Source organism: Manis pentadactyla, chromosome 5 (genome assembly GCF_030020395.1).
Source record: "Manis pentadactyla isolate mManPen7 chromosome 5, mManPen7.hap1, whole genome shotgun sequence".
NCBI lineage: Eukaryota > Metazoa > Chordata > Mammalia > Pholidota > Manidae > Manis > Manis pentadactyla.
The window spans coordinates 33,668,234-33,812,412 of NC_080023.1; the positions used below are offsets into that span (position 1 = coordinate 33,668,234).

Here is a 144,179-nt window from a genome sequence, read left to right on the forward strand (position 1 = left end):
TAGATTTCAGCAGGACAGCTAAGGGGATTAGGGAGCTGAAGACATATATAAGGACATGATGAAAATGATATACCTTGGAATCTGCACTGGGGAAGTTGGAAGATGAGAACAGGGGGTGAGAAGTAGGACTAGTGGATTATACGTCCTGGTGAGATCCAAGAAATGTTGGGGTCAGCATCAAGAAGGAGTGAGCTGGAAAGATAAGGCAGGTGTAGTTGAGATGGCTAAAACTAACACGACGGCAGTGGCTGAGGTAGGATAGAGGACAAGGTCACTGAAAGAGAGGAGAAACAATGGAAAATGAAAAGAGAACTGAACGTGGAGTCAGAAATGCTTGAGTCCCAGTGCAGTCACCAGCCAGCTGTGAGCTTTATGAAGTCATTCTACCATTCCCGGCCTATAAATACCAGTTCAGGGAGTGATGCAAGGCCTTCAACGGCATAATATATGTACAAGTGTTTCATAGCCTACATAGTGATCGCTATATAATGGACTATATCCACTGGGCAAATGATAAAAGGTAACTTTTCCATAGTTACTGAACCAAAGTGAGAATCAATAGAACTCCAAACTTTACATTTCTGGGACATTAACTAATCTGAGTACAGAGGAAAATAATAAATAAGTCAAATGGATGACTCTGTGGGACCAACTATCCTATTGACCATCTTTCCAATTCTTTTTCTGCAATGAACAGTGCTAGCTGTAAGGGTTTGGATGGCCTCATTCCCTTTTGCAGGTGAGTGGCTTTGATGGCAGGAAGTAGGCACAAGAGCCGGGAAGGGAAATGGTGGAAGTAATTAAATCTTTCAGTTAAAGAGTAATTGGTAAATTTGTATTGTGCTCGGACCTGTTCTGTTCAATTGTTTTTAAAGTAATTTGATTTATCCTCAAATACAACCACTAGGACAACAAGGATGGAAAAAACACAAACATTGGAAGAAGGAAGCAATTAATTTAATATTTGTGAGCACCAAGTTCTTTCACATTTCTTACTTCATTTGACTTGTTCCCGCTCTAATAACCTGAACCTTGCTTGTACCTCCATGATCAGACTCCCAAGTTGCACACCCCTATTCTAAGAGGAGGTCCCTGGGTCTACATTGTTTTCCTCTTTTTATCCTTTTTCTCTGAAAATTGAATTCCTACCTTAGCCCTTGCCTCACAGCCCTTGCAAGGCTTGGCACCCAGACACTGACCACTGGTCACATGTCTGGGTCCTTCCTCTCTGAATCTCCCCAACTGCCCAGCAGCTTGTTCTGGGAGAAGTGTAATGCTCACTTCGATTCTTTAAATCAAGTCTGAAGTTTGATTTTGGTAACAGACGTTAGAATCAAGGATAAAAAGTTGATACTCCAAAATTTTTTAAATGATAAAATAAAAATAAAAGATCCTTCTTCACTCCATCCAGTAATATGTTGTCTTCAGAGATATATTTGAAATAAAAGAATAGGAGAATTTGAAAATGAGGAATGGAAAAACACATACAAGGAAGCTAAAGAAAAGATGGCATAGCAATTTCAGTAACAGATAAAGTAGAACTTAAGTTGCAAATGATCATAAGGGACAAAGGGGGACATTGTATGTATGCTATAAGACCTACGTATCAAGAATCACACACAAGTTGGCATCTAAAAAGACAATCTCAAAGTATATAAAGCAACAACTTATAGATCTATAGCAGCTTAACCTACCCCTCTAAGAAGAGATCGATGAAATGAGCTTTGGTGGCAGTCTAGGTGACCTGACCTTTCCACCACCTACTAGCTGTGGGACTTCATTAAATTAACTAGCCTCCGTGAAGCTTGGTGTTGTCACCCAGAAGACAGGAATAATACCAGCCACCAGCCTTTTAAGATTGTTATAAGCTATAAACAGAGACTACATATAAATTTTCAAGTACAATGTCTGGTTCATAATTGGTACCTTATAAATGTCTGCAATAAAAATCCTTCGGACACTGTGCCTCCCTATCACCTGTCCTGTTCCTATTGGATCTCTTTGATTTCTGAAAACAGGCTATATCCTATATTCTAGGTTTTTCTACTCTGCCTGGAGGGTCTAGGGATACAGCAGACAGCCGAAACAGAGTCTAAAGAAATGCAACATCTTCGTACAACTCAGAGTGATACTCAACTAATACACACCTGTAGATCCATGCTGGTTGTTTACAGCAGGCATCCACTGTGACTGGTCAGGGCCTGTGCCTTTTCTCAGTTTACTGTCTCTCAGCAACAAGTTCACTCTCTTTACACAGCTTTGTGAGGTCAGAGCCAGAGCCTGTAAGAATTTCTTTTTTGCTGGCCTGCAGAACGTTAGGCTTCAATAAGACACTGGAGCAACACTGCAAGGACACATCCACAGAAAGCAAATGCCCACCTGGGTGCCCTCCATGGTTATTATTCAGCACGAGAGCCCAACTGCCCTTGTGGACAAGGCACAGCTGCACCCAACACCTTGTTCTCCCCACTGTGTCTTTTAAGCAGCTCTGGTCTTCCCACAGCCTCTCACTATGGAGGACTGCATCCAGAGATAACTCTAGCATGTGCTCTCCGCTGAGCTGCTTCATCCTGTCAGGCTGCGTGTTCCCATAGTAGGCGCATCCTCTTTGAAGAGGTCTCCTAAGTCCCTAATTCCTTCTTTGTCCAGGCTTCTTCAGCCAAGAGGTAGAAGCTGCTTTTGATCGCACTGGCCACTTCTGAACCCCTTAGGGACCTCTTTTACTCTTTTTAGCAGGTAATCACCTTCTACTAGCTAATAGTTCTGTATATTAAAGCTTCCTTATTCAAACAATTGGTGTGATTTCTTTCCCCTTACGGGAGACATATTGGTATGTTTCTCCACTAAACTGCAGCTGCTATCAGTGATGAGTTACTGGGTGATGTGCAGAGAATTTCTTTATTGGCACATAAATATTCCTTAAACTAGCCCCTCTCCAGCTCATTAAAGAAGAATCATTTCCAGCTCAGTTTCCTAGATCCTAGAAGAAATAAGGAGATGGGTAGAAATAGACCTGTGTGAGAAGTGGGAAGAAAGGAAGCTGCTAAACTGACTACATATTAAAGAGCTAGGGGAGCGAGAAACGTGGAGGGAAGAAGAAAAAAATACCATAGACTGAGTATTGGAGAGAATTTGAATTTGTGAAATTTGCTGAGGCTCATGAATTACGTTTCTATTGATATTCTTTGAGAGAGATGAATAAAGATTGAAAATTAGTTTTTATTACGTCTGGTTACAGCAATATGTTTCCTTATTTGGGATTCTATGCAGAGACTGGCCACACGGGCACCTGACTTTTACCAGGGTTCTACCTAATTTCCATTTTATGTTAGGGGAACTTCCAATTTATTCACACATTTCTTTCTGATATCAAAACAGTAATATCTATGATATATAGAAACTTTAAAGAGCTTACCTGGGAGGTTTTGGCAATGTTAGAAAATCTTTATGTATTTGTTTTCAACCATCTAAAGAAGCATTCACTCTCTACAAATCCCTTCCTATTTGGTTCTGGAAAACACTTTCCTTTTGACTGAATTGATTTTTGTGTGTGTGTTTTTAAAAAAATGACAGAGTAGGCAGGCATTCACCTGGACATGGTAAAAAAGCACCAGCTTTTCAAAGGCCCTTAGGTGGGAGTTTGTCAGGTGTATTTGAGGCATAAATAGCAAGGAGGCCCATGTGGCTGGAGCACAGAGAGTGAGAGGAGAATGGTTGGAAATGAAGTCACAGATGAGACGGGGTTGGGTCATGCAGGGCCTTTTACACTAAGGGAGGTGGGAAGCCACAGGCAGGCATAAATGTTAGGATTTAATCCTTTAAATGTAAAGGACTACTTGGCTGCTGTGTGAAGAGACTAAAAAAAAAAGCACCAGCTTTTAATCTGTGTGTGTGTGCATGTATATGTATGTATATCTACAGAAAGAAACACTGAAAAGATAAATCAGAAATGAATAGAAATTATTTATAAAGGGAAAAGGGGATGGGAATAAGGGACAAGGATGGACGTGAGCCTTATAAAAAAATAAAATTTAAAAGAAGATCACCAGCTATAGAGTCAGACAGACTTGAGTTCAAATTCCAATTCTGCAGCTAACTTCCTTGACCTTGGAAAAGTTACTTAATCTCTCTTGGTTGCAGTCCCATTAATAAAATGCAGGGGGTGTTGGGAATGTAAAGTAAGATACCAGCTGCTGAAATACATAGCCCAGTGCCTGGTGAGAAACAGTGCCTGCTAAACATTAGCTTTAGTTGGGATTATCTTGGCTCAGGGTGCAAGAGCCAGGACCATGTGAATCTTGTAAGATTCTTAAACTTCCCAACTATCCCTTGGTTTGCATTTTTGTTGTCTCAGGCTGTTTGCCATGAATTCTTAAGAAGAAACTCCTTAAAAGAATAAGGCTTGTACTTGTCATTGGGAGCAGCTGGAATGAGATGTTCTTATTCTAAAGCCATTTTGGGGTGGGATGGAGGAGTGATAAGAACTCTAGGGGATAAAGCAGGTGGTAACTGCTTCAAGAGGAAATGGAAACAGGATAATTCCCTGGGGCTTGTTGCAAAGAAGGAAAGGGGTGCCCAGAGCTTGGACCTAGAAAATGGGGACCTAACAGAAGAGCAGATGGTATTTATTTCCCCATATCCACCAAGGACTTCTTCCTTCTTCCTCTTTTATTAGTGGTATGGAAAAGTAGGGAGACAATATCACTATGTAACTTTCTCAGCATGGTTTATGAATCGTGGGGTGTCTTCCTTGCTTCAATCAGAAAACAGCTCTCAGTTCCCTGTTTCCTTCAATCAGCACTTCATTGTTTACGGAGCTGAGCAAATTCTTGGTGCAAGTGATAAAATCCAGGCTAGACCTTAAGCATCTAATGCCTCTTTTTAAAAGGAACTAAAGCTTCTTTTCTTCCAGACTTTTCTAAGCTCAATCTAACTCAACAGTTTTCAAGCATTCTACCACTTGGCTACCTGCGTAACCCTGGGCAAGTTGCTGAACCTCCAGCTTGAACGTGAGTTTGTGCCTAACAGAGAGCAACAGTGAAAGGACTGTCTGGCTAAATCTCTCTCCCAGCAACACAGAAGTGATTTTAGCAAGAATAACAAGAGGTTTGCAAATGTGTTTCTGCAGTAGGTGTTCCACTGTGAATCTTTTTCTCTTCCATTCTGCCTTTGTCAGATTCACAACTGAGCTGAGTCAGCCTTCTCAAACTCTTTAGCTTAGCCTCTTATAGGTGAGAAGTGGTGCCTGTGTCAGCCAGCTATCTGTCTCTGTTGTTGGATGCTGGTCAACAATGATGAAAATGAATTAATGAAAGATTGCAGATCTTTAAGAAGATAGGAGAAAAGACTTGGAAAGTAGGGAGGCTGGGCAGCAAACAATGTGGCCAGGTTGCCACCACCATTGCCAACCATAGTCACTATCCTTGGACACTGATCTTAATGCCAGACCACCTCAGTCACTACCACAGATCCAACACCACTATTTCTTGACTTTGCACTGTTCAGAGTCCTGGGGGGTGGTTCCTAGAACCTGTGTGGTCTCTTTGCAGTTGAGCACAGGAAGGGCAAGGATTTCTGTCTTTTCGCTGCTGTGCTAGGTGTGTGTCAGCCAACAATCAGAAGACACGGCGTAGTAATGCTGGGCTCATGGCCTCTGGTTAACTCTTGTGATGCGGTGCCAGAAGGATGCTCTGACTCACAATGGGGGATTCCTCAAAATTAGCAAGGGAGATTTAGATGCTGGAGTACAAAAAGAAAAAAAAGAATGTCAACTGATGTGACAAAATCTCAGACAGTGATGGAAAGTGAGTTTTTTCAACCAAGTCTTTTGCTCTACCCTCCTCTGGCTTCTCTCCTGCTGGGGTCAGGCCTGCCCAAGTCCTATCATGCTTCAGCATTTGAACAGGTGCACTTGCTCCCTTCCGGTGGCTGGAGTCCTGCCATCCATCGCTCAAATCCAGCTTCTTGTTGCCTTCACATTGGGCCTCCGTCTCCAGAGCCTCCTCCTGGCTGCAGTTCTGAGAGTCAAGTTCCTTTTCATGAAGTTGCAAGCTGCCAGCTAATCAATCATAGAGTTTGGGACTTGGATAGGAATGACCATTTTCTTTCTTTCTAAGCTCTTTTCTGAGGGTCTTCTCTCTAATCCCTGGATGTGGGAAGAGTGCTAGATGGAAGCTGGGAGACCCAGATTTGTTAACTGTGGACTTGGGCAAGTTATCTGACTTTTTAAGCCTCAGTTACCCTATCTGGAAAATCAGGGCAGTGGTGACTCTAAAGATTTCTTGAGATTCCTGATCCTGGTGATTATGGTTCTAACTTGAGAGTCTTGTTTTCTTGACTCTCCTTCTTAGGTCCCTGACTTTCCTGGTTCTCCCACTCCTAATTTTGGTCTGCATTATTTCTATCCCTTTTGTTCATTTTTAACACACCAGTTATAGAGCCGCAATTAAAATGGGAATTTTCCATTCTTTGCTCAACTCAGAGTCCTCCTGCTCAGTATCATACATACATTGCCCCAAATCACTCATCCTGAGGATTCTGGCTTTTCTGGGGTCACAAGAGAACCACAGAGGGGCTGAGCTCTCAGCATATGATTCTCACCCTACAGTGTGGGGTCAAATATACTTGTCATTTTCTCAGTAAAAACCCAGATGATCCTGGTTACATTATGTTTCTTTTTGACAACGTGGACTGCAACTTTAGAATCATATCTTTGCTCCATGGTTTACCCAGAAGGAAGGAAAAAAAGTCATACAAAGCAATCATTTGTTTATTTTATATACCAGAGGCTCCTCTTGCTGGTTTTTCCACTCTGTCTTCCCTGTATTGTTTCATTCAGGGTTTCACTAAAAATACTGGCAGTCATAAAAACAGCTACCATGTCCTCACGATTTGCTACCTGCCAGCCCCTGTGCTAGGTGCTGGATCAATGCCATCTCATGTAACCCATGCAAAAAATATAGGAAGTTGGCACCTGTGTCCTCTTTTTATAGATGAGGAAATCGAGGCTAGGAGAAGCCGAGTGACCTTTTTCTCAGGCACCCTGTCTAGCAGCCCCCCCAGAGTCACCAAGCAGGCCCTCTGGTAGAGCTCGTTCACTCTCCCCAAAGTCCCCTCAGCTTCCCGATCTCTAGGGGTAAAGGAATCTCTGCTGCCTTTCTGATTTTCTTCTTCCCTGAAGTTTACTGAGCCTCAGTCCCCTTGCTGAGAGGTATTTCACAGACTCCGTAGAACCAGGGACTCCTTGGTGCCATAATGTTCCCGCTCTCACAGAGGCTGCACACATAATCTGGGCTTCAGAAAAGATGGCTCTAATATCCTCTCGGTAATATCCTCTCAGGCCTTCTCGTGGTTAGGAGAGCAGAAGTATGATCTAGATTTGCAGAGGTCATTTAGTTCACCTCCTTGCCTTTGGTACAATTACCCTTCCTCACAATTCCCAAGCATAGCTATATGCTCGCTCCTCTCAGACTGCTCAGAACAAGTTCCATTTTGATTCAACCCCAATTTTTCTTGTTCTGCCCTATCAATACAGGATAATCTGTTATCCTCAAAATATCAGTCTCCTTCCTTCTCCTTTCCCTTCCCTAAAAACATTAAGCAAGTGCTTTGGGGAATTGCCTTGCCTGTCAAGAAGTTCACACCCAATTGTGACAGGATTCCTAAGTGGGGGACTAGTGTGCTCTTCCTTTTTGCTTTCTCCATATTGGCTGGAGAAACCCTTTAATCTGGAGGAGGGATTAGAATGACTTCTGAAGGAATTCAAAGAGAAAGAGAGTTGGTATTTGGTTTCTGACATTCAAAATAGGATTTCACAGCAAGACAGTAACTTGAATGCCAGGCTTAGGGTGAGAGAAAGAAGTTTTCTAAATAACTTTAGCCCCCTCTTGGTCAGGATCATGGAGTTTCTCTCATAGGACAGAGAAGATAACTCTTTATGACTTAGGTTTAGCCAGGGGTCTGTAGTTTATATTTAGGCTTGAACCAGGAAGATATAAAGCAGACGAAGTAAAATGAGCTCACTGCCTCTTCTTGTCCTGGGGTACAGTGGGAAGAGGAGGCATGAATGGAAGCCACGTTAAGAGGGTAATGGAGAGATGTATGCTCTGCTGTCCCTTTGAAGGCGTGTTCCACAAGCTGATAGGCGCATAGAAGACAGGCCTCTTCCCCACACTCCCTGTCTGTTTAGGTCTCTCTGAGAAGAACTGTAGGAGCAGGTTTGGCTCTGGGACAGGAGCCAGGGCAGAGTGGACAGTCCAACATGGTACAAGAGGCAGGCTCCCTCTCAGGCAGGGAAAACGTATTCTCCCTTCCCCCTGGTGAGCCAGCAAACCAGCCCTGATGCCCACCACACCACGACGGAAGAGGGAGGCTGGGGCCGAGCTCTGAAGGGCCCACAGCTCCAGAAGTTGCTGAGCTGAGGTGAGGAGCCAGGGGGCAAGGGCTAGGGAGACCAGACCAGAAACCACGCCCACTGCAGACATGAGTAGTGGGCACCAGCTGAACCTCTAGGGACAAGCACCCACTGAGGGCCTGCCTGAAGCCAAGGTGTCCTCTTCTCTCTGAGCGATGCCCTGGGTCAAAGGCTCAGATAACCTCTTAGGGAGAATGGGGAAGGAGCCAGCAGAAATCAGAGACCCTGAGCAGGACCCAAAAGAGACCAATTAAATGATTGATTTAGAGTAAGGCTGAAGCTGGGTTGTGCATTCAGTTATATTTCTCCTCTTTTCCTAGCAAGTAACAACAGATAAAATGACAACACAAAGAAAATCTTTTTCCTGCACATCAAGTTGTATCATTAGCATATTTAAGCCTGTCACTCCATATTTCAATAAAAGAAAAGCAGACTTTTCTGTTTCAGGTCCAGTGATTTGAGTTCTTTTAGCTTTTCTTCTTATCTTGGTTCTAGTTGCTAACCTCTGAATAAGAGTTTTATATTCCTCTGAAATTCTAGAGTATGTTCTCCTCTTCCTCCTCATCAACATTAGCAGCAACAAAATGAAACAGGAAAGCTCACAGATATGGGCTGAAATGAGTCTCCCCAATTCATATGTTGAAGCCCTAGCCCCCTACCTCAGAATGTGATTGTTTTTGGAAATAGGGCCTTTAAAGAGGCGTCTGAGTTAAAATGAGGCTGGTTTGGGGCTGGGTAGGGGCTGGCCCTTGCCTACTCAAGCCACTTTCGATGACACATGCTTCTTTCATGCTGCTGGGAAGGCATGGCATTAATGGTACAAAATGAGACACAGTATAAAAAATCCAAAATGCGATCTAGAAAGTTTATCACAGTACAAGATGTATGGGGAAAAATTTCAGGAAGTTTGCCATTTAACAGAAACCTTCCAGCTGGGAGGGTGACAGAAATCCTCTTATTTGTCATCCAAAGGTCTTATGCATACCGTTAATGAACAATGCTTTCTACCAGCTGGATAATGGCTCCTTAACTGACATCTGGAAATCACTAATGGAAATTAGGGGAGGCCCCAAAGAAATGAGGCTCTGGGAAAACACAGATTGTAGAAAATGTGCCCTACACATGATCATAGGTTGTTTTATTTTATTTTATTTTTATGGAGATAAGGTTGACCCAAGATAGTCTGGGAATAAGTCAGCCCAAACTTCTTAGCATCATGCGTTAGGCACTCAGATTTGAGGAAAAGAAGCCTTTCCCTCCACTCTGTGCCCAATTATCCCATTACATGCCTGAGTTAAAGACATTAGGACAACTTGAAATATTAGGCAGGGCATTAACAGGGTTCCACCTGCCTTCAACCTACTCCTTCATTGCCTCCAACCCAGAAATACAGCTTTGACTTCAACCATGCATCTCTCTCTCACTTTATTAAAACCATTCACAGGGTCCCATTTGGAAAGAAGAAGGCTTTGCCTCATTCAACCAGAGACCAGAGGGGAACTTCCTTCAGAAAGTGGAGAACTATTTCATCTGCATCTATTTTGGGTGCAGAAGCACAAGCAAACATTGACGTGTCTGTAATGACCTTAGCCTGAGATCGCACTATTCCCCACTCTAGACAGCATTTTGAGGGTGATTGTTTTCAACATGCTCAGTACCCCATCTCCTCTCCTAATCCTGTGGTTGGAGGAACACCCCAGTTTGCTCCTGGGTGAACAAGCTTTCTCAGCTGCCAAAGGTCTTTGCTATCTGAGCACGGCAACAGCAAATGCAAATGGCCTAATCTCTTGCTGTAGATAGGCAGGGCCAGCGCTGAGGCAAAGAGTCCTGTTTGTCATGGAATAACAGAATGCTAGAACCAGAGGCGCCTCCAGTATCATCTGGCCCACAATATACGAATGAGGAAACTAAGACCCAGAAAGATAAAGTAACCTGCTCAGGGTCACACAGGCCACAGTAATAACACCAGTTACTCCAAGTTATTGAACACTTTACATTATATACCACTGGGCAAAGCATTTTACACACATTATGCCTCCCCACAACGACCTTGCAAGATAGGTCCTATTATCTCTGATTTACAGAAAGGATAAGAAAGCCTAGAGGAACCAGGTGACTTGCCTTGGGACCCCCAGCTGAGCACAAAGCCAGGTTTCCCCACACTCCCGTGGCCGCCACCCTCTGGTTCTGACGGTGCTGTCAGAGTGCCAGGTTTTCCATACCTCAACCACGACTGACACGTTGCAACTGCTGTTTCATAAGTGACCGGTATACTGGGGGGAAGAAAAACACCTGGCCTCCCCAGGCGAAACGATTATACCTCGAGCTCATCTTTCCACAGGCCTCTCCAAAGAGGCTGCGAAATGTCGACAAACAAGTTGAAGGTGGATCAGGTGCCAGCCTCCTGCATTGACTTCCTGATTGGATGCAGCAGCCTGGCACTTGGAGTTGAGGACGTAGAAAAGCAATGAGGATGTTGGCTTTCTCACAGGGTAGTGTGCAGTCAGAGGCCCCTGGCAGCTCTGGGAGGTGGGGCAGAACTGGTTTGGTGTCTCTTCTGTCCCCTCCTCTCTCCCTGCAGGTCCTGCCAGTCCCCCTCCTGCACAGTCCTACTCTGCGCCACAACCTGTGCCCTGGTTCTCCGTCCCTCTGCTCCACAGACATACCCACCTCGTGGGACATTTCTCAGGGGCCCTGTGCTCTGCCATCAGACTGACTGATGAGCTGATCCCTGTGGCATGTGCAGGACAAACCCTGGCTCCATTCAAGTAACATTTGAAATTTAAAGGGTAGAACTGTCAAGTTTCTGAGCAGTCTGTCAGGAATGTACTTGAGGCGCCTGGAAGGCCTTGTAGAGAGGCACATAAACATCATCTGATTCTCTGATTTGTAGGGTTGCCATAAGCCCAATACTCTGCTTCTCCTCTTCCCAAACTCCTGGGGACAAGATGTCCAAGGCGGTGTCCATGCAAAGTATATCGTAAGTGAAACTTATTTGCATCTGTGTCCTCACACAAATGCTATAGCTAATGTGGGACTTGGTAACTCCCAGCCATACTGTGGGTGATTCTCAAGTGCCTTTCTGTGTACAAAGAAAAATTGAAGCTATGCTTAAAGCTATGGCACAATAATATTTAACTGGCATTTTGTACACCTTTTATGAATTAGACTATGTACTTATCTCTAATCTTTATTACAACCTTGGGAGATTAGTATTATCATCTCATTTTATTGATGAAGAAATGGAGATGCAGTGACTTGCCCAAATTCTCTCAGGGAGGAAGTCTGGGAGAGGCCTGTCTGTCCTAATTGCCCATGCTCTTCCATTTCTGCAAGGATATGTGTCCCTTAGCTCAAACCGTGCCTCCAGCCCAGGCTGGAGCTGGCTTGTTCCAGCTCATTGGAACTGTTTGTTTAATTTTCAGGAATTTTGCAAGTCAGTTGGTGACCACAGCTATTATTAAAAATCAAATTATATAAACTGATAAGGAAATAAGTTATATTAAGAACAAAGGTAATAAACACTCAAAACTTGCCTCTGTTATCTATGTTTTTAAGGTTATTTACCCCTATTATATCTGAATGGTGGGAATGCTAAATAACACTGGACTATTGCACTCTGTTCCCAATTCTGCATTCAGTGACAGGACCTTGGTAATCTTGAAATTGGCCATGATGGGACTATTTATACCACAGACATTGGCAAAGCCTACAAACCAAGGACCGTTCTTCCTGTGGAGCCAATCATTAAATATTCAGTAGCAAACCACTCCCCTAGCCCATTACCTCCTCATCACAGATACCAGCCAAACCTTTGAATTTGGGGACTAGAAGGACACATAAATCTCACCTGGTGGTGTTCTGATTTATTCTGTACTGGGCTAAATGGTTTTGTTAAACACCAGGCAGAAGTCTAGTGTGAGAAACAAAAGAAAACAGAACTGGCCTACTTGTTGCATCAGACTTCATCTTTGTCAAACAAACAAACAAAAGCCCCAGAAACAGACTCAAGTACAGAGAACACACTGGTGGTTGCCAGAGGGTTGAGAAGTAGGGGGATAGGAGAAACAGGTGAAGGGGGTGAAGAAGTACAAACTTTAATTATAAAGTAAATAAGTCACAGGGTTAAAAAGTATAGCACAGGGAACATGGTCAATATTGGTGACAGATGATAACTACAGTTATTGTGGTGAGCATTTCATAATGTATATGAATGTCAAATCACTACATTGTACCCCTGAAACTAATATTATAGGCCAACTATGCTTCTATTAAAAATTTTTTTAAAATAAGCCTTTAAATTTTGTGGTGGACTTTTACATAGCAATAAATGATGAAACATTTGGTTTTCATCCCACCCCTCCAACCATGGCTTTTCAGACCCGTGTGGGTGACTACTCTTCTAACTGCCCCCTCATCAGTGCTCACCAAAGTTCCATTCTTGACTCCTTCTCTGTCATTGTGTGCACCCTTCCTGTCTGATCTGCATTCCATATCCTCAGCTACCAAATGTATATATATCAAGTACTGGTTTCTGAAAGGTTCCCAATAAATAGCACTTCTTTTTTCTTACCATGTTCTGAATAAACTGAGAAATGAAACAAGGAATTAAGATGGGTATTAAAAAAATTTAAAAATTAGATGTTTTGATATTCCATCAGTGAACAATCCAAAAATGAAATAAATGACTGCATTTACAGTAGCATCAAAAAGAATAAAATACTTAAGAATAAATGTAACTAAGACTTGTACATTGAAAATAAAACATTGCTAACATAAAGAAGACCTAAATGGAAAGACATCCTGTGTTCACTAATTAGAAGACTTAATTTTGTTTAGATGTAAACACTCCCCAAAATTATCTAAAAATTCAATGCAATACTAATCAAAATCCCAACAGCCTTTTATGCAGAAATGGAAAAGCTGATCCTTAAATTCATATGGAATTACAAGGGACTCCAAATAGTCAAAACGATCTCAAAAAAGAACAAAGTTGAAGGATTCACTCTTTCCAATTTCAAAATTACTATAAAGATGAAGCTACAGTAATCAAGATAGTGTGGTACTGACATAAGGATAGACATACTGATTAATGGAATAGAACTGAGAGTTTAGAAACAAACTCATAACATCTACAGTCAATCAATTTTTGACAAGGGTGTCAAGACCATTCAATAGGGAAAGAGTAGTCTTTTCAACAGATTGGAATGGGACAACAAAAATCCAAGAGTGAAGTTGGACCCCTCCTTCACATAATATGCAAAAATTAACTCGAAATGGATCAAAGACCTAATGTAAGAGCTAAACTAGAAAACTCGGGAAAAAAAAGGAAAAAAATCTTCATGATCTTTGATTTGGCAATGGATTTTTAGATATGACATGAAAGGCAAAAGTAACAAAAGAAAAAATAGATAAATTGGACTTCATCAAAATTAAAATCTTTCATCATCAAAATATACTATCAAGAAAGTTTAGACAACCCATAGTATGGAGACAATATTTGCAAAGTATGTATTCAAAGTGGTTTGGTATCCAAAATATATAAAGAACTTTTACAACTCAATAAAACACAACCCAATTAAAAATGGGCAAAGCATTTGAATGTGTATATTTCTCCAAAGAAGATATAGAAATGGTCAATAAGCACATAAAATACATTCTCAACATCATTGGTCATGAGGGAAATGCAACTCAAAATCACAATGAGATGCCACTTCATACCCACTAGGATGGCTATATGTCTTTCAGAGAAAGGAAAAAAATAAGTGTTGGTAAGGATATGGAGAAATTGTAACCCTCATAAATTGCTGATGGGAACATAAAATAGTGCAGCTATTGTGCAAAACAGTTTGGCAGTTCCTCAAAAGCTAAGCATGGAATTAATATATGACCCAGATATTGTGCTTTAAGGTAGGTACATACCCAAGAGAAATGAAAACAGGTGCTCAAAAAAACTGAATATTCATAGAAGCATTACTCTTAATAGCCAAAAAATAGAAATAATAAAATTGTCCATCACATATTTCATGGATAAACAAAATGTAGTATGTCCATACAATGGAATATTATTCAAACATAAAAAGAAATGAAATACTGATACATACAACAACATGGGTAGACCTTGAGAACATGCTAAGTGAAAGAAGCCAGTCACAAATAGCCACATTTATATGAAATGTCAAGAATAGGAAAGTCCATTGAGACAGAAAGCAGATCAGGGGTTGCCTGGACTGGAGGTACAGTGTATGTGCTTAATGGGTGCGGGTTATCTTTTTTTGAGGGGGGAGGATTAAAATGTTTTGGAATTACATAGTGGTGATAGTTACACAACAATATGAATAAAATAAAGCCACTGAATTGTAGACTTTAAAGTAAGTAAAATGGTGACTATTTTATTGTGTTAATTTTACCCTCAATAGAAAAAAGTGGAGGCAAAAATACCATGGTCTTTACTGATGGAGAAAATTGGAGGATGCTGGAGGACTTAGCGTGGCATGAGAGTCACGTGGGCCTGCTAAATGAGTTCCCAGTCCCACCCCACTCACAGGCAGCACGGGGCCTGGGAGGATTAGGAGAGGCAAGAGCAGAGAGGAACTCACCTACTGCTAGGCTGTCTCCCAAGGGGAAGAGGGAATTACTTAGCCAAGAATGCCCAGTTATTCTCAAATTTTATCAATCATATGTGAAACTATTACTCCAGGAATCAGAAGAAAAAGGGGCATTGAACTCCCTACACATAAGAGGAAACGTCGGGAGAAGGGATGACATTTTCCTCTCTAACAATATGCACTCAGATGTACAAAATAGTTTTCTTAATTTTACATAACACTTTGCATGTTTCTTTTTCTGGGTAGACATCGTAACAGCAACAATGGATCTTGCCATTGGAAGTACCTCAGGTTCTTTTGGCTTATGGTAATTTCTTTCAAGCAAATATTCAATCATCTGAATTTTGCCTCCTGGCCCAAGAGCTCTTCCCCTTCACTCCTCCTTCCAGACGGCCTTGTGTTGCAGGGAGCTCATGTCAAGTTGTGGCAGGAGCGAGAAGCTCTGGCTCTTCATGCTTGTCTATGCATCTTGGCTGGCTTCTGACGCAGTGAGCTGATTTAACCCAAACTCTGGTTGTTTGGTTCTGAAGTTGATCAAGGAAGCCTGCAGCCAGTGAAGCTGTGCTTAAGTTTCCTTGGTCAAAGAAGTTCCTTGACTTGTGTATCTTTCCAGGATTTTATTCAGTACGTCTCATATTTGAGACATTAGTCCTTAACATTGTTCATTTAACTCTCCAGGAGTCTAATTACTTAGCCCCTGGCTACTCAACTCCTGGGCTAAACTCCCTCAACTGGCTGTCTTTGTGCTGAATGTGATGAAAACCTCCTTTCCCTTGAAGTTATACTCCTTGAGTGCGTATAGCCTTAAATTCCAAAATTACAGAGTATTCCTGTTTATTGAATGGGGGCTTTGCCCTTAGTGAAAAACAACTCACCTCAGTATGAATTAGTTCATTCCTTCCCTTCCTAAAACTGAAGTTTAATGAAAGGGATGCTGGAGTGCAAGATATTTGGAAGCCACCTGGGAAAAAAGAATGTAAAGGTCTTCTGACAGGACCTGGAGATTCCAAATGGTTTTATACCTTATGTTCTGCTATATAAGCTGATTTTTTATCTTTTCTTTCCAATGATCTTTATGCTGAAGTGACTCTGTTAGGATATCAGTATAACTTCTAACAGAAACAAATGATTTTAAGTCCTTACAAAATGGGTGAAGTATAATTACACATCCCCTACCTCCACCCTTGTTCCCATCCCTGGAATTAGATGACCCAGGTTCAATTCCAGACTCTTTCACCTGCCAGCTATGTGAGTTTATTAAAGGACCACCTGCCTTACTTCTGATAGTAAAATCGTAGTGGTAGCTATCTCTAGTTTGAAAAAATGACCCATGCATAAACTGTGCTGTTAGAAGTCAGAATGGTGGTTACCCGTGGGGAGGAGGTAGTGACTGGAAAGGTCTTTTAGGGAGGTTTCTGATATTTTGATCATGTTTTTCATCTGGATGCTGGTTGCATGGATGTGCTGTTTGTGAAAATTCTTCAAGCTGTATATGACATATGCACAATTCTGTATCTGTATTATTTTTTAATAAAAAGCTTTAAAAAATCCATGTAAACTACTTGACATACAGTAAGTATTTAATCAATAGAGTAAATTACTATCAACCATAATTATATCTCCTCTTGAGTGATCATCCTCTAAGGTTTTAACATTATTCCTAAGCACAAAGAAAATGAAGAACAAGAAAACGAATACTAAGGCAGGGAATTTTTTTATTTAGGTATAGAGAAATTTTGCTAAGTAGATTACTTTCACTGTTGTCTCTTATACTCAGAAAGCTTCCTTCTATAAATGGTAGAGCACATTTAGAATCAGTTGCATTGCTAGAATTTCTCCTCTTAGAGGGGCATCTTATTTGGAAAGGGGGGATTAGGTCTGTGCAGAAGCTGAGTTTACACAGCACTTTGTATAAGATTGTCTGTGAAGTGGCCACAGTTGAATTGGCTGGGGATTAAGCTGGTAAGGCTGATAGAAATACCATGCCCTGGAGCCACAACTGTTTGGAATAAAGGTTCTGAAAAAGGAGAGGAAAAATCCCAGCAAAACCCAACTAGCATGGCCTGGTGTTACCATAATACCATAAGCTCAAAATGTCTTGACCCGGCACCTCCAGCAAGGTCATTTCAGAATTGGGCTTCAGCAACTCGTCTTACCTGCCTCAGAATGACTAAGGCCTATTTAAGCCCCGTGGTTGCTTAATCATTAATGAAGATTTTTGACCAACAGTGTACAGCAAGCCAAGAAAGAAGGGTGGCTAAAAATTAGCTCCGGCGAGGTCATATTTCTTGCAAATGCAGGGTTTGGTATGGCTTTTGATTGTGAGTATAATTGTGTGGAATGGAGTTGCAAGGCAATGTAATCCCATTGAGAAAGCCAGTGTGTCTCTGATTTTACTTGGGATCCTCCTCCACCCTCAGTCTCTTGGAGGGCTATGGGCCTCCACCACCTTTGCTGAGAAGCCTGCATTTTGTAGGGCTTTCTGAGGGTGGGAATACCCCGGCTGGCACATACAGCTGCTATACTACTCCAGAGAGGAAAGGGTGGAAGATCCTTTGAGGTTGGAACCTGAATCTACCAAGCAGTGTTGGTGGACATCACCTGGGGCCAGGAAGGCCAAAGACAGCCCACCGCCCACCAGGGGGAGAGCTCAGATGCTCCATGCCACTGACGGCCAGATCATCCCTCAGCTTCTGCAGTGTAGCTAAGTGCAGGGCTCCCCCACTTTCTGGAACTCCAAGTCCCACGGAGGAATGATTTAGAGTTCTTCCCACTTCCTTGTTATAGGGACCAATGGCTTGTTCCTCAGTTAACACAGCCCAGGAAACACGGTTAATGTTGAATGGAACAAGGCTTGAGTGTCTTCACTCCATACCCTCTCTCTCTCCTGAGGCAGCCATACCGAACTTCCTTCTGGTATATGATCTTTTTTCTTCTGGACCTGGGCACTCTCTGTTACATCTCCCTGCTCATCTGCCCCAACTCCTATTCATCCTGATACTGCCCAAGTAGCATTGCCCAGATGCTACCTCTTCCCCAAATCCTTCTTAATTGCCTGCCAAGCCAGGGCGGGTGCCCCCTCCCACCTGAGAGCATCTGTGATACCTTCAGAGCCCGCCTGCAAGTTTGTGGAAGGCAGAGAGGCCCAATTTGGTTGCTCCTCGCCTCTCTGGTGCCTCGTGCTGTGCTGGGACAATGGCATTCAAAAAAGGTTTATTGAATAAACGGAAACAAAAGGAATAAAAAGGTGTAAAATGAAAGAAAAAAAAGGTGTAAAATGGAAGGGCTTAAAGGGGTTAATATAGCAGAATGCACTCACAGTACAGTTTTTAAAGGGGAAGGGAAAAGAAGTGTTTCCTGAGTGACTACAACATACCAAGCTTTTATAGATCTATTAACTCATTTGATTTTTCACAATAAACTTATGAGGTCAGGATTATTATCTCCATTTACCAATTAAGAAACTGGTGCTCAGAGGCGAGGCATCTTTTTCAAGGTCACAGGGCTGGTTAAGGAGGAGGTGGGGGGAGGGTGGTTCCCCCCGAGGCATCCTAGCTACAAACCCAGCCTTGTTCCGCCAGGCCATGGTGCCTGCTCACGGAGGTAAGGACTTGGGCAATCACAGGTTTATTTTTTCCAGGTTTATTGGTGTGAGAAGTTAGAAAACAGAGGAATGCCGAGTTACCTAGAAAGGGAAGATTAACGAGGGAAAAAAGAAGAAAGAAAAGGCTGTATCCAGTCTGACAGCTAGAACTTGGAATTGAAGCAAAACACTTTGTGGATGTCTCCTGAGTCCCATTCTGTATTTAAACCTAATTCTGCCTTTGACCTTGGGTGGTCAGAGATGGACAATGTGCCAAGAAGTGGTTGGAGAAGGCCAGAATGAGTACATCTGTATCATCAGAATTTTTTTTTAATCTGAAGGTTTTTTTTTCAGGGTCATGGTTATCAAAATATCATTTCATCAAAAGTCATGCCAAAATGTCATTCTGTATTAAAAAAAAAACCCAACTCTGAGTGCCCAGACTTTATAATATAGTATCACATTAATAATTGAGTTAATACACTATACGTTTCTTTTAAATAATCAAGTACCCCAATGCGTTAGAACAGGGTTGCGTAAGCCTGTTATTTTAACAAAATACACAGAGCACAGTGCACGCCATGAAACAGCACCCTGTGACTGTTGGACTGTCCATAGGATTATCCTTCACTAGAAAAGAAAAATCAGAATTTTTTTCCTAATTTTTCTTTCAGCTAAATACGTACTTATGTTGTCATGCCAGGGATTTTTTGGAATTCAAAAAATAAATAGGGCACCTCTTCTACTAAAGAATCAGAAGCGTGTTGACTTCCTCAGAAAGTTCTTTAGCCTCCTCCATCGTCTCCAGGCCAGCCTTGCACATCCAATTCTTTACATCTACCAGGGTGTACATTTTTGGCAGCCCCACTTGCATCCTGAGAATAGGCATTTTCAGCCACACCATCTTCAGTTCCCATCCCCCAAGGGAAGAAGCTGTATAAGAAAAACACACTAAAAGCCAATAAAAAAGGAACTACACTTGTAGAAAAGTTTTTCTTTTCTTTTTCTGGGTTCTGAAGTAGGTCTTTGGCCAGGACTGTGTTTTATCCATCTCCAGGGTCACTGTGCTGTTAGACAGACTCTGGGACTTGGTGTCTTGAGTCCAGATTCTTACCAGCTGTGTGACCTTAGCTGGTCACATTATCTGTCCTGCCTGCTTCACTGAGTTATTGTGAGGGTCACCTGTAATTATGGAAGCCCAAAGCCTAATGAATCACATAACGACAGCATTTAACCCCACCTGAACATTGTTTACTTACTCATTTTGTCTGTATTCTCCCACTGGAAAGTGAACTCTACACATGGAAGGTTTTGCTGTTTTTTTTCTTGGGGCAGCTGCCAGAGCACCAACAGCAAAGCCTGGCACCCAGGAGAGTGTGATATGCATGTTGTACAATTGTTCTTTTTTCTAATGAGATCAATCTAACTGTGATTCTGCAATTGAAGGGAACAAAAAGGAATCAGATCTTGTGGCCCTTGAAAACACTGCCTAATGTTCTGTTATCTAGGGACGTTTCCTGGCCTCTTCTACCTCTAAAAAGGTTTCTATCTTTCTAGGAGGAAGCCAGAATTAGTATTCCAAGAAATGTGGGTCAAGAGACCATAACCCAGGCTGCTCAAGACTAAGAATATTCTTAACCTCAATCAATGGCAAAGCCAATGTGAGGCAATTTTTAGAATTCCATTGACAACCCATCCTTTTGCCTTGAATCAATTGGTTGGCTTTGCTGATGACTGTCTACAGGTAAGGATGACCTCAGAGAAACAGGAAGGAAGTGCTCTGCTCAGTTTGCCACATATGGTGAAAAAGAGGAACAGAAGGCTCCACTTTCTGATGCGGTGGCAGACATTCAGGTCAGCTGCCTCCATTGAGAGTTCTGAGTGTAAAGCTCCTGGGGCCGTAAACAAACTCCAGTACCGAAAACAGTGAGCTTTCCCATATCTTATTCCAGCCCAGAAGCTGAGTAGTGTTTTTCAACCTTCAACCACCTGAGCTCAAGCTTGAGGATATTGGTAATTCACAATTTTTATTATGCATTCCATCTTCAGTGGTTAACTCCAAATCAAGATATAATAGTGACTGGCTGATTTCTCCAGCTGGAAATACTGAATTAATTGATGCCTTCTACTGTGTACAGGTTTTTCTAATTTTGTTAGGAAAAAAGAAAATCAGTATAAAGAAAACACAATTTAAAATAAAGTCTTGAAATTGCTTTAAAGAAAGCTTTATTTACTACATACATCCTAAGAATGTACTGTAAATGGAGCAAGATCTAACTTATCAAATACAAAGCAACTAAAGATAATAACTAAACACTAGCATGTTTGAAAAGGGTCTGAAAACAGAGAACTTGGAAAGCTTTTTTTTTTAAACATTTATATAGTTTGTTCTTAACCCTAAAAAAAAAAAAAGGTTCACATTTCAAGTTATAAACTTACCTCAGTAGTGTATATGAAATGGTTTCAAACAGGAACAGGCAGACCGTAGACAGGAGGCTCACTGACACTTAACTGGCTATGTCACCAACATTCATTTGTAAGGTAGTTTGGTTGTTGACATGTTAAGATACCATCTGGTTTCCTTTCTATTATCTTTTTATTTTTTTGCAAATAATTTACAGGCATATGTAAAATACAGTAAGACCACTGGGTCAGAGTCTCATCCAGTGAACCTCGGGGACAATCCCACACTGGAAGGTGAGTACTTCTTTCACACAAAGCAAAAGGATGAGGATCTGATCCAAATGTATTTTGTTGGATTACTCATTCTAACAGATTTGAGTTTGGATATCGCTTGCTGGGTACATCATCAGGAACATTGCACAATTACTTTATGTCACTTGAGAACGATGGAAAGGAATGTTAGGAATGTTTAAAGGCCTGTGTAGGCACTTGATAATTTTACAGAATAGTTAAATAAATATTGCTTATATATAAAAAAATTCATCCCCCTCTAAGATGAGGGAGGAGAAAGGGCATATGGGAATCTCTTAATTTAAGTTAAAACAAAACTAAAATGTTTGCTAAAGGCATAACCTTCTTATTTATCCACAAATAATAATTCAGCCATTAGCAAAAATTCAGTGAGTGGATTTTGCAGATCTCTAATATGACATAAAAACACAACTGTGTACCTGCTACCTATTGCACACCTCACTTCCTTGATAGAGCCTTAAAAAAAATTCCAATTAATGTAGTTCATAAAAGAGATGACAATCTTAACATTTTACTGTATTTTACATTCACTCTGCTAAATAAAAGCCTTTAAACAGGCACAAAACACTGCAAGAATACATTAACCTCCTAATAAAACAAAAGATTTTCATAACATTGAAATAAAATGGTTTCATTTGGCATTAAACTATATACCATGAACTTCTGCAACATAAAACAACTAAAAACAAGCATTAGGAGATATTTACAAACTATCTTTTAATTCCTGCAGGTCTCTCTTCCTTCTCCTGGATGTGCACACCCCAATTCAGTTCACAGCCTCGTGCACAGCAATGGAGGAAAGCCCTGTTCAATAAACACAGTATTTCCCACACCCTTGACACCCACAGACACTGTGCATGAAACATGATAAGGCAACTAGAAGCATCACTTTCTGTGACATGAGTGTTTGGGGGCCTTGTCTACAACAACATTCACTGTCCCCACAACCTCATGCTTCAAAAACAAATAAAATAAAAGCGTTAGACAAGGAATGAAAGTTTTATACTAGACAATTAAATAGCTATGCAAAGATGTCTTACACCAACTATTAAAATCCTGTGTTTACACATACTCTACTATGAAAATACCTCCCCAACCAAAATAAAACAACACAACAAAAAACCCCGACAAAAACCCAGGAAGTACAAAATCCATCAATGTTTCCTCTATCAGAGTAATTCATTTGCTCTACACTTGCCAAACACAGAGGAGGGACTGGGGACAGGAAGCAGGGGTGAGTTAGGGCCATGGGGAGGGAACATGTTTAAGAGCAAAGACTCATGGAGAACAAGCAGGGGCCCAGGGTAATGGTGGCAGGTAGGAGCCTTTCAGTGTTTGGACTCAGAAGTGTGACAAGTCTTTTCAATGTTGGCTTAAGGAGAGATCGAGTGTTCAATTTCTTATAAAAAAAAAAGAACCATCACAGATAATACATGAGAACACTGTCAACTCTTAAAGCCAGCAGAAATAGAGATTTAACTAATTTTAAAATTGCACTTTCCAGTATAGTTTTTAAAATAACGTTTTATGTAGTATTTTTAAAGCACTATTGTTTGTATCTTTAAATATTGAATATATTTTTCAAAACAGTTCCCTAGCTGCTCAAGTGTGCTTTTCAATATATAGTTGATATATTATTGAAGGTACTACAAAATAGAAATCTCTGGAGTGCAGAAATTAAGAAAATAACCTTCATAGTGAAAATATATCCTTAAAAATACAAAAACAAAAACCTCTATACAAACGTACTACAGCATACAAATTTTTAAGAGATGGTATTAAGGCACGAGCCATTGCAAGTCTCTCAGAAATGTATGAACACAGGCCTGCTAAATCGAAAGGAGTCTTAAAAAACTAGTGAAAACTTCATGTATATAAAATATTTCTGTATGCTATTTGATAACATTCTTCACTTTCAGGTTTCATATGTGTGCTAATCCACCAGGGTCCTTCTTCATAAATAGTAAAGCGTTCCTTCAGTGGTAGTTCACGGTTTGTCTCCGCTCTGTCACCAGTCTCAGTATGTCTGGTAGACATCATGTATGGGAACCTGAATGGTAGCAGCAGGGAATGCCTGAGGTATGTAGCCCGCATATCCTCCATAAACGGCAGCGGCGGCTGCTGCGTTCTTCTGTAGTGTGGCGATCGTGGCTGTGGCAGGAGCAGCAAATGGGACATAGCTGGCCCCATAGATCCCAGCAGTGGGAATTCTCTGAACGTTTGGAGCCACCGTGTATACTGGAGTTATTGGGCGGCCCTGAGGAGAACAGAGAAAAAGAATCCTTACTGATCACGTGTAGGTACACATCATGCTTAGTCATCCGTCCCTTCATTCAGCTCCCTGGGTTAGGAGTAGGAGGTGAAAACAAAGGTTTCCAATTTCAGGGCCAGACGGCAGAGGAGCAAACAAATTGCTGTTGTAAGGGAGCGCGTGAGAACCAGTGAGGTGAGATGGGCTTGCATTCTCAAGGTTCAATCAAATCCAACGGGTGAAGGGGCAGAACTGGAGAGCTGAGGGCAAGTTCAAATACTCTGGAATCTTCTACCCACCAGTCCACTCAGTGGGTATATGCCCAGAGTAAAACGGAATTGAGAATCAACCCTTCATTTGCCTGATCTCACTTTAAGTAAAAGTATTTTTCCTAAACTACATGCCAGCTGTCTCAACTCATACTTAACTGTAGGAACATGGGGTTTCAAAAAATGGAGAGAATAGACTGTGACAACGCTATGGAACAAATATATACCTCTCCAAAGGGACTGCTTAAGCTCTGAACTAAAAAACTGTGACCATACACAATTTTCAGCAAATGCAACTGATGGTTTCAACCATTTCCTACCTAATATAGGACACCACTATATATACAAACAGTAGAAGCTTAGAGAAAGAACCAACTAATACCTAAGTGTCTTATCTGTACTTTACAACTAAGGAGAGAAACTTCAGGACTGAGAAGTCTGTAGATCTCAGTAAAATGCAATCTTTTCCAAATTATATATATGTGTGGACATTTCTATAGTGATATATGCACAAAGGGAGAAAGTGGTAGGGAAGGTGACATCTAGGAAACCTTTCCGTGTGCTAGAGTCCAGTCCACCACTTGGGCTCAGGTGGGTGAGATGGAGTAGGGATTTGGGGGAGGGGAGCAATTGTTTTCCTTTACCACAGATTTATTGTGAAGATTAACAACATTTTGAGAAATCAATTTGAAAAAGTGATTGACTATACCTGTAGCCATTTTTTTTTTTATTACTTGTAAAGGCTATCTGAAAGTTTGGATGTAAAATGCAAAACAGAAACATCCCTGAGTACCTGCAAGACAGAGGAAAATGACAGGTGTTCTAGAGGGAGGTTCTGGAAGCCATACTGGGAACTGATTTCCAATGTGATTCTACTCAGAAAGGTGTTCTAAATCCCAAACAGTAGTGCTTAAAATGCTCCTTCCCCTGCTGCAATTTGGCAGAGATTAAAGAGGAGGCAGAGGGCTGAACGTGTCAGAGAGCCCGGGTCAAAGACCTCAGAAGCAAAATACAGAGAACTTAGATTTGAGCACCAAGGCCACACACATGCAAAGAAACCATTTCTGGGTTAAAAATTAAGTAAGGGAGGGTAAAATCTCCAGAGGAATCAACTGATAATGATCATAGGCTAAACAAATTCATAAGCAAAGACCTTGAATAACGACCCTGATGCAACATCCAGTGTGGATTGATACAAGACAGAAACAGTCTGTGGCCTAGAACATGAATATGAGGCCTAGAATTTGGGCCTGTCTAGAACTGACACTTACATACCAAAGATAAAAGTTCATGAGTTTCTTAATAAAGAGGAATTAGAAATTATTACCAGAATTCCGCTAGGTATTGCTTGTTGGTTACTGTAGATATTTACACAGTCCACACATAATAGCTACAGTTAGTTGTCATTCTACAGTGTGCATCATTTACAACCTATTCCTTATTTTGGCTTTAGAAAGTTTCAAGTTAAAGAGTACTGAATGACAGGTTGATAGATGAATAACCTTCAACCAGTGCCACCGTTTCAGAATAATGCAGTCAAGACTGGCACCCAATGGGGGCAAAGGCAAATGAACAGCACCCTGCTGTGGGGTTTACAGCTTGGCTCTGTTTCAGCATAACTGAGGAGCTAATAAAAAATGTGAATTCTAGAACCCAGCCTTGTTCTCCTGGACTGGAATGTTCTGTTTTTTAAACACATTCCCTTTGTGTTTTTATTTTTTATTTGTATAATTTTATACAAATTAATATTTAATTGTATTAATTTTAAATTATTACATTTATATTTTAATTATTTATATTTAAATATTATAATTAATATTAAATTGTATTAATTTAATACAAATATATTAATGTATAATTGTGTATTTATATTTTATTTGTATAATTTTAAAATAATTTATATCCAGCTAGAAAAGAGTCCGTGAGCCTGAGTATTTGTGCTTGTTGACTAATAAGGTGTAAGAGATTCACTGCCTCATAAAGAACAGCTTTAACAAGATTTGTTTTCTGTTTAGATGAATGATGGGTATTCCCTATGCCTACATGCTATGCACTGAAGTGAAAAAGAAATATAAGCTGTAGCTCTTCATCTGGAGGAGCTTCATTTTAATTGGGCGGCTAGAACATACCAGCAGTCATAAGCCAAGTAATCATATAGGCAATGAGAAGTACAAGAGAGAGGATTTCCAAGGCTAGGTAAAACTTCACGGAACGGCAAACTGCAATAGGAAAAGAAAAGGTGAACTATCTCCCTGGACTTTGTGTGTCAGCTTCTTAACAATAAGAACATGAGTTAAAAATTATCCAGTGTCGTTAAAAAAAAAAAAGAACAAGTACTTGGCAATAATATGACACTGTCAGAAATTACACGTCATTTCTGCATATCGCTTCCAATCTTTAGGACAGGGATAGTATTAGGGTAGCACAATTACTGCTTCAAATGTTTCTCTCCTGCCATCATTTATATTAAAAATTTTTGTCACCCAATCCCAGAGTTGTAACAGACAGCTAGGCACACAACAAACTCTCCCACTGAACATGAAATGACTCCATGTTAAGAGAGGCCTTACACATGAATCACAGACTAAGGACTCTACCTGGAAAGGCGGTGGCGTGGACACAGTGGGAATGACAGCGGCGGCTGCTGCTGCAGCTGCAGCAGCGCTGGCTGGGTCAGGCTGCACCGCGATGGGGCTGATCATGTGCTCCATTGTATGGATTTTGCCATCTTCAATCATTTTAGGAGGGGGAGCTGCCTGAAACACAGAATACTGGGCCCCGATGGCAGGGATGGCCACTGCAGGAGAAGTAGAGGGAAACACGGGTTAAATGTTTTCAGCCACTGAAGAAGGTCCATCACTTTCTTGGTGATATTTTTAAAATCCAAGCTTAGCAGTCACAGGCCTCCCTGCTAACAAATGCTCTCTCCGTACAAGCAACAACAAGGTGCTACACAGGAGGAAGAGAGGGAAGGTGGCAGGTGCCCTACTGCTTGTCTTTCAAAAGGAACCACGTGGGTACAGATGGAGTCTCCCAGCGGATCATCATGGAAGAAAATCATATTAGGTTTCTGTACTAACATTTCCAACTGCTTCAGAAAAATCTCTTTTTGAATCTTGCTCTTGACGTCCTACAGAGCAAAGGTCTTCTAATTCTGCAAAAACAGGCTCAAACTAAGAAGTGAGAACAGAGGCCCCAGGCCCACGGAGTGCAGAGTGGTGGAGTGTGAGCCTGCCCACTTCTTATGCCCACCCCCCAGTCCCGGCTCCACCTACTGCCCTTTTCATCTCATGTTTTAAGAAGCAGGTGCTGTCGAGAGTTTCATTCTGAGAACTCAGAGGTCTGTGTACATCTTCCCCACTCTGAATTTCAGACTTCAGCATTAGTGATTCAAGGGAAAAGTACATAATAAAAAATGAAAAATTCCCTGATTTCCACTAAAGTCTGCTCATAACAGCGAAGCGGCAGAGTGACTGGTTTTTTGATGGAACCTGCCAATTCAAAGATGTGTTTGTGTGAGTAAAGTCCAAAGGACTCATTTCAACCAGAGACTCAAACAGATAACAGTTACTGTCAATATATGACAGAAAAAAGTAAAAAGGAAAAAAGAGTAGCCAAGATTTGGGAGAGTTTGTGAGTATGTGTGTTGTGTGTTGAAAAGATAAGCTGAAATATGAAATGCATACACCAAGTATCCTTTCATTTATGGTTTTTTCCAACAGTAGGTATATTTATGCCAATAAAAGCTGATTCGCTATAAGGTAAGGAGACAAAGGTTAGACTGTAGGCTAACCAATGGCACAATGATCCAATAAAATATACCTAAAACCTTACTTAAGGCTTTTATTTTATCTGCCCTTCCAACCATATGGTCTTGTGCCCAGATACTTCACCATGGCCTAGTGCTTCTCCTAAAAAACAAAATTCTACTTTCTGGATGAATCAGAAATAGAGGCCAAGGGGATGGGGCCCAGAAAGGGTTATGTTTTTAAGCTACACTGGTATTGTACTAACTAACTCTGGATTGTTCTGGCTATTAGCCCACAGGAATTTCTGTCTCAGGCCCCAGGACATGACTATATGCTTAAAGATTGTTGGAGAGTTCTCTTTTCTAGTTAAATCTTAAGCTACTGCAATTTGCCAACGGGAGCCTTTTTCCAACAAGCAGAAGTAACAACTCCCGCATCCATGCTGTGTTTCACAGAATTACAGAGAGACACCAGTTTTACACTGCTTACAGCATCAGTAGCATTTATAAGGAAATCCAGTCTAAGGAGTCACTTAACTACAGAAAATCGCCGAAGTTTTTCCATAGGCAAAAAAAAAATTAGCACTGGGTTACTTCAAAAGCAAGCTCTGCTGGGAGAACACTTTTTAAGCTGTTGTGGCCAATGCAAACCGATGCCCTGAATGCAGATTCCCTGACTCTCTTTTAGTTAGGGGAAGGAGAAGAAATCAGGGTAGCTGAGCATCAAGGTGAGGATTCCACTGAGAAGTTCTTCGATCTACCCTCTGTGAAACCAGGATGAGGTTGAGAAGTATCACTGATTACCCACAACTCAATGTGCCATGTGTTTGAATGTCTATTTCAGTTCCTTGCAGGTTAGGGTCAGAAAGAACACCTCAGATTAGGTGACCAAGGGGCACTAACAACATTGGCAAATGCTACGTGGAGCCTGGAGGTAAAAACAAAGTTCAAGGTCTCTGGCTTGAATCACTTCAGCGCTCCTACCCCCAATCTACTGATCAAGGAAGGGGAGGAAATGAGTGCTGGAAATTAGAATCCAGGGAATTAGCAGCTGCAAAAACTTTCACCACTGCCTTATTTCCAGGCATTCTGGTTTGTTAAGACCATGAAATGTAGTGCTTTTTGCACCTTTAGGGTAATTTTCTACCTTTCCCAACAACCCTAAGAACTGGCAATAACCTGCACCCTCTGGCTACCAATGGCCGGAACAGAAATAGGCTTCAATAAGAAAAGGCAGTTTTGAACTGGTAGAAGATATAGAAGAGCCTCATATCCTTTCATTTCCCTCCCCAAACCCAACCCCCTACCCCAATTCTGACTAGTTGGTCATAGATTGAGAAAAATGCTAACTGGTGACACCCATTTGAAAAACTCACTGTGGGAAAGTTTGACTTGAATATGGTCTAAACTAGGCCATTCCCCTAAATTCCAGGTAAGAAGGCCTAGGAGGCCACACTCTTTGCCTAATCTGTGGCTGCCTATGAGAAGAGGAACCATGTGCAGATGAGGAGCCCAAGGAAGCCTTGGGGTCACTTCAAAAGTTTATACTGACCTGTGCTGGGTTTAATGGCAACTGGATTGACGGCAGAGATTTCCAAATTAGGAACAAGTTCATATCCTTTTTCTTGCTGCTTTCCTTTCCCTTCATGGTATCGGCTATATATACCACGGCCAGCAGAATATCCCCCGAGGTAGGAACCCCTGGGCCCTGGGGCTCTGTTGCCAGCTGCACCTCGACCCCGGCCTCTTACGCTGCCTGCTTATGAGAACAACACAAAAAATGGTGAGCCACCAACAGTGACAGTACAGAAGGCAGACCTTAACTCAAGGTTCTTGGCCTTTACATGTGTGCCCTGAATCGAAGTTGCCTGTACTACACCTCTGCTCTCTGATAAGCTGGCAAGACGATATAAACATTCTGTTCCAGCCTAGATTTGCATCTAAGTATGACTGCTTAAGGCAAGAGATGAATTTTGCAGGGTGAGTTCCTAGGACTGCAATTGCAGCTTCAATAAAGAAAAGCATTCACAGACTGTAAAAAAGTTAGATCTGAAAGGGGATCTGCTGATTCACCTTCCTCATTCTGTGTGTGAGAAAACAGGCCTAGAGCAGTTAAAGGGGTTGACTAAAGTCACAGAGCCAGTTAATTGGAGAGCAGGACTCAGAACCTATGTATTTGATTTCCCAGTGTAATGCTTGATTTCATTATACCCTAGCCAATTATTTAGAACAACTACAGTGTGCCTCCTAGTCCCCAACATTCTAAAGATTTACTTTCACATGTAAGTTTTAACCTAGGTACCTGGAGACTGGTGGACTAGCCCCTAAACTGGATATGCCCTGGAAAGGCAGTGTGCAAGAAGACCCTGCATGCGCCCAGGTTTTTACCGCCTGTCCCACACATACGATCTGTATTTCTCTCCATGCTACAAAAGTTACTGTCTTAAGTACCAGTGAAGACCAGAACCTAAAACCAACGCCCAAACCAGGCTAAGCGTAAGCGTGTGTGTGTGTGTGTGTGTGTGCACGCTTGCTCATGTGCACTGACCAGCTCAGTAAACGACAGCCACAACACCCCTAATGCTGCTTGCCTAGTGGATGCGGCTCTCGGGGCCCACCCAGGAGAACAGTGCCCCACTAACCTTTTACAAAGTAGTCCCTGTTGGGCCCGATGAGCGCATTGTAGGGGTAGCCGTAGTAGGCCAGCATGTAGGGATCGCAAGAGTACACATAGCTGGGCTGCTGCACCACCGCCGTCTCCGCCGCGCCGCTCCCCTTGGCTGCCTTCTGGTAGCGGGAGTACTGCTCCTTGTCCACCGGCTTGGCCAACGTCACCTCGAGGCACGAGCCCTCCAGCTCGGTGCCGTTGAGATTGTTCATGGCATGAACTGCGTCCTCGCGGCTGGCGAAGTGCACAAAGGCGTAGTCGCGGATCTTCTTGACACGCTCCACACAGCCTGGGTTGAACTGGCCGAAGCTCTTCTTGATGGTATCCTCCGTGGTCTCGATCATGAGGTTCCTCACGTAGAGGATCTTCACGGTCTCCATCACATCCTCATCCACGTCGATCTCGGGCTCAGCCCAGTCCACGGCGATCTGGTGGCCCCACAGCTGGATGCGGCCAGGCATGAGCTTACGGCGCGCCATGGCGGCGGCGCGGTGGCTCTCGTACTCCACGAAGGCGAAGCCACGGTTCTTCATCTTGTCGGCGGCGCTGGCGTAGACGATCACATCGAGCACACCCTCGGTAACCTTGGCGATCTCCTCCAGGATCTCCTCACGCTTCTTCATCTTGGGGATACCGCCGATGAAGAGGCGGCAATTGTCGACGCTGCAGCAGACGCCGAGCAGGCGGCCGGGGCGGATCTCGTAGTTGTTGAGCTCGCGCACCGCGCGCTTGGCCTCGTTCTTGTGGCAGTACATGACGAAGGCGTAGCCGCGGTTCTTGCCATCGAAGTCCATCATGAGGCGCAGCTCGTAGATGCGGCCCACCGCCTCGAACACGGGCACCAGCTCGTCCTCATACACGTCGCGTGGGATCTTGCCTACGAAGACCTCGCAGCCGCGCTGCGGGTGAGGGCCCTCCCAGCCCGGCGGCGGACCACCGTACTTGCGCTGCCCGTTCTCCTGCACCATGCTGTAGCCCGTGCGCTCCATCAGCGCCAGCAAGGCCGCCTCGTTGGGCGCTCCGGCCACACCCTCGGGCACCTTGGCAGAGGATGCGGTGGCCGAGTCGCTGCTCATGGCTGCGGTGGAATCCTCTGCGGTCATAATGTCAAAGGCATCCACGGCTGGAGGAAACCTGGGAGAGGCAGATGTAAGGTGAGTGTGCAATCTGTGCCGAGTTGAGCCCGTGCATACAAGACTCACGCTTAACTATCAGGTGGTTAAATAGGAAAAAAAAAGATGGAGCCTTTGGAAATGCAGCAGCTCTAAAATAGCCTACATTAGTCAAGTTGTTTTGCAGGAAAAACCAGAAGTGACTAGGAAAAAAAAAAGTCAGAATGAACAGGTACTTCCGCTTAATCAGTACCTCAACAGCTTTGAAGCACAGAGAACTTGTTTCAATTGTCAGTGAAAAGCTCACATTCTTGCAGCAAATGACATCTTTTGCTTAATTCCTGCACTGTCAACTCGGATTACTTTTCTTTTAGTTACAGCATTTTACTCCATTTGTATCTTTGGCAGACAGAGCCTCTTTTTAAAGACAGTCTTTTTCATTTAGGAGTGGAAATAGAGCAATACATTTACTTGTTATAGAAAACTGAGATGTTATTACACAAGACAGAAACACAGCTGTGCATTGAAGCTTTTTACAGGAAAGAAATAGAAAATCCATATTGCCAAGGACCTGGCCTAGCAACTGTGGTAAGAGCTGGTTAAGTCTGATTTTTATGGTGTCATTCAGGTAAAATTCTTGGTATGAACCATTCATGGATTTGGAATCAATCCACAAAGAACTAGATTAAGTTCAAACTGGGTGATTTGTGAAACACCCTGTAAGCCACACTATAGTATTCAGAGAACTGTCACATGCATTATCTTATTTGATCTTTTTAATCTCCTTACATGGCTAGTGATATTATCATTAGTCCCAACTTGTTTATAGGGAAATAGGCTCAGAGAGGTTGAGTAAACCACCAATTTCACACAGCAAGTATCAGCTTGTATCTAGACAAGATTCCAAGTCACCTGGCTCTAGATTCCATGTTCTTTCTTTTAAACCAGTGGTGTCCCACAGAATTTTCTGTGATGATGGAAAAGCTGTCACTAGCCACCTGTGACTACATGGGGTTGGTATGACAATGACAGTTGAACTGAATTTTTCATTTTATTTAATTTTAATAAACCTGAATAGTCACATACAACAGTGGAAATTCAAACTGATATCTTTGTTCATATAGCATTAGTTTATGTGGAAATAATTAAAATTATACAAAAAGATTATCCCTAGGAGCTTCATACTGTGCTTTTGCAAGGAACGGGTCTGATTGGCTATTTGAAAAATGAAGTTTATTTCATTTTTTGGATTCAAGTAAATTTTATGGAAAATTAAGAAAAATAAGAAATCATTCTGAATATTTCTACCCAGTGATAGCCACAGTTAAACTTTCCCATCTTTCCTGGAGGAGGGGGCTGGGGTAGGAGAGGTGGTGGCACTTGGCTTCCAGCATATTTACATCCTGCTGCTTTATTTCATTTTATAAGCACTCATTCATGTTCTTAAAACTCTTTGTAACAACATAATTTTTAATGGTTTCATTGTGCAACTTGAACCTGGAACATCATTTATTTTTAAAAATTTAGCAGTAGTAATTGTGTATAAGAATGTTAAGGGACATTTCAAGGACAACTAAGAGAGTTTGATCATCTAAAGAAAAAAAAAAAAAACCAAAAGAAATTATAGTGACACAAAAGAAATCTGCAAGGTTTGTTTGCTAGTTGGCCAAACCAGTATACTTCCTTGGTTCATTTGCTAGAACCTCAAAGGGGAAGGCTAGTGGGTGAGTGACCACTGCAGCCAGTGTGCACGGGTCCTAGCTCTAACATCCGCTCATTGTGTGACCTGAAACAAGAGTACTGGCTGCTCCTTGCCTCATTTTTCCTCTTTAAAATGGGAACGATGGTGACAGTATTGGCATTGTTCAAGTTTAGAAGAGTGAGTTAATGCACACAAAGCACTTTGAATAGTGCTGTGGATATTGTAAATGCTCAAGAAGTATCAGTTGTTATTATTTTTCATCCAAACTTCTGGGTAAAACTTCAGACCAATTCTTTCGATTTTGGAATAATTTTGATATTTTATCAGTTCTTTAAAAATATCTGTTTGATATAGCTTCTATTCTTATTTTTTATTTTCTTTGCACTTCAAATGCTTGAAAGCTGATTTGAAACATATTCAGTTATCAAGTTTTTTTCCTACTATAAATTTGAAAATGATACATTAGTTCCTGTAGTTCCATGTTGAAACAGAAACTTCAATATCAGATCTGAACAGGAAGATCTTCCCCTCCTTCCAAATGGAAGATAAGGATATACTCTTAGGAAGACTATCTGTATAAACACATATGTGTTTATAACCTGTGACCAGGAAGGAAATGCCAGGTACATATGCAAACATGCATGAGGCAATTCAAGATCTTACATGTTGGACTGCATAAAACATTGACTAAAGTCCAAAGCAATAGACCTTATCGCTATGCTCAGATAGGTGGAGTTGAGTTTCTGTTTTTCTAATTGTATTCTGAAACTACCATTTTACACAAAAAGTGTTATAATGGTCAGGCTGTGGGAGTCATTCCAAGTTCCAGCCTCATTAATCTCATCAAAAATTCTGTTTGCTTTCAGTTTGAAATCGGCTGGTGTCAGTAAGGCCATATTTTAAAATAGCCATAGCTTATTTCTTATATCTATGAGCCAAAAAAGCCCTGAGCTTTTACCCTCTGGAATAAAAGAATCATGTTTCTGACTCTCTTTCCATTTTTTCTTTGGCCACTAGGAAGTTCAGGATTAATTTGTCACTTCAGTTTTAGTAATTCTATAGGACATACCCTCAAGTTCATCTAATTTTGACTAGTTTCATTTTTTAAATTTTGGTATCATTAATATACAAATACATGAGCAACACTGCGGTTACTAGACTCCCCCCATCATCAAGTCCCCACCACATACCCCATTACAGTCACTGTCCATCAGCGTAGTAAGATGCTATAGAATCACTACTTGTCTTCTCTGTGCTATACTGCCTTCCCCGTGCCCCACCCCTACATTGTGTGTGCTAATCATAATGCCCCCTTTGCCTTTTATCCCTTCCTTCCCACCCATTACAGTTTCATTTTTTGTCTTCCATATACCCAATGCCATGAATTTAGCTATTTTATTATTCACCTTATTATTTACATGTTTCTGGAAGCCATCTCATGTAATTTTTGAGCTAGAGAAATAAGGTACACACACACATACACACACACGCATACATATAGAAATCTAATTTGCACCAGACATTGCTTAATGTAGTATCTAAATGAATTGTCTTTCACACTAACTACAAACATTGACCTAAAAATAAGTGAGAAGAGCAGTGAGCTACCACTCCACACCTGTTAGCACGGTTATTATTAAAACACGAAGTGGAGAAATTAGAACCCTTGTGCATTGTTGCTGGGAATGTAAAATGGTGCTGCTTCTATGGAAAACAGTATAGTGATTTCTCAAAAATGTAAGCAGAATTATCATATGACCAACCAGTCCTACTACTGGGTATATACCCAAAATAGCATGGCTATTATAAAAACATGAAGTAAGTGCTTGTGAGAATATGGAGAAATTAGAACCCTTGTGCATTGTTGCTGGGAATGTAAAATGGTGAAGCTTCTATGGAAAACAGTAGGGTGGTTTCTCAAAAACTTCAGCATAGAATTGTCATATGACCAACCAATTCTACTACTGGGTATATACCCAAAAGAACTGAAAACAGGGAATCAAACAGGTATTTGTGCATCCATGATCATAACAGTATTAATCACAATAGCCAGAAGGGGGAAGCAACTCAAATGTCCATTTGATACATGGACAAACAAAATGTGGTAGGTATACTCAAAAGAATATTATTCAGCCTTTAAAAAGGAAGGAAATCCTGACACATGCTACAACATGGATGAGCCATGAAGACATAACACTAGGTGAAATAAGTCAGACACAAATGGACAAATACTGTATGATTCTACTATACAGAGTACCTAGAATTGTCAAATTCATAGTGATGGAAAGTAGAATGGTGGTTGCCAGGAGTTGGGGAAGGGAAAATGGAGAGTTAATGTTTACAGTTAGGGAAGATGAGAATGTTCTAGAGATGGATGGTAGTGATGGTTGCACAATATGGATATACTTAGTACCACTGAACTGGATACTTATCATCTTCAAACTCCATTCTCATAATCTTCATGTCCAATATGCCATTGTTAAATAAATGACATGGTGTGCTACTCAATGAGTTCTCAAGGCCAAAGGCTTAGATATATAAAAGATACATGACTTATTTAATGTCTCATAAAAGGGAATTATACACCTAATATGACCCTTCTCTCAGAGATGCAACAGAATATTTTAACTTATTACAATTAAACATGCTTTAGACCAGGGCTTGACAAACTATAGCATGGGCCAAATGAAGCCTATTATTTGTTTTTATCAAGTTTATCAGAACACAGCCACACCTTTTTTTTAAAAAAAAAGAAAAACACTGCTTATGGCTGCTTTTGCACTACAATGGCAGAGATGAATAGGTCAGATAGAGATTGGATGGCCTGCAAAATCTAAAATATTTACTTTCTGGCCAGGTATAGAAAAAATTTGCCAACCTCTGCTCTAGTTGATGTACAGAGAACATCACTGAAACTAAATGACTGATTCTTTTGCTAAGTATTTCAGTCACTTTTTCCTGTTTCTATGCTGAGCAATGACTTAATCTCAGGACCAATTTTTAAATTCTTACATATTTTAAAGACAGTCTTCTTGAGCTGCTTATTCTCCCCCTGCTGTAAGCTATTTACCATTTAACTGCAGGGGCCAGTTTATGAGACCTGGAAGATGAGATATCTGGTGAAGGCTGTTGGCTCTGCTCCTAACACTTACATATGAACAATAACTTAAGATTTTTAAAAAGGCACAAACACAGAAAAGTTTGTGTCCTTCCTTCATTCTGCAAATATTTTTTGAGCACCTGCTGTGTTGCAGATACTTGTGGCTCTTATCCTCATGGAACTTCTGTTGGAGTTAATGGACTAAAGAAATATGCTTCAAATACAGATACTAGAGTTGAGAATTAAGGTATTTTGTACTTGTGCTTGATAACCAGAGATTGCTTCAAAAGTGCTACACTTCAATATTAACAATTTGTTTCTAGTAAGGCTCTAGTTTTCCAAGTTTAATGCTTAACCACCATCAGAAATGTGCTTTAAAATGCATTTAGAATACTCTCTTTAGAAAGGTTGGAGCGTGTGTGTGTGTGTGTGTGTGTGTGTGCGTGTGTGTGTGTATTTGGCAGGGGATGTCTGAAGAGGGGTGGGATACTACTTTTTTTTGTTAGTTTTAGGTGAACAACATATTGATTTGACAAGTTATATGCATTATGAAATGCTCAACATGATAAGCATAGTTACCATCTGTCACCACACAAAGTTATTGCATTATTACTATGTTCCCTCTGCTCTACTTTCATCCTTGAATAAAGAAATACTATTGTCTGAAGGACAATAATCTTGTTGTAGAGGTGTGGACACAATGAGTAACAAGTAGACTTCATAAATTTTATCCTGTAAGTAAAACCACTCCCAAAAAACTTGGATAAATGGCACAGAATTACCCAATTTCGTCCATTTAACATAACAATCTTTAAAAGGATTGTATAGTCTGAGTTGGCCACTTAGCATGTTCAATAAATGCATAGTCTGTGGAGTCAGAGACCTTGGTCCCAACCTTTCTACTTAATAGATGTGAACCTCAGAAAAAGCCATGTAACCTCTTTAAGCCTTAATATTCTCATCTTTTAAATGGTGACAATAATAGCTAACATTTATTGGATGCCTATTATGTGCCAGGCAATGTGTTAAGCTCTTACACATATTAACTCACTCCAATGCTCACAATGTCTATATGGGATATTATTAGGATTTCTACTTTAAAGATAAGGAAACTGAGGCATTGAGAGATTAAACAGATTCTGAATTCATGAGCATCAGAGCTGGTACTTGAAACTTAACTGTCTGGCTTAAGTCTGTACCACAGCTGCCCCCTAAGTGATTCTTATCATAGGGCTGTGGTGAAAAGGAAATGGTCCGTGTAAAGCTCCTGTAGGGAAAATGGAAATTTTATGGCCAGGATTCTCAACTGATGTTTTCCAAGTTAAATGTACACATGCAATGAGGTAACACTTAGCCTGCCTCCATACCCATTGGCAGTAAACTGTTTACAGCATTGCTTTAAAAAGAGAAGCCTTGGAGCCCAGTGCTGGGGAGCAGAGAAGCCAAGAGAGAAGGGCAGAGGGAGGCAGGAGTCAGTGGCATGGAGCCACCAGCAGAGGCAGCGCCTGGGGCAGAGACTGCGATGGGTAGATGGGAGTCTAGCACTTGACCTGCCGTGAGAATAAAGCTTGGTATGAGCCCCCTTTTACTTGCAATGTTCTGTTGTTGTATTCAGTCTAACTGAATTCATAGTGCACTTGCCCGGAGCGGGGAACCCCTCTACCTGGGACAAGAGCTCCTAGAACAGAACCTACCACTAAGCGCTCAAGAAATGTTAGCATAACAAATCTGAGCTAAAAAAAAAGATACTTGAACTTGAAGTAAGAATCTTGCCCATGTAGGATTCCTGTGTTTACAGGGAAACAAGCAAGAGGTTATTCCAGCTAACATTATACCAGTCAGTTTGAGAAGCTTAAACTGTGAGTTCTGGTGTAGACTGGCATACTAGAGTTTCCCAGATTCCATTCATAGCAGGTAAGCTGTGTGGCAGTACGATTCTCCACTGCTGATGTGGCTCAGCTGTCCAAGTGTGAGCCTGTTCTCTTCTAACCCTTGGCTGTAGCAGTCTACAGAGGCTCTTCCAGAAAGAACCTGAAGAGACTTGCTGCATTGGATGCAAAAGTTTCAGTCATCCACATGAATGCCAAATCCCTTGAGGCAGGATCCTCCCAACACACAGCCTCCTTGCACACACTAAAAATGCATGAGTCTTCACCAAAGGCTGCTAGCTTGCAAATGTTGAAATATATTTGAAACAAATCAATTTATTCACAGTTTGGCATATTAAACAGAGAGGAAAATATTCTTTCAGTTCAAGCTACTATAATTCTGAACTATTGTATGAGCTAGAATTTTTGTTGTCTTTGTTTCAGATTGAGTTTGACCTTGTGGGAGTAAAATAAAATTTCAGGGTTAACTCAGACTTAAAGCAGGTATCATCAAGGTTTTGAATTCCTTTGTTAGTGCTGGTGCAGAGTACCCTTCAGTAAGATTGTAACTTTGAACGGAGACATTTCTGAGAGCAAGGGATACCACTGTATTCCCAGTGTTTACCAACCAGTCTTTACCTAGGATCAAAAACAGGCATGAGTTTACTCTAGAATTATCCGAACTATTGGTTAACTTTGGTTCACAGCTCTAGGGGTGTGTTTGTTTGTGTGTGTATATGTGTGTGAGATTAATATGCAATTCAGAATTCTTGGGAGAGTTTTATTTGCTGACCAACGAACTCACTGCAATTTGAAGATGACATACAGTGGGAAGCAGTGTCTTCCAGCACCAGCTGGAATTTAGTTCAGTGGAAGGTTTTAGAATGTATTTAGCCAAGAGGTAATTCTATCTCTATGTGGTTAGATTTCTATTTTGATATTCCTTATTTATAGCATAGAACTTTTGTCTTCACTAAGAGTCACTTCTTAGGCATGACCTAGCATACACAATGTACAGACATAAAATACCACACAGGTTAGGAGCAAAGACTTCAAAGACATATGAGTTCAAATCATGACTGTGCCAATTACTAGCTCATATGAGGCACTTCACCTCAGCCCATGTCCACAGCTCTAAGATGGTTCTAGTAATAGCACCCATTTCAGAGAATTGGTTCCAGGATTAAATGATATTTAATGCCACAAATCAGGGGGAAAAAAATTAAAGACCAGTTTCTGCAGTTTCCAAGATCTGGCCTCATCCTGAGCAGTTATCTTACTGCCCTGTGCCAAGTTACCACCACCCATTAGAGTAAACAGCAGAGAGGACACTCCCACCACCAGGCCGGACTCTGGCACAGGACATTTCTATTTAGAAAGTGTACAAGGAGTTTTGCTCAAAATGGAAGCAGAATACTTAGAATTTACTGGGAGGCCCAAATAATAAATAAGCTGAATGCTAAAGCATGGGCTCTGCTTTCTGATTGTTTGATAAACAGATTCAAAGCTAAGAGACACTTTTCCCAGGCCTTTCTATCAACACATCCCTGAAAACGAGGCATTTTGCTGTGGGTTCCCAGGGATAATGGCTGTACACCAACGGAGGGGAAGAGCCACCCACCCAGAAGGGGTGGAGTAGGGGAATTTTCTAGTTTGGTAGCACCCAAATACCCGTTAAGAATCTGTTCTCCGGTTCTCTTTAAATACTTTTTCTCAAAAGGCTAAATAGTAGCTTGAACAGTGTTTTGTAATTTATAAAATTATTTCACATAAAGCAATTTCATAAAATCCCAGAATTTGAGCTGCAGAGGGACCTTAGGTATCACTTAATCCCAAGTTTCTCCCCCTCATTCCCTAGTGACATTGTAGGTGTGATAATTCTTTGCTGTCGGGGGCCGTCCTGTGCACTGTGCAAGGTTTTACAGCACCCCTGCCATCTGCTCACTAGGTGCCCACCACCTCACAGTGTGTGACAGCCAAAAATGTCTCCTGGGGGGCAGAATTGCTCCCTGTTGAGAATTACTGATCAAGTCTATCTTGGAGCCATAAACAGATTATACACTTGGACTCAGCAGGTACCAATTAAACAGAAGGAGAAGAAGTTGGTATTTCATACTCTCCACCCTCAGCATGGCTTGGATGTCTTGATCTGGCTCTTATAGTCAAGGCTGTCAAGACTGAGAAATGCACAGTATTTTTCAGACATCCAAGGTTGTGTCTCTTTGATACCAAACTATTCATTTAATTTGGTTGAAAACCTATCAGCTTAATTTTTCAAAACAAACAGCTACCACCACAAAACCCTATCAGATCGACTTTGCTGTCAAATTGATGTGTCCTCACAGGCAAAATGATAGGCCTGGGTCACACAAACACCACTTTTGAAATCAGGCTAAGGATCTGCCAAGTTGTCGATGTGCCTCATTTCAGCTCAGCCCCCTGTGCTTCACAGGCATATGAAGACTGCTGATCTGATTTTGAAGACTTGGACCTTTCTCAAATGTCACTGCTGGTTTCTTTAATAATGTAGAAAGCCTTATTTGAGATTCAGAGTTGTTTTTTTTTTTTAAAGAAACCTACAAAGAACAATCACTAAAAATGTGCTCCTGGAATACAGTCAACTCACTGGCATTAAAATCAACACCTCTATCCCTGACACAAAAGGCAATGATCTGATGGAACAGACGGTCCAACATAACTTGTGTATGTATTCATTTGTTCATTCATTCAAATGTTGACTGAACACCTGTCATGTGCCAGGCCATGGTAGGTGTATGGGGATAGAGTAGTGGCTGATGCACAGTTCTTGAGGTTCCTGATCTACCAAGGGTGGGCAAAGAAGGAGGGAGAGGAGAGCCAGCAGCGAATGCCATGAACAAAGATGAGTCGTCACAGATTATTTAACCATAGGATGTCATATATGCTCTTTCAAAACACACTTCACAGACTCTCAAAGCTACAGCACTGGTTTAGTAAAGTATACTCCCGAGTTAATTATAAACCTTTATTGAGCACTTATTATAAATGTGTAAGACACCTTAAGAAATTTATTTATTTTTTGATGACATCCCTATGAATTGAAGTTTAAAATGTGGGTTCTAGAGCAGCAGATCAGCAAATAGGCCGGCCAAATTCAACCCTGTGGCTATTCTTAACAAAGTTTTGTTGAGACAGACACGCCCATTTCTTCGAGTCCTGTCTGTGGCAGCTTTCACCCTACAAGGGCAGAGATGAGTTGCTGCAGAGCAAAACCTTAACTGTTTACTCTCTGGCCCTTTGTAGCAAAAGACCCCTGCCTGAGGATCCGATTTTCCGGGTTTGAGCCCTAGTCCCTACTGTGGAGCTGGTGGTGGTGGTGAGTCATTTAACACCTGGCTTCCTCATCACCTTCATCTGCAAAGTGAGACTGGTGGCAATGATTACCGAAGGCGCCACTGTGAGGAATAAACAAGGTAATACATGCCAAGTGCTTAGAACAAAACCAAGGATATAGTAAGGGTCTGATAAATGTTGGCATTATTACTCCCTTTTAAAGATCAGGCGCTTAAGGCTCAGAGAGAATAACTTGCCCAAGAGCACTCAGAATCAAAGCTTCGCTGGTGACAAAGCCCCCACTCTTTCCACCATGGTGCTCTGTCGTTCTGTTTGCTTAGGGACAGCAGGGTTAATTAAAGCCAGCATTAACAGCACAGAGCCACTGTCAGTGTGAAATAGATGCTGGTTGCTATAGTTAAAGGAAACTTAAGCACAGTAGCACAGTCGCACAGTTCCGCAGGACGGCTGGGAAACCATTCCTTTCTCCCACCGCACCTCTTCTGTGCTTTCGGAGTTTGAAAACTGTTTCATAGCCTATGCCTGGCCCTTTACAATAAAGTAGATAACATGCTCAAATCTAATTTTTAGACTTAAAAATGTACTGAATTCTTAAATGGAAATATTTAAGGACTAGAAGTGAGAAGATGGGACTACAGTGAGGCAGTGAGGGCAGTGGTTATGCTCTTGGGCTCTGGAGCCAGAATGCCTGTCTTCACATCCTGGCTCTGCCACTTGAGAAACAAGTACCATCACACAAGGCATTTAGAACCGTGGCATCTGTAAAATGGTGATAACATACCTCACGATGTTGTGAAGATTAAATGAGACAATATACAGAAGGCATTTAGAATAAGTACTTGGCTACAGTAAGTGCTCATATCCCTCTATTATTAATATTAATGATTTGATTTGGGTAAAACAGTAGTTGTTTTTCAAGGATGTTCTCTTGTAGAGAACTATATAGTTATAGTTTAGAATCACAAGTTTTCTGGTTGACAGTATAATTTTAAAAGTTAAGGAATCTGAGGGAATTTACTCCCAAATTTTTGAAGTACTACCTGGAACGGAACATATAGCTATTACCTTCTATACTTATATGGGAAAGTGCTTTAAGACACTTATCTGTGAGATGTGTGGTTATAATGATGCATTGTTAAAGCTAATGAATATGCAAAAAGCAAATATTATGAATTTTTAAAAATATTTGTCCAATTGTGGAAACTATATTCTTTTTATAGGAATTCTTATATTCTTATTATACCCACACAAATGCTTTGTGCCTACTCATTGAATGTAGGTTCTAAACATTGTTTATTCACTCTGAGGTATTAAAATCACCAATACAAGAAAGTAACCTGGGCATAATATTCTTAGAAAAACTTTATGGCCATCATTTAAATATATATACTGGTAGTTTGATGGTTATTTTTATTATAAAAATAATTTTAATTTTGCAAGGGGAAATCCCTTATGTCATTTAGAGTATGATTCAAGTTATTAAAAAACTGATCTCTCTATGTCTTTCCTGTATGACCTTACCTAAAGTACTGTGCAAAAGAATCAGTCCCATTCTCTTGATGGAAAAACTGAAAGCAAGGGTGATCATGTGCTTACACTCAAAATCACAATTACATACTGATAAATTTGGGATTATAGTTTAATAAAAAAGCCTTTACTTTGGGTGATAATGTCTAGTTTAATTTCATTTTGACAACAGAGTCTGTTTATATTCATAACAAAACCCAAACTGGACAGCCCAAATAAGGTAGAGATCCAAATATAGATGGGTTCAAAAAATTTTTTGAATTTGTGTGTTAAGGGTGGTTGTCATTTGCTTAGTTTCCTGAACTTATGCCAAAACAGATTACAAAGTGAACTTTCCCAAATATAAACTTTTGTAGTCTTTATGATGATATGTAAATGCTACTTATTCTTTCCCCCAAATTTCAAGCCGTATTAATAGTTTGCAAGTAGTATTACATAGTAATAGTTTGGTCTATTATTCCTACATCATTTTAAACATTAGTACATGATGGACAGCATATGTTCTTTTTTACCTCTGGCAGTACGTCAAATAGTAGTATGTTAGAATATCATAGGTTTCTTTGTAAGAAAAATGACAAATGACCTGTCCTGCTACAAAAGTTCTGAAACAGGGTGACATAGTCAAACATTGCTTCAACTTTAGGTGTGACCTGACTTTATTTGGTTAACATTAATCATTTGAGTTGTAAATATGAAACAATATCTGTTACCACAGAAAAAACCAGATCCTGTTAAATGTTGATGTCCTTCCATTTCATTGACCAGTATCTCAAAGATGATAATTACAATGACATAGCATTTGGCCAGGAATACTCTCAGCATTAAATAAGCCATGGGTTACTACTTTCTTCTGTAAATGTTTAAGTTGAATGGGGGGGCGGGGGGGGGGTGGTATTTTTGAAGTTAAAAATATTTCCAAATATCACAACACTATTTCATGATAATATGACTATAATAGGCCCTTAGTGAGAAAAAATATAAAGGGAGTGAACTTTCTAGTGGGAGACCAAGACAATACTAAAATGTGACTTTAAACTAATCCAAAAAAATATTTTCATCTTGTCCATTAGGTGTTTAAACGTTGTTCTCCTAGCTACATAGCTTTGTTTTTCCTCTGGTGGTGCTTGGATTTTTTATTATTATTTTGCATACAGTGAAAACAAAAAGTGGTAGTTTAATGAACAGGTCCTCCTAGCAAAAGTATGGCTAAAGTTAAACCTTAATATCCAACATCTTAATTCATTATAAAAACTTGCAAAACAAAGAAAGAACCATAAGTTCACTGGTCAGAAGAATCTTGGGTCTTTGTAAACATTGTGGTATGTTTTATCAACCTCATTTTCAAAAGACTCTATTAGAAATGAGACCATCTGAGAGAAGTCCTTTAATAACAGAAAAAGTAAAATTCACTTTCTATTACGAAGTGATTTTAGATAATTTTAGGCTATTTCTACTTTCTTCTATACTATTTGAAATATACTGGAAAAATGAAAACAATATGATATGAAGCTTCTTAAGGCAGGGTCCCTTACTTTGGTATCCCTAGTGCCTAGGGCTGAATGAAGGAATATTTCAATAAAGGAATGAAGTAAGTGTGAACCAATGAATAAACACCATGTTTTATAAGTACCATCTTTTATAAGAAACACGGTATGACAAAGCTACAAAAAGAATTTTATTTTCATATATAATTTATTAGCAAATTGCTTTGGACATTTTTTTCCATTTATCTACTTATATTTAACTTTGTGGTTTACCTGCATCTAAAACTGTGTATAAAGAGCCATATCAAGTATTGCCCAGTGGTCTGTCTACATGACCAAAAGAAGCCCACTGAAGAATGGGAAGGCCAACTGCTTTGTATGGGAGCTGGCATCTCTAATTCATAGCTCAGGCATCAGCAGTGCCTGGGGTAAGGCTCCAACTATTGATGGCCTATATTGAAAACAAATGCTAACCTCCCAGCACCTTCTTGGTAAAGTAGGCACTGGTCAGGCAGCTATAGAACTACAATGACTTTTTTGTCTTGGGCAATATGCTTAGCTTCTACTATGTTGTCTCAGGCATTGGTAGAAGTTTTATGCCACAAGGAAATAGGCCCAACAACAGTGCCCAGTCATGAAGAAGTGATAAATTGCTCTTTTATGTGCAGGTATTTTGAGAGTCTGGGCTTGAGGCTCATGCACACTGGCACTGGATGGGGGTCCTTTTCTCCCTGGTATTTCTCTGCTCCTGGCAGTTCTCTACCATGCAGTAGTGGGTCCTGATGAATTGGACAACAGATCACAAATTAATCTGATACTGTATGTAATATAGAAGTTTCACAAATGTCTATGAAATCCAAGGTTCTCAATTCAATAATGTCACTTACCTATCTTTATACTTTCCATGGGAGTGTGCGACCCAAGACAGGGAAGCAGAGACCTCTAGTTTTAGTGGAGGCAAAAGTCACTACTGCTTGGCATTTTTCCTCCTTACATTTTCTTTGCCTTTGCTTTTTATTAATTCTCTTTTTCTCACCTTAAATTCTCATTTAATATCCCTAGTTTTCAAATACAGATAAAAATTTTTTGAGATAGAATTTTTAGATATTTGGAAAAAAACAAAAAGTTGCTCTATTCTGAGGAAAGATATTTATTAAAAGAGGGAGGCAGAACAAAAACAGGGAGAGGAAGGAGAACCGTTTTCCCAGTCCCTATAATTTAACTAGGCAGTCATAGTTGGAAATTTACATAAATTATAAAAGTTATAGAAAAACAGCTATATTAGTTAAAGACATTCATGACAGACAGACTTAAGTTTAAAGAATGGAAATGAACAGAAAATGTATATCCAGAGTTTTACTGAGCTTAGAGCATTTAAGTAGGATGAAATGTTCAAGTGTCAGGAAGTTTATGATCTTCCGGGTATATTAAACTCCTGGGACTGTCACTGGAGACATAATTGCTGTTCATGTCTCATGTATACTTCACTTTCATTTTGTGCACTGCGAGTTATTATTTCAATTGAAAAATTAACATACTGGTGAAATGCCCCTGCTTTGAACTAGTCATTTATTCCCAGTCTCACAGGGAAATATACTAGGTATTCTTTGAGTTAATAAAGTGTGAAATGACTTTAATGCTTCCAGGGAAATATGGTCTATCACTCTTGCAAACTGTTTTTAGGAAGAATGGCTTATCCCACCCTATATCAGAAAATTTAATTGGCTTAGTTATTTCCTTTTCTCCAAGTCCCCTTTTATGCAAAGAGAAAATGAGAACTTATAGCAGCTAACAGCCTATCCCTCATAAACCAGTCCCCAGGAGAACCAAGAGGGGGCAGATTGGGTCACAGTTTGTTTCTCACAGATCCCGAAGCCAGAGTCTTAATAGATCTAACACTGATTTATTTGGGATTTGGACACCCAATACTGTATTCTAATGTGGAGAATCTAATTAATGTGGAGAATCCTGCAACTATGAATTTAGTGTGACACTGTTATCTCCAAGCCGTCAGGAAGCAGCAAGTCCTGCACAGCACCTGATAGAGGGTGAGGCAGCTTACACAGCCTGACAGTTTCTCCTCAATATTCTATAAGTGACAGCTAGGCAGACCTTCACATTTTGCATTGTAAGCACATCTAGGTTCTGTTCACAATAAAACAAAATTAGGGTAACTTTTGGACACATGGTTTGCCCACCTAACTGTGGGCTCATCCAGTTTTGTTTCTCTAAAGCAGCATGGAAGAGAAATGTATTTTAGTACAAAAATAAATAAATATTTACTGTAGCCCATAATTCGCAGCCACATTTAATTTGGAGTAGCCTCTCTCTTTCCCTCTGCTGCCAAATATATGTACAGACAAACACACACACACACACACACACACACACACACACACACACACACACACACCTTTTTTCTTCTCAGCCTAAACTGCTATCTGTTTCTGCTGTTCTTTTGTGGGGATTTCACCAAGCATGTTTACATCAAAATGCTTGCTGCTCAGCCACTGCCTCATTGCCGTATCCTAGTTACAAGAGCTGAGCCAAGCCACCTGAGCTGTTAAGTTCCCCAGCTGCTTCAGCTTTCTCTCACCAGTCTGTTGGGAACCACCTAAGCCTACACTAGGAAGAAAAATAAGCAAGGATGAGCATTAGGTATGAATATGTGTGCTATTTGCTTAACTGGCTGACATACACCTTAACTAAGACTTGGTAGATTGAAAAGAATTCTTTAAAAAGAATCGTGGCCCTTACCATACACCATGTGCAAAAATATGCTCAAAAGTGAATCAAAGACCTAAAGGCAGAATCTAACACTATAAAGCTCTTAGAAGAAAATACAGAGGAAAAGCTTCACAACATTAACTTTGACACTGATTTCTTGGATATGACACAAAAGCACAAGAAACAAAAGAAAATAAATTGGATTACATCAAAATGAAAATCTTTTGTTAAACAAACACTATCAGCAGAGTGAAAAGGCAGCCCACAGAATGGGAGGCAATAATCCCTTGAAATATTAAAGGATTAACATCCAGGGTATATAAAAAGCTCTTATAATGTAACAGCAGAAACAAACCAACCAACTTAAAAAATGGGCAAAAGGCTGAACAGGCATTTTTCCAAGGATGATCCATAAACAGCCAGCATGCATATGAAAAGACATTCAATATCACTAATCATTAAGGAAATGCAATCAAAACCACAATGATACACCATGTCACACTAGGAAGGCTATTTAAAAAAAGAAAAGAGAAAACAAATGTTGGCATGAATGTGGATCAACTAGAACCCTTGAGCATTGCTACTTGAAAAGTAAAATGATGCAGCTCCTGTGGAAAACATTACGGTGGTTCCTCAAAAACTCAAACAGAATTAACCATGTGATGCACCAATTCCACCACTGGGTATATATCCAGGAGAATTGGAAGTAGGGATTCGAACAAGTATTTGCGCACCCACGATCACAGCAATATTATTAAAAAGGCAGAAATAATCCAAATGTTCATTGATATATGAATGAATAAACAAAACGTGGTATAGAAACATGATGGAGTACTATTCAGCCATAAAAAGAAATTCTGACACCCGCTACAACATAGATGAACCATGAAGGAATTATGTTAAGTGAAATAAGCCAGATCTTGTATCTTGTATAATCCCACTTATATGAAGTAACTGGAATAGTCAGTCATAGAGACAGACTATTCGTACAGACAGAAATTCATAGAGACAGAAAGTAGAATGGTGGTTGTCAGGAGCTTCGGGGAGGGAGAAAGAGAGAGTTATTGTTTGGTGGATACAGAGTTTCAGGTTGGGAAGATGAGAAGAGTTCTGGAGATAGATGGTAGTATTTGCCTAACACTATGAATGCATGTGATACTTATGAACTGTACACTTAAAAATGGTTAAAATGGTTACTTTTTTGTTATGTGTTTTTTACTGCAATAAGAAAAAGCAAGTCACAGAAAACCCACAAAGTTAATACATGGAATGAAAAGGAGGAAGGAATGCCGATTCTTAAGAGAAAATGGGGAAATGGTCAGAAAATGATTATGCAGCTTTTTCTTCATGTTTATGATTCAAACTGCAAAGAGAGGCAAGTGACCAATATATTAGCTTTTTAACTAATGGGACTTTGTAACTGTGTGAAATCTAGTCAAAAGTGTCCTTGTTCCAAGATTAAAATTAGAGCTAGTCTAAGGTACTATTATAATTCCTTCATGCTTTTAAGATTCTGTAAGTTTTTCTAACATATATGTAAAAAAATTTTAAAGTACAAAACAGTATCACAAAGTCACACAAAATCTGAGCAGAGAGTCATCCAACAAATATTTATGAAGTGTCTACTATGCATTTATATGCAAGGGGCAGCTTACTTCAGAGAGAAAGGCTGTTTGGCCAGTGAGCGACTTTCTTGCCCAGGTCTGGCCCAGTTTCCCTGAAATTGCTGCGTGCAGCTCAGTGTCTGAGTCGTACAATTTTAACACTTCTGGTAGAAGCAGGTGGTAACAGTGAGGGTGAGCTAAATGTTCGTGAACTCACTTACTCCTTAAACCTGCTTGCTGTGTTCCAAAGTTTGAAAATCTGATAAAAATCCATGAACAGTTTAAATGTAGACTTTTAGGGCGTGTTTGGGGGGGACAACTGGTGCCAGAGTGAGGATGAAGAGTAGCCAGAACTAATCTGCAGAATCTATCACTTTGAAATCCCAGTCATGATTCTGCAAATGTCTCCAGAAGCCCCCTGCCCGTTCCTTTGCTTTGGGGGTCCTCAGCCTTTGGTATTTCATCTATGATGAATTACGGATGTTAGAGCTAAAAGAAATCTTGGAGGCCACTTTGAAGGATTTTCCTATTACTTTACTTTTACATTAAAAAAAATGATGAACTTGAAAACCTTCCCTAGTATTTAATGCAGGGAGATGACATTTTTTCTCCTGAAGAACAGATGTGCTTTTACTGCCAGATAATGGAAGTTACACATCATGTCATTCATGTTACATTTAGATCTCTACATTATGATCTTTATTGCTGTCTTCACTACCTTGTCTACTTGCATATTTTTACTAAAAACCACCTTAGACACTGTTTAGATATAGACAAGCTGAGCCCCTCACTTTAAAGATACAGACGTTGAGAAGTTAAGTGACCTGTCCAAGGTTAAGTATTCTTGACTTTGTTGTTTGGCTGGGCTCACCATTGGAATTAAACTTCTCAAAGACAAGGAAAAGATCTTTTGTTCTCCTGAAGCACATAATACAGATATGCACAAAAGTGGTGATAATAAATACCAATGAATGAATGCAAGCCTCCCTCATACAGGCTTTTCCCGGTGGACAGAGCTGGGAGATTGAGGTTGACACATACAAACATCACCCATGGAATCACAAGACATTCCATGTGTAGAGAATTAAATAGTTTCACAGTGCTCTTACATATGTTGTAATTCACCAGAGAGCCATGATTTGGAGAGTCTAACATGACAGTTCTGTTTACCTTATACAACAGGTGAGGAAACAGAAATTAGAGAAGGCATGAGGATTTTCCCAAGAACACAGCAGTATCTTCTCTAGCTACAAAGGACCTTCTCCAGTACAAAGGACCCTTGTGTCTGACACATTCAAAAGACAACTCTGATGGAAATACCCTTGAACTCTTTTTTGGGGGTGGGGGGCACTAGAGGCAGATTTACAAGCAATACACAATTCTTCCTTGTCTCTTTAACTCCCAAGATGCTCACCCGTGCATATAGCACTTTTCCTTCTCGGGCCACAAAGATAGAAAGTGAACACAGAAATGAGGATTTATGTTGTGGGTTCAAAATGACTTATATTATATATACCACTAATGTTGCCACATGAATACACACCAGGGACACATTGTCTAAGCAGCACATATCTTGGTTAATAGGAAGGAAATTTAAGGTTTTCTTTAAGTGAAGAAGAAAAGGACAGAAGGGGGTATACTCACCAAAACCCACCAATCTGATTTCTCTGGTCCTTTACAGGATGTGGAACAAGAATATACAAGGAAATCCAGTCAACTTGCTTGGAATTCTTCAGTTCAATTTTTGGTGTATCTTTTGAAGTAAATCCTAAAGGGTGAAAAAAAAAAATTGCCAAAAATGTTTTCTATTTCAATATAATTGTCTTAAATTCTGTATTCTGGATAATACTTAATGACCAACATCACAGTATTTGATAATAAAAGTAAATGTGCAAATTATAAGGTGTGTCCTGAAATTAATTGTACCTTGTCAAAGCAACAGAATAAAATATAGATTCTTGCACTATCCATTTACTAAATGACTCCAGACACATTATTCAACTTACCTGAGCCTCAGCTTCCACATATATGAAGTGGATAATTCCTTGCAGCATTGTATGGAGAACAAAGAAAATATTTATAAAGTACTATTCTTGGTACATATTTTTTGTGCCGAATTTTGTGTGGTGAGTTTTCTCTCTTTGTATAATGGCAAAATTTCCCTCAAAGTGTCATACATCCAAAATATATAAAGAGCTCATGCACCTAAACAAACAAAAAGCAAACAATCCAATTAAAAAATGGGCAGAGGAGCTGAACAGACAGTTCTCCAAAGAAGAAATTCAGATGGCCAACAGACACATGAAAAGATGCTCCACATCGCTAGTCATCAGAAAAATGCAAATTAAAACCACAATGAGATATCACCTCACACCTGTTAGGACCACCACTATCCAAAAGACAAACAACAAATGTTGGTAAGGTTATGGAGAAAGGGGAACCCTCCTACACTGCTGGTGGGAATGTAAATTAGTTCAACCATTGTGCAAAGCAGTATGGAGGTTCCTCAAAAAGCTCAAAATAGAAATACCATTTGACCCGGGAATCCCACTTCTAGGAATTTACCCTAAGAATGCAGCAGCCCAATTTGAAAAAGAGAGATGCACCCCTATGTTTATCGCAGCACTATTTACAATAGCCAAGAAATGGAAGCAACTTAAGTGTCCATCAGTAGATGAATGGATAAAGAAGATGTGGTACATATACACAATGGAATACTACTCAGCCATAAGAAGAAAACAAATCCTACCATTTGCAACAACATGGATGGAGCTAGAGGGTATAATGCTCAGTGAAATAAGCCAGGTGGAAAAAGACAAGTACCAAATGATTTCACTCATCTGTGGAGTATACAAACAAAGAAAAAACTGAAGGAACAAAACAGCAGCAGAATCACAGAACCCAAGAATGGACTAACAGTTACCAAAGGGAAAGGGACTGGGGAGGATGGGTGGGAAGGGAGGGAGAAGGGGGGGAAGAAGAAAGGGGGCATTACCATTAACATGTATAATGTGGGGGGGGGGCATGGGGAGGGCTGTGCAACAGAGAAGACAAGTAGTGATTTTACAGCATCTCACTACGCTGATGGGCAGTGACTAATGGGGTATGTGGGGGGGACTTGGTGAAGGGGGGAGTCTAGTAAACATAATGTTCCTCATGTAATTGTAGATTAATGATACCAAAAAAAAGTGTCATAGTAATGGACATGTAAACTCTATTGATTCAAAACAAATTATTAATATATAAGTGGAATTACAGGTTTTATTAAGTTTTGTGCTATATTTTAATGAGAGAAAGAAGGATTATTGATATGCCTTTCATGGCTATTTAAGTAACAGAAAATTTCCTCCAAATAAAACATGTAGGCTCAAGTGTTTGTTTCCAGAAAATCTTGATTTTCCAGAATGACTCTAAACACAACCTGTTTCATAAAATTTTTAATACTGCTTTGCTATGTATTTTTAAAGCTATTCTGAGAAGAACACTTGGTCTGTCATCATTTTGGGGGGCATGTGAATCTTAGTGTTGCTATGAGGCCCTCTTCAACAAATGGCAGGATCTGAGGGCAAATGTTAGCTGGACTTAGTCACCTATGGTATCATCTTACTTTGCCTACCCTGATTTTTTATCCTTTCTTCCTTCTCTTGTCATATCCTATGTGGTTTTGAAAGCTGTTTTAAATCCACCTTTGGAATGAGGCAGGGTATATACAAATACATGAAATTAATCAATGTATTTTTTCCAAAAAGATGCTACAGTCAAATATCAAGTTCCTTGTCATGTTCTGCTTCTTTGCAATCATAAACATAGGCTAAAAATAACTTTCTTACCTCTACCCTCCACCAAGGAATGAGAATTCTGTTTCTTAAAAACAAATCCTCTCTTAAGATAAAACAGTTACCCAGACCCAGGGATACTGGTCTATGGGACTAAAGCTACCAGGGGACCACAGGGGGCAAGGGCCAGATAAGAGTTCTAGTCTCACTGCCACCAACACTATTTGACAGTGGGCATGCCTTACTGGACCTCAGCATCCTCGCCCATTTACTGAAGTGGACATTAATACCTCCTATGAGAGTTGTTTTAAGGACACAATAAGATACAACATTTGAAAGCATCTTATAAACAGCCAACCATCAGCTCCTGCCTGGACTGCTGCAGCAGGCCTCCCTACTGACTTTGTTCTATCCACTCTTACACTCTGCAATCACTATAACTCTTAACGGCGGGCAAAGTGACCTTATGAAAGCATACACTTTGGGGGATTTCTCAAGACAGTGACGTGAGTAGGGAGGAGGAAATCTCCACCCAAAACCATATATATTTTGAAAATACAGCAAATACAACTCTTCCTAAAAGAGAGACCAGAAGATACAGTACAACAGCCAGGCTACATCTACATCTGTGAGAACTCAGCATCTCACAAAAAGGGTAAGATACAAAGCCATGACCCGGTGGGACCCAAGCACTCCCCCCACCCCAGCTCACAGATGGGAGGAAAAGAATCAGAGTGGGGAGGGAGTGGAAGCATAGGACTGCTAAATAACCAGCCCTAGTAATCTGCACCAGGAGCACAGACACACATTGCATGGTGTGCTGCATTAGAGAAATGGAAAAGTAAAATCTGAGACTGAGACTGCGAACAGGTCCCCACAGCCGGTTCCCCTGGGACAAAAGAAAAGTGGGCACTCTAAAAGTCTTAAAGGGACAAGGGTTTAACAGGTGGACAAAATCATCCTGGCACACTCAGCCCAGGAGGCTGGGAATTTTAAGGAAGTTCAGGCGCCCTAACCCCCTGGGTGGCAACGCAGCTCCAAAGCTCCTCATGGCAATAAGCAGCCAGCCATTCATACCCTCTGCCAGCACTGCAAGCAAACCAGCTGACCCGCCACTGCTGCAGACCAGCCGGGAGCAGCCCCTCCCACAGCAACCAGAGTCTTCTCCTAGTGTGCAGCTAACAGGGCCAGAGCAAGATGCTGCACCATGCACATAGTGGCCCAACAAAGGCAGAGGAAGCCGGCGCAAAAACCGGAAGTCACAAAGGGGCATCATTGTTGCAAGACAACACACGCCACTCATCTGCAACCCCTGCCAGTGCCATAGGCTATGGCAAGGGCTGCCCTGCCCATGGTAGCTCAAGGGATAAACCCAGAGACTACTCCCTTGTGTGCGGTTAACCAGCACAGACAGGAGAGAAGGAGAAGGCAACCAGCAAGCAGGAAGGGACTTTGTTCTCCCAGCTGACACATGTTCCACTCACTGGCAATCACTTCTATCACCATGAAAAGGCAGAACCTGGTCCAGTCCAAAATCACTCAAACACCAGAGAGAAGACCTGCTGAGATGGATATAACCAATCTTCCTGAAAAAGAATTCAAAATAAAAGTCATAACCATGCTGATGGATCTGCAGAGAAATATGCAAGAGCTAAGGGATGAAGTCTGGAGGGAGATAACAAAATGAAACAAAAAATTGAAGGATGTAAGAGCAGACTGGATGAGGTGCAAGACACTGTTAACGGAATAGAAATCAGAGAACAGTAATACAGAGAAGCTGAGGCAGAGCGAGATAAAAGGATCTCTAGGAATGAAAATGAAAAAATATTAAGAGAACTATGTGACCAATGCAAACAGAACAATATTCACATTATAGGGGTACCAGAAGAAGAAAGAGAAAAAGGGATAGAAAGTGTCTTTGAAGAAATAATTGCTGAAAACTTCCCCAAGCTGGGGAAGGAGATAGTCTCTCAGACCACGGAAGCCCACAGATCTCCCAACACAAGGGAACCAAGGAGGACAACACCAACACATATAATAATTAAAATGGCAAAGATCAAAGACAAGGACAGGGTATTAAAGGCAGCTAGAGAGAGAAAAAAGGTCACCTACAAAGGAAAACCCATCAGACTATCATCAGACTTCTCAACAGAAACCTTACAGGCCAGAAGAGAATGGCATGATATATTCAATGCAATGAAACAGAAGGACCCTGAGCCAAGAATACTGTATCCAGCAAGATTATCACTTAAATTTGAAGGAGGGATGAAACAATTCCCAGATAAGCAAAAGTTGAGGGAATTTACCTCCTACAAACCACCTCTACAGGGTATTTTAAAGGGACTGCTCTAGATGAAATCACTCCTAAGGCTAAATAGATGTCACGAGAGAAAACAAAATCACAGCAAAGGAAGCAGACCGACCAAATACTAACTAAAGGCAAAAAATAAAATCAGCTATCCACAAAAGCAGTCAAGGGAAACAAAAAACAGTACAGAATAAAACACCTAACATATAAAGAGTGGAGGAGGAAGAATAAGAAGGGAGAGAAATAATCATCAGACTATGTTTATAATAGCATAATAAGTGAGTTAAAGTTAGACAGTTAGATAGAAAGAAGCTACCCTTGAACCTTTGGTAACCTGGAATCCAAAGCCTGCAATGGCAATAAGTACATATCTATTGATAATCACCCTAAATGTAAATGGATTGAATGCACCAATCAAAAGACACAGAGTAATAGAATGGATAAAAAAGCAAGACCCATCTATATGCTGCTTACAAGAGACTCCCCTCAAGCCCAAAGATATACACAGACTAAAAGTGAAGGGATGGAAAAATATATTTCATGCAAACAATAGGGAGAAAAAAGCAGGTGTTGCAGTACTTTAATCAGACAAAATAGACTTCAAAACAAAGAAAGTAACAAGAGATAAAGAAGGACATTACATAATGATAAAGGGCTCAGTCCAACAAGAGGATATAACCATTATAAATATCTATGTACCCAACAGAGGAGCACTGACATATGTGAAACAAATACTAACAGAATTAAAGGAGGAAACAGAATGCAATGCATTCATTTTAGATTTCAACACACCATTCACTCCAAAGGACAGATCTACCACACAGAAAATAAGTAAGGACACAGAGGCACTGAACAACACACTAGAACAGATGGACCTAATAGACATCTATAGAACTCTACACCGAAAAGCAAGAGGATACACATTCTTCTCAAGTGCACATGGAACATTCTCCAGAATAGACCACATACTAGGCCACAAAAAGAGCCTCAATAAATTTAAAAAGATTGAAATACTACCAACCAACGTCTCAGATCACAAAGGTATAAAACTAGAAATAAACTGTAAAAGAAAACAAAAAGGCTCACAAACACATGGAGGTTTAACAATATGCTCCTAAATAATCAATGGATCAATGACCAAATTAAAACAGAGATCAAGCAATATACGGAAACAAATGAAAACAACAGCACAACACCCCAACTTCTGTGGGACGCAGCAAAGGCAATTCTAAGAGGAAAGTATATAGCAATCCAGGCCTATTTAAAGAAGGAGGAAGGAAAAAAAAAAAGGAGAAAGAATTGCAAATGAACAGTATAGTCACAATTATTGAAACTGGAAAAAAGAAGAACAAATGAGGCACAAAGTCAGCAGAAGGAGGGACATAATAAAGATCAGAGAAGAAATAAATAAAACTGAGAAGACTAAAACAATAGAAAAAAATCAATGAAACGAAGAGCTAGTTCTTTGAGAAAATCAACAAAATAGATAAACCCCCAGCCAGACGTATAAAGAGAAAAAGAGAATCTACACACATAAACAGAATCACAATGAGAAAGGAAAAATCACTACAGACATGACAAAGAATTCTTAGAGAATACTATGAAAATCTGTATGCTAACAAGCTGGATAACCTAGAAGAAATGGACAACTTCCTAGAAAAATACAACCTTCCAAGACTGACCAAGGAAGAAACAGAAAATCTAAACAGACCAATTACCAGCAATGGAAGTGAATTGGTAATAAAAAAACTACTCAAGAACAAAACCTCCATACCAGATGGATTCACTGCTGAATTTTATCAGTCATTTAGGGAAGACATAATACCCATTCTCCTTAAAGATTTCCAAAAAATAGAAGAGGAGACAATACTTCCAAACTCATTCTATGAGGCCAGCATCACTCTAATACCAAAACCAGGCAAAGACACCACAAAAAAAGAAAATTACAGACCAATATCCCTGATGAACATAGATGCAAAAATACTCAACAAAATATTAGCAAACCGAATTCAAAAATACATCAAGAGGATCATACACCATGATCAAGTGGGATTCATCTCAGGGAAGCAAGGATGGTACAACATTCAAAAATCCATCAACATCATCCACCACATCAACAAAAAGAAGGACAAAAACCACATGATCATTTCCATAGACGCTGAAAAAGCATTCAACAAAATTCAGCATCCATTCATGATTAAAACTCTCAATAAAATGGGTATAAAGAGCAAGTACCTCAACATAATAAAGGCCATATATGACAAAACCACAGCCAACATTATACTTAACAGCGAGAAGCTGAAAACTTTTCACCTAAGATTGGGAACAAGACAAGGATGTCCACTCTCCCCATTGTTATTCAACATAGTACTGGAGGTCCTAGCCATGGCAATCAGACAAAACAAAGAAATAAAAGGCATCCAGATTGGTAAGGAAGAAGTCAAACTGTCACTATTTGCAGATGACATAATATTGTACATAAAAAACCCTAAAGACTCCACTCCAAAACTACTAGAACTAATATCTGAATTCAGCAAAGTTGCTGGATACAAAATTAGTACACAGAATTCTGTTGCTTTGCCATACACTAACGATGAACTAGCAGAAACAGAAATCAGGAAAACAATTCCATTCACAATTGCATCATAAAGAATAAAATACCTAGGAATAAACCTAACCAAGGAAGTGAAAGACCTGTACCCTGAAAACTACAAGACACTCTTAAGAAAAATTAAAGAGGACACTAACAAATGGAATTCATCCTATGCTCTTGGGTAGGAAGAATTAATATTGTCAAAACGGCCATCCTGCCTAAAGCAATATACAGATTCAGTGCAACCCTATCAAAATACCAACAGCATTCTTCAACAAACTGGAACAGATAGTTCTAAAATTCATATGGAACCACAAAAGACCCCGAATAGCCAAAGCAATCCTGAGAAGAAAGAATAAAGCAGGGGGAATCTTGCTTCCCAACTTCAAGCTCTACTACAAAGCCACGGTAATCAAGACAATTTGGTACTGGCACAAGAACATATCCACAGACCAGTGGAATAGAATAGAGCCCCCAGATATTAACCCAAACATATATGTCAATTAATATATGATAAAGGAGCCATGGACATACAATGGGTAAGTGATAGCCTCTTCAACAGCTGGTGCTGGCAAAACTGCAGAGCTACATGTTAGAGAATGAAACTGGATCATTGTCTAACCCCATACACAAAAGTAAATTCGAAATGGATCAAAGACCTGAATGTAAGTCATGAAACCATAAAACCCTTAGAAAAAACAGGCAAAAATCTCTTGGACATAAACATGAGCAACTTCTTCATGAACATATCTCCCCGGGCAAGGGAAACAAAAGCAAAAATGAACAAGTGTGACTATATCAAGCTAAAAAGCTTCTGTACAGCAAAGGAGATCATCAATAGAACAAAAAGGTACCCCCTACAGTATGGGAGAATATATTCATAAATGACAGATCCGATAAAGGGTTGACATCCAAAATATATAAAGAGCTCATGCACCTCAAGTAACAAAAAGCAAATAATCCAATTAAAAAATGGGCAGAGGAGCTGAACAGACAGTTCTCCAAAGAATGGACAACAGGCACATGAAAAGATGCTCCACATCGTTAATCATTAGAGAAATGCAAATTAAAACCACAATGAGATATCACCTCACACCTGTTAGGATGGCCACCATCCAAAAGACAAACAACAACAAATGTTGGCGAGGATGTGGAGAAGGGGAACCCTCCTACTCTGTGGGTGGGAATGAAAATTAGTTCAACCATTGTGGAAATCAGTATGGAAGTTCCTCAAAAGATTCAAAATAGAAATACCATTTGACCCAGGAGTTCCACTCCTAGGAATTGACCCTCAGAATGCAGGAGCCCCATTTGAAAAAGACATATGTAGCCCTATGTTTATCGCATCACTATTTACAATAGCCAAGAAATGGAAGCAACCTAAGTGTCCATCAGTAGATGAATGGATAAAGAAGATGTGGTACATACACACAATGGAATATCATTCAGCCATAAGAAGAAAACAAATCCTACCATTTGCAACAACATGGATGGAGCTAGAGGGTATTATGCTCAGTGAAAGAAGCCAGGTGGAGAAAGACAAGTATCAGATGATTTCACTCCTCTGTGGAGTATAAGAACAAAGCAAAATCTGAAGGAACAAAATAGCAGCAGACTCACGGAACCCAAGAATGGACTAACAGTTACCAAAGGGAAAGGGACTGGGGAGGATGGGTGGGAAGGGAGGGATAAGGGGGAAAAGGGGGCATTATAATTAGTACACACAATGTCAGGGTGGGGGGGCACAGGGAAGGCAATACAACACAGAGAAGACAAGTAGTGATTCTTACTACACTGAAGGACACTGACTGTAATGGGATATGTGGTGGGGACGTGATAATGGGGGGAGTCTAGTAACTATAATGTTGCTCATGTAGTTGTACATTAATGATACCAAAAAAAAAAAGAAAAGCATACAGTTTGATCACCCTCCTGCGTAAACCTCTACCCTCTCTTCCCACTGCCCTTAGAATAAAGTCAATATCCTTAGTAAGGCCTAGAAGGAAGACTTTGGCTCCTCCTCCTCCAACCTCACCTGTGTCACTTTCCCCCTTAGCCATACTGTTCCCAATGCGTCAAACCCTCACCAGGATTCCTGCCCAGTCAGCTTGTACCCAAACTTCACTCCTCAGAAGCCATCCCTGGAGCTCAAGATATGTTCCCACAACATCATATAATCCCCTCCTAGCAGAGTTCATAACACTAGGCTGCATCATACGAAAATTGCCATTCTGGAGGACAAAACAGTAGAATATTGGCAATTTGACATGGTTTAACCTTTACAATAATTGGTATGATGGCAGTCATCTCCAGTCAATTGTAAAATTTATCAGTGTAGATTCTAGATCTGCCTCACTACTATAATCCCAGAGCTCCACACCCAATCCTTGCATACAGTAGGTGCTTAATGGTTTCATTAGTGTGAGCAGTTAAGTGTGTTTAATTGTGAGGTGTTGCTACTATCTTTTTAATACTAAGCACATAATTTATATATTGTTATTGGGAGCAAAATCATGCTTTTATTCAAATGCTGCTTCTACATTCCATAGGAATAAAATGAAGAAAAGTCACTTTTTACGATTTTCATGTCCAGCATTTCTAGAAAGCATGAAATCTCTTAATTATAATAGATATCATCAGGGAAAGAATTTAGTCCAGTGATATGGTATCATTTATGGATTTTTTTTTAACTCAAACATTTCTCACCAAAGGGCAGAAGGAAAACAACTCTCAAAGGAAACCAGATGATTTGGATTTATCTCTTCTTACAGCTTTTGCTATGTGACAACAAATCAGCTAGGAAAAGAAGATAGCATCTGCAGAGTGCTAGACTTGAAACCTCAGGGATTTTAAAATCCACTTCCTTATGATATGTAGAAGGAATTCATTCTAAAATGTTCCCAGATCATGTTATCTATGCCGTATCTTGTGTCCCTCATGAAACAGAGCAAAGACTAAGCCTAAGCCAATTTAGGATAATGTATGGGGTAGGCTAGGCTTATTCACAAGCTGTGTAACTTATTAATAATGTGAGTAACAGCTAATTTCCACTGAGTCCTTATTATGCGCCAGGCACTGGGCTAAGCATTTCATGTACACTGCCTTATTTAATCATTGCTCCACCTTGTGCAGCAAATTCTCTGGTCACACTCATTCTGGAGATGAGAAGACAAAGGCATAGGAAGGCTGCCTGTTTGCTGTAAGAGATGAAGGTGGGAATCAAACCCAGGAGGTCTGAGGCTAGAATGTGTGCCCTTAATCATTCTGCTCTAGGGAAGAATCCAATTGCTTCTCTACTCCAGTCTGGAAGAGTAGAAAATTAAAATTTGTGTTATAACAAAAATGACAAATTATTCCGTATGTTATTTATATTGCAGCTTCAGAGTCAGTTACAAGGAGTCAAAACTGAATGGCAAACCAAGGCTCACGGTCTAAGAGGCTTTTTTTTAGGGTCTCAATAGTCAGCTTTAAACAGTAAAAGATATTTTCAACCTGGGTTAGGAATAAAGATAGGAGTTTAATTTTGGGGGTGAAGAGTAAAGAATGTCAGATGATCACAGGCTCAGAAATACCTGCTTAACCAATCTGCTTCCTAGATTCGTAAAAAGCTGTCACATTTTGGGAAGTTTTTGAGAAATCAAGAGTCCCCACGAAAGGAGTAAACAGAACCTGCAATTTCACTTTCTACTGCTCCATCAATAATATAATCAGACTGTTCTTCCTTGCTAACATTAAAAAAAAACCTACCTCTTTTAGTAGCAAAGAAAATGAACATACATTCATATCACAGAAATATGATTTTTAAAATATACACAAATTGCTAATTCTTTATGTTTGATTCACAGGTGGTGATTATTGAGCTCCATCCCTCCACCCCCCTCCATCTTTGTGCATTGACATTTGACCCTTTTTATAATATGCACCTTGTACCAGTGAAACCTAAGGCACCAGCTAGTTACTCATTAAACTGGGGTGCCAAGGGCTGACTTGTACAAATTACACTGTTAACTGCCCTGCCCAGCCTATGCAGAAGTGAAAAACAGCAATCATCATAGCTGTGAAATTCTGTCATATCGGCAGAATCGAACTACAAATTGCAGCAATTCGTGTCTGACCTCTGATCTGTGAAGTTAAGTCTAACCCTTTGAACCTCAGCTTGGAATTGAGAAACCGCATTTACTTGTACTGAAGAAGATGGCTTGCAAGTTGTCTCTGCTTGAATAGTTAACTCTGTGACTGTTGGTTCACCTACATCCACCTCCCCCAAAGACTCAATCAGAGTAAGAGACTATTATGGGGGAGATCTTGAGACTAGATTTCTCATAAAATGGCATTTTTAACAAATCTAATATAAGTAGGAAGTTTCAGGATGCAAATCTTTTAAATGGAAAAACAACGGGGGAAGACCTGAGGTAAGTTGAAATACTGGGCACTTAACACTTAATGATATGTGTGCTAAAGAAGTTCTCTTCACAAATTAGACAAAAATAGAGTTTTAGCTAAATATTTAGTGTTTACCAAACCATATATCTCATATGTTATATTTCAAAACAAGTATATTATCTAATTTTGTTGTAAAACATAAAACCATATAAAGCCATCTCTGGGAAAAAGCAATAATGGGAAACCAGTTATATTTTTCTTTGAACCCTAATTACTTTCTGATACTAAACATTAGATGTAAGCTAACAAGTAAGTATAATATACATTTTTTATGCATACATTTTATTGCAACAATGATTCATCATATTTTATGCATAATGATGAGGGTTTTCCTTTTAAGTATTAGTTTCAAATTGCTCCACTTCCAGGTAGAAAGACATGAATAAAGATCCTATTTCTCTGGTTTCTTTGAGTTAATATTAAAACAAATCTTAAATAGCACATGAACTATAAACTATTCTCTATAATGAAAGTGAAACTAATTTGAAGTCTTTAAAGCAGATAACCTACACTTCACTAATTCTATTTCATAAACTTTACCATTGATTTGAAAAAATGATTGATACAAGAGAATCTTCTTACACCAGAACTACTCTGAGAGGAAATGTCATTATCACTAACTTTTATGTAGTAACTATCATAATGCCAATTCCCTTCATTTTTCTTTTTCATTGCCCCATACCTTAAAATCACAAATTTCTTCTCTATAGACTGACTCTGAAATGACTGGAAAACAAATGTGGACATTACTGTTAAATTCCTGCTTTTTATTCCACAGTTGAAATAGCAGTGATCTATAAAAAAGTGACTTTGTGAAGAAGCTTTTTCAAGTATGTAAAGAGGTATTAGACAAACTGATTGTTTTAAAATGTTCGTAACTTGCGAATTTTGGTTTTGCTTTTGATGAGGCAAAATGTATTTGAAATTTGAAATCTTTACAAAGTTCCAATTTTTTTGCCTGCAATTAAAAACAAACAAAACGGACCATTTGTTTATACGACCTGATCTAAATTACTTTAACCAAACACAATCATCTCCTCCTCGTTTCCAATGAAAACAAATAAGGTGTCCCCTACCTTTCCAGTCTTGAAATCTGGATGCAACAGGCTAATAGTAACAAAAGCTTTGTTTAAGCAACCTTCCCTCCCGATCTCCGTGAACTGTGTAACTCTGCTCTACAAGGCACACATCACCTCATTGGTCAATGAGCTTTGGCCACTGAAATGCCTTGGGAGTCATTTGCTAAGGGCACCTGGAATGGGCTTTGAGTGGGTGGTACAGAAAGAAGGGAGGTGTTAAAACTGCCAAATACAAAATGCTCGACAGCTGCCTGAAAAGTGAATGGAAAACCTCCTGTTAACAAATGGATTTGGGGAAGTACCAAGAAGACGAAAGCTCTGGCATTTTACAGAAAAGGAAATTTACCTGAAATATTTTATTCAAATACCAACACTGACTAAAAGGAAACAAGTGATTTTTTAAATCCGTTTTCCTAGAATAAGATGGATGCTCACTAACTTGTACTGCTTGATGTAGACAAAAAAAAACCCCAGCAACTCCTACTTCATCCAGTTTGTTGTAGGGATCAAAAAATGAATATGTAAAGTGCTTAGAAAATTTCCTGACATATAAGAAGTATTCAAAAAATATTACTATGATTACTTAGAAATGCTCAATTTTTACCAAATGTTTTCTTTTCATGATATCTGGGGGTAAATAACCTGGACAGAGTACCCTTTATCTTTTCTCCTAATCACTACCAACAATCATGTTTATGATAAATCTGGTAGGAAAAAAAATTGTAGGCAAAAATTACATATCAACTAAACCCTTATTTTATTTTACTTTATCAATTTGGAGCTGGAAATGGATTTACTGGTACTAGAGAGAAATAGAAAGGCATAGAAAATGAAGGGAATGGTTAGGACATGATTCATGATAATAAAGAGGGTCCATATACAACAATGGATCCAACAGGAGGACCTGACACATATAAGCAGAGTAAACACACTCCTTGTCAAGCAGTGAAGAGACAGAAGCTCATCGAAAAGTCTTCCTGGAAGTTGAGTTTGCCACTTCCAGGAGTTGGGAGATGAGGGAAGGAGGAGAAGGACTGTCTGTCTGCAAGAGGGCTCCTGAAAGCCATATGCTGCTATCCGGGCTGGAGATACCTGAACCAGGATTAAAATGAGCTCCATAACATAGAAAAGGAGGAACAAATCTGTAAGTCTTCCTAAAACAAAAATTTCAAAGTTGTAGTCTCTGGTTTTCCCTTAGTGGTTATTCTGTATCTGTTAACCTTTTAAAATTTTGTAAACCTTAGCTATTTGCAGTAGCCAGGGTGGAATGTAAAAGATCACAGTCAACAAGAAAGTTTTACATCTATTAATCTACATATATTTGTAAAGAGAGACAGTTTTATCACTCTGAAATAAAATAAAGCTATCAGTAGTAACTGGAAAACAGCAGGTTAGTAAAGGCTCAAAATCCAGAACAAGTCTAAGATTATAATAATGTTAAATGTTACATAAAATTAAACTGCTAGGCTCTGACTGAAGGAAAATTAAAGCAATCCTTCAACACTAAGGCAGTGTTTTTCCAAAAACTACTGATTTTAGACTAAATTCCTCTTAACTGTAAATGGGATCCAAGAAATCTGCCTTTCATACGAGTCACTGAGTCTATCATATAAGAATTTTTACAAATTTCTGGTGTGTGGCACCCTTTAAGCCATAGGAAGAGAACATTTTTGGTTTGGAGTTTTGGGTTTATGAGTGCATGCGTGCGTGTGTGTGTGTGTGTGTGTGTGTGCATTCTTATACCAAACACTGCCAAGAATGCAAAAACTTAGGAAACCATCTAAAGACAGGGCACCTTTTCACCAAATACCCAAAAGCAGTAATTAACAACTACAGCCTGCTCTAAACAAAAAATAAGCAATTTTTTCCTGCCTTTGCTTTCAACAAAGTTTATTAAAACAATATTGACACATATGCACACAGATGTTTATAGTCTTTGTAAAAACCATGCATGCTGGTTGTAACAAATTCAAACAATACAGAAAAAGTAAAAGTCAACCCTTTTCCTGCCATTGCCACTGACTTGACTCCCACTACATAGCCCTCGTAAGCAAATGTTAAGTCAATGGTACTATAGTGGACATGTTTTGCTGCATTCACTATTAACTTCTGGTAATCTGGCTTGCAACAAACTTAAGTCATCCTTGGAGAGATCCTTTAAGCATCTTTGTTTTTACAGTGGAGTGACAGCAGGCAAATCTGAGGTCTGAAAAGGAAGGAAAAAAATACAGATGAAAAATAGAAGCTCAAGACAACATAAGCTCAAAGGTAGATTTGGAAAAAGGAAGGACCCAAGATTCAGACAGGTTTGAGAAAGGAGGAAGTGGAGCATGACTGAAGATATGAAGTCAGGAAATTGTTATGTGGGGCTATTTTAAATATAGGTAGTATTTATTAAAGTTATCTTTACATCCTACTAAGAATTCTTTTTTATTTCAATTTTCCTAAAGGCTAAGATACAGCCAATCAAGTGAATGTGTATTTGCTTTGTATATAATAGTAGTATGTGCTTTTCCGGAAGTAGATTTTACACAATTTGGAATTTCAAAACCTTTGTTGAAGTTGTTTATTGTATTAATGCATGGATAACACATAAGTGGAAGAACTGTTCACACACATACATACACACTGAAGTACTGGCCTCCATCTGAAAAGGTGTCAACTATTGTCACTGAAGGCAGGTAACTGTATGGTGGTCTCAGCAATAATAGTTGACCATGAAGCCAATTAATCAGCTTTGGACAAGTGAGTTTGAAGAGATGAGGGCATGTATATCTAAAAGTCTCCTACAGAATGTATGTGACACACAGAACCCACCAGAAGAATGGCAGTATTATAACAAGGACTAATGCCCCAAGGTTTACACATATGCACTCTAAACTCTTCCTCTAGCCTAGGCAACATTCTTCGTTGGTCTTAGAAACCTTTACATTTTACAGTAATCCCTTTGAGCCCCTCTAACATAGCAAACTGTAGTGTCTCATTAGCTAAGCAATTACCAGCCTTTGCCCCATATTTCCTGTGGTAGTTTTAACAGACCTTTTATTTTTAAAGAGGAAGTTCAGAATAAATATCAAATGCAGGTGGAGAGGAGATATCTATTACAAAGTCATAACATGTAAAAAACAAACCCTGTGTTCCACTTTTGCTAGAGAAAACTCAGCTATATTAAGCCATAATGTAAAAAGTAGATTTCCCCCTCTAGATTGGGCAGTCAGGTTAATGAGAGCTCAGGAAATATGCGGCTCTGCAGAGTATTAAGTAGTTTTGCTCTTCAATAATTACATGGTGCTTTAACAATTTCCTCAAAATTACCACAGAAATCCCCTACCATTCTGTATTTACTGAGTACTATGCTTTTCTATTCCAATAGGTATTTCCTGAGCACTTTCAATAATACTCCGAGATATATTCAAGCAGTGGGAGGGAAATGCAGTCAAAGACCTGGACGCTGATGTGGTCTCTATTAGCCAGGAGCTAATAATCCTTTGGGAGAGACAATCAAAAGTCAAACAATTAGAACATATAAAATATAAGACGAAACAAAGCACCATGTGTCGTGTAGGCACAAAGAGCTACAGTGTCAGGTAGAGAACATTGGCCAGTTGACCAGAGTCCATGGGAAAGCTTCCAGCAAGAGATGCCAGTAGCCTGCATTCTGATTTACAGTTGTATTAGGTTACAGACCGGGCAATCACAAGCACCATAATCTTAAATTATGCGCTTCTCTGTATCTGTTTACTTTGTGATTAAAAAAAACCTCTTAACTGAATAATTTTTTACTCAAGAATTGGGTGTAATCAATATTAGTATTAGCCTTAAACATATTTTGTAAGTATGATATCTTAATAATATATTTTATGATACCTTGATCAACCAGGAAATTGAATCTTATCAGAGGCTTGGATAGCTGGCAAGGTACTAAATAAGTTATGTTGTCTTTAAAAGATTGTGAACACTCCTTTCTTAAGATCTTTGGGCTCAGTTCTTGTTTAATTATCTGTTCAACATATTCTTTTACCACTTTCTAAAAGGGGCTCTCACTTTTTGAGAACATATAAGTAGACACTCTAAAGAAATATGGAAATAATAAAAACTGCAAAAAAAAAAAACTCTAACAAATGAAAACTTTGGCTGCTATGGATCTGTAAACACTGGTTAAGTCATTCACAATTAGAAACATGACGACATTTTTGGAAGATCAATTGCAAGTTTGGTCAGTTTTGATAGGGTGCTAAAATTACCAAGGAGTGTATGTTTAAGAAAAAGAACAACATAAAATGGTACTGAAGCAAACAGTTTACACATTATGAACCTGATTTTCTATGAGCAAATGTTAACTCTGCAAGGCACTTGATTTTGAATTGGTTATAAGAATTATTCAATCATTCAGCAAGGGATTACTGATCATCTACTGTGTGGCTTTGTTCTAGACTGTAGAGATAAGAGTAGTGACCAATACAGACAAGGTCTTCTCCATTACATTGGGGAGACATAATAAACAAGCAAATATATGTATTTTAGGGAGGAGGCATACTGATAAATGCTATGAGGAAAATAAAACAGGGTTAGGATGCAAAAATGGGGGCTGTTTGTTTTGTATAGGATGGTCAGGGAAGTGCACTCTCTCTCAAGTAGAGACCTGATGAAGTAAAAGAGCAAGCAGTCTGTAAACCCAGAGAAAAAGCATTCCAGAAGAAGGAAGGAAAGGCTGCGGCAGGGGAACAGACTTGGGGTCTCTGGAGAATAAGAAAAGGGGAGGTGCAGTGCAGGAAAGTGAGTGAAGCTGCAGGGGTCAGGTGTGGGCTGGACAGGCAAGAACTCTGCATTCTATTCTAAGAACTGGGCTTAATGGATGATTCTAAGCAGAGCAGTGATCTGGTTCTGATTTTCTTTTTCTTAAGATCACTCTGGTGTGGAGAAGAGATCACGGGCATCCAAAGAAGGAAGCCAAGGGGTAGGCTGGAGGAGGTGTGGTCATGCAAGGATGGGATGATGGTGGCTGATGCTACAGTGATAATCCTGCGGTGGTAAGAGAAGCCGACTTTGGGTTGCATCTTAAAAGGCAGAGTTGACAGAACTGGCTAATGGATGACCTGTAAGACGGCAGTGTCAGGATGACTACCATTTTGAGCCTGAGCAGTTGGGAGAAGAGTGGCGCCATAACACCATGTCAGTAATGTGGGGCAAAACTTTACTTTAATGGTATGGCATTCAGTCGTAAGTAGTAAAAACACAAATATATAGTGTGAGTGCTGTTAATCATCAGGCAGGGCCCAGGAGTATTATTTCAAAAATCTAGGCTTTAGCCAACCAACGCCCTCAATCCTTTAAGTTCAAGCTAAATTTATTGTGTACACACTTGGCAGCCCTCCTCATCTCTAGTTTTCTCTGGTCCTTGAATTCAAAAGAATCTATAGACTACCAAAAACTGACTTCAGAGCCAAGAAATAAAAAACACAAAATACAGTCTCAGTGACCTCTATTACTAAAAGCAATAACCACAAATTTGAGACACTGGGTGGGTGGGTAGGGGTTAGGGGTATCCAGAAAACTGCCAAATTTGAGAGAAACAAAGACTTTCATAAACAAAAGCCTGCCTGGAAAACTTGGGAAGCTCCCAAGACCTCATGGAAGGTGGAGTTGGGGGACTATAGAGAGGGGTCCCTCATTCTCCAGTCTACAGGCCTTTCCCCTCTGCCCACTACCTAGCCTTCAACTCTACATACCCCACCCCTTAGTTTTTTGCTTTTTGTCTATTCTATATTCTTTCCTTCTTGGGCTTCATGACCCCATTCTTACTTAGTTCTACTCACGACTATGATCTGCTTTTACAAGTTTTCCATTACTGACTTCCCTTCTTTCTGTCCCCAACACTGACTGCAATCTAGGATCTTCTTCCCTTGCTCCACTACATCCACTCCTCACAATTACGTCACTTGGCCCTTGCTTTCTATCCTTCCATTAAAAAAAATATTCTACATTCTATTTAGGTTATAGATAATCTATAGCTAATAATATGAAGTATACTAATTAATTTATATACCATGTATGTATGGTGTATATATATTTTTATCTCTCACTTCTAGGAATTACAGATGACTCTTCAACCCAACAAAAACACTCAACTTCATTGGTAAGCAAACATAAGTAAATTAAAGAAAAAAAAAAAACACAAACAATATCATTTTTAACCAATGAACTCAGCAAGTATTTTTTAATGATTAGTGCTAAAATGTCACTCTTCAGTGAGACAAGAATTCATCAAGACCTTTCTTAAAAAAATAAATTTTATAATCTATATGAAGAGCCATGAAAAGATCCATTCTCTTCACTTGGCAATTATGTCAAGAATCAGTCCTAAAGAAATAATAATACAGTTTACATACAAAGATGTTTATCTCAAAATTCTTTATAATACATTTAGAAAGTACCCAAATACTTGACATTAAGGTAATGGTTAAATAAATGGTGATACATAAGCCACTAAATACTGTATTAATGAAAAATTTTAATGTCAGGAGTAAAAGTTTATAATATATGAGATTAATAGTACAGAAAACTATATGTATGATCTCAACTGATGCTGCGGAAATAATAGCTAGAAAAATTTAACAGAATACTGACAGTGCTTGTCTCTGGGAAGTAAGATTATTGAATATGGGTGATTCAAAATTTTCTTTTTATGTACTTCTGTATTTTAACAAACATTTATTTGTATTTCTTTGACATATACAACTTTGATCCTCAGAAAAAGTTAAGTGATTTGATAAACAAATGTCTTTGCTCTAGCCCTCACTCTCTCCTTTTTGGCCCATCACTAGGTTCTGCCAATTCTTTTTCTTTCCTTTCTTGGTGATTTAGACTTTCAACACTAACCATGCCCCCCCCCACCCCTACCTCCACCCCTTTGCTTCCTCTCCACCCCCCAATAACCACTTCCCCTGCTAACTATCTGAGAGCATGAGGAAGAGCTTTCTACTCTAAGTGTGGTTGGGATCATGTTACCCCTATGAAGGGAATTTGATGTGTCCTTGGTCATCCATAACATTACAAGCTTTTGATCATGAGCTGCAAATCTTGGGTTAACTTCTGACTCCAAGCACTACATAATTTCCCTGTGTTCCTCTCAGCCTCAACAGACACACCCCCACATGCAAAATCCCTAAGACTACCTTTCTACGTTCTCTATCTAAACAGGTTCTTGTTTTCCTTCCTAACTCTCCTCTAGAATCATCTTCCTCAGAAAGACTTCTTATTCAGGCATCTCCTCTTCTCTAACCACCTCACTGCCACACTGCTTCAGCATCCCTTCTTTTTTAATGTGTTTGTCATTTGCAAACAGAATTGCAAAATAGATGGAAATTTCCATTTCATCACATCGCTGAAAGAGCAAATACTTCTAGCACACATTTAGCATAATTCCTCATTTGAAAATCAAGGCTTAAACACAAAGTTTAAGGCTGCTTCTTGCTAAATGATGAGATACCAGAAGTAAGGATTTTTGTTTGTTGTTACACAGTTGTGATTTGCTTGCATGACGAGATATCCTTATGAACTGTTCTAAGGCATTCGCTTCTAGCCTTTCTCCCCTGCCAGTGCATAGACACAGAAATTCACTAACTTGGGTGTTCAATAATTGTTCAGGAATTCCAAACTATTGGTAAAGTATTTTTTACTTACAACATGGAGCAATAAATCATAATAAGAAAATTTAGCTTATTAAAGAATCATTGTGAAACATTGATTTAGCTTCTTTAGCTAAATCTTTAGCTGTTTGGTGAGCAACTATGGACATGGTTAGGAAGAAGGAAGCTGCTATCCCAAAGCTGTAAGAATAAGCATGTATGTGCCTCTTATTTTCCTACCATATTTGTTTCAGGTTTCCAATTAGAAATCCATATATGTCTCTGACACCTCAGTTCTTTCACAAGCACCTCATTTCTCTGGCTTTAGTTCCTAGACAAAGGAAACCAATGAAAATGGCAATGGAGCAGCTTAACAGTATGTTTTTAGAAACGCCAGCGCTCAAATTAGCAGTCCTTGTGTTCCAAATGAAACTCTGCTAAGATTTATATGATAATCATTTTAATGTGACATGTTAATGAAACCATAGTATCAGTCATGACACCTGGTAATTATAAAGATGGACAAATTTTTTAATTAATTGGGAAAACAAAATAAACTTTTATGTAGAGGAAGTTGACAGACCCCTCAAACACATCCCACAAGCATGGATTAACAATAACCGCTTATTCAATTTCTTTTGAATGGGTTGTCACTAATGCATTTACTGGAAACTACAAAAAATAATTATTATTTGAAGAAAAAGAATACCATTAATGGCACTTAGTTCCGTTTCAGAAATGAACACAGAAAAATTATGAAATCTCCATTCTAGACTCTTTATAGGTACATACATATGTGCCAGAGGACAAATCAGTTAATAATGGAACTTCGGAGAATTAAGCAACAAAACAAACTAGCTGAAGTTAAAGCTGAGACTTTATCTAAGTTTCATGTTGAACTAAAAATTGATCACAATCATTACTTTTCTTTCTACTTAGAACTGAACATTAAATGGAATTTAGAAAATATTTATTAAAATAAAATCAAACTACAAATGAGGTGGGTTGCAACACATAATGCAGAGTCAATGTCCTGACTATGCAAGCACTAAAAATCACAAAGGAAAATATAACCAATAAGTTTCAGCAAAGATATGAACAGGCAGTTTGCAGAAAAAGGAAATTCTATGGCCAAGAAACATAAAAATATGTTCAACTGTATTCAAACTTTGTTCAATTAAATAAATGGTCATGTAAACCACTAACAGGGATTTGGATTCATGTTGGAGCTCACGAGTCAATGCCAGTATTTCTGTAAGCACCCACTGGAGTGGCAAGGTCCTAAGATTTCAATAGCCATGGAAATTCTTTGCCCGTGCTCCCCCTCCAGGAGGGGAACGTACTGTGAGCAGCCCTAGGATGGCCAAGGGTCATCTATTCGCTCTTTTACATTACAGTGGGACCTTTGTGAGGATTATGAGATAGAAATGAATGATACAAAAAAGAAACCATAATGAATCAAAGGCTCAGGAACTGAGACATACCTCGTGATCCCCACCATCTGATGATATTCATGATTTCACTTCTGTATCATCTATGTCTTTCCTATCAAAAGCCAGCATCTACATATGATGTATAATAAGTACACATACACACACATACACACCTTTTTCAACTGTCTCAGAGTGTGGCTTAACTTGAAGTCTTGGCACTCTTTGAAAATAATTTAAAGTGCTAGTGGCCTCTTATTCTGGCTGGCCTCAAAGTTTTAGAAAATAGCTGACAGTTAATAAAATTTACTGATTGATAACATAGAGCTACAAGACGTGTTTAACCTAATATTCTCAGTAACATATTCTCAGCAAATCATAGAAACTTCTATTGGATGTTTAAGTGTTCAAGGAGCCTAAACCTAGAGAGATATTTGTGCTGCTGGTTCCCGGCCACTCTAATTTATAACCCACAGCCACCAGTCTTCTCAGCACCCTGTGTGCCCCATTCTTCACATTCTCATCTAATTATTTGTAAGCATGGCCACAGGAAGAATGGCATGCTCCATGTATAAAGAGATAAATGAAATTTGTTAGAACTAATATATCCTTAAGTATTTATACTAAATTCAGTCTTCCAAAAAGTAAATCTACTTTTAAACTATCCTTGGGTAAAATTCATCTTCTTGATGTATATACTAAAGAAAGCTATTTATAGAAAATTTGTAGACTAATAAGTTCTTCACTCTTTCCCTATGTGTAGCCTAGTATTTTCTAATTTCTCTGCACTCACAAGGCCAAAGAAAAGAAGGGGAACCCCTATCCTTTATACTATTTAGTGATGCTTTTGATAAAAAGGTTTAATGGGAAAAGAAAGTAAGAGAAAGCGAGAAAGGAAGACAGAGGGAGAAAGAGAGAAACTGAATGCTGTTTTATTATATTAATTGGGAGATCTTGGGGAAAATTTCTTTAGAATACTTTATTTTATTTCTTCTTCCTATAGGTAAAATGGAAATAATTATTTCCCTGTAACAACCTCGGAAATGGGTAAGGGGAAGAACATATAGTATGCATGAAAATGTGCTGTGTTTTCAGGAAGACAAGCAATATGTTATATTATTAAGATAATACCAATTCTTTTAAGATTAAATATGAATGTTTACATTCAAATGGAAATAACAAAACTACATCTAGCTACAGTTATTCAAATAGTTTTATTGAAATTTTTATTATTACTTTGCTTGTAGGTTTTAGGATTATCCTAGCTAATGGCATTCATAAAAAACTACAGGTTGACTATATCTTCATTTTAAAGGAGGCTAACTGAAGGTTTCATAATGAAGATTGCTCCATACCTTTTTCCTTACAAAAGTAATGGCTATTCTTTAGCTGAATGATGAAAATAACATTTGTGAATAAAATGAAAGTTCCTGTGGCCAGGATTCTCACCTGGCCCTGGTTGGCTAGCTAACTACACACATGTGGGCAGTGTGTTGCTCTTGACTCTACATAAAGGGCTCTGCCCAGTGGTCTGGGTGACACGGTGGCATGGCTGCAGGGCTGCAAGAGAACAGAGTAGAGACTGGAGTGGTGGCAGTGCCAAGGACAGAGGCCCAGAGGATGGCTGTGCAGGCAGAGAGGCCCAGAGGACGGTTGTGCAGACAGAGAGGCCCAGAGGCAGAGACCAGCTTGCTGCATGCAGACTCGCTCTGAGTGGATGATTTTAGTGATTGACCTGCCACTGCATATAACCCTTTCACCCCAAGAACATTTTACTGTCATTTCTTTGGTCACACTGAATCCATGGTGAACTTACCTGGGGCTGAAATCCAATGGCAAGACAACATGTAAGTACTTTTTTAATCCCTGAGAAATGCCCATTAAGCACATAAACAGCAGCCTTGAACTGCAGTGGGAGAATATACTACCCCCCTGGAGCCTCAGGAACAGGACTTTAATGTTAGCTCCTCTGGTGAGTTCAGAGAAGGGTATTTCTAGCCCCACCACAAGAGAAGAATTTGAGGTACAATAAAAATTAAATTAGAATTTTTTAATGATACCATTTTCATAATTTATGAAATTAGGGTATTACCACTCTGACCTTATTTCACATTTGTTCAGCAAAATACATTTCCTGCCTTCATTCTCATATCATCGTTATAGGATGGATGGATGATCAAATAAGTAAGCCCTGTGGTCTTTCTGAGAAGACTGCTTGCTTAGAAGTAACATCCAGAGTTGCCACATTCCAGTAGGAAGTTTGTCTCAGCACCTGGTAGCAAATACAGGTGAAGTTCATCCTGATAGTTTACTCAGGTCATGGCTGGCTGGCAAAGAACAAAGTAATGGAAACACAACTCCAGCCTCTGCAGCTACTTCTCATGGAGTTAACTCAGCACAGACTCATTTGCTAACAATGACAATAAAATGAAAATAGCTAATCTTTACTGAGAATCTGTCATGTACCAATTTTGGGCTAGCTTCACACGTTAGTTCGTTTAATCCTCACAACACTAAGAATTATACTATCTTTATGCTTATTTTATAGAAATGTGTAAATTTAAATGTGGAAACTGAGGCTTGAAGAACTTAATAAATTGTTCGTCAAGTGACTGACTGAGACAGAATTCACATCCTGGCAACCAGACTGCAGAGCCCATGTTTTGGCCCGAGAGCCATATGGGGGCCCCACCACAGTGAGAGGCCAGTGCTTCTTACAATTATCCTCTGTGTGCCCACCTTGTGTGTTCAGTTCCTTGTCACTCTTTCCCCAGAGAAGGAGGTCTGGATGCACTGATTCAGACTGAGCAGTGGTCATTCACACACTCACAAACTGTCTCGTGAGATAAGACAACACTTAAAAAATAATAAACAACCTAACCTTCCACTAAAAAATTAGAAAAAGAAGAGCAAACTATTGAAAAAGACAGATGCACCCCTATGTTTATCGCAGCACTATTTACAAAAGCCAAGAAATGGAAGCAACCTAAGTGTCCATCAGTAGATGAATGGATAGAGAAGATGTGGTACATACACACAATGGAATATCATTCAGCCATAAGAAGAAAACAAATCCTACCATTTGCAACAACATGGATGGAGATAGAGGGTATTATGCTCAGTGAAAGAAGCCAGGAGGAGAAAGACAAGTACCAAATGATCGCACTCATATGTGGAGTATAAGAACAAAGAAAAACTGAAGGAACAAAACAGCAGCAGAATCACAGAACCCAAGAATGGACTAACAGTTACCAAAGGGAAAGGGATTGGGGAGGATGGGTGGGAAGGGAGAGATAAGAGTGGGGAAAAAGAAAGGGGGCATTACGATTAGCATGTATAATGTGGGGGGGGGGGCACGGGGAGGACTGTGCAACACAGAGAAGACAAGTAGTGATTCTACAGCATCTTACTACGCTGATGAACAGTGACTATAATGGGGTGTGTGGGGGGGACTTAGTGAAGGGGGGAGTCTAGTAAGCATAATGTTCTTCATGTAATTGTAGATCAATGATAACAAAATAAAATAAAATAAAATAAAAAAAGAAGAGCAAACTAAACCTGAAATAGGATTAGGAAGGAATGGAAATAAGGGACATGGGGAATAAAAAAACAAAGAAAATTAATGAAACCAAAAGTTCTTTCTTTAAAAAGATCAGCAGCACTGACAAACCTTTAACTAGAATGACCTAGACATAAAAGACTCAACTTACTAACCTCAGAAATAAAAAAGAAGACATCACTACCGACCTCAGAAAAATAAAAAAGATTGTAAAGGAATGCTACAAACAATTGTATGCTAGCAAATTAGGTAACCTGGATGTAATGGACAAATTCCCAAGAAGATACAACTATCAAAACAGGCTCAAGAAACAGAAAATCTGAAGACTTCTAACAAGTCAAAGAGATTGAATTAGTAATACAATTTTTTCCACAAAGAAAAGCCCAGGAACAGATGGCTTCTTTATGAATACTACCAAATGTCTGAATTATTGTTATCACCAATCCTTCACAAGCTCTTCCAAAAAATATTCGAAGATCAGACAGCTCAATTCAATGAGCTCAGTATTACCCTGCTAAAAAATCTAGACAAAAACACCACAAGAAAACTACAAATCAGTATCTCTTGTGAATACAGATGCACAAATCCTCAACAAACTACTAACAAATTGAATTCAGTGACATATAAAGGATTACACACCATACCCAAGTGTGATTTATCCCAGGAATATAAGGTTTTAACATAAAAAAATCAACCAATGCAATATGCCATATTAATAATGGGCAAAACTATATGACCATTTTAATAGACACCACAAAAGCATTAGACACAACACAATAACCTTTCAAAATTAAAACGTTCAACATATTAGAAACCAAGGGAACTTCAACTTGATAAAGAGCATCTATGAAAAACTCACAGCTACCATCATACTATACGGTAAAAGAATGCTTTCCCCCTAACATTCGGAAAAAGACAAGACTGTCCACTTCTGTTTAACATTGTACTGGATATTTTACCCAGGACAATTGGTCAAGAAAAAGAAATAAAGGGCTTTCTACTGGAGAGGAAAAATAAAACTACATATACTCACAGGTGACATGATCTTATATGTAGAAAACCCTAAAGGAATCTCCACTAAAACACTATTAGAACTAATAAACAAATTCAACAAGGTGGCAGGATGGAAGACCAATATACAGAAATCAACTATATTTCTATACAGTCTCAGCAAACAATTTAAAAAATAAAATTAACAAAATAATTTCATTTAAACTGGCATCAAAAAGAATGAAATGTACAAACTATAAAACATTGAAAGAAATTAAAGAAGATCTAAGCAAATGGGAAAACATCTCATGCTCATAGCTCAAAGATGAATATTGTTAAGATGGCAGTATTTCTCAAACTGATCTACAGATTCAACACACATCCCTCAATATTCCAGCTAGCTTATTTGAAGAAACTGATAAGCTGATTCTAAAATTTATATGAAAATTTAGGGGCCCAGAATAGCCTAGACAATTTTGAAAAAAAAAGAACAAAGTTGGAGAACTCACATTTTCAATTGCAAAACTTACTACAAAGCTACAGGAATTAAGACAGCACAGTGCTGGTATAAGGACAGGTGTACAGATCAGTGGAATAGAATTGAGAGTCCAGAAAAACACATACTTCTACTCAACTTATTGTTTTTATTAAAGTATCACTGATATACACCCATATTGGTTTTAAGTATACAACACAGTGGTTCAACAGTTACCCATATTATTAAGTCCTAACCCCCACTAGTGCAGTTACTCTGTCAACATAGAGAGGTGTTACAGAATCATTGGCTATACTCTCCATTTTGTACTACTATCCCCATGACCAAGTTATGTTATGATTGAGAATTTTGTGCCCTTTTTTATCCCTGTCACCATCTCCACCCACCCACCTCAAACCCTCCCCCATGGTAACCACAGTCACTTCTCAGGGTCTATGCATCTACTGCTTTTATTCACTTTGTTTTGTTTTCAGATTGCACAAGTAAGTGAAATCATGTGGTATTTGTCTTTTTCCACCTAGCTTATTTCACCTAGCATAATACTCTCTAGGTCTGTTCATGTTATTGCAAGTGCTAGGATTTCTTTCTTTTTGTGGCTGAATAATATTCCACTGTGTATATGTACCGCATCTTGTTTATCCATTCATCTACTGATGGTCACTTTAATTGCTTCTATATCTTGGCTATTGTAAATAATGCAGCAATAAACACAGGGGTGCATATGTCTGTTCAAATCAGGGATTTTGTTTACTTTGGGTAAATTCCTAGAAGTGGAATTACTGGGTTGTATGATATTTCTATTTTTTGTTTTTTGAGGAACCTCCATACTGCTTTTCACAGTGGCTGCACCAATTTACATCCACACCAGCAGTGTAGGAGGTTCTTATTTTCCACATCCTCACCAGCACTTGCTATTTCTTGCCTTTTGGACAGTGGCCTTTCTAATTGGTTGAGGTAATTGTCTCACTGTGGTTTTGATTTATGGTCAATTGGTTTCTGACAAGGGTGTTAAGTCCATTCAGTGGGAAAAGAACAGTCTCAAGATGTGATGCTAGAACAACTAGATATCCACAGCAAAAGAATAAAGTTAAGCCAGAGACAGGTAAGATTCCTCAAGGGAGGAACAACCTAAGACAGGCACAGTCGCAGGGGGGCCATCAGCTGAGAAATTGGGGATCAACAGAGGTGAGGCTTAGAACCTCACCCCGTTTTGAGAGAAATCTGCATCCGTGGATGTTTTGCTGCCCTTGTCTAGCTTGGATTAATACTTAGTCTATAGGCACAGACCTGATCATCTACATTTGCCCTCTTACAGCACTAAATTATGTTTTCTACCTTTATCTTGCATCTACCTACCATTCAGCATTTTATTAAAAATAATAATAATAATAATAATAATAATAAGGGAGAAATGTGGGATTCACATATAAATCAAGTATAAAAATCAAACAAATAATTATATCTGACTTGTTTATAGTTCATGATGCGTGATCAAAACTGAAAGTTTCTGTGATATGACTGCCCTTGCACTGTTCACCATGTAAGAACTTATTCACTATGTAAGAACTTGTTCACCATGTAAGAACTTGTTCGTTATGCTTCAGAAGATTGGAGACTATTGAGAATTAGGCTTGAGGTTGATTAATGACTGTGCATTGAGTCCCCTATACAGAATTTTATTGTTGTTAACAACCATTTGATCAATAAATATGAGAGATGCCCTCTCAAAAAAAAAAAAAGGATAAAGTTAGACCACTAACTCATACCGTGTATAAAAATTAAATCATAATGGATCCTAAATATAAGATAAAACTGTAAAACTCTTAGAAGGAAACACAGGTGTAAATCTTCATGATCTTAGATCAGTCAATGGCCTTTTATGTATGATGGCAAAAGCATAAGCAACAAAAGAAAAGGTAATTCAATTGGGTTTTGCCAAAAAGAAGTTTTGTGCCTCAATGAACATAAAGAAAGTGAAAGGATAAACCCACAAAAGAGGAGAAAATACTTGCAAATTATGTATCTAAAAAGAACGTGTATCTAAACTATTTAAAGAACCCTACAATGCAATAATAAAGACAAATAACCCAATTACAAGACAGGCAAAGTATCTGAATAGATATTTCTTTAAAGAAGATACATAAATGGCCAAAAAGCACAGGAAAAATGCTCAACATAATAGGCATTAGGGAAATGAAAATTAAAACCACAATGAGATGCCACTTCATACCCACTAGGATGATTGTAATAAAAAAACTGATAATAAGAAGTATTGACAAAGATTTGAAGAAATCAGAACACTCACACTACAGGTGGCAATGTAAAGTGGTAAAGCCACTTTGGAACACTGTCTGGAAGTACCTTAAAAGGTTGAGCAGAGTTACCATATGAGCAAGCAACTCCATTCCTAAGTATATATCCAAGGGAAATGAATACTTACGACTACACAAAAATTTGTACGGGAGAGATTCTAACAGCACTGTAGTAGCCCCAAAGTAGAGACAACCCAAGAGGTTGTCTTAGAGGATGGCTTAGTGCTCCAGCTCTTTGTTCTTCTCAAATGCTTTCTCTGGTCCGTGCTCACTCAGCACTTCCTCTACGATGGAAGTCCCCGATGGTACCTGCACACGCATGTGTGTGTGGTTTGGGGGTGGTTCTGGGAGTCAGAATGCTGCTAAACCGAGCAATGTATTAATTCACCTCCCTTCCCAGCCACAGCAAGCTCTTGATCTTCCTCTTCCCGTCAGATCTCCCCTCCTCAGTCATCCTCATCACCCCAGACCACCTTGCTTTCCAGTACCCCAGCATGATTTAGCAGCAAGCACACAAGCTGTAGAGTCTGGTAGACTTGAGCCAAATAACTAATCTTATCATTTTCCATTTAGTGACCTTGAGCAAGCCTCAGATGTCAAATCTGTAAAATGAAGATCAAAAAATACCCACATTGTTTGAAAATATTCCTAAAGTTCCCAGCATGAGCTGGGTACTAAGAACACACTCCTGAATAAGACAAAGACTCTGAGTTAAGATCTCATAGTCTCATAGGACACACAGACATATAAACAAATACTTAGTACAATTCAGTGTGGTAATTGCCATGATGGTATCATGAAGCAATGAATTATTAATTCTCTTAATGGCTGAGAAGGAGGCAGAAAGCTTTATGGTGTGTCTGTGAGACTTCAGTAAGACAGTGTGTGCACACAACACATGGCACATAGTAAGTACTCAAAGAACGTGAGGTTCTTTCCCCACAAAGGGCCCTAGGAATCTAGAAAGAAAAAAAAAGGTAAGTTTTGGTCAGAGAGGTAAGAAACTGGGAAGGGCTGTTCACTGCTCCAGACAGAGCATTATCAAGGACTAATTCGACTAAAGAAAGCTGGATGTCAGTTTTTATTTCTCCTGCCCATAAATCTGGTAACTAGAGAAAAATGCTAACTATTAAACTTATATTATCAAATATAAATGCGGATGTCTGGGGGTAAATATTATGAATTTTAACCTATTATTCTAACTTTGCCAAATTAGATCATCAAGTAAAATGGTCAGGTCAAAAAGATCCTTGACTCTTCCTTTAATTACTTGATACATATTTATGGACTCCTTATTATATGTTATCAGGCAACAGGGACATAAAATTAAACTTGCAACAAGCTTACAAATGACTAGGGACAATAAATCCTTAATAATTGTAACACATGGCAGAATAGCATGTTGCAATTATGCCCCCACAAAAATTCTCAGGAGGTTACCTAGCTATTGAAACAAAATGGGGAAAATACTGATAGCACTGGATTCCCCCTGATCAGACATACACTCTTAAGCTAATTTCTAGGACAAGGTATTTGCGAATGGGCTTCCAGTTTCTCAATAGAGGCAAGGCAAGCAGTCACTGTTCTCAGAGCAAAATCTTGCTGAAATGATAAAACTCCACCAGTCACCAAGAGACTTAGTTTCATTGATTTAAACAAATAAAAAATAAAAACCTGGGAGTCCTGAGTCAGTAAATCCATGTTACTACAAGAACCATGGTGCAATTTAACTTTGGGGTCTGTGGCATGGATGTGCAAATTCCTAAACCAGAGATCAACAGAGCCCGCACTGAGGAAAGGGAACTCAGGAGTACAGCTGATGTCCACTTTTTCTGGCCTATCCACCTACATACTTTTTTACTGGTTGATTCCACAAGCCACTTGGGATTGGGTTTCTGCCACTTGCAACTAAGAGTCCTCTTTGTTAACAAAGGGTCTCACTGTACCTCTCTACCTTGGTCTATATTAGAATGAGGATGGGGTAACCAAGAAGATCACATAGTAATCTCGCCCACCCCATTTGCTCTTTCTACTCCTTTTTCCAGTTCAACATACACTCTCCAGGTCTCAAAAACTGCTATTTTCCCTCCTTGATTTTTTCAGTCATTGTACTCTATACTTCTTTGCCCTCACTGAAAAGGGCATCTCATCAATCTTTGGTAACAGAAGAATAGCACTAACCTAACGTATCTCTGAAGAGAAGTGCTAGCATTCAAACAGAAAACTGACAAAGGACATTCCAATAAAAAGTCTCCCAAAAGTTCCTTATTTTTAGCTCCTGTAATGTGGGCAGCACTCACTCACTCTCTCTGCCACAGAAACCCACAGAAAATTCTCTTCTTCATGGAGAGAGCTTTTTTGCAATGATTGCAGCTGAATGCCACTGAAATGCAATGCCTGAAGGCCCTGTCACCTGTCCACCCAGTGCCTGTGTCAGCTGTCCTGAGCAGTGTTAACTAGGACCATCCTAAGGACTCAGAAACAATTGATTGCCCTCATTTTTCTATTTCCTTTTATTTTGACTGCCTTCTGCTTTCCTCTTAGAAAAAGCCAAGAGAAGGCAGATAAAAATAGAGAACAATCGTAATGGGAGGCAACTTTTACAGAAACTATGGGAAATGTGTAAGAGAATTTTTGACCACGATGAACCAGGTCAGCACCTGTCTGTTCTAAGCCATAAATATGTTTACCTACAGTGCACAACAAGGCTACCAAGAGGAAAGACAGCTTCCAAACTGTTACTCAGTCTAAACAATCATACATCAACCTTAGCTGAACAACCTTGGCTAGAGAACTTAAAACAAAAAGCTTTTAAGATTTATATAGGGTCCTGGACTTTAGTAGCTTTTAAAAGCTCCTCCAGGTGATTGTATTATGTGACCAAGGTAAAAAACCCACTTGTCTATGTGGACATCCAAACTCCCTATCCAACCACTGCAATTGTTCTAGACAGTTTTGGCTATAACAAAAATGGCCACTAAAAATGCCTGGGGTACTCTCATTCTTTCTTCTCCACCAACAGATGATTATAGCCATCAGCTACGAAGCCTTTACTGATAACCAGCCTATAATGAGCACTTTACATACCTCTCTAATCTTTACAACCACACTGGAAAGAAGTACTAGTTCCCTTTTCAGCACAAGAAATGGAAAAAGTAGAGGTAAAAGAATTTACCCAAGACTGCATAGCAGAGAAATGGCACAGCAAGATTGAATCCAGGCTTGTCCTTACTATCATCTAGGTGTCTTTATTCCTGGCTTCACTTTTTTTTTTATACTTTCAACATAACCCAAAGTTGGTATCCTTCTAATATCCTACCATGTGTGTAAATATATGACTATCTATTTAAAAACTAGTGAAAACTCAGAGAAATACTTACAAATTCAAAACAGGTTTCCTTCATTTTATATTAGGAACTGTAAATACTAATTATTTTTAATTTTTTCTCTAATTCTAGAAAACAGAGACAGAAGTCAAGAGCTCTTACCAGCCTGCTTTCAAAACTCTAATGTCCACTTACAATTTGAACTTAACTTCATTGAGCAAGCTGGTTTTGATTGGTCTAGTGAATAGACAATTGGTTTTGGTCATATAATCAGTGGTGAACCTTCTAGTAAAACATATCCCAGGATGTCAATTATCTAAAATTGATGCTTCCTTAAATCCTCTTCCCTGAAGATACTTAAATCACTGAATCTGGAAATCCCCCTTAGGTATCCTTGGAAAGCAAACTATAGCATAGCATTTTATTAGAAATTGTTAAGTATGACAGTTGACATAATACCTTCTAATTGCTAGAAAACATAAAACACACACACACACACACACACACACATTTTCATTTCTAACACAATATACAAATGTGACTGATTTGGTACCTTTACAAACTGGAAATGTTATAGTTAGCTTCAGATTAAGTCCTATTCAGTTAGTTTATACCTCCCTATGGCATTATCATTTCACACCTTACATTAATAGTAGGCACACAAATACTTCCTGAATGAATACATAAATAAAGGGGGGAACTACAACGCAAAAATTAGGGGAATGGCTACCTCAAACAGGAAAACAAACCCTATAATCATTAAAAAATAAATCAAAGAGGGTGAAATTTAAGATCTATAGCATATGGATCTTACACATTAATAAGAGGACCTTTAGATTCCAAAACATATCATGTATTTAAATTTTCAGGTGCATGGAAATAGCACAGAGAAGTTTTCCTACATCAGGAGCATGACTTCACTGTTTATTTAGACTCTCTTCTTCCTGAAGACTCTATGAGAAAGCAGCTACAACTTTGGAATCACATCTTATTTATTTTCCTTCATTGTTCCCCAAGCACACTGAATCTTTATTATGGTCAACAGCATATTGTGCTTACCCTAAAGCCAGTTGTAGACAAATTGGTAACCATAGCCACATTATAATGTACTTGAGGCTGGGGATTTTGCTTCCATTCATTCATTCATTCATCCAATTAATTCATTCATCCATTGACTATATTGTGCTTTGCCTAACAGGAGGCACATAATGAATCAGCAATATAACAGACATTTCACAGCCGGAGAACAACATCCAGCACTCTTACACTAGGAACACCTTGAAGACCAAAATATAAGTCTGATTCATACCTATGTTCTTAAAGCTTAGCACAAACTTGAGAAATGTCTGATGAATTGAACCAACTGAACCACACCTTAGAGATTGTCAAACTCTACCCCTCATTTCCTGGTGGTAACTGGATTATTTCTCAATGTGACAAAGCTTCTAGTGGTAGGGCTGGGACTAAAGGTCAGATTTCCTTACTCCCATTCCAAAGGTCATATAAAAGTCATTTTAGATTGATTCCAAATCAGTTCTTAGAGGTACTGTGATAGTTATTTCCGTGTAGCCCAAAAGCCCACTAATGTCTTTAGAACCAAGTCTCTTCAAAGCTCCAATTTATTGGTGAATCACTACATTTTCATGGGATTGCGCTTCACAACTGAACATTGTTAAGTGTTTCCAGTTAGGTGAAGTCCTTAAACATCGTAATAATGAAGATTAACCATTAATTTTGCTGTATGTGAATATTCTAGTTACAAACTTTATTGTTTTATTTTTAAAAAGGTGTCTGTACTCCTAGGTATTTATCCAAGAAAAATAAAAATGTATGTCCACAAAGTCTTATACAAGAATGTTTATAGCAGCGTTATTTGTAGCCTAAAGTAAAACTCAAAACACTTTCATTTATCAATAGAATGAATTAAAAAACTGTGATATAGTCATATAATGGAATCCTGCTCCATAACAAAAGGAAATTAATTACATACATGCAACATCACGGCTCACTAGCTCACTTAGCATGGCTCATTAGCATAAGACATTATGATGAGTATGAGGAGTCTTACATAGAGGAGTGCATACTGAATATGAAATTCTAAAACAGGCAAAACTAATGTATGTTGGGAAAAAAATCACTCTGGGAAGTAGGGGGTTGGGGCAGGGATTGACTTGGAGGGGACATGGAGAGAACTCTCTAGGGTGATGGTAATGTTATTTATCATGATGGGGTTTGGGCTACAAAAGGGTATGCCTTTGTTAAAACTCAGCAAATTTAAATTTAAGATTTGTGCATTTCATTATATACACATTTAATCTTAAAAACCCACAAACAAATATTGAACTTGAATGTTTCATGGGAAGTGTCCCAATGTTCAGCAATTCATTTTGAGGGGCATGAAAAATAAATATATGATGAATTCATGGATGGACTGATGAGTGGTAATGGTAATGCAATAATAACAAAGTGTTACTGGCAGAATCTAGGCTTTGGGTATGTGTGTAATCATTGTAAAACTCAAATTTGCTGTGTGTTTGGAATTATAAAAAAATTGTTGGTGACAAAAGAGACTTAAAAAAGCATTCTCTGGGGCCTTGCTCAGAGCCTTATTGAAGAAAGCAACTGTAAAAACAAATTATTAAGGGAAATGTTTGTGAACTGGGTGTCATATGATCACCAAGGCATTATTGTGAATGTTAACTCATTGTGGTTACATAAAAATATCTTATTTTTAAAGATGCACATTAAGATACTAGACAGGAAAATAATATGTCTTAAATTTGCTTTAAAAAACTTAAAGTAGGGAGAGATGGATGACACAGTGTAGCAAAATCTGAATAGCTATCAAATTGTATGATAAGTACACTGGAATTTATATTTATTTCCTCTAAACTTCAATGCATATTTGAAAAAATTTTTAATGTTTTTTGAAGCCAGTCAGTGCACACCTATATTAAGACTGCAAAAATTAAAGGGCTAGTCCTAAATTTCTGAAATTATTGCATTCTGTGATTGATGTAATAGCACACTTCTTTCATTAAAAGTACTGCTAGGATATATTACCTTTTTAAAATTGAAGTGAATCTAAGTTCAAATTGCTCCTAGAATTTTAAATCTTCTTATGACTCCTTGAATGAATTAGAAACATCCCGCTCCCAAATGCAGGTCTTAGAATCATTGGGTTAGCCATATTAAATTGGAGAGATATTCGTTTATTCAATCATGCAATAAAATAAATGCCTCTTTTGCAAACTCCATAGTTGTATAATGATAATTATCAATACCATTCTTTAACATAAAGATGGCATAATATCCCAAAACCTCCTTTAAGGGGAAAAAAAAACCCCACTACTAGCTATGCTTAAACAATTCTAGCATTAAAAAAATACAACCATTATAACCAACAAAGACAATAAAATTTTCATCTGCTTGATTCAACACAACTTGTCTTAATTGTGTATTGCATGACCTGATTTGAGGTCCAAATGGACTGATTAGGTAGGTATAACCTTACTGAGATAACCATACAGCTCATGAACTTCTGTACTTAGCAAACAGATAAATTAGAAGGTAGGTCATGTAACAAAATGATTCTTTTCCTTATAAAATGGTCTACCCCATAACCTCTTATGCTTCCTCGAGACATTTAAAACTCGACTATTTGCCAGATTTCCCTTTCACCACAACTTTTCAGTGACATCCACCACAGAAAACATGGACTACAGTCTGTGACATTCTTTGGTTCTGTATCATGTCTCTCATTCAGGTTTCTGAATTGGAAGTCCTAAGTTTTCAAGAAATGTCTGCAAGGTCAATATTTAAACTGGCCTCTGGCAACAATTATGTTCCTCGTTGAATTTCACAATGTCAAAAATACCAGCAATACAAAATGAGATCCCAGGTGACTGAAGGTTTAACTCAGACTCCAACTGTGCATAGAAGATTGGCTGATGGTTTCATTTCTCACAGAGTGAAACAAACACAGGGAAACACTCCTGATCTTAATTGGAGCATAATCTAAACTTGAACTTGAACACTGCAACTTGAGGCTGTGTCTTTTGTAACATGGCCGTACCTCATGTAATACGAAGATAAACATTACAGTTAAGGTTGTAAGGCAAAATTATGAGGGAAAGGCAAACTAGGACCTACTGAACATCCATGATGTGCCAGATATGTTTATGTACTGCACATATCTCAGTCCTAACAGTAACCACCAGCGGTTGGTAAATTTGTGGAAAAAGTAGAGAAGAGCTGAACAGAGAAAAGCCACTGCACCCAGCTGCAGACTGGCTCTTTCAACTTATTACATGGGACAAGACCAGCGAGAGGTCAGCCTCATGAAAGTGTTTTCTGTACCCAACTGGCATCCGAGGTACCTTGCTGGCTCTCTGTGTCTTTGAGACCATCCTTTCTGTTGGCCACATTTGTAGCTGCCTTGGGTCACTAGAAACCACTTGATTCTGTGGCTGCCTGAAGGCTTTGCTCTTTGGTGAAGGAAAACTGTAACACAGACAGTGGCTTTGAACACCTCAGAGCAGTGGCTTTGAACACCTCTCTCCAGATTTTCATCATGGAATCATTATTTAGAACACAAAAACCTTGAGAGTTAAAGAGATCTTGGGGATCACCTAGACCAGCCTCCAGTCTAGAGCTGCCCTTTCTTCAGCATTCCTATCAGGGGATCCCCCAATCTCACTGGTGGATAGGACTCTCTCTGCACATACAACTTGACCCCAAGGCAAATTAATCTGGTTCTCCTGTAGCTCTAAGAGTTAAAAAAATAAAAAGATTTTTTTTTTCACCGACTGCAACCCAGTATATGTCTTTGTTTAGTTCTAAAGAAAATGCCCAGGTGTCAGGAGGGTGTGTTGAGATTATAAATTGTTAACAATTCGATTTTGGACTCCTGTACTTACCTCAATTATAACTGAGAAAATTAAAAGATAATTGTAAATTTCTGATGGGAGGCAGAATGGCATGGGGAAACTGAATGGACTTTAGGGTCAAACTAATCTGTTACAAAGTCAGACTCCAGCATTTACTATAAATCATGGGGCTTTGTCCAAGACCCTTGAGCTCTCAGTGCCTTGGTTTCCTCATTTGTGCAAGGGAGTTAATGATTAAGCAGTTGTAAGAATTGGGGATGATATACGTAAAGTACCTGATGCAATGCTTGATACACAGTAAGTGTACAAATAGTATGATCTGAGAAGCCATCATAGGCCAGAGAGTGTTGCAGAAACAGCACTGTTTTTAATGGCTGACACAGTTCACCCATCTCTGTGTGGGTGGCTGTGCAGGCCAATGGAAGAGTTGGGAACTGTGGAGGCAGAAATTCTGGATGTCAGCTCTTTGGACTAACCAGGTGTGTGACCTTAGCTTCTCTATTTCAGCTTTCTCATATGCAAAATAGGTATATTTCACATCTCAAGAAATTTTTTTAAAAGGTAACCATAAAAATCTGAGGAAGTACTACAACACAGAGAAGACAAGTAGTGATTTTACAGCATCTTACTATGCTGATGGTCAGTGACTGTGAAGGGGTATGTTGGGGACTTAGTGAAGGGAGCCTAGTAAACACAATGTTCCTCATGTAATTGTAGATTAATGATACCAAAATAAAAATAAAAATAAATAAATAATTTGAGGAAGTATTTTAAAAGTATACAAATATAAGACACTATTCCTGTGATTGTTCATAATGTTAAAAAGAATCAAATCAAATCTTCGATGGCAGCTTTCAAGTGTCCCGTACAAAAGGCGGCTTCCTGTTAACGTGAAAACAATAAAGCCTTTGAAGCAGAGAATCTGAGCATCTTTCACTCTTCTTAAAGGGGACTTAAAACTTTTGTCTGAGGTACCATCTAAATATTTTCTTATCTTCCACTGGGCAAAGGGTGGGCTAATCAGCCTGCCTACAGCCTCACTGAAATGAAGAGCCGATGACACAGATATGCATGATAATACTAATGCAAAGTTAAAAACATACCCTCTTTTAGCAAGTAGGAAAAAAAATCTAAAGGGTATATGCTCCCTTTTGTTATTCTAAGTGAGGATAATGGTTACTTGGAGTAAGAGGGTGACAGGGAAGAGAGGCACAAGGGGGCCTCCCAGGACACTGAAAATGTTCTGTACCTTGATCTGAACACTGATTCCACAGGTGCCTGTATGCATAAAAATTCATCCAGTTGTGTGTTTGACTGCCTTTATGTTATACCTCTATAATAACGTTTAAGATAAGATATTTTCAGAGCACTTACTGGACTTAATCACATGGAAGTTTTTCTCTCATGCACTCTTCTAGGCTCTTTTTACACTTACAGGATGATATATTCATTGGTACCTCATAATTGTAGGGAATAAAGAATTGCTCATATATAAAAATTTTCAAGTAACTGAAATTCTCCTTTTAAAATGAAAACTATTACTTTTTTTGGCAAAATCTTTATGAAATTGTCTGTGGTCTTATCATTTTAAACAGATGCCACTGAGCACATTCTTGGTGAGCCAAGGTTATTCTACGCAACTGACATAGTCGAACTGGGCTGAGATGAACTGGTGGCTTCAGGAGCCATTGCTTTTATTTTGGATGACAGGTGGTTTTGCTTCTTCCCTGTTACCCGGGACTGTTTTTGCACTATTGCATTGCCTATTCTTGAATGAATGCATGCATGAATTAATGATCATTAACCAGCAAAGAGGAGAAGAAGGAGTTCTAATTTAATGTGCATTAAGAAACCAGGAATTTTACTGGAAGAAGCCCAAACCAAGAGTCAATAGACACTGAGTGAGGCCCTGGTGAACTTACTGGCATTAATTTTGGCAGCTGTTGAGGACTGTTTTTTGCCTTACTTAAGACCTTGAGTTAGTAGACAAGCAAAGGATTTTCAGTCATTTTTCTGCTAACCTTTACATATTCAGGTTTTACTTCATTCTACAACGAAACTAGCAAACAGCCCTAGTCTTTACGATGACTCTTGTAGCTTGCCTGCATAGTTCCAACCTCAGGCTCCCATGAATGTAGCTTTTCTGGCAGCCACCTATGATCATCTTGGAAGGTGGGTGTCACCCACTCACACCTCTGCATGACAGGTCTGTCCAAGCAAGCCAAAACGGCCCTGACTCCTTTGGCATTACTGCATGTTGCAAGCCATCTCCTAACTGGGGGCCTCTTGTCCCTGAAGAGTTCCTTTATGACATAATGCAAATCAAGAACATGCACTCTAAAGGACCGAAGGAACAGATGACAACAACCTGTGTAGAGAGACTCTACTCAATTACATGCCTTCTAAAACCAAACCTGATACAGAAGCATTATTATCAGATCACATTTAATAGCAGCAAAGTTTAAAATGCCAGAAATATGGGCCAATTTATTCAGGGCTTTATTTGACGTATGATGATACATCAATAAACTATCATGTAACTGTAAGAACTCCTAATGAGAGGTGTACATACAGGCTTTGCTGACCTTAGTTTCTTACAATTCCATGTACATCTTTGGGACTTGAAATTCGAAAAAGTTAAAGGAAGAAATTGTACTGAATAAGGGTTTTCCCCATGAAATAAAAGGAAATGAGGGATGACAAGTATCTGCATATGGTTTATTTTTAAGACTTTTTTCCAGAGTCTTTCTGTTCCTCTGATAAAATTTCAGACATTAAACTGTATCAATCTACTTTAGAGACAGTGGAATTAATACATGAGCTCCTCCACTGGTCAGGGTCTATTTTGGATTTATGTGGTATCACAGAAGGTCAAAAGTTTGACAGACTCTTAAGCCATCTAAGTGCATCTATGGGACAGACAAGTAGAAAGCAAGTACTCTTACCTCTGTTTCAAAATCTCAAAAGAGAGGTAAGAAAAAGCTAATCCATTTGTCAAAAGCTGATAAACTTTCTGTGGTCAGGGTACTGAAATGACTCCCTGCTAAACTCAATTTTCTGATACGCATATAAAAATAATCAAATCTGCTATCCCCCAGGTGAACTCAGTGTCTTTTGACCTCTGCAGCTATTGGATTTAATCCTATTTGCCTAAATACACAAAGCCACAGGGAAGTTTTTTCCCGTGAAGGAAGTTTCCTCTTATTTTGAGACAATCATTTCTTCCAGCCATTTTGCAATGACAAGGAACTTGTCAGAAGAAAAGACTCTTGACCTCTTAATGCCAGCATCACTCGACAAAATGTACCCAAACCCCTTTCTTCCATAATAAATGGGCTCTTTACTGTCAGATAAATTAAACTGGCCAAAGACTCCATATGTTTGTCATATGGCATATATTAAACTGCAACTCCTTTCCCCCAGAACTGGCCATTACAGAATTCTTTTGGAACTTTTCTTTTCCTAAATTTTCCTATTTACTGTTTGGGTTTTAGCCTCTTCTAACACAGTTGCAGGTATCTGTGTCCAGACTAATCAAATGTAAACATTTAAGGCTCTATATATGTTCATATTTTATACACACACACACACACACACACACACACACACACAGACACACACAAGCAAGCTAGAATATAAATACCTAGTATTTCCAGTAAGTATTGTCATTAGTTTCTCCAAAACTATCTATGACCAACATATAAAGTCATTCCTAGGGACTGCATTCTAAATACATAGATAAAATTCTAAATAAGAAGCAGTCTTTCAAGCTGACATTTAACTTGTTTTCTTGTCAAAATTTAACAAGTGGGAAGAATGCACTGAAGGAAAGAAAGTTTAAAAATATTTTCATGAAACCAGAGTCACCATTCAGCAAAAGCTTTTAATAGACTGGGTCACGAGGCATAATGAGGTGCAGATCACAAGCTACACAACATACGCCTCCTAGAAACACCGCACCTGGTTCTGAACGCCTCCTAGAAACACTGCACCTGGTTCTGAATTCTTTGCGCAAGCAAACGCTCCTAACATCTGATTCAGACCACTGGAAAACCTCAAGCACAGGAAGATTTTACCTCACTCTCCATGACACAAATGTCCCTCTAATAAAACCAAAAACAATGTTTGACCGAAACTGAAGGTTACAATTATCGTAGAACTCCAAGCCACGGAAACCCATAGTTTTCAAATAAATTACTTTTGCCCCCTTCCTCCCCTCACCATCCCTTCCCTTTCAGCAGAAGGCAACCTGAATCATGTGTAATCTGAAATTTTAAATATTTATAAATACTGAAGTATGAAACAAGTACCTGCCAAACACCTGGAGCTCTCTTTCCCTTGCTGGCTTCTCTCCTCCCACACACTGGCAACGGAATGCCCTTCAAAACCATGGCTCAGTGCTTTTGGTAAATGTTTTACGAGACACTAAACTGCCTTGTGTCCCACCCTCCGAGCAAACACCATTGAGAGAACACAATATAATGGTTGCAAAGATACCGTGATGTACAATAATGCAAATGCACATGCAGACTCTATTTCTACACTTCCCCTTCAGGGAGGAAAAAAAAAAAATCCCAAACTTGCAAGGGGTGGGGTGGGCTAGCAGGAAGAGCTCATGTCTAGCATTCGAGTTTTGTGTGTGTGTATGTGTGTGGTTTTTTTTTTTAAAGCGGCATTATGATAAGCTCATTGTTCTAATCCCCAAGCAAGTCTTGGCTTGCTAAGCTGAAAAAGTGTCAAATGCAAGAGTTAATAAAGGGGAGAGTTCACGAGTGAGTCTGCAGGCACAGCAGCAACTACATTTACCACCTATTTTTATTTATCAGACAAAATGCAACTCAAAAAAGCTTTTCTAAACCGTCTTCCACAATAAACAAAATGTACTCCCCATTTTCTATATCCCTCAAGTAATTCACAGTTAAAAACCTACTCTGCTCCAAACCAGAAGTTTTGCATTCCATTCAAGTTAACAATTACAACTGGAGGATAACAGAAACTGCTGGCACCAAATTATTAGCATACCCAGGATGTCAGGTGCCTCTTGGTACCACCAGGGTTAATAAGATAAAGAGACGGTGCACGGGGATCATCTGCCTGGTTTTACAGAAACTACACAAAGAGACTGCTAGAGTCCAGAGCTCAGGTGGGCAGCACACACCTATGGGCTCTTGGGGATCTGACTGAGACAGTCTGAGAAACAAGAAAGTAAATTATTGAGCAACCATCAAGCCTACCTGTGAAAAGGAGACCAAGGCTGTCTAGAGAAGAAAGAACTGACTTGAGCTTTGGAATCACACACCCGGCCAGGTTAGGCAAATAAGGAAACATGGCTTTTCTATGCTGTGGGACCTTGAGCAAATCACTTACCCTCTCTGACCTTGTTTCCTCATCTATAAAAGCATCTAGGACCAGGAATAATATCCCAAATCTGAGAGCTGGGAAAATAGCACAGAGCAGTTTTGTACATTTTCAGAACATCTTAAGAGCTGTTGCAAATTTTTTCATCACCCCCTACCTTAAGTATACAGGTCTCATCTTTTTTCAATTTCCTCATTATCACAGATGCCGCAGGTTAGTGCTGTGAGTAAAGGCAACAGACTCACTCCTCTTCAGTGTAAATGACTGATCTCCCTTAGATGGGTACCCCACTGACCCCTCATCTGCCTCCGAGGGGTGTGACGAGGGCCCTGCCCGGCCGGCATCCCCAGCTGCTACCGTCTCCCCATTTCTTCTTTCCTGAACCCTCTGCCTTCTATCACAACTAGCTGCCTGTGAACACTCGTCCTGGCCTCACTTTCCTTTTCCTTCTCTCTTTTTTTCTCATTCTTCCTTGGCCGCTTCCTCCTCTTCTTCCCTTTCTGCCTCGTTTCTCTGAGAGAGATGATGGGGATGTGGTGGAGAGTGACTGATCTCAGCCTGTTTCTTCTTCTTTATGCGACATATCAAACAACCCGGAGAGGGAAGTGAGGCAGATGTCATTTATCATCCAGATTCTACCCACGACAGCCCTGAGGTCCCAGGGCGGCTGCCGATGGCCTGCGGGCTGAAGCTGGGCTTTCCTGGCAGATTAAGTTCTTCCCCTGCTGCTGCCAGGCACTGACCACCTCCCTGCCCTCAGACACACCTCTTCAGTGCCCACCTGGCCTCACCAGTTCTCCCTGCCAGCTGTGGCACATTCTCCTTGGATTTCTCATCTCCTTCCTTCCTCCGAGATGGTCAACCTCCTATTCTACTTTTAGGGTCTATCTTCCTTGAACCCCGTACCCACCACCTGGCTCGTGCTGTCCCTGTGTACCCTTCTTAGGGCAAACCCTATGGCAGCGTATCTCTGTAGTGACAAACCTGCATGACTGGGGCTGATTTTTCACTTCCTGGGAGGCTTTCCTTACTGGCATCTCTCCTGAGCCCCACATCCTGTGCCGCTCTGCACCAGCGTACTTGTGTGCACGTCACAGCTCCGCCTCTGCACTGTGGGCATGGAATCCAGTGCTGACTGCTGAGGAACATACCCGAGTTTGACGAAAAATCTGAAGACATAGTATGTGACTCCAGAGCACTGCCTCAATGGAGCACATCCCATGTAGTGGAGGCCTGAGTTCGGGGTTCTGAGGTAGCTGCTTTGCTTTTTCTTTTGGGTATTCAAATGAGGATGAGCACAGTGGAGTATAAAGACAGGTGGCAAATAAGCCAACCATCAAATCATGCCATGAAACAAGTGACATTTATGAAATGGCTGCCATTTACTGCAACGTACTTGATATACGATCTCTCATTTAATGTCATCAGACAGGTTCAGGGAGACTGCCCAAGGGGACGCAGCTGATAATGGCAGAACTGAGAATTGAAGCAGGCCCCATCCCTGCTGTGGATAAAATGAGAGTTCCTTTGGCTAGGATTCTCACCTGGCCCTGGTTGACTAGCTCACTGCACACCGGTGGGCGATACATGGCTGTTGACTCTATAAAAAGAGCTCCACCCACTGCTCTAGGCACGACACAGTGGCGGGGCTGCAAGGTTGCAGGCAGAGCAGAGGCTGGACTGGTGGCAGTGCCAAGGACAGAAGCCCAGAGGATGGCTGTGCGGGACGACTGTGCGGACAGAGGGGCCCAGAGGCAGAGACTGGCTTGCTGCCTGCAGACTCACTGTGAGTGAACAGGATTTTAGTGACTGACCTGCCACGTGGAAATAAAGTTGGGTATAACCCTTTCACCCCAAGAACGTTTTGATGTCATTTTCTTTGGTCACATTGAATCCATAGCGAACTTGCCCGGGGCTGAAACCCATTGGCAAGACACCTGCTCTTTGCCTGAGCCACCCTTGTGCCACAAGCACAATGCTACCTGCTCACTCTAGGGATGTTTACAGCACCAAATCAAGAGCCACCTGAGTATATTTTATGCTGTTAACGCTCAAAACCTGTTTGGCCCTGTTCTTCTACTCCTTTTCTTTGGCTCCCCACCTTCTTCCCTCCACCTTTTCTTGTCCCAAAGACAGTCCGTCCTGTTCACTTTGAAATCTATAGACAAACTATTATTGGGGTCCTTATTTAACACAAAAACCAACCAAAGAGACAGCATGTATTCCCCCACTTTTCTGTGAAAATTAATTAAAGGAAACCTCATTGACATGGCGTCTGGAGGCCTGCGGGAGAAGCTCACATTCACCACTTCCTGGAAATCTCTGATTCCGTAGGAAGAGACAGACACCACACAGCTTTAGCTACTTTACTACCCAGCAGGAAGAAGGCCTCTTATGTTCATTTCTGCTGTGGCCACAAATATGGCATTTGACTTTAAACACACTAGGCTGTATTAAAATACCCTGTTAAATATATAGCACTTGATGCACTACTATATCCCCAATATTGTTATCTCATGCTGCTCAGAGACTAAATTCTGTATCCCTGTACAATACAGAAAGAACTGTCCCTTTTGTACAGTATAAATGTTTTATGATAGTACTTTCCTACTTCCAGCCACATGACCCTTGAGTGTTTGCTCTACTGTGTTGGGTATAGCAGGGTGCAGGTAACACCCCTGCAATCTTTAACTGCAGAATTCTGCTAAGGTGAAATAATGCACCTCTGGCGAGTGTTGTCTATCATGCTGGGCCTGTTACTGAGCACCTGTTAGTTCCAGGGGTCCATGTCTAGCTTGGAAATCTTTGAGTCTGGCGTATGTTTGGTTTGCAGGTTGGTTTCAGATACTGAAAGGGGTTTTTAAGCTTCCTTGGACATTAGGGATAGAAGAGGAGGAAGCATCAGGAGGTTTTCCTCAATGTGCTAAGTCTCCCAGACTCTGCCAAAGGCTTAGGCACTCCCCTGATCACTGAAGCCCCTTCATTCGTCCGGAGAGAGCTTCAGAGCCTCAGGAGTTTTGCCCTCAGGACCTGCTCATCACCCACTCCAGCCTAGACCCAGACCCTAAGCCAGGTGTCCCACTAGTCCTTGGTATTCAGGTGAGGGAACTTGTGGCTAAATTCACATTGGCCAACACTGCCTTTCACTGGAACATCACCCACTAGACCAGCAATTCTCAAAGTGAGGTCCCTGGGCCCACTGGGGGATCCTAACACTTTTTCAGAGGTCTGGAGGGTCATAACTATTTTCATAATAATTCTAATGTCTTTTGCCTTTTTCACTGCATTGGCATTTGTACTAATGAGGAAAAGGCAATGGTGGGTTGAAGTGCTGGCACCTTAACACAAAAAAAGGCAGAGGCACCAAAGTATACGAGTAATCATAGTATTTTTCACCACCAAGCACTCAAAGTTTGTTTTGAAAGAGACCATTTTTCTTAAGAATGTACTTGATGAAGCAGGAAAATATTAATTTTATGATACCTTGACTCTTGAGTGTATATATCTTTTTAATATTCTATGTGATGAAATGGGAAGTATGTGTAAAGCATTCTTGCTGTATACCAAATTATGTTTGATGACTGACTGACTGACAACCATGGTTATTCAGACTTGGATATTGACAGACACTTTCTGGAAAATGAATTCAGTGTGCCTGTCACTTCAAAGAACACAACTGACAGGATTTGTTTCTAATGATAAAAATGGAAGCTTTCACACAAAAGTTAAAATTTTGGAGAACCTGCTCTTGCCATCGTAAGCTTGACAGCTTGCCCATAATCAAAGGCTTTGCTAATGAGATTAGTTATGCAATCAACAAATGTGATTTTTAAGTTATTGTGTAATGAGATGTGTCAATATTTGGGAGACCTTTACAACTCAGTAAACCACTATTTTCTGTGAAAATTAATTAAAGGGAACCTCACTGACATCACGTCTGGAGGCCTGCAGGAGACGCTCTCACACTCACCACTCCCTGTAAATCTCAGATTCCACAGGAAGAGATGGACACCACACAATTTTAGCTACTTTACTACCCAGCAGGAAGAAGGCTTCTACCTTCCACCTTCCAACTGCAACAGCCCAGCCAGTAACAGACGTCACAGCCCAGCCAATGAGAAGTCACCATACATGGAACTCCCAGTTTATTCCGATGGACTTTTTGCTTAGAAGAGGGCCTAAAGTCTATCTACTACCAGCATTAGGCACCCATTACACGCACCAGACCTAGTGCTAAATTCTTGACACGCAGTATCTCTTCCATCATCTCCAAAACCCTATGTGGCAAGAAATACTACAACCCAAAAATGTCAAGTAAAGCTAATTATTGGTGGAAGGTGAGGCTGCAACCCACCCCCTCAGATGCCACAATTTCACCGTATAACTATTAGGCTTACACTGAACTCTGGATAGTGGAGATTCCCAAAGATGATGGGTTGTTCTGCATATTTGAAAATCAAATTATGTTGCTTATCTCCTTCCCAGCTCCCACCCGCCTCAACTCCAGGAGTGTGTTCTGCTGTGAAAACGAGGGTGGAAACCAAGACTGTGTGTCAGGAATTCTTTCCATGACTGGCCATGAGCATTTGGGCTTGGAGCCAACTTTCCTAAGGGATGATTCCCTGGGCATGACAGCAGCATTGTTCCAGGTGGGGAAGTGTAGAACAAAATAATGCACAGGCATTGCTCATGACTACTAACTGGAAACCACTGGGAGTTTGGGGCTGTACTAGAATCATCCTTGAGAGTAAGTTGGGAATTTCTCCAAATGAATCTGTACCAGCTGAAGCAAATGCAACCATTGTTGTAAGTAAGCCAAGGTCTTGTTTTTTGTATGATCATGACCCAGGCCACTGGATATATTTAATGAGCTCAGACTCAACAGTAAACAAACTAGGGAAAGTACATTTTTTTATGATCCAGTGTAGGGGGGAAAGGGTATGCCCTCACTGGGCCACAGGGTCTGCAAATACAAAAATGAATTTTTTTTTTTTTGCATCAGCCAACCAGGGACCCTCCCCCATTACCAATGACTGTAATGCAATATAGAAAGTGAGAACCATGTAAGGGAGAGAGAAACTGAACATTTCTTTAACAAGGGGCAGATTTACCTTTCGAATCAATCTTGTTTTGTAAATTACAATTTTTATTAGCCGTGAGGTACACTGGATTCTACTAAAGGCAGTTGTGTATACAAAAGCCAAAGGAGATAGAACTTTAAAACTTAGCCTAAAGGAGAGAATGGGGGGAGGAGGGAAGGCAGATCAGAAAGAAAAGGTGTCCGAAGTGGAGTGTTAGATAATTAAGAAGAAGTGCATTTTGGAAGCCAAGATGTGGTGGAAGTCTAGAGGAGACGTGTAGGTAGAAAGATTTGGGGAAACCCAAGGGCCTGGACACCTGGCCATGGAGCATCCGAGGGAAAAAAAAAGTCATTTTTTTACCTTTAGGACTGTCAGCTTTGCAGTTCGCCTCAGGCCTACCTGGCAGGGCTGCTGCCTGGTTCAGATACTGGCCTAGCCCTGCAATAAGCCATGATGGCTGGGTCCACCTGGCCAGTCCAGCCTCTTTATCTGCTCAATCGATCAAGATCCCTCAAGCACTGAGAGAAGTGCCAGCAAGATGAAAAAGGAGCAGAAGAGAGATGCAAGCCTGGGCTTTCTCCTTAGATAAGTTTAGGAGGCTGAGGATTTTGGCAGCTTTCCCTGTCAAAGGGCCTTCAGAATTTATCCTTGTGGATGTTGAATGTCAAGGAGGACACAGCCTGAAACTGTGAGTCATCAAATTTCCAAAGAGCAGCACACTCAGACTCTGGATCCCAGGGCCAGCTGGCTCTCCACCTTCAGAAAGAATCAAAGGCCCTGCCTGCTTCAGATGCAAACGTGATGGAGCCAAGTGGCCCGGCCGACTCCCCACCAACCCAGCTGCCCTTCCCCATCTTCAAGATTCTCTAAAGCACAAAGAACATGGATGTTTTTCCCATTGTGTTTGACACACAGGCTCTTATGGCATTTCAAGTGATTGGCCCTGGAAAGTGGTCACTCAGTCATAGTATACAGCCAGTGTGTAAATATTTAAGGCTTTGCAGGCTATATAGTTTGCTACATCCTCTTTCTTGCTTTCTTTCTTTATTTCTTTTTTTGAAATCCTTAAAATGTAAAAACCATTCTTAGCCACATACAAAACATACCAAAACGCAGGCAGTGGGGCAGGCTATAGATTGCTAGTCCCTCACTAGGAGCAGTGGTGAAGGGTGGGCAGCATCAACTAGTGACTTCTACATCCAGTTTGGTTAAATATAGCATCAAAATGTTACGCGTTACTTGTTGGTGGGAATGTAAATTAGTTCAACCATTGTGCAAAGCAGTATGGAGGTTCCTCAAAATGCTAAAAATAGAAATACCATTTGACCCAGGAATTCCACTCCTAGGAATTTACCCTATGAATGCAGCAGCCCAGTTTGAAAAAGACAGATGCACCCCTATGTTTATCACAGCACTATTTACAGTAGCCAAGAAATGGAAGCAACCTAAGTGTCCATCAGTAGATGAATGGATAAAGAAGATGTGGGACATATACACAATGGAATATTATCAGCCATAAGAAGAAAACAAATCCTACCATTTGCAACAACATGGATGGAGCTAGAGGGTATTATGCTCAGTGAAATAAGCCAGGTGGAGAAAGACAAGTACCAAATGATTTCACTCATATGTGGAGTATAAGAGCAAAGAAAAACTGAAGAAACAAAACAGCAGCAGAATCACAGAACCCATGAATGGACTAACAGTTATCAAAGGGAAAGGGACTGGGGAGGATAGGTGGGAACGGAGGGATAAGGGAGGGGAAAAGAAAGGGGGCATTACAATTAGCATTTATAATATGTGTGGGGGGGTATGGGGTGGGCTCTACAACACAGAGAAGACAAGTAGTGATTTTACAGCATCTTACTACACTGATGGACAGTGACTGTGAAGGGGTATGTGCGGGGGGACTTGGTGAAGGGGGGAGCCTAGTAAACATAATGTTCTTCATGTAATTGTAGATTAATGATACCAAAAAAAAAAAATGTTATGTGTTACATCAGCTGTTTGTGGGCAAAGGCTACCTAATTCTCTATTGCACTTGCCCAAGTCTGACACTCTACTGTGGAGCCATCTCACCTTGGCTATGACCCACTTCAAAGAAGAATTTAGCTGTAGATCTGGCAGGGAATTAAACACTGAAATGGCGGCCTCATATCTTTGGAAAATTAGATAAAAGTGATTTAAAATAAGCTAGATTTTAAGTTTTCATTCTGTGTGAGTGTAATGTCTATGTACATTATTGCTTTAAAAAGAAGTGAACACTCCATATGTATCACAAAATTCCAAACCTGGAAAAATCCTCCAATATGGTTTAGTCTATAACTGTTTACAGATGAGGAAATTATGACCTACTTCAGTTAATGAGATATTCTGAATCATATACTAATGGGTAGAAGAGCTGGGGCCAGAAACCTGGCTTCCTGTTTTCCAAAATAGTTCTCTTTCTACTCCTTTATAGCATACATTGCCAAATCAGTACTAAAAGTTAAATTCAATGAATACTTATAAGTATTTCCAACATGCCCAGCACTGGCTAGATGCTCTAGGGGTACAAAAGTAAGTATATAAGAGGATTCCTGCTCACAAAAAGCTTTTGGTCTCACTGAGAAAATAAGGCATGCATACATTAAACAAATTCTGTCTTATATTTCATATCCACATGGCTAAAACAGGGCTAACATGATTTTTCTGTAATGATAGAAAAGTTCTCCTTTTTTGGTGCTCAGTATGGTGGCCAGTAGCTTCATGTGGCTACTGAGCACCTGAAATGTGGGGTGTGACAAAAGAAGTGAATTTTTTATTGTATTTAATTCTAATTCATTTAAATTTAAATAATCACATGTGGCTAGTGGCATTAGGCATCACAGAACTAAAAGAAGGGTTCTAGTTCTGGATTGAAAATATTTAACACCCATTCTGTCTCTTCTCCCAGGACTGGTCACAGAACAGTTGCTCTCTGAGCACAGACAGGCTCTTGGGTCTCCATGCCATGTACTTTAACTTGCCTGGATCTGGTATACATCATGGAAGCTACTTGCCATCCCAGATACAGATGAGAGGTGGCAAAGGTGAGCTGGAGGAAGAAGTGTTGAGCTGAGCCCACAGACACCAACATTTGCACAGGCAAAGGGGAAGGACAGAGAGTGTGGTGTTCTCTATGAACAGCATGAGCAAAGGCCCTGGGTGGGGTTCTCCAGGACAGGAATGAGGCTGGCCCATCTGGCAAGAAGGGAGGCCGTGCTGGGTGTGGTGGGAGATAAGGGGACAGGCAGAGGGAGGGGCTCAATTAAGGAAACCTTTGGATTCCAGGAGTTTGGACTTTTCTCAAGAGCAACAGGAGCCCCTGAAGGCTTAAGCCTGGGGCAGGATAATGCCTGGAGAAAAACATGTTTCAGGAGAGCAAGTCTGATGTGAGCCACGGAATGGGCTGCATGATGGATGTATGCATTCAGAGACTAGTAAAAAGGCTGTTCCAATAACAGATTTTTTGGTGTAAATTAAAGAAAATGTATAAATCACAGAAAAGCAGATATAAAATTAAATCAGACCCCTACTATTCAAATTCAACTACTGCTGACATTTTTATGTAATTTTTTCTAGGTTTGTTTTTAACATTCTGTGGCTCTTGGAATAATTCAGGAATAAAGTTATGATTAAGCCTAGGAAGGTGCTGGTGTGAATGAAGAGAAAAGACTACAAAAGAAATTTTTAAGTGAGGCAGCAGTGTGAAGAGGAAAGACTATTAACATCAAGGGGCCTGAGTTCTAGACCAGCCTATTTTGATGGACATCCTCCCTCTTAACGCCCGGATTTGGTTTCCTCACTTTAAATCAGGGTTTGGGTCTAAATCAACCTCTTAGCCTCTTCTTCTTGGCATCTAATGAAGGATCAGAAGAGATTTTGATACCCCCCACACACAAGACCAAAATGGAACTAAAATATGTGTATATGTCTGTCTGTGTGTATTTTAAGCGAACACTGCAGACAGATAACAGGGGTTATCACAAGACAAAAATGTTCCTTCGATCTTTCAGCTGTACCATTGCAGTCTATAAGACTTGCGGTGTAAAGCTACCCCATCTTATACTCTGAGCAGTGCTGTAGGGAGGATGCATAGCCATGGTTCACAGGACACAATACGGGGCAATGTGAACAGGAGGTAGGTTCTCAGGTTGCACCACGCAGTGAGCGTCTTCCTAGGAACCAAAGGCTTCTAAGGCCCGATCCATCTTCACAGACTGTAGGGAGGAGCAGAAGCAAGACAGCTGCTCAAGAACACAGATCACACTCTTCAGAAAAAGCAATACACAGCTCTTCACTAGGTTAACAAGCAAAGTCTAAGCCAGCAGTTGTCCACACAGGACACACGTAAGATTCAATTGTGGAGTTTTAAAAAGACACTGATTGCTGGGCTCCTCCTCAGACCCATTAGATCAGAGTCTCTGAGTGGGGCCTGTGCACTGGTATTTTTCTTAAAATTCTCAAAATGACTGAAACCAGAAGTGCAAGCAATTGTCCCAGAGCAAAAATACTTCATGGGGCACAGGAGCAGGGTGGCATCCAGATCTGACGGAGAGCTGCCAGGCCTTCCGATTAAGAAATGCAACCAGTTCCTCAGTGACGGGGAGCTGGAGGCCAAGGCCGTGCCCACCATGATACTTCATCACTTTCCTATTAAACTCTATACAGTTTCTATTTCAGGGTGTAAGACCTGTCCTTTTCAATACGTCCTGTGTCATCTGCATGAACTGTGCGTTAGAGAGCTCCTGGGGACTGGGGTCAGTCGATGAACTCTGGTCAATTAGTATGTCTTTTCCTGAGGATCCCCCAGCCCTGTGAGGAGTACTAGTTAAAAAGTGCAGACCCTGATCTCAGACTGACCCAGGAGTGTGTACCAGCTTTGCTGAGCACTAATGTGTGACCTGGTGCAAGTAACATATTCTCTTTGATACCTCAGGTTCCTTATTTACCAAATAGGAATCCTAACACACTCTTCACTGGATTTTTTTGGACATTAAATGAGGCTATACAAGTAACAAATAATGTAAGTAAAAGACTTCTTGTGTGCTTGGCACATAGTAAGCACTTGATAAATGTTAATTACCATCATTATTTTCATCGTCACCTCTCAGATTCCTTTTAACTCCACTGTTTTATGATTCTACGAATCACTTGGTGACTGACTGGTTGTACATATAAGGGGGAACAAAAGTCACTAGGTACTGACATGCTCAGATTTAAAGGCCTGGTCTGTGCTTACCACAGCCTGACTTCTCAATAACCACTTCATTCTTTGCTTAAGATGTCCCCTGTATTTTGCTGACCTTGATCTTAGTTTCAAAAGGACCTCACTTTGCAAACACAGAATCTGTCATTCTTGATGAAAGCAATAGGATTGTTCTGTTACTATTACTTCTTGGCAGCCCAGATACCCATAATTACGACCAAAGTTAATGTCAGGCATTCTGTTTCTGCCTGCCCCTGCTACACCTGGGGGAAACCTGCATGAACCAATGGGCAGCCTCAGATGACGACTTTGATGCATGTCTAATGACTTATTTGAAGACCTTGTTCTTAGAAACTTCATGGCTGACAACTGAGTGTCACCCATGAAATTTGCCTAAAGGTTCAAGGCTGGCATTAGCCACAGATGTCAGCCCCATGACCTTGGAGTACTTTCCTGCTTTTCACAGCACCAGATCCCCTCCTACAAAATGTAAAGCCATCACTGGCCTATTGTTCTGCCAAAAGACACTCACGTTTTGTTGGTGCCCACAGCCTTCTTGTTCCTTGTCCATGGTGGGAACAAACCTCTTCCTTTTGGGCAGACAGTCGTCCTTTTGTAGCAAACATCTGCTTGTCTGCCATGATGTTACTGGTTGAGTCATGGCCCACATCCACCTCTCTCCCTTTTTAGTTTTGAAAATGGGTTATCTTGTTTTGCAAATAGCAATTATCAAGTAGCAGGTTGCCAAAGGAATACTGGCTTTATGAAACTTGTGCCCATGTGAATGAAGTAATTCTAAAAGCGGAAGTCATCCAGTTTCTGCTTAGTCACAAATTCCCTGTGGATACCAGTTTTCCCTTTGAAAATCAGTTTTTCCAAACCTATGTTCATATGGGTCCAGAAAACAGACCCCAACATCATCTTGGTGACAGGAATGCCTTGTTATGGAATCACTGGTTGACTGTATCCACAATGGGCTAAGTGTGAGTTGGGCCCAATTACTCTGACACCAAATCCTGGGAAGTTCATCTGCTTATATCATTGTGATAACTACATGTTGATGATTATAAACTACAAAGGACCTCAGGGTTACTTTTGCTTGCATTCTCAACACCAGAGGACCTCAGACTTGAATTAACACTGATATTGAACTGGATCAGAGATCAATCAAAAGAAACGGAGAGGGAAAGGCCCAGACAAGAAGATGATGTGTTTACTCTCTGGGAAATCTGCATAGGGAGAAACTAGGTCCATTAACCTCTACCACACTATCACAAATACCATTAAATATTTGAGTTTTGATTTTGCTCGTTCTCATTCCTGTTTTACTGTTAATATTTCTTCTTAACTAAATGCTTAAACTTTCACTCTTAAATTCTTCTGGGGCAAGTGACATGCCTGAGTCACCTTTGTACCCTTTATGCACCTGCGCCAGTATCTTTCCTACTGGGGGTCCTTTGCAAGTTTATTAACTTGAATCAAATTAAATTACAGGCCTTCTTTTCCCCTCTGTACAGTAATAAGGTATGTATACAAAGTAAATAATAAGAATTGTAATATGTGATAGGAAAACATCTCTTCTATTTTTTGGTGACTAAGAAGAAAAGTTGTATTTAGAACCTGCCTTTGGAGATTGCCAAGAGCAGCATAGGGTCATTTTGTGACGAAACAAACAAAACAAACAAAACAAAAGACTATTGACTAAACACAAGAGAATCTGTTTCAACTCACTTGCCTGACCACCTTTGTGTGTATATGTTCTTCAACAAGTTTCCTTCATAAGGACCACATGGGTAGTGCAACTTACGGGTTTACCTGAAGTCCTATTTCATTCACAGTCTCACCTTCTTGTAAAATGAAAAAAAAAAAAAAAATGACGGAAGGTCATTTTCCAAATGGTGTCTCTTCTGGTCATTTTTAGGGCTTTTGGGGAAATTGTTTCAGAGAGATCTGTGACCTCACTAAATGAGAGCTATGACTCTCACTGAAACATGAAGAACCATTTTACCACAGAAAACAGTGTCTTAAGTACCTTTTCCTCCTTTTCAAAAGCAACTTGTACTTTCAACATGTAGGTTAAACAATTTCTACTTCTTCATTTATTAACTTGGAATGGGAATCTAGGCTAAGATGAGTATGAAAGGGTCAGCGATCAAAATGCCTTACTATTTTATTTAAAGTTTCCTTCAGGAACTACATGATTTTTTCCCCTTTGCCTCTCCTAGGGATCACCAACCATATGGCTTATGATGCCTGTATCCTGACAGAGGATACTGTCTTCCTCAGCTTCAGAAAAACCAGATGATGATCTTTTGCAAGAAGATTGGCCAAAGAGATCACTAAAAGTTCAAATTTCTTTATATCAGTGACAGTGACTCTCTTTCCTTCTGGGTGGACAAAAGAGACCAATCTTATTTCAGACTGAGGGAAGCATCTCCAAAAATAAGATCATAGACCTGTTAAAAAGATCTATCTAGTTCTGGTCACCCCCTACACTCAACAGACCTCTCAAAAAATGACCACATCAAATTCAATCATGATTAAGAAACCAGGAAGCCTGAGATGACCAATTCAATGGAATTGGCGTTCCATGTATATACATCCAAGTGTGTGTATTACAAGTACACATGTGAATTTCTGAATCTGTCAATTTATAGGTCAAAGTGCTCGGCAATATTCTTGATAGAAAATGTTAACATAGAGTTCTAGGATTTGAATCCTGAGTTCATAGTGCTCCCAGAGCTCAGAAGCAGGGACATGTAGCTGGCCTTGTCTGTTCTACTTAAACCATTTATTATTTTTTTAATCCAGTCTTTGGGTAGGAGAACCATATATTATGCCAACAATCACCTTTCCCTGATGCCATCAAGGAAACAGAGAAAAAGTGGACACATACGTTGATGAAAATAATCTCTCACTAGAAGCTGATCACCTTCTTGTGGGAGTTAGGTGACAGAAACTAAGACCATAAATTTGGGGAGAATTCCAAGGACTGATAAAAACACAGAGCTTGGGATCCAGCCCTAGAAAATAATGCCAACAGAGAAGAAAGAATTTATGTCTGGGCCACAAAAACAAAAAATCTGAACATCAATTTGAAATCATTCTATAAGGGGCTTAAAAAATTCTTCCAGAAATGTGACTAAGTCCTTACTTGACAACAGACATCTGTTCATCTGAAAACACTCTCCCTCCACCTCCTCCCCCTTTGGGTTCATGCTTTTCCTTGGGCCTGACCCTCACTCTTCCAGGGCTGAGACCTTCACAAAGGTCTTCCTCTTTGGTACAGTCACTACAGCCTGCCCCCATTTCCCTCTGCTGAGTACACCATTCCTTCTCCTTCTGGGTTTTAAATTCCCTTAACTCCCTATAACCCTTCTTCAGCTCACTCGTTACTCTTTTATTTGCTTAATGTCAGCCTTGACTACTAGACCAGCTTCCTGGGAGTAGAAATTGAATCCTTTCTGTCTTAATCTCTCAATACCCAGCACCTAGCACAGTCTGGCACATAGCAGGTGTTCAGAAAATATCTGTTAACCGATTTACCTGTATCCCTACTGATTTCAAGATTAGTGTAGGATCACCCATGAAGCCCTGTAACATGGAGGCTCTGCAAATCTCAAAAGCCTGTATAAACCAGGCCCACCTGGCTCGGGAATCTTGCCCACTCTGAGACACTGACCCTATAGAGATGCTACTTTACCACGCATTTAACATGAGTGTGGATTTGGATTCACTCAGATAAAATGGATGCTGACAAATCATTCTGGTGCACAGCACAAAACATTTAGTTGCAAATCCTATGATGGTGATTGCTGGAAAGGACCCTGACTTTGGATAAGAATGTCTGATTTTGAGATTGACTGCCTGGGGGCTCCTCTGCAATCCCACACAGGCTGCTCTGAGTGCCAGCACCACTGCTTATGAAGTCCCAGGGCTACTCACCTCAAAACCATCATAGGATGTCACCAAAAAATTAGCTTTTCTTTCAGTATTAGAATCCTAAGTTCTTTCTTTGGCAAGTATAGAGTTCTTACCAATTTGCTCTTGAACAGGAAAAATTCATGCCCTACCTTTAAAAAAAAAAAAAAAAGAAAGAAACTTGCACTCTGTGAAAAATAGGAGGTGAAGAACACTTTATCTTGGTTATTTGGGGATTCTCAGAGGAATGCTGTTTTTCACCAAATCTAAATATTCCTCGGATGCCCCCCAATTTCAAATATGTTAAATTGTGGGAGTGAAAATGCATTCTAGAGTTTATGAAATGCAGTAAACACTATAGGAAAAACTCAGTATTGAAAGAATTAAGGCAAAGTCCTTCAAATATAGCTTCTGTCATTCTTTATGATTGTGGGAGTCCTGTGGGGACATTCAAGCTTATAAACATCCAGGACGCTCTGGCCTCATAAATTAGGCAAACTCCCAGAGTTAGTTAAAGAAAAAAGAGAGAGACAATTAGCATTTGGATGTCACTAGATAGTATTCACCTAATTTTCTCCACCCCAGAATTATGTTCTTTTGAACCGTGGCTAAGATGAAGCCAACTTGACTTACCAAAACCCCTCAGCGAGCCCAAGAATGGCTGATTCTGCTGGGTGGCCTGATGATACAAGGTGTCTGTCAAACGCCTCTGTTACTGGAACTGTGAAATGGAAAAGATAGTATTACTGACCCAGAGACAAATTAATAAGGAGTAGGCAATTAATGACTTAATGAATGGAAGAGGAAGGGGTAAAAATAAGTATGATTTTTTATTATTATTCACATATCTTTGTAAATGCATGGATTACAAAGAAAAGCTATATAACCAGGCAGTATGGGAAATTTCCACTGGTCCACACACATGGAGAAAATAGGTCACATGCTTTTGCCAATTCTGCAAGACTACTTAGGTTTATAGTAGCTAAAGGACATTCAAGGAAGAAAATCTTACAGCGACAAGGAGAGGAGGAGGAAATGTATAAAGAGGTGGTGTAACAGGGAAGGGAAGCTCACGCGTTTGCCCTGGTGCTCAAAACTCAGCTCTACTGCTTGCTAGCTGGGAGATCTTGGGCATTTTACTCAATCTCTCTGAGCCGCCTTTTCCTCATCTCATATGGTCCCAAGGTTACCTACCTGTTAAAGACATTGTAATAAATAAGACAACAGATATGAAGCCCTTGGGGCCCTATATGAGAGAAAACACGGAATGAAAGACAGCTATGATATTTATTTCAATTTCTTTCAGCAGAGGCACATTCAATTGTGGTCTTTTAAAGTAAATCACCAAACCTCAAAATTGTTTAAAGCATTGTGAGCTGTTAAGTGTTTTAAATGTTCCTTTACCTCTGAAAGCCCTTTACAGCTGGCTTTTCTGCCCATATATAAATAATATTCCATAACTATTCAACTTTGTCTTTAAGTAAATACTTTTAATTAGCTAGGCTCTGTATAGCAAATTTTATTAAGCTACTACTCCACCAAGAATTAATAAAACCCCACGAGACTCACTCCTGCCCCCTCGAAGAATGACCATGTGTCCACAACCTACCACTGGGAAACAAAATTCTTAGTTCTGCCAACTCCTGTAGTTCAACTCAGTAATCTTTTGTTCCAAAGTTCTCCTCAACTCAATGGTCTAATTAACTAAGGCTGAGCTTCTGATTAACATACAGTGCTTGAAGGAACTTTGACCCACAGGAACTTGGCATTTGACTTGCTTCTTTGAGTCCAACCTGTGTCACGAGTGCCAGTTTCAAGGGTAATAAAGGACCTGGCTGTTTGCTTACAGCAAACAGAAACAGTGCCATGTCATTATACAGCTTTTACCTCTACTGTCCAGTGAACCCTTGGCAAAGAAAGCTTGCAGCCCAGATGTCAGTTTTTTGGAGTGATTAGAATGAAAGGACATATATTTCCAACTGAAAAGCACCTAAGTTCTACCTGGCATTTGAACTAGATGTCGTTGTTTAAGAAACATGATTACTGTCCCAAGATCAAAGTGATCATAGCAGAGATCAGGTGTTTGAGCAGGTGCATGTTATGAAAGTCCAGATTCTGCCGTGGTGAGCAAACTGCTTTTTCTAATGGTTTCTGAGTCCCCCTTTATTAACATATTCTAAAACATATATTGGACATGAGGCAGACACCACAGTACCTGAGTGTGTGTGTTCCTGCCTGTTATGGGATGAATGGTACCCCCTCTAAATCCCACATGTTGAAGTCCTGACCCCCAGTACATCAGCATGTGACTGCTTTTGGAGCTAGGCCCTTTAAAGAGGTAATCAAGATTAAATGAGGTCAGCGGGTGGACCCTAATCCAGTGACTGGTATCTGTACAGTAGGAGATTAGGACACATTCATATAGAGACCAAGAGATGACCATGTAAGGACATAATGAGAAGGTGGCCATCTGCAAGCCAAGAAGAGAGGCCTCAGAAGAAACCAAACCTGCCCACACCTTGATTTTGGACTTCCAGCCTCCAGTGTTCCAGAAGATAGATTTCTGTTTAAACCACCAAATATCTGTGATATTTTGTTATAGCAGCCCTAGCAAACAAATATACTGCCTTCTCCCTGCACCCCTCAACCTCATGTGCCAGGACCAGGCAGATAACCAATGAGTGAAGCAAAGTAAAATCAAGATAACAGGAGAGGTATGGACAGTGGTAAATAGGAGAGAGATGCTCTAGCTACAGGCATCAAATTTTAAAAACTTCAAAATACCTTGAGGCCATACAAAATACGCCTGTGGCTTCATCATGCCAATGACACTCAAGTTTGGGACCCCTGAGCTAAACCATTGCAATCTGACACTTAAAAATCCTTTGATATTTAAAAACACCCACTGCTCATGCTTTCAACAAACATTAACTAAACATCTACTACAGGTCAGACCCTGTGCCAGGTGTGGGCATAGCAGCAGTGAGCACAATAGGTGTCTCCTCTGCCTTCATGGTATGTAATGGTCTGGAGAGGGAGGGAGTCCAGGTACTGTGCTAGGCTCGAAATGCCAAGTTGAATAAATAACATGGCTGCCCTCCAGGAGGGTGCACATTAGTGGGGCACAGAGGTGGAATGAGGCCATTATAGAACAATGTGACACTGGCTGTAATATGCAAAGGTCAATAGAAAAGGGAAGAACACAATTTCAAGCCAGTCAAGGTTAACCAAGGAAGATGTGAGACAAGTCCTGAAGGATGAGGAACAGTTTGCATGGCAGACAGGGAGACAGCCAAGGAGAGGGCACTTTCCAGACAGAAGGAACAGCCAGTTCAGGGCACAGGGACATGAGAGCACACAGCATCTTTGAAGAATGCCACCTAGTTAGTGGGCAGTGGAGAGCAGCCGGACATGCAGCTGAATAGAGCAGGAACCAGGAGCTCACATCTTACTCCACAGTGAACCACTGGAGAATTTCAGTCAGAACGGTGTCAGTACCAGAACTGCAACTGCATGCTAGAAAAGATCACTGTGACCACAGTGCAGGAGGGACCAAAGGCAGAGTGACCCACGAGAAGACCATGAAGGCAGGGACCAGGAAAACAGTCAAGGTCAGGGATGCTGGACTGGAATCCCATGATTGTCAGCCATGTGACATCACCCAAGCACGTGAGGTGCAAGGGGGGCACTGGGGATTTTTACACCAAGTGCTACGTTGATCAATGAGAACATGAACTTCTTAAGAGGCTTTTAATTTCATGTATCTTACATTTCACACCAGGAAACTAACGCTACTCATTCTTTTGATCCGTTAAAGCTACGTGACTGTGCCTCAATTTCCCCATCTGTAAATAGGGATGATAATGGCACTTCCCTCACAGGGAGGATTCCTTGAGCTCATTCATACAACTAAAGTGCAATAAAAGTCAGCTATTGTTAAAGCAGAAATAAACTGTAAAGAACAAATGGATAACTGATGACTGCAGTTAACGGCAGTCCATCTCTTAGTGAATATGAGCCAGATTAAAACACCACCACAACTACAAAGAGTAAAAACTTACACAATTGTCTTGGGAAGGAGTGACCTCTACTTTCCTCGTTCTCTCCAGAACTCTCGCACAGCCTCTTTGAATGGCCCCTAATATTTGTGCATAGCCGTTACTTTACATTTATAATGCTTTGTCTCAGGTAAAAATTTTTCGAAGATTCAAGATTCAAAGGGATGTGGTGCCTATAAGGAGAGACACTGCCTATGGGCACAAGAGAATTTTCTAGAGATATGGGAATTTCTGTATCTTAATTGGGGCAGTGGTTCCATGGCTGGATGTGTTCCACATATCACTAAAAATGTGTGATTTTTATTATGTGTAAATTACACTTCACTAAAAGTTGAATAAATATAGAAGAGCTGGGAGATGGGAAAAAGGGGAATTCAAGGGGAAATGGACACTTACATTCCAAAGAGAAGGGAAAATAGATGAGCATGAAAGAACTTGCCTTAAAACTTTTAATTTCCAAAAACAATGACTCTTTGAATGGATGAAGCTAACAAGAAAAAAATATTCCTTACACAAAAAATATTTTGAAAAATTCAGAAGTCCTATTCCTCATTACCCTATGTCTAAAACACAGCACTTTTTACCCTTACATTTACTGGACAAATTGCTCTCTTGTGGCTTTGATATATGTATTTTCTAAGCACAAAGTGGACAGTTTTTAAGCTATTTGGGTAGCAATCCCAGCCTCCCACAGATATTTCTAAAGGAAACTGAGAGTGGGTGTGCAGGCCACTTCCATACAAGAAGGTACATGGGCCATTATGGGCTTGTGTCATAGCCGAGCTTTACATGACTACTAGGATTGCCACAGAATACATACAGTTTGATTCTGACAAATTAAAAAAAAAAATTTTATTGCAATTTAAACTGTTGCTTCATTTTAACGTACGCTGTACACCACGTTCACTTTGCAACACAGAATCAGCACATCAGAAGCAAGGATGTCTCAAACAAGGTGAGTGCAAAGAGAACAAAACTGAAAATTTCAATTTCATCACCTGTGAATATGACTCAGTATCCCCAAGATATCTTTGCATAAAGAAAGAGAACACTAACAACCAAGCAAATACTACCCAAACACTGATTTTTACTAACATTGATATGTGGAGAATCTAGGGCTCTTATGAAACATGAAGCATTTGTTTTTAAAAAAAGGAAAAAATGGAGCAAGGGAAGGAAGGAAGAAGGAAGTAGACAAGGAGGAAAGAAGGAAGGGAGGGAGGATCAAATAGCAGAGCTTTTCAAAAGTCGCACTAAAAATGAAGGGAACAGATGACAGAAGCATTAAACCTAAAAATGGCAACATTTCCTCTTTAGAGAACAACCTGTCATCCTACAAGACCTTTAGTAAAAGGAATATATAGAGAAAAGATAAGGATACAGATGGAAATAGAGGCTGTATTTCCATGATTGAGATGTTACGAACCCATCTACTTCAGAGCCAGTAGTATCAGGCTGGACTAAATTAATTTACATCCGGGTTACACTCACTCTCAATGAATGACTGCTGAGTCCATATTCTGGTAGAGTAATCTCTCTTTAAATCAAATCACATCACCTTCCTTCTCAAACCCCTCCAACGGCTTCTCTTCCCACTTGGAATACAATCCCAAATCGTTCCCAGGGCTCTCTCCAGGAGTCTGCACGGGTCTACTTCATTCCCAGCCTCTCTCCCACGCCCTCACTCTGTCTAGGCTCACCAGGAGCCTCCCAGCTGTTCCTCTCGTTAGCAGCACTTTCTCACCTATGTGCCTTAGCACTCACACTCACCCCCACCTGGAATTTTCTTTCCCAGCCTTCCTCTGGCTTTCTCCCTGACTGGATTCAGGTGTTTGCTCTAAACTACCTCCTCCAAGAAGTCCCCCCTGACCACTCTTTGAAAACAGTCCTCCAATCACCAACCCTGCCCTCTCTCTCCTCTTTCCTATATTTCTCTTCTTTGTACTTAGTGTTACCTGAAATTACATTATGTATTCATTTTTACCACTGTTTATTATCTCTCTGCCCACTGAAATCTGAGCTCCATGGAGCAGGTACTCCTACAACAGAGGCTGATACTAGTTGATACTCATTATTTGAGAAACTAACTATCCCTGCTTGAGGAGATAACAAACCCTAATAAAATATGTTCCAACAGTATCACTATGAACAAGTCCTTCCTGAGGTCTACCTCAGGTCTCTCTTACTTCAACAAAAGCCCATATCCTTTACTTGAATCCCAGAGCGATGGACAGGGGCTGGCCACCAAGCTCTGTTAAGTAGTTCTTCAGGACCACAGACTTTTGGAGGTAAAACGGGGCCTTAGTTAGGCCTACTCCAGCTCTTTTGAAGGTCCATACAAGGCCCAGAGAGGTTGGCTGGTTTCTTCAGGCTTACACAGAAAAAGTGAATATCAGCAAATACCAGTTCACTTAAATCAATTTTGTCACCTGTGAATATGACTCAGTATCCCCAAGATATCTTTGCACAAAGAAAGAGAGCACTAACTAGTAAATCAGCAAAATGCCTGATTTACTAATTTCTACAATCCCAGGACCCAGCGTGGTGCCTAGCACAAAGAATGAATTCAGCAGAAGTGTGCCCGGGGAATGACCCTCCGTCCTCCAGTGAGCATCCCAGTGCTCACTCCACTGCACTCCACTTCCTCTCTCTACTGTCCCAACTGTAACTTCCTATCTGAGAACCATTTCCAGTTACTTGTGTCACATGCCATTATTTCCTGCCCCCTCTCCTTTTAAAGCACAGTTTGACAACATACTGGGCACAATAGTATAAATGAGAGCTGGTTTGATTCTAACATACCTCAAGTAGCCCAGCATGGAAAATAACCTAGGAAAAAGAGGGATATGCAAAACAAACTCAGAAAGGGAAAAAAAAAGACAAGAAGTTGGCAGTACCTGGCCGCGGGTACCATGACTACAGTGCAAAGCAGGAGCCCTGTCTGGTTCACATCTGTCCTCTTACAGCACCTAGCAGTGTGCTTGGCATATAGTTAAGGCCCCTAAGATGGGAAGGAGAAGAGACAGAAGGGAGAAGAGAAGAAAAAGACGCTGTAGATTCAGTTTATACTCGAGTACAGGGGCTTTTCCATGACAAACAGGTTCATTTTATAATAACAGTTCACACTTGCAGGGTGTCCTCTGCTCTCCATACTTTATATACATGTTCTCAGCAAATCCTCCCAAGACATACACCTCACCTTTAAGGGAGACACTACAACCTGAAAAACCAAGTATTTTTTAGAAGTTATTTAGCAGCCAAATCTAGACTCTTTAGCCTCTAATGAGACTGTCTGCAGGCTTTCTTTCCTCCATTGTGTCTGAGTAGCCGCATGCTGTGCTGAAGAAATAGTGATGTGTCTAATTATGAGACAGTGCCCCAGACCCAACTAGGGCAGAAGGCAATGTGGAGTACATGCAACATATTATCTTTCTAAAATCTGAAATTCTATGGATTCCAAAACACATGTGACCCAACAGGTTTCAGGCGAAGTTGTCTCAGATTTACATTAAACAGAGAAGTAAGCTATCCACAGACCCAAAAGTAGGGCAGTGGCTCAGCCGCGATTCCCCTCCACACTGCCTGACTCTGCAGATCGTGCTTGTGACCACTACATTACCTTGCTTCTCTAACAGATGATGTCAGTGTGATCTGCAAAGCAATTACTGTCTCAACTAGTTTTCTGATGTGACTCCAGGAAATAGGGTTCAGCAAGGTGGATGGCCAGGGCAGACTTGTGTTGTCGTCCATGAAGACTTGACTTGGACTAGTGATGACCACAGCTAAATGAGGGCTCAGGGGAGTAACCCGAGCACAGTGGACCTCCTAGGAAGTCACGGCCACATTCAGGAGGGGGACATACAAAGCTTTTAGTGATCACAACTTTCACCTCCCTGAGAGCTTCTGGGAAATGTTACAGCAGACTTGCCAAGGACCTAGGATGATCTTTCCACATTCCTTTATACAATTCCATTCCTTTATACATCCTACATTTGAATAGAGGGGGATGGCAGAGCTGTGGGTAGGGCATGAGCAGGAGCATGTATAAGTAGAAAGGGTGTATGTGTTTGTGCATGCATGGAAGTCTATGCTCATTACAAACCGACTTTTCTCTAATGTCCAGAATGTATAACACTTGCAAATTGTGTTTAGGCTTTTATTTCTATCCTCTGAACTAATTATTTGTGGAAAATAAGATGCTACCTTCTAGGGCCAGCAGTATTCTTACTTACCAAGTACTTGGGGTGAACCCCATTTTTCAGATCTCAGTTCACATTCTACATCAAAAAAACCTTCCCCAATACCCCAAAACAGACTGTTTACCCCCTTTCATTCTTTCACATCTTGGTGTAAGCATTCCCTCGCAACACTCATCATGATCTGTAACTAATACTTGTGTTTATTGGTTCACTGCCAGGCTGTCCCCAGCAGACTGGGATCTCCACGAGGACAGGACCTCACCCACCCTAGTAGCTCATTACATATTCGCTGAATGAATGAATGAGTCTTGAATTTCACAACAGAAAACAGAGTTGGCCAGCACTTCACCAGCAGACACATACAACATCTTCTCTCCTCTGAATTGTGAAAGCCTTACTGCCTGGGCAATTCTATTTGGCAATTCATCATATGCTGTCCAGTGACGTGTTTTCTCTATCGTGCTGGGCTGTTTCTTCACTTTCCTAATCTTACTTAACTTTTAACCTGTTTAGATCTTGTCTTCCCAACTACATTATAAGTACACTGAGTGTAATTTACACTGCTTTGAATTCCTCAAAGCTCCCTTACCAGCTTTTTGCCTCTACCCTTTTTAGGTGGTTGCTTCATTTTGTACTCAAAATAGCTATTATTACTGGTAGGCAAACTGAAGCCCCAGACGTGTAGGATAGTGTCAAATGAGGATATCTGAAACAAACGGCAGAGACTTTATCTAATTTATTTTCTTTAATGAGTCAAGAAAGAAAGCGGAATGCTGTTTAAATATAAAATACAGATTCTAATTTGGCTTATGCAAGTGACTAACAAAAGGGCAGAGAAAACCTTAATTCAGCAAAGTTCTTTTTAGTTTCATGAAGTATCTCCTCTGCCATCCTTCAGGTCCCACCCAATTCAGGAAGACTCTTCGTGGCGCAAAAGTAGGATTTTTTTGTTGTTTTGCAAAGTCAGGCTCTTTATTATAGGACAGAAAGAACACTTGTTCCTGATTTCTCAATTCTTCATTCCTGCTGGCAGCACAATATGCCCCAGCCCTGACTTGCAAGCACCACAAATCACAAATGAAATAGATAACTTGGTGTCCCTTCAAATCGATATACTTCAAGCCATTTTTAATGTTTATGCTTTTTTTTGTTGGGGGGTAGGGTTAGTCAAAATGGTAAATGTCAGATGGATTTGCAAGCAGCTGGGTAGATCACTCACCCACATCCAAGCTCTCACTCCGGAGCACCACTCTTCTTAGTTTCTCCCCCATCCCTCATAGAAGCACAAGAGTTAAAAACTAGGCCAGTCAGGTGAAACGCTGTTGTCAAAACACAGTCAAACTGCTCAGAATTCTCACAACTGTCAGGAACTGCCTAACATGGCCAGGGTTGCCAGCAGTTAAAGGCCTTATCAATGTCACCTGCAGAATCTGAATCCACAAAAGTGCAGAAAACCCCTAAAATGTTTTGGGTGCTGAGGGCAGCCTTTAAACCAGAAGGGAATGGACATTTCTGAGCTGTGGTTGTCTATACTTTCTCAAGGTACAGGTGTTTCAGAGGAGTGAGGTTTCACATGTCTTCCCACCCTCAGATGACCAACAGAGCTCACAGCATTCTTGCCAGGTTCACTTTAAAAAAAAAATCTACCTGGATCTCACAATATCAGCAACTCCTCGGGTGGAATGACGGACGTCCTGGCTCCCCCTGCTCCTCCTGGTGCTGCCCCTACATCGCTGCCAAGTCTGAGCAGCCCGGAGGTGCCCCACCTGACCCTCCTCCACCTCTTTATCCATCTCACATTTCAACATATTCTGCACATTGTACCGACCTATGTCCTCTCTGACTGCTGACCACCATAACAAATCAAAGTGGATATTGTTCCCTTTTCTCTCTCATTTACCACATTTTTAACACTCTACATGCCAAACGCTGCATTAAAAAGGACAGTGTGCCTGGTTTTAACCCTCCCAACAACCAAGCAAGGGGGACACTGTTAAACCCACTTTCAGTGAAGAAAACAGAGACTTGGAGAGATTGCCTTGTTAAAGAAAGGCTTCCAAGAGGTAGGTTGACTTAAACCTTGGTCTTGCTGGGATTATTCCATTGCCATAAAATAAGAGATTCTCCCACTAGAAAATCAGAAATCTCTGTCATTCACCCCATCAGTAACACTTATTAGAGGACCACAGTGCATAGTCTGCTCAGTAACTTGAAACCTACTTCTTCCACTCTACAATACACCAAATTTTACATTTTACCATCTCTCAAATAACCAATGTGTATATTTACTCATTTTAAAAGCTATTATTAAATCAATTACATGTTTTACAACCTGTATAGTCAGATTACAATCCAGGGAACAAGCCCCCTGAGAGATAATCTTCAAGGCCCATTATATTTAAAGATAAGCAAAGTCAACAGGAAGAGACCACCTGGTTTGCCTGGCTCCAAGACTGTAGATTAACATGATTAAAGAAAACAAATGACCATCGGGAAGGGTGATCCTTCTTGGGAAGCCTAGAAAAAGCTCGACAGCTAAAAGCTGCCAGTGCCCACTGGAGCACACACGGGGAGTGGGACTTCTGCTTACTGGACTTAGAACTGTTTCCAATCCCAAAGACCAGATCAGCCTACTGTGAAACAGACAGGGTTGCACCAGGCCAAGGAAAGGCGGGTGCCATTAAATTTCAGATGCTCTTCTCCCCATCTCTACCTCCATGCTCACCCAGTGGTCTGAATATGATTTCTGTCTCCCTATCCACTCAAGGCTGTGAGAGAATGTGCTCATTTCCCAGAAGTAACCTTATTTTCAATAGTCAACAAATACTGATGGGGGCCTGCTGCAAGCCATCTCTGCCCCGGATGCTCACCCACACCTTCCGCCCCTGGGCCACACGGGAGAAAAACTTCTCTTCTCCATGGTGCCCCTCATAGCACTCCTCTATTGAAAGGCTGGGGACCGCTGCAGCAGTGTTTCTCAAACTTGCCCAATCACCTGGAGAGGTTGTTAAAAATTGGATTCCTGGTGTTTTGTTGCCCTTGTCTAGCTTGGATTAATACTTAGTCTATAGGCACAGACCTGATCATCTACATTTGCCCTCTTACAGCACTAAATTATGTTTTCTACCTTTATCTTGCATCTACCTACCACTTCAGCATCTCATTAAAAAATAATAATAATAATAATAATAAGGGAGAAATGTGGGATTCACATATAAATCAAGTATAAAAATCAAACGAATAATCATATCTGACTTGATTGTTTATAGTTCATGATACGTGATCAAAACCGAAAGTTTCTGTGATGACTGCCCTTGCACTGTTCACCATGTAAGAACTTATTCACTATGTAAGGACTTGTTCATCATGTAAGAACTTGTTGGATATGCTTCAGAAGACTGGAGGCTGTTGAGAAATTAGGCTTGGGGTTGATTAATGATTGTGCATTGAGTCCCCTATACAGAATTTTATTGTTCTTAACAACCATTTGATCAATAAATATGAGAGATGCCCTCTCAAAAAAAAAAAGGCTGACTGATAAGACAAAAAAAAAAATTGGATTCTTGGGCCTTGCCTTATACCTTCTGCATCAACACTACCACAAGAAAGGTCCTTTTTAAAAAGTGTCCCAGGAGAGAGAACGGAAGATGGCGGCATGAGTAGAGCAGCGGAAATCTCCTCCCAAAACCACATATATCTATGAAAATATAACAAAGACAACTCTTCCTAGAATAAAGACCAGAGGACACAGAACAATATTCAGACCACATCCGCACCTGAGAGAACCCAGCACCTTGCTAAGGGGGTAAGATACAAGCCCCCGCCCGGCGGCAGCCGAGCGCCCCTCCCCCCACCTCCCGGCAGGAGAAGAATAGGCAGAGCGGGAGGGAGACGGAGACCAGGACTGCCGAACACACAGCCCCAGCCATCCGGGCCAGAGCGCAGACACAGTGTGTGCACGGGGGGCCCTGCATACTAGGAAAACAGGGCAGCAAGAACAGTGAGCGGGCACTGGAGGCTGGGCGCTGAAGGACATAAGAAAAGCGAGCGGCTAATTTTTTTTTTTTTTGCTGTTTTGTTTTGGCGAGCACTTTTTGGAAGACTTAAACGGACAGGGAACCCAATAATAGGGAAACAGGGCAGCAAGAACAGTGAGCGGGCACCGGAAGACACCAGAAAAGCGAGTGACCATTTTTTTTTTTTTTTGGCAAGCGCTTCTTGGAAGTCTTAAAGGGATAGGGACCCCAATACTAGGGAAACAGGGCAGCAAGACCGGTGAGCAGATGCCTGAGGCTGGCGCCGGAGAATAAAGAAAAACGAGCGACACCTTTTTTTTTTTTTTTAATTAAAAAAATTTTTTTCTTTTTTTTTTTTGGTCGTTGTTTTGTTTTGGCGGGTGCTTTTTGGAAGTCTTAAAGGGGCAGGGCGGGACACTTAATCCAGAGGTAGAGAATCCGGGGATCTCTGGGCACCCTAACCCCTGGGCTGCAGGGAGCAGGGAGGCCCCTTACAGAGATAAATAGCCTCCCAGCGGCTCCCCCTCCAACGCGACTCCACCACTTTAGAGCAGCCGCCTGAGCCAGGCCACGCCCACAGCAACAGCGGAGATTAAGTCCACAGCAGCCAGGCAGGAAGCAGAAACCCTGTCTGCGCGCAGCTGCCCAGCAAAAGCCACTAGAGGTCGCTGTTCTCCCAGGAGAGGAGGGCCACAAACCAACAAGAAAGGAAGTCCTTCCAGCCATAACTCGTCCCAGTTCAGCAGACTATTCCTATCACCATGAAAAGGCAAAGCTACAGTCAGACAAAGATCAAAGAGACAACACCAGAGAAGGAGACAGACCTAACCAGTCTTCCTGACAAAGAATTCAAAATAAGAATCATAAACATGCTGACAGAGATGCAGAGAAATACGCAAGAGAAATGGGATGAAGTCCGGAGGGAGATCACAGATGCCAGAAAGATCGCAGAAATGAAACAAACTCTGGAAGGGTTTATAAGCAGAATGGATAGGATGCAAGAGGCCATTGATGGAATTGAAATCAGAGAACAGGAATGCATAGAAGCTGACATAGAGAGAGACAAAAGGATCTCCAGGAATGAAACAATATTAAGAGAACTGTGTGACCAATCCAAAAGGAACAATATCCATACTATAGGGGTTCCAGAAGAAGAAGAGAGAGGAAAAGAGATGGAAAGTATCTTAGAAGAAATAATTGCTGAAAACTTCCCCAAACTGGGGGAGGAAATAATCGAACAGACCACGGAAATACACAGAACCCCCAACAGAAAGGATCCAAGGAGGACAACACCAAGACACATAATAATTAAAATGGCAAAGATCAAGGACGAGGAAAGACTTTTAAAGGCAGTTAGAGAGAAAAAGGTCACCTATAAAGGAAAACCCATCAGGCTAACATCAGATTTCTCAACAGAAACCCTACAGGCCAGAAGAGAATGGCATGATATATTTAATACAATGAAACAGAAGGGCCTTAAACCAAGGATACTGTATCCAGCACGACTATCATTCAAATATGACGGTGGGATTAAACAATTCCCAGACAAACAAAAGCTGAGGGAATTTGCTTCCCACAAATCACCTCTACAGGACATCTTACAGGGACTGCTCTAGATGGGAGCACTCCTAGAAAGAGCACAGCACAGAACACCCAACATATGAAGAATCGAGGAGGAGGAATAAGAAGGGAGAGAAGAAAAGAATCTCCAGACAGTGTATATAACAGCTCAATAAGCGAGCTAAGCTAGGCAGTAAGATACTAAAGAGGCTAACCTTGAACCTTTGGTAACCACGAATTTAAAGCCTGCAATGGCAATAAGTACATATCTTTCAATAGTCACCCTAAATGTTAATGGGCTGAATGCACCAATCAAAAGACACAGAGTAATAGAATGGATAAAAAAGCAAGACCCATCTATATGCTGCTTACAAGAAACTCACCTCAAACCCAAAGACATGTACAGACTAAAAGTCAAGGGATGGAAAAACATATTTCAAGCAAACACCAGTGAGAAGAAAGCAGGGGTTGCAGTACTAATATCAGACAAAATAGACTTCAAAACAAAGAAAGTAACAAGAGATAAAGAAGGACACTACATAATGATAAAGGGCTCAGTCAAACAAGAGGATATAACCATTCTAAATATATATGCACCCAACACAGGAGCACCAGCATATGTGAAACAAATACTAACAGAACTAAAGGGGGATATAGACTGCAATGCATTCATTCTAGGAGACTTCAACACACCACTCACCCCAAAGGATAGATCCACTGGGCAGAAAATAAGTAAGGACACGGAAGCACTGAACAACACAGTAGAGCAGATGGACCTAATAGCCATCTATAGAACTCTACATCCAAAAGCAACAGGATATACATTCTTCTCAAGTGCACATGGAACATTCTCCAGAATAGACCACATACTAGGCCACAAAAAGAGCCTCAGAAAATTCCAAAAGATTGAAATCCTACCAACCAACTTTTCAGACCAAAAAGGCATAAAACTAGAAATAAACTGTACAAAGAAAGCAAAGAGGCTCACAAACACATGGAGGCTTAACAACACGCTCCTAAATAATCAAGGGATCAATGACCAAATCAAAATGGAGATCCAGCAATATATGGAAACAAATGACAACAACAACACTAAGCCCCAACTTCTGTGGGACACAGCAAAAGCAGTCTTAAGAGGAAAGTATATAGCAATCCAAGCATATTTAAAAAAGGAACAACAATCCCAAATGAATGGTCTAATGTCACAATTATCAAAATTGGAAAAAGAAGAACAAATGAGGCCTAAGGTCAGCAGAAGGAGGGAGATAATAAAGATCAGAGAAGAAATAAATAAAATTGAGAAGAATAAAACAATAGCAAAAATCAATGAAACCAAGAGCTGGTTCTTCGAGAAAATAAACAAAAATAGATAAGCCTCTAGCCAGACTTATTAAGAAGAAAAGAGAGTCAACACAAATCAACATTATCAGAAATGAGAAAGGAAAAATCACAACAGACCCCACAGAAATACAAAGAATTATTAGAGAATACTATGAAAACCTATATGCTAACAAGCTGGGAAACCTAGGAGAAATGGACAACTTCCTAGAAAAATACAACCTTCTAAGACTGACCCAGAAAGAAACAGAAAATCTAAACAGACCAATTACCAGCAACGAAATTGAAGCAGTAATCAAAAAACTACCAAAGAACAAAAACCCCGGGCCAGACGGATTTACCTCGGAATTTTATCAGACATACAGGGAAGACATAATACCCATTCTCCTTAAAGTTTTCCAAAAAAAAGAGGAGGAGGGGATGCTCCCAAACTCATTCTATGAAGCTAACATCACCCTAATACCAAAACCAGGCAAAGACCCCACCAAAAGAGAAAACTACAGACCAATATCCCTGATGAACGTAGATGCAAAAATACTCAACAAAATATTAGGAAACCGAATATTCAAAAATACATCAAAAGGATCATACACTATGACCAACTGGGATTCATTCCAGGGATGCAAGGATGGCACAACATTCGAAAGTCCATCAACATCATCCACCACATCAACAAAAAGAAAGACAAAAACCACATGATCATCTCCATAGATGCTGAAAAAGCATTTGACAAAGTTCAACATCCATTCATGATAAAAACTCTCAGCAAAATGGGAATAGAGGGCAAGTACCTCAACATAATAAAGGCCATATATGATAAACCTACAGCCAACATTATATTGAACAGCGAGGAGCTGAAAGCATTTCCTCTGAGATCGGGAACTAGACAGGGATGCCCACTCTCTCCACTGTTATTTAACATAGTACTGGAGGTCCTAGCCACGGCAATCAGACAAAACAAAAAAATACAAGGAATCCAGATTGGTAAAGAAGAAGTTAACATGTCACTATCTGCAGATGACATGATACTGTACATAAAAAACTCTGAAGACAGCACCCCAAAACTACTAGAACTGATATCGGAATACAGCAAAGTTGCAGGATACAAAATCAATACACAGAAATCTGTGGCTTTCCTATACACTAACAATGAACCAACAGAAAGAGAAATCAGGAAAACGACTCCTTTCACAATTGCATCAAAAAAAATAAAATACCTAGGAATAAACCTAACCAAAGAAGTGAAAGACTTATACTCTGAAAACTACAAGTCACTCTTAAGAGAAATTAAAGGGGACACTAACAAATGGAAACTCATCCCATGCTCGTGGCTAGGAAGAATTAATATCGTTAAAATGGCCATCCTGCCCAAAGCAATATACAGATTTGAGGCAATCCCTATGAAACTACCAGCAACATTCTTCAATGAACTGGAACAAATAATTCAAAAATTCATATGGAAACACCAAAGACCCCGAATAGCCAAAGCAATCCTGAGAAAGAAGAATAAAGTAGGGGAGATCTCACTCCCCAACTTCAAGCTCTACTATAAAGCCATAGTAATCAAGACAATTTGCTACTGGCACAAGAGCAGAGCCACAGACCAATGGAACAGACTAGAGAATCCAGACATTAACCCAGACATATATGGTCAATTAATATTTGATAAAGGAGCCATGGACATACAATGGCGAAATGACAGTCTCTTCAACAGATGGTGCTGGCAAAACTGGACAGCTACATGTAGGAGAATGAAACTGAATCATTGTCTAACCCCATATACAAAAGTAAACTCAAAATGGATCAAAGACCTGAATGTAAGTCATGAAACCATTAAACTCTTGGAAGAAAACATAGGCAAAAACCTCTTAGACATAAACATGAGTGACCTCTTCTTGAACATATCTCCCCGGGCAAGGAAAACAACAGCAAAAATGAATAAGTGGGACTATATTAAGCTGAAAAGCTTCTGTACAGCAAAAGACACCATCAATAGAACAAAATGGAACCCTACAGTATGGGAGAATATATTTGAAAATGACACATCCGATAAAGGCTTGACGTCCAGAATATATAAAGAGCTCACACGCCTCAACAAACAAAAAACAAATAACCCAATTAAAAAATGGGCAGAGGAACTGAACAGACAGTTCTCCAAAAAAGAAATACAGATGGCCAACAGACACATGAAAAGATGCTCCACATCGCTAATTATCAGAGAAATGCAAATTAAAACTACAATGAGGTATCACCTCACACCAGTAAGGATGGCTGCCATCCAAAAGACAAACAACAACAAATGTTGCTGAGGCTGTGGAGAAAGGGGAACCCTCCTACACTGCTGGTGGGAATGTAAGTTAGTTCAACCATTGTGGAAAGCAGTATGGAGGTTCATCAAAATGCTCAAAACAGACTTACCATTTGACCCAGGAATTGCACTCCTAGGAATTTACCCTAAGAATGCAGCAATCAAGTATGAGAAAGATCAGTGCACCCCTATGTTTATCGCAGCACTATTTACAATAGCCAAGAATTGGAAGCAACCTAAATGTCCATCGATAGATGAATGGATAAAGAAGAGGTGGTACATATACACAATGGAATACTACTCAGCCATAAGAAAAGGGCAAATCCTACCATTTGCAGCAACATGGATGGAGCTGGAGGGTATTATGCTCAGTGAAACAAGCCAAGCGGAGAAAGAAAAATACCAAATGATTTCACTTGTCTGTGGAATATAAGAACAAAGGAAAAACTGAAGGAACAAAACAGCAGCAGAATCACAGAACTCAAGAATGGACTAACAGGTACCAAAGGGAAAGGGACTGGGGAGGATGGGTGGGTAGGGAGGGATAAGGGTGGGGGGAGAAGTAGGGGGGTATTAAGATTAGCATGCATGGGGAGTTGGGAGAAAAGGGAGGGCTGTACAACACAGAGAAGGCAAGTAGTGATTCTACAACATTTTGCTATGCTGATGGACAGTGACTGTAAAGGTGTTTATGGGGGGACCTGGTATAGGGGAGAGCCTAGTAAATATAATATTCATCATGTAAGTGTAGATTAGTGATACATAAAAAAAAAAAAAGGCAGTTCCTGTGTGGTAACCTCCAATGAGTTCTACACAAGGGTATAAAGGGCATATAAAAGTGTAGGCAAAGGGTCTGTTTGTGTTTATACAGAGGATCAAAGCCTAATTTGGCTACCCCGAAAATGAACTAAGATACGATATGAAAAAGAACTTCCAACATCAGCACTCTCTGGAAGACTCATGCCAGAAGATGATCATCAAAAAACCCCAACAAGGATCCACGCACTGCTACAGGTGTAGATGCACTCATCCCACCAGTTCCTGGACTTGCCATGGGAATGAAGAAGGAGATATCTAAGCTGGCCTGTGCATACAGTAAAACAACAAATTTGACTGGATCTATACTGTTAGAACTCAATCAAGAATTAGGAGAAGTGCAAATTGTAGCACTCCAAAATCTTACAACTACAGACTATTTACTGTTAAAAGAACATAAGGGATGTGAACACTCCCCAGGAATGGGTTGTTTTACTTTGTCTGATTTCTCTCAGACTGTTCAAGTTCAGTTGGACAATATCCACCATATCATAGATAAGTTTTCACAAATGCCTAAGGTGCCTAACTGGTTTTCTTGGTTTCACTGGAGATGGCTGGTAATTACAGGTATGCTTTGGTTATGTAACTATACTCCTATTATGTTAATGTGTGTGCGTAATTTAAGTAGTAGCTTAAAACCTATACATGCTGAAGTTACTCTACAAGAAGATAGGTCAAAGAAATAATCAATCTTCCCATGTTTTCTTCCGCCTGCTAATTCTATAGCTTTTCTTCTTCCTTCCTAATTACAACCCTTAAATAGAATTCGTGCCTCATATCAAATTTACCGAGTATCATAATTCTTCCAAGTGGTAAAGATACCTCAAGACAAATGCTGGGCATAGAACCTACAGGGCATAAATATGCAAAGAAATAAAAAGCTAACCATTTCAAACAATAAGGCTTCTCTCTCACTTACCAACTTTACATTTCCCTGTATGGCCCCGGAAGATGACTGGTTAGCCAGAGACGGGTAAGATTCCTCAAGGGAGGAACAACCTAAGACAGGCACAGTCGCAGGGGGGCCATCAGGTGAGAAATTGGGGATCAACAGAGGTGAGGCTTAGAACCTCACCCCCTCTGTTCTGAGAGAAATCTTCTGCATACGTGGATGTTTTGTTGCCCTTGTCTAGCTTGGATTAACACATAGTCTACAGGCACACACCTGATCATCTACATTTGCTCTCTTATAACACCAAACTATGTTTTCTACCTTTATCTTGTATCTACCTACCACTTCAGCATTTTATTAAAAATAATAATAATAAAGAGAGAAATGTGGTATTCACATATAAATTACGTATAAAAATGAAATGAGTATTCATATTTGAACTGACTGTTTATAGTTCATAATGCATTAGCAAAACCTAAAGTTTCTGTGATGACTGCCCTTGTACTGTTCACCATGTAACTTATTCACTATGTAAGAATTTGTTCTCCATGTAAGAACTTGTTTGTTATGCCTCAGAAGATTGGAGACTGACGAAAATTAGGCTTGGGGTGGATTAATGATTGTGCATTGAATATTGACTCCCCTATACAGAATTTTATTGTTGTTAACAACCATTTGATCAATAAATATGAGAGATACCCTAACAACAACAACAAAAAAAGTACACACTTCCAGTTGTAAAATAAATAAGTAACTGGGATGTAATGTATAGCATAAGGAATATAGTCAAAATATTGTAACAACTTGGTATGGTAATAGCTGGTACCTAGAATTATCATGTATATAAATGTTGAATCTCTATGTCGTACACCTGAAACTAATGTAATACCGTGTGTCAACTACCCTTCAATAAAAAATAATTATCTACAAAAAAAAAAAAAAAAAAGTGTCCCAGTAATTCTACTCATTAGGCAAGTTTGTCAAATATAGTTCTCTGAGAATTCATTTAGCCTATTGTGGGCATGGGCCCAGTAAGAGACAATATAGTCAATGGAATGTGATATATTGGGGATTTTTTTTTAATTTTTTGAAATAGTACAATAGCCTTTATTATCAAAACAAGGCCTCTTTTTCCTCATTTCTTTGCCTCAAATCCTACGAAGTACAGTCCCTGAAACTTAGATCTCGTCCCACTGAAATCTCACATAACATAATGTTCAGAAGATCAGCTAATGTTAGTTAGTCCAAGCTAATGGTAACATTCTAAATGCAAACACAACCTTTAGCCAACTGCTGTGAGCAAATGAGTACCCAATTTTTTCAACAGCCTGGCCTGGCTTTTCCCAGGCCAAAGTCTATAGAAGTTTTTATATGCACAATACAATACAGTGAATAACATACACACATACACATAATTTGCCCACAAAATACTTCCTTTCCATTTACGACTACTTCCTGGAAACTTGTTTCACTGACAATATATTTTTTCTATACTAAGTAGTATTGGTTAAATATATAGGGCTACTCAGAAGTAATATATTATTCTTAGAAGACACAACATCAATAAATATTCACTCAAGGGGTGACAGTCATATTTGGTGGGTGTGAAGGTCCAACTACTATATCCCAATCAGGTCCAATGATAGGGCAGCATAAACAGGCAGTTTAAAATTACCCAAAGGGAATGAATCCATATGTTATATTAATTAGACTGGCATTCTTTAGCCCTTGCTAAAATCAAAAGTATGTTTTAGTGCAGATGCTGACCTCTGAACTGTTGCCCCACTCAATGAGGATGGCTTCAAAAAAATCTTTTTGACTTCATAAACAGCATTTAACAAATGAACACTTTGATGGCTGGTGTTTTCTTTTTCTTTTTTAGCTATACACACTGTAAAATGCTCTCCAAACTTTGTTGCTGTGTTGTAATTATCCTGCAGGATCCCTGGAGGCCAAATTCTTAGAATCAGAAATACCTTAGATATCTAAAGTTGATCTAGATAAGAAAACTGAGATTCAGATAGGTGACTTGCCCAAGGTCACACAGCAAATCAGAGTTCAGAACTAAGGCCCAGTGTTCAGAATCTGGGCCCAGAACTAAGGCCTCTCCCACCACACAATGGTGCTTCTCAGAGGGAAGGTATCCAGCAGGCAGCAGCTGGTGGACTCTCGCCGGTGCTAACCTCCCACCTGGTCCACTCTGGACGTGCCCAATCCAGAGAGGCAATAAACACTTCTCCTAGTGTGGCTGTGTTAACAAGGCCACTTCCTTCTTCAAATTCATACAAGAATGACAGCACAGCGGTGGCACATCCCCTCAGGGCACATTTACAGCTGGAACTGTCTGATGTATTTGCAAGTTATGAAAAATAGAAGGTATTGAGGTTGTTCCCGTCAGTGGACCATTATAGTTAGTTGTGACCACTGGACTTTGCTCTGACCAGAGGATGGACAGGGGGAAACAATGTATGCCTGATGACATGATATGGGCCTCACCCTAAACACCTCCCATGCCCTCTCGGGGCTTCTCCTCCTCTGGCTGACTCAGGTAGTAATGCCCAGGTGACCCGGGACAGCACATGTTAGACGAGGCAAAGCTACTCTGAGCATGGAGCTCAACATGCGCTCATGGAGGCGCACCACCCACCAACCTGCACTCACATCAGGACTGCAAGGAAAATATTTTTACTGGGTAAGCCACTGACATTTGGGGGCCTGTATGTCACTGCTACTTAGCCAATCCTAATGAATAGACAAGGAATCTCTAAAGATTTGGAAAAGTATGGCTTAAAGGAGGAGAAGTAAACAACACAGGTAACACATCTGTTGTTTTTTCAACAAACATAAAACAACAGGAAGGAATTCACAGGATTTGGGGGAAGAGTAAAATATATTGCAGTACAGGAAAAATCCCTGTAAGTTGCTTTTTGAAACACAGAATGCCTTTACCAAAAAAAGAATGTTAGAAATGCTGTTCAAAATCCCAGGCCTTACCAAACAATCTTTCCCCCCCAAGTGCAATGGAAATCTAGAAGTTAACACCAGTCTTGTGGGCCTCTGAGGCCTGAGGATCCTCGGTGGACAGAGGGGGCATGGGAAGAGGTAGAAGATCTTCTACACAAAGGCCCGAGGGGCTGAATGCCTAGAAGGAGGGCCCCGGCATGAGCAGCTTGGGTAGTTTGGACAGTGAGAGAGAGACTGGGCAGGGGCTGAGGAAAGGTTCCCTCTATCAACATCAGTCTTGGTGAGAACACAAATACATTTGGTCCACAGAGGCAACACTTCGTCCTATACTCTATCAAAAACGGCAATGAATTCAACTGAGCTTCCACCATGTTTCTGATGTGATCCCAAATGGCAGTTTTATTAGTGAGCTGTGGTTATTTTCTCATTCATCCTGAGCTGCCCCCAGTGACGTTAAGCAGTACGCAGCAAGACACTTGATACTGCATGGCAGTGAGGTTCAGAGCAGGAGTGCTTCAAGGGCACTGACACACTTCTACCAGCCAGCCCTGAGGCTGGAGCAGGGTCCTTGATCCCCCTGCTGGCTGGACATTAACCTCTTATTTGCTGACTTATGAGCAGCTCCAGGCATTCTGGAAGGGTCTAGGGAGCCCAGGCTGGTGGTGGGGGGTGGGGGGGGACGACACATGGGGTCCTGGAACAGCAACTACCCATCAAGACGTACAGAGATCGCAGTCTCTTAACAAGCAGCATGGCTGTGCCAGCACAGTCAACTATTTATCAGCAAGCTTTGAGACACACCTGACCTCAATTCTGTTACAGTCACAACTGTGTGAATGTGGGTGACTTATTACTTATACTCTCTGAGCCTTAGTTTTCTGAAGAGGATGGCAACATGGATATGAAAGCACCTGATGCAATGTCTGGTGTTTAGTAGGTGCTTTGTAAAAGCTAGTCTCCTTGAGCTCTCTCCCCAGCTCACACCATCCTCTGGCAGACCCACGACACAGGGACTGGGACAATGGAAAAATGCAGGCTAAATGATAAGGGCACAAAATGAAAAGGATAGAAAGGCCAAGCGGGGAACAGAAGAAAGAAAAAAAAAAAAAAGCAGAGAGGTACCTAGAGGAGGTTGCTACACATTGCTGAGAAGAATTACTTCAGAAATTCCTACCACTAGTGGTAGGAATTACTAGTTATCACCTACCAGAAGCTCTGTATCATGTTGGAAATTGAACTATGAAGCCACCAGTTCTGGGGCCAACATCATTACAGGTCTGATTGTCTTGGTTCAAATCCTAGCTCTGTCATTATTAGTTATATGTAAATCATTTAACCACTATGTACCTTAGTTTCTTCATTTGTACAATGGATATAATCGTAGTATGTATCTTCTGGCTAAAGAGGATAAACTGAGTTAACAGCAGTAAGGAGCTAAGAATAATACCTGCCTGGTAAGGACCATACACCTTAGCTATTCTTTACTCTTATTATTCATCGGTGGCACCATGAAAAGACCACTGGCCTCAGAGACAAAAAGGTCTGCAACTTCCTAAAATTCTAGGGAATTTTAGAAAAGTCACCTAAGTGACTGACCTGAGAGGAAGTATTTGTAAAATGAAATTTGCAATATAGCTAACATTTACTGAGCACTTACTATGTGCCTGTTACTGTACATACTGTAAATTCTCCCCTTTAATGTTCACAATCCTTTGATGAGGATCCTGTTATTCCATTTGCAACAACATGGACGGACCTAGAGGGCAATATGCTCAGTGAAATAAGCCAGGTGGAGAAAGACAATACCATATGATTTCATTTATTTGTGGAATATAAAAACAAAACAAAATGAGCAAAAGAGCAGTAGACTCATACACACTGAGAAGTGGCTGGTGGTTACCATAGGGAATGGTTTGAGGTGGGTGGGTGGAGAGGGTGAGGGATAAAAGGGCACAAAATTTCTCAATCATAAATTGATCATGGTGATGGTAGTACAGCATGAAGAATATAGCCTATGATTCTGTAACATCTTTCTATGTTGACAGAGAGTAACTGCACTAGTGAGGGTGAGGATTTATTAATATGGGTAACTGCTGGACCACTGTGCTGTATACTTGAAATCAATATAAGACTGTGTATCAACTATACTTCAATTAAAAAAAAAAAGATCCTGTTATTATGTCCATTCTCTAGAGAAGGAAACTCTAATCTTCAAAAGGTTAAGTATCTAGCCCCAGGTCACAAAGCTAGAAGAGGACCAGCCATGACTTCAAGCCAACTCAGTAAGATACCAGATCCTGCTCTCTTAAACATAGTGGTCTATTGTCTCTGTCTTCTGTAAAGGCCTTGATTGTTGGATATCACATACAATGGTGCATAGCTCAGCTAATATATTTAAAGAAAGGATTTCAATCCTGTGACCCAAAAAACCCCAAAGAAATGTAGGGCTTGCCTAATAGAATCAATACAAGGCCAGAAATTTTGGTTGTTCATCATGATTTGGGATGAGGCCAGACCAAAGTGCTATAAAAATTCATGCTGGAGAATCAAGAGGCCATGAGTCTAATATCACAGTATCATTTATAAAGCTACCATGCTTTATAATTAGACAACAGGAAATGATATGTTAAACCATTCCTTAACACTGACTTCTATTATGATTTCAGAGAATGGTTCTAATGTTCCCAAATGAATATAGTTTCTACCTAAGAACTCCAACAATATTCCTATTTTAAGTGTTGCCTCTACCATACTCTTGGACTCAATATCGTAAGATGCCATTTTGAATTAATGCATAAATTTAACATATTCGTCTCCAAAAAAATAACAATGGATTATTTCTTTAAGGAGGGGATGTTTGGAACTTAGATTAGTTAAACCTAAAGTTCATAGGGAAAATTCTGACAGAGGGCAAATAGAACTAACAGATACCGAAACATAGTGTAAAGCCTCGATAAATATGATCCAGGAGGAACATGACTGAATGCTAGACCTCAAATTATTTCTACAAAAACATTTTCAAATACAAGATCCAGAATTCAGTCAAGCGGAAGAAGGTGCATCAAGACAACAGGAGTGAAAACAAGCAGAAATACAGGAAACTAAACTCAGAGACTCCAGCTATGGAAATTATTAGACAGACTATAAACAACTATGCTTATTATGCAAAATGCAGTTATCTTCAGAGGACTAGTAGTTAGACTAATAACTACCTTCTTAGCACCAATTGTGGAAGCCAGGAAACAGTAGAATGAGGTTTTCAGTGGGTTGAGAAACAAACCAAAAGTACAAACTACACTTTTATTCTCACTGAAAATATCTTCAAAAAATGTTACTGAAAATAATGACATGTTCAGCCAAATGAATAATGAGAGTTTGTCACAAGCAGACTGCCACTGAAGAATGCTCTTTAAGCGGGAGGAAAATGGTCCAAGATGGAAAGTCAGAGAATATGGGATAGAATGAAGAGCAGTAAAAATGGCAAACTTAAATAAACATTAACTCGATAAAACAATCATGATAATGTCTCATGGAGTTGTACTATAAGCAAGTAAGTATCTAATAAATTAAAAATACCAGGAAGAGAATTAAAATACATGGCAAGAGGGGCACCTAAGTCAGAATGTGGGTAAACAAACTTAAAGGCAGTCTACTTAAACATAGGAAAATGTTAAAATTATTATTTAAAAAGACAGAATTCCAAATGAATAGAGGGAAAAATGGAGTGATAAAAACAGACACCACTCTTTTACAAAATAAAACACTAGCACTTTAAGTAGTCAGAGCAATGGAATGGAATAGAAAGCCCAGACATATATCCAAGTACATATGAGAACCTAACAGATGATGAAAGTGGCATCTCATATCAGTAGAGATGGACTGATATGGTGTATCATAATATAAATGGTGTTGGGACATCTAAATATTCACTTAGAGAAAAACTAAGATGAATTTATATCTCATATCTCATACCAGAATCAATTCTGAATGGATCAAATATTTAAATGTGAAAAATTAAATCAAAAAGTTCTACAATAAAATATGGGAGAATTCTAGGACTTGTGAACCAAAAGCCATAATAAAAGACAGATAAATTCAACTACATACAAAATTTTTTTAAACAACAAACAAAATCAAAATAAATGATCAATAAGAAAGTATTCATAATTCACAACATACAGAGTTCACTTCTGTAACATACAAAATACATGTGCAAACCAATGAGAAAAGGATCAACAAACCAACAGAAAAATGGGCAGAGGAGATGAGTAGAGCTGACAGAGTACAAATTACCTTTAAAATACGCAAATTAAAAATATGCTGAAATATCACTTCTCATTTACCAAATTGGCAAAAATCTAGAAGTTTGATTGTAATGTATTAGCATACTATATAGGGAAGGCTGTGGGGAAACACACCCTCACACATTTTTAATGGGCATATATCTATATAACTCTTAAGGAGGACACTTACCTGTTATATTATTTATCTATTAGATCCTTAATAATTACTACTGTATACACTCTTTAAACTAGCAATTGTACTTTGGAGAATTTCTCCTACAGATATGTATTTTATGCTTACAAAATGAAATGTATACAGGAAAAATTATTTCAGCATTGTTTTTAATAGCAAAAGGCTGGAAACAAACCAAAGGTCTATCAACAGGGGACTCGTTAGATAAATTATGGTAAATCCATACAAATGGAATACCATGTTGCTGTGGACCTTCTCAAAGCACTGAGATTGAGAGATCTCCAAAATGTACTGCTAAGTGAAGAAAAATAAGTTGCAAGACAATTCACCTAATAGTCTATATCTTTTGTGGAAAAGAAGAGAGCAGGGTAGAAGCTATAAGTATATTTGCTTGCATAGTATAAAGAAATTCCCAAAGGAGAGAGAAAAAAATTAAGAACAGCTGATATCCATACCTACTTTATTTGAATACAACAACTTAGTAATGAAAAAGTGCTGTGCCTTCATCATTACACATTCTTTGTCAATTTAATTCTCCTATAAACTCCTTGTTTATTCATTTAAAATTACAGTATCATAAAATTCACCAAACTGTGGAAGTTTTCTATCCTTAGTGAGAACTGAACAGGGAAAAGTTAATCTGATGAGCATATATCATATGCATTTTTAAAAGACATATACTTCCAAAAGCATTATCTGTATTATCTCTGGGTTGTGGGTTTACAGACCATTTTTGTTTTCTCCTTTTTTGTTCTTCTCTTTTTCTCTGGTGACCTGAATTATTTTTATAATTAGGTTAAAATTGGTTCTAATAAAATAAATGTTATAAAGAGGAAACTGTCTTCAGTGGTTAAGAAAAGGAAGAAATTTTTACTCTGGGGCAAAAACTGGAACGGTTTACTAATAAAGATAATTGGAATTTCCATTTCTGCAAAACTTTATAAAAATAGTACTAGACATCTTTGGTTTAAATATTCATTTGTTAAAGGCTAAAAGGAGGATCAGATGACCTTTTGCCACAAAGTTCTCCTAGTAACTGAAGAGCAGAATTTAGAACATTCTTTTCATTTAAATAATTAAAAAGAATGGAGCTGAGTGAACAGGTGGAACAGTCTAGATTGTGCAAATGGTCCTCAGTTCTGCAGCCTCTCTGCAGATGTCCTAGGTTATTAGACTTTGGAGATTTGAAATCTTTTCTAAGAATGTAAGAAGTTCCTTCTAAAAAGTTTTTACATAGAATGTAATTTCATTATTTCCGAAGCAGCCTGGGCAAAGCTAGTACCGTGAAAGGAAACATGCTTTCCAGTAAGAATATTAAATTTAATTAGGGTTTTTCTAAGAAACCTTGAAGACTTTTATTTGCTTGATTTCAGTGAACCTCAGATGACACCCTACTGAGACACATGAAGACAGGAAAGAATTTCCATAGATTCTAAAAAACTCAATGAAATGACTCCCTCCAGACTGTGAGGCAAACTTGTGTTCTGCAGGTATGTTCTAGAATCTCGTTGAGTGACATATGGTCACAGATGATAGGAGGATGGAAGAAAAAGAGCAAGGTAGCTATTAAAATACTGGGAGGGGCAAGAGTGGGGTGAAAGAACAAACAATTAGGAGAACATCAGGTATGTTACACAGATGATCAGGTGGGAATTTTCCTAAAGCAAGGGTGCAACATGGACCTTGGAGCAATGATTCTCATAAGGGGCCATTTTGCCCCCTACCCCAGAGGTTATCTGGCAATACCTGGAGACATTTTTCGTGGTGGGTGCTACTGGCATCTAGCAGGGAGAGGCTGGGGATGCTAAACGTCCTACAATGGATAGGACTACATCCCACATCAACCCCAGTTATCAACTGGGCTGAAGATGAGAAACCCTGACTGGGGGTAGAGCAGGGGGCTTCAACTGGCCCCACAGGAACACTCAACAAACACTACAATTCACAAAGGCAGTATTACTATTACAGCTACCCATAAGGAAGTATCACCTTAGTAGCTATCTACAAAGAAGTCTCACCAAGTTATTCAGGGCCTTGGAATTTGAGTAAGGGCTTTGTCCTTAATACCCCATGGGCCACTCTGATCAGGGCCTACAGAGTGCCAAGGTAACAACCCCCCCTGGTTTTAACACTACAAGGACAGGTGAGCCACTCTGGTGGCCAAGAGCCTAGAGCCATTCCTTTTTTGAGGAGAACAGTCTCGTTCCTTCCTGGTTTTCTCTGTGCCTTTTCTCCTGCCAAAGCTCCCAAGGCCTGGCTCCCGGAGGGAAGGAAAGGGTCTGATCTCGCAGGTGTTCTCTGTGCCTGGTGGCTGCCTCTCGGCAAACAGCCCCAATGGGAAGGGCGGAGCCTCCTGGGGCCTGTGACTTGCCAAAAGTTGTTCTTGTTCTACCTCCACCCAGGTCCGTGGTCGGGGTTCTCCTTTGGATGGGGGTCCTGGGGAAACACCCCTGCCCTGGAGGCCCACAGAGCTTGCTGGCAGCAGGGTCTGCAATCAGCACTGGTGGGGCCCCTGCTCCTAAACTTCTCCTGGGCGGCACCTCCGGCAACGGAATGCATTCCTCTCCCCTTATCTTTCCTACAGTCCACTTGCACATCAGCCTATTTCTTATAAATATGAAACATTAAACAACCATCTATCCTTTGATCAATGCGCACAATACATAACAAAGCATTTCACAAACTGTAAAATACAAAATAAATGTATCACATCAACATCACAATGAGAAATCGTTTGTGTCTGAGATAGCAATTAATAATTGTTTTTCTTGCTACACATAATTATCACGTGGCAGGTACTGTCAGAGACACTGCAAATGTCTCATAATAGTCACAGAAATCCTATGAATTATTATTATGATGGTGCCCCTTTTACAGATGAAGAAACTGAGGAAGGGTGACATTACATGACTGTCCCAGGGTCACAGAGCTAGTGGCTCTGGGAGATCAGGTTTGGGCAGGCTGGCTGCCAAGTTCTCACTGGATGCTACCTGTCACTCAAGCCATTCCAGGAGAAAGAAGGGAATTGCTCAGATAAAGTGCCAGGCAGCCCCTTCCCACCATGCCCCCCAACTCACTCCCATAATGGATCACCAACTTTCAGCCTACCCATGCATTTGGTGGCCCGAGGGTTATGTGCTGCAGTAGAAACCCTGAGTGAGTCACTGAGTGAACATATGAGTGTGCTCTTAGTTCTCTCTGGGTTTGCTTCCGGAAACAGCCTTCTTCAAGTGCTGAGCCAACAAATGGACTGGGACCAGTTTCAGTTCTGGGAAAGAGGTTAAACGCCATCCAGCCAATCACTGTGACCCCACTTCAGCTCCCTACATGCTAGTGACCCCAGTCTCACTCTGGCCACGGGGACTTCCTCAAACAGGGAAATGCCTGTTCACGAGGGTCTTGACCAACAGCCTGTTTGCAGACTAAACATCTCACAGGCAGCCTCAGAAAGATCAGGGAATTAACAGTTATATGAAGATAGTTCTGGAAACAACTCATGTGACAATCCAAATGAATGCAGATAGTGTAGTAGGTACATGGTCAGATTCTAGGAACAAATAAAGATGTTCCTCTCTGCCATTTATTCTCCCTGCCTTGCATACTAATTTTTAAGAAGTCCTGTGTTCCCTTCCCTAATCCTCTTATGCTGTTTCATGCTTTAAAAAAAAGTCTGAAATAACCTTATACTTACAAAGAGACAGGAATGCAGCCAAGCAAGAAACCAAAAGCCCCAAATCTCTGCTTTATCACAGACACTTTCAAACTTGGGGGTTTTCTCCTCCTTCAGCACAAATCTTACGATTAGATAGATGTAGTACATTGTGTTATTCCCTGGTAAAGAAACCAACACACACTTATTATTTCTCCCCCCACCCACACCCCCAGCCCGCATCCAAGGAGCACTTGGCAGGTATTTGTTGAATACACAGTTTCCCTCTGACTCCATATTCTACTTTCATTCATTTTCAATTTTCTAAGCTTTTTCTTCCTATATTCTTACCTAGTGTCAGAGCCTACTTAAATTTCATTGTTCTTACATCTCAAAGCTTACCCTTTTTTGGATTTTTCTATAATTTTCTCTTTCATCTTAACTTCTAGAGTTACCATATTACTCAGGGTGTCAAGAGAACAGGAGACTTCACTTCTGTATGCCTCAGTGCTTCCATCTGTAAATGGTGCCAAACAGTATTCGCTTAGAAGATTGACAGAAATAACTGCTCATAAAATATCTGGCACAATGCCTGCTGCATAGTAGGTACTCAAAACATAAAAGCTATAATCAAGGAACAAAAATCTTAAACAGACCCTACTAGTTCAGATTGTCTAGGTAGGTAAAATTCAGTTTATATCTTTTAAAAGTAATTATGAAAAACAAGATCTGACTTCAGGAGACCTAGAGACCTCCATTAATGGAGGCTGTTCAAATCAGAGCATTTTGCCACACACATGGGTAAATCCACATGAACAAAAAACACTGAGGAAAACGTCTGAAGTGTTTTACCTGCTGCCATCTTCTCCAGGGATCTTGGAGTTACTGTGTTGCGAAAGTGGACTTCAGGGCAATTACTGACCAGCAGAAAACAAAGCATTTTCTTCCTCACTGACCACTACTATACAGAAAATCTTATGCAAAATCTAACATTTTTTTAACATAGAAGTGCTTTTAGAGTAGGCTCAATTTCTCATTCTTTCTTAACTCCAACATCCAAAATATCACAGGCTTCTCTCCACTAGGAAATCTTTCTCCAACTAAACTTTGTTTAGTTAGCAGAGTTAAATGATTCCACCTCATGGCTATTTTCTAAACCTATTTACTCCCACTTGAAAAAACAGATCTTATATTTCTCCTTCCTTTTGTGTACGTATGACATTTGATGTAAAATTGTAAGAAGGGGCAATGATTATGTATCTCATAGGTCTTTTGCGATCACTGCTTGAGGAAATGTATGTAAAGTGCTCGCACAGCAGAGGGCCCAGTGCAGAATAAAGACTTCGTACTATTATTAAAAAAAAAAAAAACAGATCTTAGAATCCAAGTGACTTACCTATATGCTTGAATCCTTTCCTCTTCCTCCTCCAAGTTTTTAATACCTTCTCTTAGTTGTGAAAGATAATCAGACTGCACAACATTTGAGTTTAGTTCCTCATTTGAAACCTCAACTATATAACTTCTCCCTGGTTTCAAGCCTCCAAGAATTCCTCACAACACTAGAGGACAACCTTCTGGATACCAAATGAGGAACCTCAGACACGTGGTAGAGGAGCCTATCTATGACAATAGGCGCATGACAGTTGACCTACAAGTTGGAGGGAGAAGGGGCTTGAAATTGAAGTGGCCAGCGTTCAGCTGGGGGCTGTGTTCACTGGCATTCAGGCGGTGTTAGCTGCTTTCCTCTTGGCCCTTTCCACACCTCTCAAACTCCTCAGGGGCCTACTTCCTGCAGCACAGTGAAGCGAAATGATTCATGACCACCCTCAGTCCTGCCCTCCAAGTTGACCCCTCCCCAACCCCGTCCCACCCTTACCTCACCATAGGCTTCAAAGGAGGATCCCAGCCATCCTATCTGAGAGCATCTATGCATGCAGCAAGAACCTGGCCCTTGTTTTCAGACAGATGTGAGTTTAAATCCTGAATTCACTGTTCTTGCTGAGGATTTTAAGTCTATCTCAAATGCAAAGGTCCAATAATAATACCAACTACATGAGACTGGTGGATGTCGTGTCAAGCAGTCCAGTAACTATCATACAGTGAAAGCTCAAAAAAGAGTAGCTTCTATTTTTTGTTACATTTTGGGACTTATGATCTACATTATGAGCTCTTCAACAAATGTAAAAGAATACATATGTTAGAACTTTACTTTGCCTTTTCAATATCAAATTAAGTCACTTTTTTTTTTTTGCCCTTAAAATATTTTTGACGGGACAATGCTGCATCACTAACCCTTTAGTAATATTGTCAGCCTTAGGGTAGAGTAAGATGACACAGAGGAAGTGCCCAGAAGACTCATCAATTGTCCACTTCCCTGCAGAGAACTTTGCCTGACCTGGAAAGCAAACAGAATGTTATGCTTGTGCTCATGAATGATGCACTAGACAAGCAAACAGCACCTAACAGTGGCCATGTACCATCCTGTATAGCAGGCATTGGGGTGCTATGGAAATGCTGCTATCAAGCTTGTCACTCCTAAAATTTACCCAAAATATTCTGGTTTCAGAACATACTCACTTATTAAGTTTTCACGTATCATTCGACTGGGCTCAAAATTCACAGACATTGAAGAATAATCCAATGTCACATCATATAGATTCTTAAAAGGAGTTGTAAGCAAGTTCCCTGCTCTCAAACACCTTTCTCTCATTGGCATGTAAGCATATAAAATAAATACCAACACAAACTGAAGGAACAAAACAGCAGCAGACTCACAGAACCTAAGAATGGACTAACAATTACCAAAGGGAAAAGGACTGTGGAGGAAGAGAGAAGGGGAATAAGGGGCATTATGATCAGCACACATAATGCAGCGGGGGGCATCACTGGGAAGGCAGTAGGGCACAGGGAAGACAAGTAGTGATTCTATAGCATCTTACTATGCTGATGGACAGTGACTGTAATGGGGTATGTGGTGGGACTTGATAATTAGGGGACTCTAGTAACCACAATGTTGCTCATGTGATTTTATATTAATGACACCAAAATAAATGAATGAATAAATAAAGACAAACCAGTGTTTGATTACATGACAAAACAAATGGCATAAATGTTATATGATTTTCTCTCCTTCCCCCTCCCAATGTAATCTGTACCCATTTCCACCACCACTTTGTGACCCTGGAGGCTAATCCATGTGGAGGCTAGTCTCCCCTGCCCTTTGACACCCCACTGAGTTAAGCCAGTGGAGGCACAAGCAGAAAGGAGAGGTTGGGAATAGAGAAAGGTCTGGGTATTTACTCCTTGGTTCCCTCCCTTCTGGGTGACAGAAGAGTGGCTTCAGCCCTCTACAGAAGGCTCCTGCCAGGGCCTCCTCCATACAACTATTTTCTCTGGGTTCTAGGCAGCACTTCACAATCCCTTGTTGGTTTCCCTAAACCCTGATAATCCCTTTATTAATCTCCCCTCAAATATCCTTTTGAATGTGCATCTGTTTCCTATTGGGAATCTGACTGATGTAGCTGCCTCTCCCCCGCCACCCCACAAAACATAGTCATTCCAGAAACTGGAGTTTGTTTCAGAATAACAGCTGAAGTGACTGGGTGGGAGAAACACCTTAACTGAGTCATGTTTCTCCAACATTTCAAGCTCTTAGAGAAAGTATCTTTCGAGTGCCTGCTTGTCAGTCCTGCACTGGGTGCTAGGGGTTCATGGGAAGCAAGAACTCACACATGGGGAGAGACCCATGTTTACACCTAAGTAAACAAGTAACCAAGAGCCAGAGGAGGCAACAGTCACTTCCACAGGTGCCCAACTGGCAGCCCAGATCTATATCCTGAGCTCCAGCCCCACGGAGTAACCTCCTGCTGGACCGCCCTCTTCACAGCATCCCAAACTCACCAGATCCGACACTCACCTCCTTCTCTTTCCCCCAAGCCTGCCTCTCTCCCTCTGTGCCAGTCCTAGCAAGGGGAACACCATCCCCAAGTCACCAAGCCAGAGTCCCAGATGTCATCTGAGTCCTGCTCCTCACTGCCTTCACCCAGTCAATCACTAGGCTCCTGGAGTCCACCTCCAGACCCTACCTTTTCTTTTTGGAAACAAGCTGATTTTTTTTAATTGAGATATAACCGACATATAACACTGTATTAGTTCAAGGTGTACAACATAATGATTTGCTCTATGTGTATATTGTAAAATGATCACTACCATTAAGTCTAGTTAATGCATACACCACACACAGGTATCTTGAATCCCCTGGTCTGGTCCCCCTTCTTTCTCCCTTGCAGCCAACGTCTTGGTTCAGGCTCTTCCCTCAGACTCTCATGACAGCTTGTTACAGGGGTCCACCCCCGATGCTCGTCCTTGTCACCAAAGTGATGGTCCCAAAGCTGGGACCTCTCTGCGCCACTCACTACCAACTAGCCAGCAGAGCAATCAACTCCTCCGGGATTGGGTACCGCCGACTTCTCCGGTAGGACAGCTCCTCCCAGTTGCATCTTTCTGTACTATGATGACCCAGTTACTACTCTTGACACTGCCTGGACACCTTATTCTGGCTTCAGGCTGTTTCATGTGTCTACACCTGGCCCTCTAGCTGTTTCTTCTCCCACCTTATGCCCACCTCTCAATACCTGCTCATTTATCAAAACAATTCAATTGCCATTTCCACTAAGAAGTCTTTCCTAATCACCACCCTGGTAGAATCCATTGTCTCATTACTGCCCCTGACCACAAAGGACTCTCTTCCAACTTCTATCAGAGCACCTGTGACATTTTATTGTCCTTATTTATAGACTCCCTCAACTAGTTAGAAAGCACCTTGAAGGCAGGGGTTTTCTTATTCATCTCTATATTCCTAGCACCTATAAGAGAGCCTGGCACATAGCATGGGCTTAAAACACACTCACAAATAAAACTTAGGTGGAGATATGGAGTGTGCCAAGTACACAAAGACAAATGAGAGAGGAGAAACTTTGAGATCAAAGGTCAATTGCAGAATAGGGCAAAGAAAAAGAGAGGAGACAAGGAGAGTAAAGTAAGGTCAAGGATAAACTGCAAAAAGACAAGGTAATTTTAACACTAAACACAACTTGCAAATGAATGCCATATCTGACAGAGCCTTCCAGACACAACAGCAAGATAGCAGATATGGTCTTTGAGGATAGTGTTGGATACTTTGTAAGGCCAATAATAACAATAACAACATCATAATCAACAACTGAGTGCTTCTCATGTGCCAGTTTTATCTTTTACTCCTCACAGCAATGCTATGAGGTAGGGACTCTTATTGGTCTATTTTACAGATGAGGAAACCAAGGCATAGCAAGTTCAAGATACTAGTCCAAGGTCACACAACTAGAAAATAGAAGATCTGGAATTCAAGCCCAAGTCTGACTGATATGCAAACTTGGGCTTTTAGCTATAGTTACTATGGTGGTTATAGCATAAAATATTATTTAAATGATTTATAAGCTAAGCTATCTATAATTAGATTCATTAGACCACACTGTTGAATAGCTGTCCTAACCAGTTGTGCTGTCTAAAATTTCAGAGTCCAAGTGTGAGATTTCCCCCACGACAAGTGGAATTAAACATGTGACAGTTGTGCAATCAAAAAAGATCCAACTCCTAGCCAGACTTACTAAGAGAAACAGAGAATCTACACACATCAACAGAATTAGAAATGAGAAAGGAAAAATCACGATGGACCCACAGAAATACACAGAATTTTTAGAGAATACTTTAAGAATCTATATGCTAACAAGCTGGAAAACCTAGCAGAAATAGACAACTTCCTAGAAAAATACAACCTTCCAAGACTGACCAAGGAAGAAACAGAAAATCTAAACAGACCAATTACCAGCAACAAAATTGAATTGGTTATCAAAAAACTACCCAAGAACAAAACCCCGGGCCAGATGGATTTACCGCAGAATTTTATCAGACATACAGAGAAGACAGAATACCCCTTCTCCTTAAAGTTTTCCAAAAAGTAGAAGAGGAGGGAATACTTCCAAACTCATTCTATGAAGCCAGCATCACTCTAATACCAAAACCAGGCAAACACCTCACCAAAGAAGAAAATTACAGACCAATATCCCTGATGAACATAGATGCAAAAATACTCAGCAAAATATTAGCAAACTGAATTCAAAAATACATCAAGAAGATCATACACCATGATCAAGTGGGATTCATCTCAGGGATGCAAGGAGGGTACAACATTTGAAAATCCATCAACATCATCCACCACATCAACAAAAAGAAGGACAAAAACCACATGATTATCTCCATAGATGCTGAAAAAGCATTCAACAAAATCCAACATCCATTCATGATAAAAACTCTCAACAAAATGGGTATAGAGGGCAAGTACCTCAACATAATAAAGGCCATATATGAAAAACCCACAGACAACATCATACTTAACAATGAGAAGCTGAAAGCTTTTCCTCTAAGATCAGGAACAAGACAGAGATGCCCTATCTCCCCAGTGTTATTCAACATAGTACTGGAGGTCCTAGCAACGGCAATCAGACAAAAACAAAAAAATACAAGGCATCCAGATTGGTAAAGAAGAAGTCAAACTGTCACTATTTGCAGATGACATGATATTGTACATAAAAACCCTAAAGACTCCACACCAGAACTACTAAAACAAATATCTGAATTCAGCAAAGTTGCAGGATACAAAATTAATACACAGAAATCTGTTGCTTTCCTATACACTAACGATGAACTAGCAGAAAGAGAAATCAGGAAAAAAATT

The 144,179-nt window shown here is 40.1% G+C and overlaps 1 protein-coding gene across 3 annotated transcripts; it reads right to left on the reverse strand.

Moving 5' to 3' along the window:
• Positions 1-20,805: 20,805 nt before the first annotated feature.
• Positions 20,806-50,474, reverse strand: RBM47 (RNA binding motif protein 47). 3 transcript variants are annotated; one of them, XM_036908539.2, is made up of 5 exons: positions 50,357-50,474; positions 30,230-31,389; positions 29,140-29,343; positions 26,437-26,636; positions 20,806-23,576 (listed from the first exon to the last, which is right to left on the reverse strand). In XM_036908539.2, the coding sequence occupies exons 2-5, from the start codon at positions 31,356-31,358 to the stop codon at positions 23,337-23,339; spliced, it is 1,773 nt and encodes a 590-aa protein (XP_036764434.1). In that variant the 5' UTR covers positions 31,359-31,389; positions 50,357-50,474; the 3' UTR covers positions 20,806-23,336. The 3 variants fall into 3 exon arrangements, with proteins under 3 accessions (XP_036764434.1, XP_036764430.1, XP_057358156.1); XM_036908535.2 differs by having other exon boundaries at positions 29,140-29,346; XM_057502173.1 differs by lacking the exon at positions 29,140-29,343.
• Between the last annotated feature and the right edge of the window lie 93,705 nt (positions 50,475-144,179).

Bases quoted from the DNA above. Each gene is read 5' to 3' on its own strand.
- RBM47 (XM_036908535.2), bottom strand. From the start codon at position 31,358: ATGACCGCAGAGGATTCCACCGCAGCCATGAGCAGCGACTCGGCCACC. The intron at 29,347-30,229 runs GTTAGTGGGGCA...TGTTCTCATAAG, and splicing joins CAGGGACTACTTTGTAAAAG to CAGGCAGCGTAAGAGGCCGG. The intron at 23,577-26,436 runs GTAGAGTCCTTA...TGTTCTCCTCAG, and splicing joins CCACGCCACCGCCTTTCCAG to GGCCGCCCAATAACTCCAGT.